Source organism: Trichomycterus rosablanca, chromosome 27, assembly GCF_030014385.1.
Source record: "Trichomycterus rosablanca isolate fTriRos1 chromosome 27, fTriRos1.hap1, whole genome shotgun sequence".
Lineage (NCBI taxonomy): Eukaryota > Metazoa > Chordata > Actinopteri > Siluriformes > Trichomycteridae > Trichomycterus > Trichomycterus rosablanca.
Genome location: NC_086014.1, coordinates 12,912,011 through 13,024,863, shown reverse-complemented (window position 1 = coordinate 13,024,863; position 112,853 = coordinate 12,912,011). Strand labels below are relative to the sequence as shown.

General features: G+C 38.2%; 9 protein-coding genes and 3 long non-coding RNA genes across 15 annotated transcripts; 5 read left to right on the top strand and 7 right to left on the bottom strand.

The window, feature by feature from the left end:
• Nucleotides 1-520: 520 nt before the first annotated feature.
• On the bottom strand, nt 521-24,345 carry hsd17b12b (hydroxysteroid (17-beta) dehydrogenase 12b). 2 transcript variants are annotated; one of them, XM_062989772.1, is made up of 13 exons: nt 24,285-24,345; nt 21,487-21,662; nt 16,964-17,083; nt 10,773-10,819; nt 10,086-10,161; nt 6,525-6,632; nt 5,833-5,897; nt 5,685-5,729; nt 4,826-4,860; nt 4,319-4,400; nt 3,572-3,637; nt 3,335-3,484; nt 521-2,641 (listed from the first exon to the last, which is right to left on the bottom strand). In XM_062989772.1, the coding sequence occupies exons 2-13, from the start codon at nt 21,557-21,559 to the stop codon at nt 2,534-2,536; spliced, it is 975 nt and encodes a 324-aa protein (XP_062845842.1). In that variant the 5' UTR covers nt 21,560-21,662; nt 24,285-24,345; the 3' UTR covers nt 521-2,533. The 2 variants fall into 2 exon arrangements, with proteins under 2 accessions (XP_062845842.1, XP_062845843.1); XM_062989773.1 differs by lacking the exon at nt 24,285-24,345 and having other exon boundaries at nt 21,487-21,691.
• A 256-nt stretch (nt 24,346-24,601) lies between these two features.
• On the bottom strand, nt 24,602-27,363 carry LOC134304188 (uncharacterized). Its single transcript, XR_010007776.1, has 3 exons — nt 27,291-27,363; nt 25,851-25,978; nt 24,602-24,804 (listed from the first exon to the last, which is right to left on the bottom strand). It is a non-coding gene; the product is annotated as an uncharacterized LOC134304188 (long non-coding RNA).
• Nucleotides 27,364-41,919: 14,556 nt separating this feature from the next.
• Nucleotides 41,920-57,967, bottom strand: ttc17 (tetratricopeptide repeat domain 17). The gene is made up of 25 exons (XM_062989333.1): nt 57,797-57,967; nt 56,246-56,335; nt 55,679-55,848; nt 55,458-55,569; nt 55,224-55,355; nt 54,993-55,102; nt 53,425-53,572; nt 53,165-53,304; nt 51,815-51,975; nt 51,499-51,611; nt 50,324-50,470; nt 49,348-49,463; nt 48,888-49,041; nt 48,671-48,742; nt 48,198-48,422; nt 47,423-47,609; nt 46,117-46,248; nt 45,726-45,985; nt 45,306-45,456; nt 45,087-45,207; nt 44,068-44,227; nt 43,901-43,984; nt 43,597-43,716; nt 43,062-43,205; nt 41,920-42,913 (listed from the first exon to the last, which is right to left on the bottom strand). Exons 1-25 carry the CDS (start codon nt 57,965-57,967, stop codon nt 42,782-42,784), a joined length of 3,552 nt encoding a protein of 1,183 aa, XP_062845403.1. The 3' UTR covers nt 41,920-42,781.
• A 1,649-nt stretch (nt 57,968-59,616) lies between these two features.
• Nucleotides 59,617-67,728, top strand: LOC134304305 (uncharacterized). The gene is made up of 3 exons (XR_010007807.1): nt 59,617-59,693; nt 60,963-61,032; nt 67,369-67,728. It is a non-coding gene; the product is annotated as an uncharacterized LOC134304305 (long non-coding RNA).
• Nucleotides 61,286-70,493, bottom strand: prc1b (protein regulator of cytokinesis 1b). Of its 3 annotated transcripts, XM_062989912.1 has the most exons (15): nt 70,100-70,493; nt 69,184-69,316; nt 68,983-69,105; nt 68,317-68,550; nt 68,068-68,238; nt 67,834-67,983; nt 67,011-67,158; nt 66,470-66,606; nt 66,286-66,381; nt 65,665-65,811; nt 65,115-65,225; nt 64,852-64,965; nt 64,598-64,759; nt 63,859-63,890; nt 61,286-62,295 (listed from the first exon to the last, which is right to left on the bottom strand). In XM_062989912.1, exons 1-15 carry the CDS (start codon nt 70,108-70,110, stop codon nt 62,247-62,249), a joined length of 1,818 nt encoding a protein of 605 aa, XP_062845982.1. In that variant the 5' UTR covers nt 70,111-70,493; the 3' UTR covers nt 61,286-62,246. The 3 variants fall into 3 exon arrangements, with proteins under 3 accessions (XP_062845982.1, XP_062845980.1, XP_062845981.1); XM_062989910.1 differs by lacking the exon at nt 63,859-63,890; XM_062989911.1 differs by lacking the exon at nt 63,859-63,890 and having other exon boundaries at nt 64,645-64,759.
• LOC134304304 (uncharacterized) lies at nt 69,093-71,238 on the top strand. Its single transcript, XR_010007806.1, has 3 exons — nt 69,093-69,331; nt 69,541-69,624; nt 71,007-71,238. It is a non-coding gene; the product is annotated as an uncharacterized LOC134304304 (long non-coding RNA).
• vps33b (VPS33B late endosome and lysosome associated) lies at nt 70,780-81,340 on the bottom strand. Its single transcript, XM_062989909.1, has 27 exons — nt 81,292-81,340; nt 81,086-81,213; nt 80,787-80,886; nt 80,545-80,678; nt 76,884-77,006; nt 76,537-76,617; nt 76,341-76,402; nt 76,086-76,135; nt 75,919-75,986; nt 75,588-75,633; nt 75,408-75,502; nt 75,147-75,251; nt 74,973-75,063; nt 74,680-74,757; nt 74,263-74,336; nt 74,094-74,180; nt 73,910-74,000; nt 73,745-73,819; nt 73,583-73,647; nt 73,415-73,469; nt 73,198-73,244; nt 72,818-72,950; nt 72,432-72,505; nt 72,226-72,327; nt 71,917-71,992; nt 71,234-71,347; nt 70,780-71,148 (listed from the first exon to the last, which is right to left on the bottom strand). The coding sequence occupies exons 5-27, from the start codon at nt 76,977-76,979 to the stop codon at nt 71,078-71,080; spliced, it is 1,836 nt and encodes a 611-aa protein (XP_062845979.1). The 5' UTR covers nt 76,980-77,006; nt 80,545-80,678; nt 80,787-80,886; nt 81,086-81,213; nt 81,292-81,340; the 3' UTR covers nt 70,780-71,077.
• Nucleotides 77,789-79,425, top strand: hddc3 (HD domain containing 3). The gene is made up of 5 exons (XM_062989841.1): nt 77,789-77,909; nt 77,995-78,107; nt 78,188-78,243; nt 78,834-79,074; nt 79,156-79,425. Exons 2-5 carry the CDS (start codon nt 77,996-77,998, stop codon nt 79,284-79,286), a joined length of 540 nt encoding a protein of 179 aa, XP_062845911.1. The 5' UTR covers nt 77,789-77,909; nt 77,995; the 3' UTR covers nt 79,287-79,425.
• Nucleotides 81,341-81,546: 206 nt separating the features above from the next.
• mfap1 (microfibril associated protein 1) lies at nt 81,547-85,430 on the top strand. The gene is made up of 8 exons (XM_062989914.1): nt 81,547-81,737; nt 82,513-82,726; nt 82,815-82,956; nt 83,214-83,401; nt 84,083-84,352; nt 84,442-84,601; nt 84,805-84,894; nt 84,986-85,430. Exons 1-8 carry the CDS (start codon nt 81,656-81,658, stop codon nt 85,163-85,165), a joined length of 1,326 nt encoding a protein of 441 aa, XP_062845984.1. The 5' UTR covers nt 81,547-81,655; the 3' UTR covers nt 85,166-85,430.
• A 1-nt stretch (nt 85,431) lies between these two features.
• On the bottom strand, nt 85,432-87,970 carry hypk (huntingtin interacting protein K). Its single transcript, XM_062989916.1, has 5 exons — nt 87,912-87,970; nt 86,695-86,862; nt 86,217-86,272; nt 86,061-86,112; nt 85,432-85,745 (listed from the first exon to the last, which is right to left on the bottom strand). Exons 1-5 carry the CDS (start codon nt 87,921-87,923, stop codon nt 85,650-85,652), a joined length of 384 nt encoding a protein of 127 aa, XP_062845986.1. The 5' UTR covers nt 87,924-87,970; the 3' UTR covers nt 85,432-85,649.
• A 1,624-nt stretch (nt 87,971-89,594) lies between these two features.
• serinc4 (serine incorporator 4) lies at nt 89,595-95,393 on the top strand. The gene is made up of 12 exons (XM_062989915.1): nt 89,595-89,663; nt 90,382-90,549; nt 90,669-90,847; nt 91,567-91,646; nt 91,911-92,004; nt 92,542-92,753; nt 92,962-93,057; nt 93,235-93,361; nt 93,454-93,526; nt 93,854-93,893; nt 93,996-94,146; nt 95,183-95,393. The coding sequence occupies exons 1-12, from the start codon at nt 89,595-89,597 to the stop codon at nt 95,391-95,393; spliced, it is 1,500 nt and encodes a 499-aa protein (XP_062845985.1).
• A 2,044-nt stretch (nt 95,394-97,437) lies between these two features.
• Nucleotides 97,438-111,665, bottom strand: adamtsl5 (ADAMTS like 5). Its single transcript, XM_062989821.1, has 13 exons — nt 111,538-111,665; nt 108,133-108,205; nt 105,698-105,843; nt 105,335-105,389; nt 104,677-104,782; nt 104,434-104,561; nt 102,478-102,601; nt 100,796-100,879; nt 100,257-100,420; nt 99,612-99,810; nt 98,748-98,843; nt 98,548-98,619; nt 97,438-98,209 (listed from the first exon to the last, which is right to left on the bottom strand). The coding sequence occupies exons 1-13, from the start codon at nt 111,555-111,557 to the stop codon at nt 97,881-97,883; spliced, it is 1,596 nt and encodes a 531-aa protein (XP_062845891.1). The 5' UTR covers nt 111,558-111,665; the 3' UTR covers nt 97,438-97,880.
• Nucleotides 111,666-112,853: the final 1,188 nt, after the last annotated feature.

Sequence of the window (112,853 nt, the reverse complement as noted above, 5' to 3'; positions counted from 1 at the left end):
CTGTTATATAAGCTGCACACAGACTACTTTTCATTGTGTCAAAGTGTCATTTTGTCAGTGTTGTCCCATGAAAAGATATACTTAAATATCTGCAGAAATGTGAGGGGTGTACTCACTTTTGTGATACACTGTACATGTCATGTCATGTCAGCAACACTGAAGAGACTTTGACCCCCATGAAATAGAACATTTGGCCCCACCACCCCACACGGTTATCTAAAAAATAAAACATCATGCATACTGTGGGACTCACTATCTGCTGCTAGGCTGATGCTCTGTGAGAAAAGTGCACAGGCGTCTGAATCCCAGAAATGCAGAAGTCTGAACTAATGAATTACCGCTGCGCCACCCGAGCGCCCACTGTGCCAGACGCTTGTTAATGGTTATTAAAAGCAGCTAATCAAAGCCTAGAGCTATGAGTTGATAGACATAAACTAAATATTAATTTGCTGTATGTATATTTAAACTTTTTCCCCTTAAGTTTGATCACATATTTTACAGAGACCCACAATAAACATACTGGTAGTAATATGTGTTTTAATCTTTCAGTCACAGAAAAGAAGGTTGCAGAAATAATCGCATGACAATTGTCCCATAAGAAGTTCATGTACACATTACATTCACTAAAAAGTAATTTTATAAACATTTAAACACTCAACATACAATGAAATCTGATTACATCACTTAAATGTCATTTAAATCAGCTTGATAAGCACGAAACTCGAACCAATATAAGAAAGCATTCCATTTATTGCTGTCAGGCCAGTAAGTTCAATTCACACCACAAACGGGACAATTTGCTGATCTAAAAATTAAAATAATAATAACACACACACGCACACAACAACCCAGCAACACAGAATATTACTAATGAAATAACACCGACTATAATGCGGGACTGTTTAGGGTAAAACGGCAAGCATAACTGACCAACTGTGCAACACTATTCCTTTTTCCCCTTTGCCAATTCAATTCCTCTGTGCTGGCAAGGCAAGCCGCAGACTAGCACCCGCCCCCTCCGAGACGCGTGCAGTCCTCGGCTGCTTCTTTCCACCCGCCGGCGGTGGACTCTCTCAGGAAATAGGGAAACAATTAAGTGCTTTGGAATACTGTCAGTCAGAAAAGCCACATAATAAACAGGAATGAAAGAGTGTTAAAAGATGTAATAACATCCATAAAAAAAATCAATACTGATCAATACTGGAGCAAAGTGGAGACAGTAGGGGGAGACACTGAGGTCAGTCCTGGAATCTTGGGCTCAAAATCTAGGGCTTATTTAACACCTGGATGTACTATGCATCAAGTATCAGGAATTAATCTGAATAAGATCAATAAAGTACCAATAATACAATTTAATACAATTATGTTTTTTGAAGATTTTTACACAATTTTCACAAGGTTAAGCCAATAACATAATACGAACGCTTGTCATGAAGCTAACAAAGTGTCATTAATATATATATTAATACTGTCTTTGCTCTGACTCAAGAGTACATTTTTCATTAAACTGCTCTGCCATGACAGTCCGGGGATAAACACACTCACACGCTAGGTCTATGTGCATCTTTCTGCTCTGGAATGCAATGGGTTTGCATTTACATACTTGCATTTAGTATGTTCTCTGCCTCCTAGCCTTGTTGGAACACAGACGGCATCGCATTTGTAATCGCCTATAGGCTGGTATGGATTAGATATGTTTGCTTGTGTAAATTTAGTTCAAAATATTACATTAAAATGCATGTGGTCGATTCCTTGTGTTAAGACGTGGTCACGAAAGCAAGATATTAAATGCCACAGCACGTTTAGTACAGAAAATCTAAAAACAAGAAGCAGTAAGTGTTGTTTGTATGTCGGGCTGCATGATACAAGCAAGTCTATATCAATTTACTCAATTTATTATGAGGATACAATTCAGATACGAGATGCATGAAACACCCAGGTGGCCGACAGTAATTTCACTCTCTCTGATTTTCCAGCCCCGCTACACCTAACTCACCTCACCAGCTAATTCTGAAGTCAAATCAGGTTGGACATAAACACCTAACTCAACAGTCTAGTGTGCTGAAGCCCTCCAGGATTTCAGAGAGAAATCCGTTAGAGAAAAAAAAATAAAGGGGGGGATCAGCACTGTCATAGTAATTTAATCCCAGAATAAGCTTCGTGTTTCCGAGAGCAGGGAATTTCACACTGCTCCGCTGGTGTGAATGTGAATTAAAGCTGTACTGACAGTAAAATGGACTTCAACATTAAGCTACTTGAACTGAACCTCTTTTATTAGCTAATTTATTTAGAAATGTTTCCCAATTTTGGTTAGCGACGAGACTGAAATGTTTGGACGATCGCTCTGGGGCTGCGGTAAACACAGATCCAAACGATCCCAAATAAACCGTTCAACAGGAGCAGAGTAGCCGAAATCGCTACAGACGTTAAACAGAGACGAGGAACAAATTGTTCTAGAATTGGTGGTTGGTCAGTTCATCTCTTCCTCTCTGCAGTTCTTCCATCATGCCCCTTGTTTTTTTTCCTGACCTCATCAACCCCGTTTCTGTTTCTTCAGGTACCGGGTGCGCTGAGACAGACCCATTTTCATGACGTACATGTCGAGCAGTCGTGCAGGAAGCAGAGAGGTCATAGCCCAGCCCTGCAACAATAATAAAACACGATAAAATGCATCAGGAGTGGAGCAGAAATGTACTGTAGCTGTTTAAAAACCCAAAACACAAATCTGGTTCCCCTCTGTCAGTGTGACACTCAGGTGTGCTGCCTAAACTGGTACCGAGACCCAGTAGATCCATCTACAAACTTACAGTCTGTGGTCATTACTCATGTAATATGTGGCATTTTGGAGTGTGTCTGTGGCAATTTAAGCCTAATTAATAAATTAAATAAGGCTAGGCTTAGAACTGAAGTTCCAATTCATCTCACAACTGTGTGCACTGTATATGGCATGACATGCTGGCCAGTAACAGTAACCAATCATGAGGATTGCAATGTCCCATTATGATTGCCAGTAGGTAAATTTGGAATGAATTCAGAGTCATCTGGCCAAACCATTAGTGGGATCCCCAATTTAAATTCTACAGTAATTCTACATTAGTGCTAGATCACTGGATTTGATCGCCAACATGAAAAAACGTCCAGTTTAATCCACTTTCTAACAGAACAAGCACACACACACACACACACACACACACACACACACACACACACACACACACACACACACACACACACTATCGATCTGTTCATTCTAGGCTTGTGAACAGCAGCTTAACGTGGTTCCACCCGCCAGCAAACACTGTATAAACTGGTAAAGGTCAGGACAAGTTCTCACCAGGACGGCGTGAGGCAGGTAGCCGTTAGTTCGGCTCTGAAGACCCACAGTGCTCAGCTGCGCCGACACGTAGCGCTCAGGGGTGGGAATATTTAGAGAGGCGCGCTTGATGTTACTCATCTTGGTGGTCACATAGAAGGGTAGCACACTCTAGAAAATATTAATTATGTAGTTAAAATAATTATTTTTATACTCTTGTTTTGACTGAACACTTGAATCTGTAGAAAAGTCTTGTACCTGGATGATGACACCCTTGCTTCTGTATTCAGCATCAAGCCCACGAGAGAAGAAGTCCACAAATGCCTGGTGAAAAGCAATTCCATTTATTGTTGGTCACTAAACAGCGTTAAATAAGGAAGGTTGAAGGGCATCAGAGTAAAAACAGGTAATTCAGGTATGTGGTGGTTACCCGTAAATATGGAAATTTAAAAAATAATGTTAATTTCAGAAATTAATAAAATAAAATGCACTTTTTTATTTTCATAAATAAAGATCAACTGTATAATGCATATTTTAACAACAAAAGTCTTAAGCCGTAGTCAAAATTACATTTACTTAAGAGAATTTACCCAAACGGAGTTTCCAGACTAAAGGCTTCTGGTAAGAATAAACTTGGCATCATGCTTTCTGACTTTAAAACGAGTGTTGAAACCATGGAGAGTAAAGTTTGTTGCAGGTGACTCTCTGAAGCACCTCTGACCCACCATAAACCCAGAAGGCTTCGGCTGCTCGGGTGTTTACAGTTTAAATAAAGCTGCCGTTTTCTTAGTCACTTGGCGTCATCAGTTAATTGGCACTTCTAGGCTGGTGAGTCATGTGACATTTGTGACTCAGGCCACCAGGTTAAATGTAATTGAAAATGGCCATTCATTCATATTAAGGGTGATTTTAGTATCTCCAGTTAGCCTGACTGCATGTCCTTGGACTTGTGGGAGGAAACCGGATCCAGGGTTATTAAGGAAATAAAAGTGTGAGTGAACTTGCCTTGGATGAAGAGTAGAGGGTGAGGAGTGGTAACGGGTTCATGCCACTAGCAGAAGCGAGGTTTAAAATGACTCCTTTAGATCTAAAAGAAAAAGCAAAATGCAGCAATGAAAAAAAAATCATTTTTGATTGTTTGAATTTTTCTGGTCTGCAAACCTGCCTGAATGCCCTTCCTGATGCATCTCTACTTATTTGACTTGTGTTTAAGACCGGCTGGCCAATGGCAAGGCTTTACGAAACCGCCCTCCCCAACAACCCCCCCCCATCCTTCTCAGACATTGCCGATCATGTCTGTGTAGAAGCCCGACCTTCTGATAGCACAGCTGATATTTAAACCCCGGGTCTCAGCAGTAATGAGCTAGAATGTTTTCGTGGAGCTATGGCGCCCTCTTGTGGTCACTAATGCACTGACACTGTATTTGGTCCTTATGCTATATAACTTCTTTCTAAATACCAGATTAAAACGAGTCCTCTAGATAAGCAGATTTAAATAATGTAACTACTCACCTCTCAGTCATCCTGGGCAGAACGAGGCGAGTCATCTGAAGTACAAAGGAGGGGGGGGGGGGGGTGACAAGAATTATATTAAGAATTATATTAAGAATTATATTAAGAATTATATTAATTGCAGAAAACAACAGAACTAACAAGGCATGTTTAAAATCACTACATATATGAAACCTGCAAATCAAGTGCAAGTGTGATAGACACCACAATAAACTAGAAGTGATGGCTGAGATTGTACAAAAATGTTACATTTGGTCCAAAGGTGGCAGCAGAGACTGTGGAATAAAATCTGTGTTCTAACAGTGTCTATCAGACCAGGAAGATAACTCTTCTAAACAAGTCTTTGTTTCTATATTAAGCTCAGTTGATAAGGACTTTGAGAAACCAGTCTTGCTTTGGTTCCATGTAAGTAGGTGCCATCCTAAAAAGATTTGCGTTAAACTGTCAAGATTAAGTTTCCTTTACAAATGTCATTAAAATATCAGCCTAAATGTGCCAGAGCGTTCTTTGCATTAATGTTTTCACTGATTACGGGGAACGCTTTAGTACTGTCTGTAAACTAGCAGCACAATTTTATGATGCTCGCGAAATGTAAGTGGATAGAACAAAAGTGGTTGAGTAGTTGTTTCACCTCAGTGTATATTAATCAACACAAGTCATTAATACAGTCATCTAAATTTAATTACTTTTTTTAAGCACAGCAACTTTTTAAGGTCATAGAGATTTAAAACTGGCTTTAGTTATAATACATAGATATAGATATAAATAGATAGAGAGAGAAGGGACAACTGTGCACATTTTATTTTTGGATGACCTGTTCTTAACACCACGTTCAATAGTAAAAATACGTTCTACTGACCTGACACACAGAGGTGATGTTGATGTTGACCATACTGTTGACGAACTGAAACAAAGAGACACGACTGTGTTGATTCAGGAACGAACACAGCAAAACATAAAATCAATTATAACGGAACAGTTACATTAAAGTAAACAACGCTACTCACATGATCAAGATCTGGGACGTCCAGGAAGAACTCGGGGTGAGAATAAGACACTCCGACATTATTAACTGTAAGAAAAATAAATGCAGGCGCATTATAAATAAAACAACCTGATTTCCTTTGTCCATGTCTTTAACGTGTGTGCATTTATTCCACTCATTCCACCATGTTTTTCAACAAAATACTGTATTTAATATTATTTTATAACAAACGTCATTTTGTTAAATGTACAAAACATGTGAAACTTCTTTTGGGCCCTGAAAATAATTAAGCTAAATAATTAATTCCTTTTTAAGCTGCAAATCTAGAAGAAATTTCCAAAAAATACGTCGTTAAGCATTTCTGACTAAAATCTTTTATTTTTCATTACCAGAATTATTACCAGCTTTAAAAACATCTGATTGAACCATACACAACAGGTTTTTTTTTACTAAGAGAATTCCTGTAACAGAAACAGCTCATCAGATGCGTCCAGCAGCCAGCAGGAGGCAGCAAACACTCAGAAATGTTCAGACTTCAACAAACGGAATCTCCTACTGTATTCATGCCATAGGTTTATATATTATATATATTTATTTTATACTTAGTCCATACCTAGAACAATTTGTCCGAAATGACACCACAAGGAACAGAAACACCCAAACTGAGCTTCCTACTGATTCATTATTGCAGATGTAAAGATGAACATAACATACCCAGGATCCCGATTTCAAGACCAGCCAGTCCAGATTCAATCTTGGAATAGATGTCCAAAGATCCGAAATCTACAGAGATGGTTTTGGTCTCCACGCCGTACCTGCTCCCTGAAAGACCAACAAGAGAAATTATTTTAAAAAACGTAAAACATTTCTAGAAGTCAAGAGACCATTAGGAAATGAGAGCAATGCAACATCAGTGACATCAGTAGAAAGAATCACTGAAGCAGAAGAACAAAGCCACACTGCATGGACAACAAAGTAAATAGCCACTGCATTTAAAATACCTTCACTTAATGTTGAGCCTAAATAATTACATGGAGCTTAAACAATCATAAAGGTTAATAATGAATTTTAAATAACCACTTTCTGCAATTGTGGTGAGCATAAAGCACTGACATTTATTTTTTATTCTATTAGGATTTTAACACGTTTTACACACTTTGGTTACATTCATGACAGATCAGGTAGTTACTGCTTACACAAAATTCATCAATTAAAGTGTATCTCCAATTCATCTCACTTGCAAACCCACGCAGACATGGGGAGAACATGCAAACTCCACACAGAAAGGACCTGGATTGCTCCACCTGGGAATCAAACCCAGGACCTTCTTGCTGTGAGGTGATGGTGCTACCCCAGAAATCTAAGGGTACAGCGAGCTCACCAAAATGGGCAGTTTCGACTGGTCTGTGGAATCTTGACAAATCTGCAGCAATTACATAAAGCAAAACCTTTCCAACACCTTAATAATGTAATTAGTTCTAAAAGCAAAGTGGGGTCCTGCCCCTGTATTAATATGGTGTTTCTTATAAACTGGTCAGTGAGTGTAAATACTAATAGATAACAGAAACAAATGAAAAGCAGGAGCTGAATGTAATATTACAGTTTAGATCTATTTATAAGTTTCTGGATCTAATGTCTAGTGTGGCTGCAGGCACTGCAGATTTGCATGACGTACGCATTAAGCAACGTACACGTGGCAGTTTATCCTCTGAGCAGGACAGAAGTGCAAAAGTAGCACAATTCTGTTGCATCTGCATTTGGCAACCCTGTCTGAGGAAAGGTCTCGAAGGATCTCTGGACTTATTTGCTCTGATAGCAGCACCAAGGTCGCATTATTCACTGCATGTGCCCGGCATTAACTCGTTTAGTTTGAAGGCAACAGACAAGAGCTGCCACCTGCACCCTGATGGTGATGATTTAACTTGTAAGTGTGTATGTGTTATTAAACCACATTTAATATACTTTTTTTAGGTGGAATATACAAATTAATCTTATACTGGAACCTCGTAACCTTTTCACTCGTGTAGTAATGAATTCAGGAATGTCTACACATGCTTAAGCACACGTATCTATAAGTATTAGAGTAAAACAGAAAGAAAATACAGATACCAAACAAAATAAGAGATATAAAGGTCGAAATACAGTAAAAAAAAAAACAAAGCGAGGGTGGGAAAAACTAAGAGGACAAGAAAGGTAGAAAGAAATAAAACTAGAACTAGAGTGAAAAAGTTAGAATGAACAGTGAATGAAAGATCAGAGGCAAAGCAAAAAAGAGAAGAGAAAGAAATTGGGGAAAAGTGAAAGACCGACGTCTATTTATTACCTACATTAAAGCACAACACAGAAACAGGAACAAAAATGTACACGACATAGACAGAGCAACAGCAACATTTACAACATGCAAATTAGGCATGATGTAATACAGTGACGAATTCCAAGTGACCGGCTCCGGTAGATCCAACCCACCAAACAGATGCTGTGAGAGTTTACCATCACATCACTACACTTCAGCAGTGTCACACTCTACATGCATAAGAAAATAATTGCATACAAATGCATAAGATCACCATGCACAATGCTCCCTAGCTGCTAGAATGGTTAAAAGTGTGAGTGTGATGCCACTGGATTCAAGCAGAGGTGCAAATCTAGGGTTCTCAGTCATGTTCTAAAAAAATTAAGAGAAGAACCTTTAATGCCATTATACTTGCGTACAACGAAACTTAGTGTGATGCTCTCCAGAAAAGATAAAAGAAGAAGAAACAGTATTTACATAACATCTGGATATTCACAAATGATGAACCAGAACAACTGAAGTATGAATTACAAAAATAAATTTAATAAATGATGGCAATGTGCAGTCCAATTTCAATATGGTTTATGCATGACTGAGTAAATCGGTTGTACGGAGATGTGCAAAATACACAGTGTGCAAGATGACAGTCTATGAGGGGTAATCAATGGGCAAAAAAAGTGGGAATTATTGCTCATGATTACATCTTAAATGATCACAGAGGCAAGTTATCACAAGACGTCATTTCTGCCTCCGTAACGTAGCACATCTGTGCATCACACGTGGTACACGTGCCATGCCAACCCACCCTCCTACTTTATTGCATCATATAAAACAATCTCTTTCTACCCTGTTATCAATTACTATTGATGCATTTAAACCATCATTAAAACGTAGTGCGTGTAAAATAAAACTGATATACGAAAGTAATGCAAACATTTACGTCTGTCTCTGCTACAGCTGGGCAAAGAAAAAAAAATCCCTGTCTGTTTTCTCCGCCGGCCCCTCCGTGACGTATCCCAGGATGCACCTCCATCTGCGATCATCCCTCTGTGTGTTGCAGCAGCCAGGCAACTCGGCTGGCACAGAGCCTGGCTTTCAGCGCGGCTCCAAAAATAGCTCAGTTCATTAACATCGGCACTCATTCAGTAGAGGGAGACACTCGCTGCCTCACACACAGGAGCGCCGCTAAACCCCCCCTCCATACCGCCCTACCCAAACCCCCCCCCCACTACCACCACCACCCCGATCACGATTCAGACTTTCTCTCTCTCTCACACACACACACTCACGTACACAAAGACAAAATGTGCCGTGTTTTACTGACAAACCTAATATTAACTGTGTAAATATACAAATATCATATAAAATAAGATATACATGTAACTCTGTTCTGGAATGTTCCACAACTAGCAGAGTATAAAAGGAGCTTCCACCAAAGGCTTAGTCTTAGCAAGCAAGGATTGATCGTGGGTCGTGGTTCACCACCTAGTGACAAACTTTCATGCCATGCACACAGTAAAGGTATTCGGTGCCAGAAGCAGTAAAGCAACCCCAAAACATCTGTGAACCTCCACCATGTTAGAGATAGCCAATCATCTCTGTATGTAGACGCCTGGCCAGCCCTGGATCCCAGCGATAGTGGGCTAGCATGATTTACTGTTGCACCACTGTGTAAAAAATTACTATATTATATGTTACTATGTTTGTTTGGCAAAATATAAAAGAACTAATAAAAGAAATAAACACTCTTTGATACTTCCATAGTGATCTATCCATGTTTCACTTTGTCGTGGTATAAAGGGCTTATTAAAGATCAATCGGAGAGAAAAACAAAGACCAATTCTTGACTTCTGGATTGATTAGATTATGTTAAATAAACAATAACATCCATGCTATTTTAGCATCGTCATTTTAGCAATTGTATTTGGCTTGTACATTTTCAAAGCCTATAAACCTTAAACTGCAAATGTAAGAACACGTACCGATAGATTTGGACACCTCGTCCAGCTTCTCCTGAGTGCGACTGATGAGAACGATGGCAAAACCTCGCCGGGCAAGCTGAAAAAAAAATACAATCTTTATACTCACTGCGATTCAGACTGCAACTGGTTTAATGTACAGCTGCTAGGCTCCACAAAAAAACAGATGGAATCTTGTTTGTACTGGCCACTACTCACTGGTTACCAGTACAAAAACACGAGGTGCGTGAAATGAAGCAGATTTGCCTGTGAATTTAATAGGGCCCTAAATATAACCTTAAAGTTAGGTGTGATGACAAACGTTTAATCAAAATCTGCAGCCCAATTTAGATCGAGGGCGCAAATCTGAACACACCTATAACCCAGCGCATATTTATAACCGTCCATAAAGCTTTTGTGCTTTTACAGTATTTTGCATGACATGAATCATTCCACTAGAGAATGAATCACTAAAAAACACTCGTGCTGAAGCGTTCTGTGCAGCACAACATGTCAGCAATTTCAAGCCACTATACGGTCAGTCATGGAAGAGGGAGGCGAGGGCTTCCTGCGAGCGCTGGTGCGGAAGGCGAGGACGCTGTACACTGAGAGAGGAGCGCGTTTCTGAGTCGAGTCTTCGCTTTTCTGATCTCCCTCTTTACCGATGACTCACTGTGATTTCTGTAAAGGGAGGAAGAAAAAAACCCTTACCTCCTCTGCATAGGCTTTCCCGATTCCATCCGTGGCTCCGGTTACGACTATTGAAAAGGGAAAAAAAGGAAAAGGAAAGAAAAGTTAGGAACATTAATCCATTATGTCAATCCATTACTTCAACAGACAAATGAGACAGACCTGTTATTAAAATAAAAATAAGACTGATTTAACTGATATTGTACATCTATAAAGACTTTTTCCAACAGTATTCCTGTCTAGAACATTTATAATGGAATGTAGAGACGTTTCAATGTCCTGGTGTGTCACAGTTATTTTTTATTATCAAGCTAATTTACAATCTACGTTGTAATGAGCTGCTCATATTTATTAAGTGCATCACGAATCCATATAACATTTAAAAAATCTAAACTAGGAATATTAAAATGTATTTATTAAAATTTGTTGCAAAAAAATACACAAGAACATAGAATATTATACCAATAGGGCAAATGCTAAATGAGGGGTGGTGTAGGGTGTGGTGAAGGGTATAGGGTGACCTGATCATTAATCCATGTCCTGAATGCACCATAAAATATGAACATGCACAAGCCACACGTCCATAATGAAAGATCTAGCAAAGGAAGCAAGTTTGGAATCTAAACGTTTCCTAATCTAATGATAACTTTGTCTAGGAGAGCGAAAGAAGAAGCACAGGATGCTGAGCGTGCTCCTGGGCCGCGCTCGCTCGGCCGTCCTTGCTTTACCAAGACAACAGTGCCTATTTTAAGCCATTTGCTCCAGCGCCCCCACTCTCAGCTCACCTCTTAGTAAAAAAAAAAAATAGCAAGAAAGGAGGCATGCAACGAGACAGCCTGGAGCAACGTTGTATTATTAAAAAGAGCAGAAACACCATGATTCGTGACGAGCCGCACCCGTCGCCCGGGCGTCCGGGGCACAGGCGTCACGTCGGGGCTCCTTGACCTTGCCGTGGCTGGTGTCAGAGTAGGCAGAGCGCTGATTAAAGATTCACGTGAGCCATCGACTGGAGAGTCGGAGGAGAGAGGAAAAATAGAGCGAGAGTGGGAGAGGGAGGGGAGTGAAAGGGGGATGACAAACAACAAGAAAGAGCTAGGGCGGGGCAGGCGAGGACTGACGCTGGGGGGCGGCTAAAAATAGAAAGAAAGAGTGAAAGGCAAAGAGCGAGTGCGGTGACAGTTAGAGGCCAGGGAATTATCTTTTATTCTGCGCTTATTTTCAGCTACGTTTCCGTTACGTAATCATGTGAGAATGTTTAAAAATACCGCATGAATAAAAAGCTTTGCTGTTGTTCTGAACAGGTCACGATTAGGTTTTTTTTCTAAAGTGGGTGTGGTCAGTGGTGCATCATGTCTGCACAAGGTCTGTTGTGCTGAATATTCACGTGACAGAGACCGCGTCACTAAATCTGCTGGAAATGAATAATGAAAAATGGTTTGGGTTTGGTGCTCGAGTGGCTCAGTGGCTTGATACGCAGGCTGTGTCTGAGGGCGGGCCGTTTGTACGGGTTGCTTGCTGCTGATGCAACTGCGACCTCTGCTGGCTGTTCGAGGCACCCGCACAAGAGATGGTTGTAGCGTAGAATAGGTTTTTTTTTTTCAAACCCTGGGTTTCGACCCTTAGATGAGTCAGTTGTTGCCTATTGATTAAGGTGCAGGACTAGTAATCGAAATATCGCTGGTTCAAGTCTCACCACTGCCAGGTTACCACTGTTGGGCCCTTGAGAAAGGCCCTTAAAATACTTTAAAATATCACTTTCAAATAAGGCAACTCAGCAGGAGCATTTTAAGGGATTTTAGAATTTAGACATGCCTTCTTCTCTGGAGTGAGAGACTGCTGGGGTTTCAGACAGACCAGATGTGTTTATAAAAATCTAACAGCAGATTTCATGTTTCTTTCTTTGTCTCCTCTATAGTGGCTATAATCAGAAGGGAAAGCGGTGATGTGATGAGAGTGGAGTCGAGCGTGATTTGTGAAGGGCTGTGAGGAGCGAGTGCGCCCCCTCTCAGCTCTCGCTGCTGCTGCTGCGGCTGCTGCAAAATAGACCGAGAGCTAAAAAAAGAACAGCAGATTAAAAATACCAGGCAGGCACTGCAGCCTCGTCTGGAATGGATGCAGCGCTTGAATACCGACGAGGCTCAGAATCCGCTGGCATCACGCGCCGGCCGCGCGTCTCCCTCACGTACAGACACGAAACCTGCATCCCGGGCATCGTTTTTAAATCGACACCTCGTTGCAGTAATCCGTGCCAGCGTGCCACCCTAGTGTTTTCGGACAACACCATTCAGTAAGAAACGCAGCACTGAATGAATGTGTGTTCACGCTCCTTATCCCTGCACAATTTTAAAACTGGCCTGTGGTCACTTCAGAAACACGCTACATGCACCATCCACATGAATTTCATCCCCCCCCCCCCCCCCCCCCCCCCCCAATGCAACACTCTCCTTCTTCAAGTACCTCAAAAACTTTAACCAAGGGTGGTGCCATCCTCGGCTGTTACGCAACGATGAGGCCTCTTCATTGGACACGGCAGACGATGCTTTAAAGGGTCCCCTGGGCCCCCGCTCGCACTACCGCTCTGCTTTAAATAGCATGGTATGCCACGTGCCTCTGTCAGCGTCTCTGTTCGCCCGGCATCAGCCGTGCTCTTCAAAGGGAGGGGGTTCAAACCGGCTGCTCTAAAAATAGCCCGCGATGCATTCAAGTTTTCCCCCGAGGCGAAGTGTTTTCAGAAAAGGAGGGGAGGAGAGGAGGGGGGGTTCGGGGAATCTATGTGGACGTCTCCTGTGCCCAAGCGTACAGTGCAGCAACACTGCAGCAATTCATAAATATTTGTTAATGAAGCATTCATAAGAAGCTGCCGTGGAACTTTTTAACAGATTAAAAATGAAATGCAAATTAAAAACGCGCTTATTACAAGACCTGTAATTATTTACTATCAAACGAGAAAGGAGCTGCAGACTGCAAAAAAATTAAACAGTTAAATATATATTTGAATGGATGAATGGATGGATGGATGGATGGATGGACTGAGCCACTGTGCCACCTGTCAGGATGGGGGTGTGTTACTGCATTGTGGCCAGTCATTCCAGAATAACAGACCAACCACAACACTGATGAGGAATGTAAGTTGGTTCTTTTCCTATTAATAAATAGTGCATTGTTATGGTGGGACTGAACTAAGACAAAGTGTCTGTGTATTGATGTGCAAGTGTGTGTGTGAGTGTATAAATAGTTCGTTTGTACATGCAGGACCCTGCAGGGGACGAGCACATTGTTTCACGACTAATATAAGATTTGGTGAATGAAGCAGCTCGGCCGAACTGTACGACCGAGACACTAAAACTGAAAGCCAGGGCACGTGGAACCGAGGGTGCACATCACGAGAGACGGGAACACACGAGAGAACACGTGGCCAATGGCGTCGCTTCTTCGCCCGACCAATTACAGCCCGCCGTTCCGATCGCCTTCATTCACAAAAAAGTGAAAACGCAGACAGAAAGTGGTGTTCACGCATGAGGAAACTGTTAGACAGGAGCTAATAAAAGCTGTTTGTTCTTTGGAGTGTGAGTGAACCTAGTGCACGCACGTCGATTCTCATACAGTGTAAATGTGCACTCGCCGCTCCCTATGTATAGAACACGCGGCTTAAAAATAGAACGAGGCCGAGCTCCTGAAGCTAAATCGTACTGAGCAAACAGGAGTGAAGTCAGCTAGAAATAAACAGCCTGTAATGTACAACACAGGATTACAGCCCTATATATATATGGATATTGTACTTAAAAATAGGCATTAATATGGAGTTGATCCCTCTTGGTGGCCACAACAGCCTCCACTCCTCTGTGAAGCAAATTTGTGGAACTGTGCCCATTCCTTAAAAACAGGCATTTGTGAGGTCAGGCACTGAAGTTGGATGAGAAGGCCTAACTCACAATCAGGGTCCCGAAACATCCCAGATGTGTTCGACAGCGCAAGGGGGGTTGGGATCACGGCTCTGTGCAGGCCCCGTGAATTTTTTCCACACCAAACATGTCAAACCATGTGTTTGTGCCTGAACAGTGCACAAAGCGAGGTGTATATTTATTCTGAATGTGAAAAAGACCTTCCCCAAACTGTTGCTACAAGGGGGGAGTGGACTAACCGTTAATAGATGCACTTGTCAGTGTGCTTTGTGCAGGTCCCAAACCCAAACCCAAAATTAATAATCATATTTCATCATCCTAATGAATTAGAAATTATCCTAATTAATAATCATATTTCATCATCCTAATGAAATCATTGTGTTGTTATTTATTACAGTTATAAATAAAATGTTTTACAATGTAAAGTTAGTTGTGGTTTGTAACTATCTGTTTGAACTGTAAATTATTATTCAGTGGAGAAAGCAAATGAACAATCTGCAAACACATTCATCACCTGAAACCTGCTCAGGAGTGGAAACTGCACAATGTCTGCAATTACAATTATTATTTTAGTTATTCTTCATGTTAATAAATGACTATTCCTCATAAAATATTCTACACAATATGCACAATACATATGGCTTTAATTAAACAAAAAAGACAATTAAATAATTAATTGCAACATTTTAAATGTAAATAAATCACACCCGCACATAAATGTAAGCATTTGCTCAGCAATTTGTATTTTTAAACTTTTACTTTTATTTTGGTGGACAACTTTTTTTGTATGATTTAAATGACAAATTTAATGTACTGGCCTTCACATTAAACATAACTCTTATTTTAAACTAGGTAAATGCAGTAAACACAATCTGTAAATGATAATGTTTGCCAAATTCTTTACTGTTTTTAAAATTCAGTTTTATTCATTTTTTAATTCTTAAATGTTTCATATTTTTCAGTTTAATATATTCAGTGAGGAATGAACGGCTCTATTAAAACAGAATACCGAACCAAAAGGAAAACTGTCTTATTTAAACCTGTCACCTGGTAAATGTAAATAAATCTGATGTCACTGGGTCGTAGTAATTCCTAACATTTCGGTTAGAGAAAAAAAACTTTTGCAAATTACAGACTACAGGAAAATATATATACATAAATATAAATACAGTGTCAACAGTTTGATTAACTGTCAAATCATGATTACACTAACCATGCAGGACTGGGAGGACCTTTGGACTGCCACATAAGACAATTACTCAACTGTGGTTGGAGGACGACATGGGGTGATCCAGCTCACATCATGCCATTCTTATCAAACCTAGATTTGAAAGTTTTTTAAATGTTATCAACTACTCCTGAGCATGAAGACTTCCTGAACGACTGATTATAAACATTTAGGATTAAACATTGTTACAGGAATTGTTTATAATAGATGCTGTGAAAAATATACATACAACAACTTACGTATATTCATTTTGTGCCATGGCCTTCTAATTCCTCATTAGTACTGTAATTCTTATTGACTAGAGCAGCTGACTTTTGTGCACCCACATAAAGAGATGTAGTTTAACTTTACCCATAACACATACACCTTCTACCAATGACGAGAAGGAAATCCAAACTGTCCCATTATGCCAAAAAAGGACCAGATGGTCAGCTGTAATCCAGAAACCCCTAAAACACCGTCCACTGTCAAGCAAGCTTCATGTCCTAAGTTTAGATAATTTCAGTTGACCGCTTGAACTTGCTTGGCTGTGGACAGTCCCACCCATGTTCCAGTAAAGCAGAAGTCTAATGTAGACCAGCACATTATTTAAAAAATACAATAAACATAAGAATACATTTCACATGCATTACAATCAGACATACAAGTATGTAAACTTTCCATTTGAACTGTAAGAAGTTTACTGTGTGCATGAGTGAACTGTAAATACAGCGTATGGACAAAAGTATTGGGACAGTCGTTCTAATCATTGAATACATGTGTTTCAGCCACAACAGTTGCTAACAGGTGCAAAAAAATATCTATTATTTATAAGAAATAATACGCTTTACACTTTGCAGCAATAGTTCAGCATAAAGACCAGACCTCAGTCCCAATTACCAGCTTTGGAATAAACTGGAATATCGCCAATGCCAAAGGCAAATGCTCTTTTGACTAAATGGGCACAAATTCCCACAGACATACTTCAAAGTCTGGTGAGAAGTCTTTTCAAAAGTAGGGGTTATTTATAGCTTTTACTCTATTTTAATACCAAACCTATGGTCAAGTGTCCATAGACTTTTAGTGTATCCTGATGTACTAACCTGCCCATTTCCCGAGTTTGGAGGCTGTGACGAGGTTCCCGTTCCCACAGATCCACACCCGGAGGCCGAGCAGCAGTCGATACAGGACGCACACTGACACCCATACCACCGTCACAACACCTACCCAAAATAAAGGCACCTTCAGCTTCTCTAAAATATTTACAACATCCATAATAACAAAAGAAACTTTTCTGGTTCTCTAACAAACTCCTGCTTTCAAAAAACGTCAGTCTAATAACAGCTTAGCGCTACAGCGTCTAGTCTACACGCTGTCAGATTAACGCTGGCTGAATACAAAATACCACCCATACCCCTACATAGGTGCCCTACAAACTGTACACACGAATATTACTTGTGCCCTATTTGGTGCCCTAGTATACAATGCTGATGTATTTGACACAAGACCAACGGATTTTAGACCGTTTTGTTTCCGTATTGGCGTGACTTTATCGCACTGTGATTGGATGCACAAACTGTCAATCAGAATGCATGCGGCCTAAGGGGCGGGAATTGGCTCACCAGCAGCCAATACCGCAACAGTTAAGTGACCAGTATAGCCTACAAAGTGTAGATTAGCCTCGTACTCTACCAATATAAAAAATAATAAAAAAATGTTTGACGAATTTATTTTCAAATAAAAATAATTGCATAATTTATCGTTCTATATTGCAGGAAGAACTGTCACATGTTTGGACCAAATTATGATAGCAAGGTCAGAATAAAAAAGATGATTGAAGCATTCAGGCTGTTTCAGAGCTGAAATATGACCAAAAATATATCAAAGAAAAAATATATCAACACATTTTGTAGTAATTTATGTTTGTTGGCAGATGCTCAACAATAAAACATTTAAATTCACACTTGGAACTTTTCAGATGTTTTGGCACTGCAGTCTATTACGCTATCCGGGTTCAAATCACAGCTGTGCTATCGACCAGCTGGGCTTCTACATATAAATAACTGGCTATGTCTGAGAGAGAGTAATGCCCGAAGCCCTGCCATGGATTGACGCCCTTGTCCAGGGTATTCCTGCCTTGCTCAGGGGCAATAGTAAAAGGACGAGTACGCTGGAGAGAAAAAAGGAAACACTCTATAAACAGGGGGCAAAGGAGAGGCTCAAACCCAGGTCTCCAGGACCTCTATTGCTGTGCTGCACCCAAACTAGCAGCTGTGCCATCGAGCTACCTGATATTACAATATATCATACATTATAATCTTCTCATTGATAAGATACAATACCATTACTATATGTTATAAATATAGAATCTTAGCAGTAGTGGGCTAGCATATTTTACAGCTGCACCACCAGAGCGCCGTAATATTAACAAAAATAGTAATTCTAAGAAATTATACAATTCGGTTGGCTTAACTTTTGGGAAAACATATAAAAGTCATACAAAAAGTTGAATAATAAGAATATGTATGCAGTTGTTACATATATATAAATATACTTTACGTACAGTATTTCAATCATATTGTAATTTTTATTGCTAATCACTAATACAAATTATCTTACTGTTATTCATTTTCTACTCCAAATGACACTTTTTCGTATCATCTACAGTACAGTACAAAACAATTAATACATTTACTTGGTTGCATTTCAGTTTTCCAAAATATGACTTCTATTTTAAATGATCAAATAATTTAGATAAACTCTGTTTTAGTTTAGAGTTTTGCGTGTTCTTTTCTGTTTTACGGTGGGTTGCCACCAGGTACTCAGGTTCCCTTCTACTTTTTTAAAAATAGGGTGGATTGGCAGCTCTAAATTACACCTGAGTCGATCTGTGCTGGACTGCCACCCTGTCCAGGCTTCATTTCCACATTGTGCTCAGTATTGCTGCGAAGCACCAGACCAAATTTGATTGGTTTTTTTGTTCCTCCTCATGAGAGCATCCATAATGAGTATGACTGGTAAACTTCTATTACCTTGTTTACAGGTAACATTCCTGTCTAGGTCAAACATGTACATACACATATATGTTATGTTATACACTTATGTGTTGTTCCTACGTTTGTATAATAAAAGTTTGTTTTAGATTTTCTTAAATCTGCTGGGTGAAAGATATAAATACACTAACTTTTAATTTAACAATGTATAAACGTTCTATAATGTTATTTACCTTTTGGTATGGCCTCCTTAGTCACTGACTTTTCTGTGCCCATGGTTTGTTTGACTGCATGTATTAAAATGTACATGGAACAGTGGTCTTTACCCAAGGTTGTCAGAAACAAAACCCAAACTTTCACCTTTAATGCTAAGAGAAAATTGTTCTAAATGGTCAGATATAATCCAAGAACCACCAAACAAGCTTGTCATGTGTTAGAAGCTGCTGGATCAAGGGTGAGACTGTTAACAATCAAGCAACCTTCACATCAGCAAGGACAGAGACGGGTCGGCTTTATACTATATGTTATAGAGAAGAGAAAAGCCTGACACAAAGTTAAATGTCATTATACCACTTTCTACACTACTAAATGAATAAATTGGCTGTATGTATATTTTAACCCAGCAGATTAAAAACACTTTAAACTTTTAAAAGAACTTCAATTTGTGAAAGTTTATTTTTATGACAAAGACGTGTTTCAATCCTTCAAACACAGAAAAGATCAGCTGCTGAAATTAAAATCCCATAACAGCCATCACCCTCATGTGTACGTAAACTTAAGACCTCAGTACTACTGAACCTGTACATACGACATTACTGAAATACTTTATAAAATTATTTTATCATTATTTAGGTCTACCTCAGAGTTCATTTCAAATGAAATTACCTGAACCAAAAATGAATTACATTCAGAAAATCCTTAAACAAGCCTAAGTTTATTTTTATTATTATTATTATTATTACTACTACTATTGTTGTTTTTTATTACTATTTTTGCTATGAATAATAAATTAGGGTCACAGTGTGTCAAAGGCGTACCTAGAAATTTTATTTTCTATTTTATTTTATCTTCTAATCTATTGCAGATCATTACAAGCTCATTTATTTAATTTTATTCACTATAATAAATAAATGTAAGATTAGCTTGAGACGCACAAGAAAAACAAATAATTACATTTTATAAATCAGGTCTAAACATGGCCGGCCTATTCAGTGCCAGTTTTTTAAATAATAGAATTGTGATTTCTGCTATTGTGATTTAAAGTAATATACTGTGATTAAGAATTTTACTCTTACTCTTACTCTGTAGCCTTACAAATCAGGTATTTCTGTTTCTCTCTGTCCTGACCATCAGATTAAGCATTAAATTAAAAGTAGTGACAGCATATACTTTACAACTTTTTTCACCTTTTTAAAATCATAATGTGAACATTTTAAAATGTAAGTTTTAGCTCTTTTGTACATTGACACAAGCTACATACAGCTTAAAGTGAACAGATTTATATAATAGTGATTAAAGTACTGTACAAAATCATGATCAGAGAGACTATATGTGATTATATACTAAACTCTATAAAACAGTTATTGTGAATACAACTTGTTTCACTATTATTGTACATTAGTAAAGTAACGTCTTATTACTCCTAAAATAATTCAAGTCTTTTTGGTCATTTTTTCCTCACTTCTGTGTTTAAGATATTTATTATATTTCTGAGAATGTTTTCTTACTATTTTACTATTAACAACAGCAAATCTTATATTATATAAATGTATTTCTGTAAATTTAATGCTTTTGCCTCTTGTTTTTAAGGGGTTTGTTTATGTGTATGACAGGGATTATATGTATGACAGCAGGTCCAAAATCATATTTTTATTTAAAAGCAGATCAGAAGAATTGTAGGTCTATAGATGCCTGAAGTACCATTTATAGCTTAACCCCTTTAATTATTTTACATAATGTTTACATTCTTAACATTTTAGTATCATGTATTTATATATTAATAACAATAAAGTAATTCATCCTTAAAATATTATTATATAAATATAATATCAGTATAAATATTCCATTTTTAATTAAGCAATATTTTGCTGTGAACAATTTAAATATCATCTAAACTGACTGACAATTAGGCAAACCACAATACACTAAAATTATTATACAATTAAAATAAAAAATCAGTGTAGTTTTAAATAGCCAGTTTTATATAAGCAGCAGTCTGAGACTGCGGTCAGACGTGTTTACCAGTTTGACTTTGGTCAGACAACAGAAAAACACTTATGAGTCCATTAAAATGTTTTCAGACTGTTTAAAACAGGCAAAGCTGGAATAAATAAATTGTGAGTATTACATACAAGACAAAGCTTTATAATGTAGGGAAAACAGCAAACAGTACAAATGGGTTTAATTCTGGGTGATATTTAAATACCTGCTCTGAATTTTGAATAACACATTAGAAACGTCTAAATACTTTTATTTGTAATACTGTAAAGGAACAAAGACATATAGCAAAAAATGTATTTTAATTGTACTGTCTGTCTGTGTCTGTCTGTCTGTCTATCTATCTATCTATCTATCTATCTATCTATCTATCTATATTCATGAATAAAAATGTTTATGAGAATGAGTTGACTGACTTGCTGATGCAAAAAATGATAAAAGTGTCTGTGAGAGAAGATCATCTTCGGTTTCATGCATGTGCAACTTCATTGTAATTCATTCATTGTCTGTTTTGTTGCAGCTTTATCCTGGTCAGGGTCATGGTGGGTCTGCTTCATTTGGGCAAAAGGCAGGACATGTTGCCAGTCCATCACTGGGCAAACACACACACACAGGGCAATTTTAGTAGCACCAATACGTCTGACCGCATGTCTTTAGACTTGTGGGAGGAAACCGAAGCACTAACAATAAATTACATTTTAAAAAATCCTTAAAGTAGCCTGCTTATTAATGTTATTATCATCATCATCATCATCACTATTATTATTATTATTACTGATTATAATAAATCTAACTGCAAGCTGTCAGGTACTTGTATTTAATTTGTAATCAGGGTCACGGTGCACCAAAGGCATACCAAGAACAAATCTGCAGTCTATTGCAGATCATCACATCTCATTCATTTTTATTCACTTACTATAATCAATAAACATAAGATTAACATGACGTCCACAGAAAAGACAATAAATAATTGCAGTTTTATAAGTCTGACAGGTCTAAACATGGGCTACCTGTTTTTTTTTACCAGTTTACTAAATTATAGAATTGTGACTCTCAAATTGAAAAAGTTCAGTTTTAAATTTCAAGTCCATGTGTAACCTTACAGATCAGTTCATTTTGTTTCTTAGGTCCTGACCAACAGATTAAACATTCAAGTAAAACTAGTGCCAGTGTTTAAATAAAAAAAATAGCAAATTTTTAATGAATCTACCTATCTATCTATTTTTTTAAAATCTAAAGTTATATATAGAAACCGGAACACCCGGAGGAAAGCCACATGAACAAAGGGAGAACATGCAAACTCCACTCAGAAAAAAACCCTGGCTGCAGGGGGACAGTTCAGAAAGAACCCAGTTTTATCTAGAAACCACATATATTTTTTACAGAAAAGAAGTGTACTGTAAAATGTATTCTTTTCTTTTTTTTTTTTTTGCAATTGAAAATCAGAGATATCAGATAAAAATGTATTACCTGTTTTTCTAAATCAATTAGGTACAGCAATTTTAACATGTAATCCTTCAAAAAATCTTAAATTTAACAAACAGTGACAAAATTAATTTGCAATTTGTGAAATATACTATAGAATAAGTATTTTTTGTGTATTTTATTTCATTTTAATAATACTACAATACATAAGAATTTAATTTTGGAAGATTGTTTTAAAGGTGCAGTATGTATTTTTTGGGTTCAAAATTAAGTGTGCTGTGTGTTACCTGTAAAAAACATACATTTATCAGAGCTCTTGGTGAACATGTTTAATTACAGAGCTTCACCTGACAACAACTACTGATTTATAATTATTACTGATTTTAAACTAATAACACATACAGTATCAGCCCTGTTCAGGCTACCTTGGTAATAAATAATACAATACTTTGAATAAAATACATACATGAACAGTTTTAATAAATGTTAGATTATTTGTTATATCTAGAAGTAAAATATGTTTGATTTTGTTTAAAACTTATATATTTTAATTTCCTGTTGCTGTTACAATTCCATATTCTGGTCTTTTAACAGTTATTAAATTAAACTTAAGTATGACTTATTTTGCATTTGAATGAATCTACAAGCAGCTCGTTCAGGCTGCAAACAAATACATACAAGTATTGTTTTAATTAAAACTTTTAATTTTTGTTTAGTTTTTAAAACAGGTTAACAAATGCAAGTCGAAAACTGACCTCTGTACCTTTGTTCATAACTTTAGCAAATGTTGATCAATTTTCAAGATCCTTTCTCTGTTACATTCAGAATTACATTTGTAACACATTGATTATAGTTTATCTACAATACCTTGTGAAACAATATTTTATTAATAATATGACAACTTTACTTGTTAATAATAAAATGTAAATTCATGAACAAATTTTAAAAATATTGCAAGTGCAAGTTGAAGTCAATGTTCATGTAAAAATAATTTAAAAATTGATCAACATTTGCCAAGTTATGAGTAAAGGTCGAGGTCAGTGTTTAAATCATATCTATGAGCTCTACAATAATACAGACGTTTCCAGAATATGAACACAAGTGAGTTATTGAGTGCTCACGTCTAACTATTAATGTACTAACACCAGGATACATTAAAAAATCAGTCTGTGTGGAGTTTTGTATGTTTTCCTCGTGCTCTTGTGTTTTTGTCTCCTAAGCTGGATTGGCTGCTTGTAAATAAATGAAAATGGGAAGTAAAACTTTTGCATTTGTGATGTGGCTTCCTGTCAAGGGTGAATTCCGGCCTTGCACTTAGTGTATAAGGTAGCACCAAACCCAAAACTGTGCAGACATTTTCTCCTGCTCTTTTGGTGCAGTTTACTTAAGTTAAAGCAGAATAGTAATGCTTAATCAAGCATGAAATCAAATGTTAAACATTTGTATCTAACTAACCGTGTGTATGAAGGATTGATCAAACACGTTTAAACAGAGGATAATGTAAGTCAGTGTTCTGTATATTCTGTTTTTACTGGGTAATGCATGTCTAACCTCAGTTTTAAACCCTAATTTGTTTTATTTGTGCCAGTACTTTTATGGCAGTAGTATGGAACACTGAGACTCTTAAAATTAAAAATGTATTTAGTTTAGTAAGGGAGCTTGTACTACATAGGCTACTATTTTATTATTTAGAACTGCAGGCATATTTCCCTTTTAATGACTATTTATTATTACTGTAATTCTATAAATTATTGTAAATAATATTAAACATACAAAATAAGTAACTTACAGTTATTTGTAGCAGCTGTTTTCAGTTCAGAACTTCTTCATGCTGTGGTCAGGCTACAGAGGAAACTTTCAGAAACTTTACTCAGCCCACCTGGTTCGTTTTAGGTTTACTTCACAAAAATCAATCACCTCGACCAAATTAGAAAGTTCACAGTTTTACACATGATATTGTACGTGTCAGTGTGATGACAGAAGTTGGATTGTGTTTATTACAGCTGATGTTAGTTGACTGAAAGATAACTGTATTAATGTATTATGCTACTGACAATCAGTAATTACATTTTTATACATTCATTCATTTATTTATTTCTTTTTACTAACTGGATACAAGGTAGGATTAAACCCTGCACAGGGCGTGCACACACACACACACACACACACACACACGCACGCACACACACACACGTTTACTTACTTATGCAAACTTAGAAGTATCTAACACACCTTCTACATGTTTTAGCAGGTGGAAGGAAACCAACACAGACTTGGGGACGGCTGCCCAACTCCTTGCAGACAGTGACCTGAAGTGAAAATCAAACCTACGTCAGCAGGACCTTCAACCCCCATTTCCAGAAAATTTGGGTAATGTTGTAAAATGCAATAAATACAGGAATCTGTCATTTGTTAAACCTTTATTTTAATTAAAAGTATGCTAATTGAATTTTCACCGTTATCATTGAAAGCTGCAAGATCTTGGTATGGGGTGCATCAGTACCCATGGCGTACTGTTGATTCAAAGGTGCACATTTAGATTATATTTTAGAGAGACATCCTGCTATCAAGGTGATGTCTTTTCCGGGGTTATTTAAACAAGACAATGCCAGGCCTCATTCTGTACATGCTACAACAACGTGGCTTTATACACAGAGTGTGTGTGCTTGACTGGCCTGCCTGCAGTCCAGATCTGTCTCCTAATGAAACTGTTTAGCACATCACGGAAAGGAGAATCAGACAATTCCACTTGCAAAAGTGCAACAATCAGTTCCTACAGCATTAAAAGTCCTCAATAATAGGAAAGTTGATTAAACAAAATCACAGATTCATATTTCTATAGCTTTTTTAAAAATGTACCAACTTTTCTGAAAATGGTATTTGTGCTCTTTGTGCTTTAATAAATAACATCTCCTACTTCTTTCACATGACAGGGTGAAAATGGTCAACATAACTGATATTAGGGCTGAACAAACATAACTTGGTTCTGCCAAAAGTTTAAATGATGTCACCTCTCCTGCTTTAACGTATTTAAAATGACTGCAATCATTTTATAAAGATACATGCGAAACTCTTCAGTGACTGCAGGCATCGACTGGTCGTGGCTCCACAGGACCTGTGACTGTGTGACGTTATAAATATAGAATGTTAAATTTAATGTATTTTATATTGAATTTGTGAAACATTTGATGTTAATACAACTACAACCATAAGGATAACAAATATTAACATACAGTATGAAAGTAGTGTGTCTGAACACCTCTCCTATTTACTGCTCAGGTGTCCACATACTTTTGGTCATAATTGTTTTAAGGTACACTTTGATAATAATATACATTAAATAAAAAGAACTTACTTATGCTTGTCTAATAATTCTATGTGGCACTGTGGCATAGCAGATAGTGGGTGCTGCACAGCTTAAGTGTCCTGTCTGTAAGGAGTTCGGCATGTTCTCTTGCATCTTGCACATAGATTTTCTTCCACCTGCAAAAACATGCAGATGGTGGAGTGGCTCATTTTAAACGCTCCTGTGTGAGTGAGTTGATGACCGAGTAAATGTGTGATGCCAAGCAATACATCCAAAACAACATCCTAATCTGTGCCCATATCTGCCCACGAATAGATGAGTGAATGAATAAATAAATGTTTCATGGTACATCCCATTAAATGATGTAAACCTAAATGGCACTTTTTCCATAGAACAACCAACCGATCTAAAGGTCACCTGATGGAAACTAGTGAACTTAGGATCGTATCGTGCAGATGTTACAGTGTTGGGCTTTTTATGAGGAATCAGAAACAGTGAGGCGTTCAGTGCTGCACGCATGTCTCATGCATCGGGCCTCGGACACGACACACGGCATGTTTTCTGAAACTTGTCATGACTCAGCTTCTTCGTAGGAGCGTTTATATTTCAGCCCCATCACAAAACTGATGAAAATCAGAACAGAATTGTTTTGGAAACACTGATCTAAGTAGAGAAGATTTACAGGAAAACTTTGATGCAGGACAGTCATTAGAGCTCGTATTGTCATGAAAATGACATTCAGAACGTGAAGTCTGTAAAAAAAAAAACCCAAACCCTCAAAAAATTGTCCTCACTAGTGTAAAGGAATATACGTATACACTAGACATGTGCACTTCTACAAATTAAGGTTCCTCAAGTTTTTGCTTGAGACACACGACACACATTACTAAAACAATGAATTATAAATATACACGTGTGTGTGTGTGTAATAACTATAATTTATATGTATATATACACAGTATAGATCATATACTATTAAAAATATGTACATTTTAAATAAAGAATTTAATTTTGATATGTTATTTAGAAGAGAGTGAGCAGGGTACTGCGTCCTAAAGAAGACCTCAAGTAAGATTTGTTGTCCACGGACAAGGTCAGAAGCTCACATTAAATACATTAAAATTTTTAAATGTTGTAGTACGGCTGAGGTATTGTGTATATATACACACAAATACTCTGGTATACTTCGACCTGGCTAAAAATATAATAAAGCTCCGTCATACCAGAATAATTTTGAGTTAAGTCTTCAGTTCAGAAATGAAACCCTCAATTAGAAGAAGGAACCGTTTCTAATGACTGTCCGTGAGGTTAAAATGTGGACACAGACCTAAACAGACACACACACACAAATTAAAGATGCCTATTGACTGGTCCTTAATGCAACCATAATGGAAAACCGATGCCAATAATGAATGTGAATCTATAATATAAAGAACAATTAAAGATGAAGTTTTAAAGCTGTAGTACTTAGCATTACACAGAACGTACGAGTGAATGATCTCCTCTCGTGTGTCGACTCGGGCTTCCCTCCCTCTCTCTCTCGCTCTCTCTCACCGTGCTCTAATCACGGCCAAAAGCTTAGACAACAGGGCTGAAATAACCTGCACACAAACCAAAACGCATGTTGCCACTTGTTTCTGTATTTTAACATATTTAACATGCTAAACTGTTTAGCTTCTTGGGGATGCCCCTCCTTGATACGTACAGCTAAAACGTGAGAAGGCCCTCTCAGAACGATGATCTCACATCTCTACATTTTCAGCATCAGCTGGATTTCACTGTAGCAAAATGAAAGCTGAGTTAAAGGATTTTCTTTCATGTTTGGTTTCTTATATCTTTATATATATACATACATATATATTATGTCTTGACACAACATTCTGATCACTGTGCATCATAAATATTGACGAGGCCTTGTTGTACTGGTGCAATTTCCAAATGTTTTCCATCAATTACATTTCACTTTTAAATTAAATTATACTAAAAAGAAGAGGGCTTCTAATGACCGTACATGAGCTTAAAATGTGGGTGCGGACTTAAACAGACACGCATTCATGCACGCACGAACACACTCACGACTCACATGTATTCCTATTGCTTTTATTTCTGTTTTTTTTTTTTTTATCATTCTAAGGTTTGAAGTCTCTAGACATTTTGAATGTACAATGTGTATTTCTGTAAAAGAGGAGACGCCTTAGTCACTTAAAAATTTGATAAGGCCCCTTGACACCTGTGTCATTTTGGAAATGTAACTTTTAGTTGGAAGAGGCAGTAAATAAGATTAAAATATGGGTGCAGATACAGACATAATAACTTATGGAATGTCAGTCAAATTTTGCTCATGATCTGAGAGCATGTGGCTTTTATATATGATAGTTTATATCTTTGGAAATGCTGTTGCTAAATAATATATTACAGTTTATATTCATTAAAGATGTACCTACTATGATTGTACAGGTCCAGTGACTAAATCAGATCCGTTTTACAGTATTAAAGTATCTACAAAAGCTGTGAATTTATATTAAAAACATACACAGGTGTGCAGTGATTTGCTACTGAGATGCAGAAAATGCAAATAGTACCGATTTCTTCTGTTATGTGCACGTTTTGTCCTTGTTTTAAACAGATTTAGTCAAACAGGTTAAGCAAAAAGATTGATAAAGGGTGAAAAAAAGTTTAACAAAGTTGCCCAGCAACACATAAGAACATCATACTTAAAATGCATTAAATTCCTTAATGAAAACCCAATGCATATAAACAAACATCCAAAATTAATAAGTGTATAGAATATTTTTTACATTTCAATTTACTTTACAAACAGAGTCATTCGATTTATGACATCATGCTGGCATATGTGTGAAAATGCATGTGGAAAAAATCAAGAGAAAATCCCATATTTATTATAAATGCAATCTTTTTATTCACTGAACAAGTAAAACAGTGAACATGATATGGCACAAAGCACAAAAATACAAAAATGGCTGTTAATTAAGTTCAGCTGTCGTAAACAAATGGGCAGGTCTGTGTTAAGGTCTCTTCAATACCAAAAAAACAGCACACAGGCAATGTTACCAGCCTTCTACCTTTTTTATTTATATATACTACTGTTAATACGTATTAGTGCATAAACTGAGCTTTATACTTATTAGGTATAACTAGATAGTTACTAATAACCTGAAACGTCTGTGTGTATGATTACACACTACAAAACAAATCTAATTCTAATGGAAACACAGAATTTGAAATATAACCAACTATTTCACATAAACTTATATTTACAGTATATATGCAGTATTAGCTGTACCAACACATTAACCAAGAAACTGGCAACACAGTGGAAATATTGTACAATGTACAAAATGCACAAAATACAAACACCACACAAACACCAGTACAAAAGTGTTTGGACTATAAGCAGTCAACAAGCTATTTATATGTAAATGTGTATAAACTGACCATAGTTCATTAGCAATACCAGCCTGGTAACTAACAAATACTAGTTACTTAGAAACTGGCAAACTGGTGTATAAATATTACGTATAAAAATTGAAATGGGAGTAACACAGAAGAAAAAAAAGAAATATTATATGTATATATAATTTGATGTATTAATAATACATTTGATGTAGTCATAATTTAGTGCAATCAATGAAATACAAAAATAATACCAAATTCAGACTATAAGAACTCTACAACCTTTTCTTCTATGCTGGTATGAACTATGTATCAGCGGCAAAGCCAGATTACTGGGTGTATACCTGTGGGCAACTTTTGCATGTGTGACTACATTTCTAAAAGTGCAATGAAAGGAAAACGATAAAAAACCTAGAACAAATACCAAAATATAAGAAACGTAAACATTTGCATACAATCCAGCCTTCCTGTACATGTTTTGTGTACACTGTACATATATGTAGATGAAATAAACTGATAATTTAGGTCTAACAATCTTGGTACACATTTACAGTTCTAAAGGTGTAACTGAGGAAATACAAAAACATTATAAATACCTCGTAATATATATGCATTTTGTAAATACTAATTATCAATGCTTAACTAACACCAAAAAAACATAAAAGCAGTATAACCAGCCCTCGTCAACTATTGTGAATTAACAGGTATAAACTAAATTGGCAACTTGATCAATTGCAAATCTGGTTGCTAACAAACCCAAACAACGAGTGAGGAACCACCCATGCTTCCATCGTACATCTAGAGCTATTAGAGTAAATTAATTAGGAATCATTAAGGTGGGCAGTTTCTTTACATCACATCTGGCTGGTGAGTCTCTCAGTCCTGAGTGCTCATGGATGTATGCAACTGCCCTAGTATTCTCTGGTATGCAAGTATTATCCATATTATAACACACCTGAGTAAAGATTAAAGGTGTGTTGGTACAGGTAACACTGCACAGCGAAAGGGTGCCAAACTGTAAAATACTAGGCTACTAGTGCTAATGTACTAGACTGAGGGTGAGTTATTACAAAGAAATGCTGTAATACTACAAATAAGGAAATGTTTATACTGCATGTGAAAAAATGTGTTGCTGTTTAAATGTTGCTCATGCAACAGCACCTGAGCAAAAGACAAAAAAAATCCAAGTGTCACGATTTGGATGCGCATCTTTTTTCTTTGTTTAGTGTTTAGTATTTAGTAATACAGTTTTTATTTCATGCATGCATTTATATCAACACGTGCAAACACCGACATCCTAACGAACAAAGAAGTGCGCGCATCTGTGAATTACGTTCCCCCTGCTAAACTGCTTAAACAGAGGGTGTGTGGTGGACACGCCAAAGCACCGTGCAAAAATACGCGCCACAGTTAGCACAAGAGGTGTGACAAGAGTGCAGACAAATAACGGGATTTTCAGCCAGGTGGAGGAGACATGACGGGCGCAGTGGATGGATGGAGTGGAAATAAGAGCCAGGCGCAGCCTCCGACGCTCGTGCCCTCCGCGAATGCTTTTTGGGGTAAGGGCTTCCCACAGATTGTCATGACCAGCAAGCCCAGACCGCAAAAAGATTCGTGAAGGACTCTCACACAGTCCAAATCCAGCATCACGTTTTAAAAAAAGAAAACATCTGCACCAAAAATACAATTCTTCAGCATTTCTTTAGCGCCAATCCGTATATATGTGCAGAGCGCGTGCACGAATTGTCCGAGTCCTAATCTGCACATGCATTGTAGGAACCAGCTCAGAAAACGAGCTCTAGAAACATCCCAAGGTGCGCCCAGGTCCTCTGGTATCCGTGCATCCTTCTCATTCAGTTATTTATATATTCATTCATCCTACTGTACGGGTTCTCCAGTTCATCTGCAGGCTGGTGTGCTCCTGCCAGGCTGACGATGGATGGCTGTGTCCGAGGAGGGGATTCACAGTAAATAAGAGAGCAGGGCACCATCTGATTGGTGTTAAATGAAGAAAAAAAAGATAAGCAATTACCAATCAGTGGCGCTCTCGCTCAGGAACCCCCCTTTTTGAAAAAACTGAAAATGCTTCCAGTCTATAGGCTGGATCTCTAAAGGTGCGAGAGGATCTGAAAGGGATGGATGCGCACCTGAAGCACTGGTTTTTCCAAGCTCAAGTTAATGCGTTGATTAATGCATGAGATTAGGACTGGACGATACGATTATATATACACCATTCGGAAAAAAATGTCTTATGACATTCCACTCTACCATTTATACCATACAGTATAAAGACTGATCATTAAAGCTGTGCTGTAAGTTGCAGATCTCTATTTGACTAAGCAGAACTTATTCAAAATCAATACATTTGTCTCTTTTACATGTATTAACTTAAAACAGCACTGCCTTAAAACAGATTCTGTATTAAATATAACCACATGAGCCCTGGAATAGTTCAGAAAACCCTTGTTAATAAACACGGTTCCTCGCTGAATCTACAATCGCTACAAATTAAGCAAAGCAGAAGCCAAATATCAACAACAATCACAATCTACCTGCAAATTGTGGATTTATATTGTGTTTTCTGGGTGAATTGAGAAAAGACCATCCTTACTGAAAAGCCAGTGTCTTGTCATGGCACCAGGTTGTGTTCATGCAAATGGCATGGGTAACCTGCACAGCTGTGGACGCATGCTGAGACTTATACATACGCACTTTGGTACAAATTTCAGAACAAATGTCATCTTAACTACGCCTTTTCAGAACCATCGCAACTTGTTTCATCAAGACAGTGCCAAACCAGTGTAGCTTAGCAGTTACAGAGTGCAAGTACTAGACTGTCCTGCCTGTAGTCCAGACCTGTCTCCCATTGCAAATGTGTGGCACATTATGAAGCATAATATACAACCCAATGAAGACCAAAAATGGCAAAAACGCTCCATAGTACAACTGGTGTCCTCAGTTCTAAAATAATTCTGTAAGGTTTGTTAAAAGAAAAGGTGACTCAACACTGGTAAACATGCTCTAGTCTCAAAAATGATTTGCAAATCAGTGCTGTTTTCATTTGTATATCATTTCTCCTAATGCCCCACCCAGCAAACACAGTTGTGCTCATGTAACATTTCGTTCATGTTGAAATGATGCAAATGAAATCTAACAAACTGTGAATTTCATTTTCTAGTGTGCATATTGAGGTATCAAGGACAAATGGTAAATGCATTGTTCTTTCAAAGTTGGTGGCGAAGATCCATGAATTGAAATCTAAGTTGCTTTTAGCATTTAAGTCATTACTGTCCAATCTGTAACAAGGAAAAAACGACCTGGTTGTGCACACTTATTATATTCTCTCAAAAATATTAATAGAAGAGGTCCTGATGCCAGTAAAGCACAGAGTCTCAAAAGGGGGTAATTTCTTGAAAGGCTTAAAATGTAAAATTTATAGCCCATAGCAACAAGATTTATTTTTTTGCCACAGGTAAATTTGTTAAACGCACTGAAACCATAATTATTCTTAAAATAATAAAAAACCTTCCCCCCTCCCATCATTTAAAAATGCACCAAATGTGCAACACACGTTTCTCCTAAAAAGCTTTGGGATGCACTTGCAGCTAAATTGAGTAAATATACTGAAATGAATTATTGCAAAGAGAATTTCTTGCAAACAGTGCACCCACTTTCATGCTACACAGTCCACTATGGTGCCAAAACAAACTACACACTCACCAAAGCTGCAAGTGCATCTCCTTCAAACTGATCTGCTCTTAGTCTGACCACCAGAAACCCAGCATCTTAAGTTTGGCGATATTTGGAACACAACCCACCCCCGTGTAAAAACCACGAGCACGGCCAGCATCACATTTATGTCCTATAAGGCACGAGCGCGCCCAGCCCGCACCGTCGCGCGCACTCACATCCAAACAAAAGCTACAAAACAAACTCCCTGTGTGCGCATCTTCTTCCTCCTCTCTGCATGTCTCTGTATCTCTGTGCACCGACGAGCCCGAAACGCATAGCAGCTTTCATCTCTACTCTCACCAGATCCCGAGCTCGGATCTAATCTGCCAAACAGATTCACCAAAATCAGGTCTAATCTCACAGTGAAGGAACCATTGCACTAGATTTAGTTTGGTCTCGCAGTCAGTCAGTCACGATCTGGCTCCATCTGTCTCCGTTGCCCCTCCTCATGCCTCCTCATGCCATGCGCTCCATTACTCACTTTCTCAGTCACGACTCGCCAAGCCGCGTCGTTTCCGACCAAACAACACGCCAAAACCCAATTACACCGCACCAAAATGCAAAGATCTACCCCACTACCACGCAAATTTGATGTTTTGCGTGTCAAACGTGAAGTTTTTTCATCACCGACCAAGCGACAAGCCAAAATCCATGCAAGCGCACGGCACACAGTAACGAGGTCTGACATCCACTTCGAGTTAAACCTACCAAAATATTCCAAAAAATCTTACATTCATATATATTTAATATGCAAAACCAATGTATTGTATATACATTATTACATGCCACATAAATAAGTTCATGCCAACACCTTACTACAAATGTATAGATGTGGAAAGCAAACTGACTGGACTAAAGAAAGCTGAAAGTTATTTTTTAAATCATGTTGATGCCTTAGATAATTCTTGAATTTGCTTTATAGACAACATTTTATTTACAGCAGCTATAGTGTTGAGTTATTTGTATCAATGATAACTAAACCATGCAGTGCCAATGCTACAGTTCTTTTTGTCCACATCCACCCAAACTGGTATAACTAGAATCTTATGGGTCCACTGCACAAATGTGTCCCCATAATAAAATTGCTCTCAATACATTTTAGAAAATGGCAATGTAATTCTCTAGCACAACTACCAACCTAAGAGAATGAGAGCTAACACGTGCTTCTTTAGGACATGGGCCATTTTCCATACGCTCATGGAAGTCTAAGATTGACTAATGCATCCAAGAACATTTTTTGTGGGCAATAATTTGCCCACTTCCTGCTGTGTTGGGTGTGTCCCATTTCCACTCGGCCCAGCATCTGAGAGCGCACTCAGCACTAGATATCGGTCAGCATTAATGGTGTCTTCACATATGTGGAAATTTAGAGCAGCCAGTCCGTCTTACTAGGTGCCTGGAGAAAACCCATGTGGACATGAAGAGAACATAAAACCTTCAGTGACAAAAGGCAAACTTAGGTCTTTGGGACCTGTGTTAAGGTGTGGCACCCCCTCTACCAGCTGCACCACCATGCCACCTTGTTATATATCATAACATCTAATTTAACCTACTCTTATACAGTGTAGTAAATACAAACACTAATCAAAATGTATTTCCTATAGCTATACATAAATATAAAATTTAAATGTTTAAAAAGAGGTGGCCGTACCACCAAATAGTTTGGGTGGCCAATACATTGTTTTGTTTAGATTACCATTTTAAAATTTAGGAATTCAGTTTGAAAAAAAAACATGTAAGTGACCCATACAGATCAGCGTGACCTAAAAAAAACACATAAGGGCCAGAATATGGCATCCTACAGACGTCACTATAATGAAGGTTTTTACTAAGCCAAATAAAGAACTCTAAAGCATAGGCTATATTGGATTACCTGAGCGTGATCCCCCTGTCTATTTTTAGATCACGACCAAACCCTGTTGCAGATTTGAAGCCCACTAGAGGTTGGCAATGGGAGAAAGGGAAAAGGCAGCCGCCCCTATGCGATGTGCATTAAACACTGGTGAAGCTCAGCTGGTGATGCAGAATCACAGAGTTTGTGGGTCTGATTGATTTTACATATCTGATCATCACCAGTATTTAATGCACATCGCATGAGGGGTTCCTTTTCTTTTTTCCTCCCTTTTTTCCTTTGTCTCCATTCAGTCTAACGTTCCTGAGATGATTGAAATGACTACTGCAACAAGATACTTATTTGCGCGCATCTTCACCTAGATGATAAAACTGCGCATTATAAAAAGGGGAAATTTAATTTTTACCTTCTTATTGCATTGTTTTTGTGCAGTGCTGCGTCATTACTAGGCATTGACGTCAGGTGCAGATCCCGCTTTGCACTGGTTTAAAGACAGCAGTGCGCTCAGCGTTGTACTGGTGTTCTGATCATTCCATTACAAACCGACAGGGATTGTAAAATAATCGATTAGTAAGAAGGTTTTTATCATGTCTGGGTCATCCTAGGTTGCAAATGTATTGTAGAGTCACGCAGAAGTGCAATCTAGAGTGGATAATCCACCTTCTGCACGTTTTGGTAGGTGGTAGGGGACCGGAGCGCACACAGGATTACCTAGGTTGTTTCGCAGGTACACAGTCTTATGCAAAAAAAAGAACACCCGTGATCAATATTTATAGTATGTTAAATTTCTCAAGAGCATACGTTTAGAATCCAGAGATAGCAAACTTGTGCACTTCTGAATGTACATTTATTTATGTGCATTTATTCGATTTAACATTAAACAAAATATAGCAATTAATCACCGTTTTGTTTTCCAGTACGTTTTAGACTAAGATCTGCAGAAAATGTCACACTTTGTACAATGTGTACTGGTATATAGATGTTTAAATAGGCCTCATTATAGTTATTAGAAAGATTGTATGGTAAAGGTGAACTGTACGGAACACTGATCACTGTAAATACAGGGGACTGTACGGAACACTGTTACACGACGTTGGCATAAAAAAAAATAAGAAGAGTAAGAAAAAAATACCTGTACTCACTTCACTCACTTCTTTAAGTTATATATAAAGTTTAAGTATGTATAATTAGAATTGACATATATGTAACAAATACCAAAATATGACAGTTTGGTTTTTTTATCAATTAGCTATAATTAGCAATGGCTAGCTAGTTAGCAAAAATAAACTTTTTATTTCAGTACGTTTAATAACTTTTAAAGCACTTCTTACTAGCTACATTATTAAAGTTCAAGTAATTCAGTATATTAGGAGTTAATAAATGTTATAAAATAATATTAACGACAGTTAAAGTGATTTTACCGGACAGATGTAGTTACAGGCTCGAGCTCACTGATTCTGTAGCAGACTGTGCCTCCCATCCAAAAGAGATTTTAAAAAGTATTTTAAAATTTTTAATTTCATTATCTCAACAATAAAGGTTCAAATGTCCAGATAAAGTCATAATTCTAAACCAAACTAAATCGAGATTAAAATGTTGGATATTGCTGCCTTTTCAGTCCTCTAGGGGGCGAAAATGGGCTTCCGTAGAATCAGTGACTGATGGTTTTTCATTAGGGAGGTAAGTGAATGAATGAATGAATGAATGAATGAATGAATGAATGAATGAATGAATGAATGAATGAATATTGAGTAAATGAGAAGTAGGTAAGTGAAGAAGTGAGTAAATAAGTGAATGAGCTAAGAAAAACTAGTGTGTGTGTGTCAGTACATGAATGAGCAGGAAATTATTGAATGAATGAGTGAGTATTTTAATGAAGGTCTTGTAGAAGAAGTTTCTGGAGCCTTAAGTGTTTTATATACTGCATGCTTTTGAATCAACATGTTTTATACCTTGCATATGCACTGATGAGTCAAAACAACAGGAACACCCCCAAAATGTGCATGACAAAGCCTATTTTGTAACAGATATACAGTACATGTTACAACCAGGGATATATTCAATGTTGGGCTGATTATAGTTACTCATAGTGCAACTTAAATGTAGCAGAAATGGTCAGCATAAAGATCTAAGTGACTTTGACAAGGGCCAAATTGTTATGGCCAGATGACTGGGTTGAGGTAACCATAACCGTGGTGAGTACCCACAGACAGGGACAAGTAAACCAAGAACGGACAAGCCACGAACCACCGACAGGTTGTTGGGTGGCCATGACTCAATTATGCCAGAGGATATAAAAGCTGTGGTTGGTGCTACTAACCAACAGATGAGCTAATGTGGCTTTTTACTGTTTATTGGTGCAGCCAGCTACCCACCTAGATCAGTAAGCAAGCAAGATATATACTATGTACAAAACATAATGATAAAATAGTGAGTCTGGTTCTACCAGGAAACACTGGGCACAGGGCAAGAATACCTTTGACTGAGTGCCAATCCATCATGGTTTTGGTCATTCATTTATTCTCTTTTTCACTTCCACTAACCATTTCAGAAGGATCTCAGCTGTGGTGAACATCGTAGTAGACCCAATGCTTCCATGAATTGAGAAATCTGCCCACTAAAGACCATGGGGCTGGCTTGGAAACACCTGGGGATTCCACAAACGAGCTGGAATCTTCGGAACACTGAGTACCAAGTAGTAACATACCTAAAGGCTGTGGTTGGTGCTACTAACCAACAAAGGAGCTAATGTGGCTGTTTACTCTTTATTGGTGCAGCCAGCTACCCACCTAGACCAGTAAACAAAACTTAATGATAAAATAGTGGGTCTGGTTCTACCAGGAAACACTGGGCACAGGGCAAGAATACCTTGGACTGAGTGCCAATCCATCATGGTCTTGGCCATCTTCCCTTAAATATAGCCAGTCATGTCTGTGTAGATGCCTGGCTGGCTGATAGCACCATACAAAAGTGCCGAGTGAAATCAAGTGCCTTTTATCAGCTTGACCAATCATTCTGCAGCCCACAAAGATGGCAAAAAGGAGCCAAGATAGAGTGAGACTGTGGAGTATTTTATTACAATGCAGTTAGGCATCATTAACTCTAGTATTATGTTCCTGCCCACCTTCCAATACAAAGTCAAAAGATTTTCTCAGCACAGAGAAAAGTGTCAAAATGATTGACCAGGGTAATGCACATATCCTACAGATACAGTGGATAGTGATTTAACTTAATATGCACCAGTAGATGTAAGATTTATTCATGTATTCATTTTTCTAAGCATTTTAGTATGAGGGTCTAATTCATCACAGGAAAAAACACACGTTCACAAATTCATTCAGATCAAGGAGAAACCGAGAATACTCAATCTACATTTTGGAAGCTGGAAAGAAACCGGCATACACTAAAGAAAGCACTGCATGCATGTGGGGAACATGCCTAACTCCTCACAGTGACAGGAGGTGCGGGTGGAATCTAGATCGTGAGGACTCATGTAGCTGCGCCACCATGCCGCCCTAGTGGTGCTGTGTGGTATTAAGCCGCTGTTGCTGTCCGTGGTGCTGAAGTTGGAAGTTGCTTGTAAAACGAGACTATGTGGGGGGTGGGGGGGAGGTGGGGGGGGGGGGGGGGGTGAGGGAGGGGAGAGAAGGGGGTTTAGGACACAATGTTCGGTATTGCTTGGATAAGTTTTACATTAAAGCAAGTTGTCGTGAGGCAATATTTATAACAGTAGCCCTAATTATTAAAAGTGATATTTAATGCCAGGGTTAGAGGATCATAATTTATTTAGAAAATTAATTACTGATTAAGTCTGAACTTCTGATTAAGTCTGAACAAAACCATCTTTCTTGAAAAATGCAGCTTTTGGAATAAAACTTGCTATAAAGCATCTTGTAAAACCTTTATTCCAAAAACAAGTGAAGAAAGCGAAGTTTGCCTTCCAGACAGAGAAACATGACCGAGCATCCTGAGTCGTGACTAAACTGAAACTGCGCCTCAATTCTCAACCTGCCAAGATTTCAGTCCGTACTTCCTAAAAACCTTTAAAACCTTAGCAAATGCACAACTTCGGCATCATGCAAAGATCAGTTCTGCTGTTTGAACTTCTTTAAGCCAAGTTCCAGTGCGCAATACCAGTGCGCAAAGTCTGGAGTTCCAGTCTCATTACAAACTATCTGTACGCGAGTCGCATGGAAAACTTAAAACTGTTTATCCCACATGCATGATCGATCACATATTCACCGGTATTCCAACAGTCTAGCAAAGCAAGAGGGTGAAAACAGACAACTTGTAGTGGGTATAAAGTTTAGAAAACCCGCATGACCTACCCTGGGCACGGTGGCATCCGCGGATCCTGGTTGCTCAGCTTCTGTACACACAGCTGGGTTTAGTGTGTGAATGAGCTCTGCACGGTTTTCTGAATGAGACCCAAACATACCCAGTGTGTGTGTGTTAAAAAAAAAGGGAGAGGGTACAAAGAGTGCCACTTGACTAAGTTGCGTGGAAGACTTGACTTCGTGATTTGATGCCTGGCATAACAGACAACACCGGAGAGAACACACACACACACGCGCGCACACCAGTAATATAACTCATGCTAATTCGTGCTTTGGGGAACATTAGTGTATTGTGCAGTACTTTGTTCAGGTTGTTTTACCTTTATTTTGTATATTCTGAGATCTCTGGCGCTGAAGCGTTTCTGTCAGACTGGGTTATTATTAAAGCCTCAGTGCTGTTGCGTCCCACTGTAGTGCGAAGCCACGCCCACGAGGCATCACCGGCCAATCCGGGAGCAGGCATGCATTGACGTCACTGCGTCATTAGGTATCCCTTAGAAACACAGACGTACAAAAATAGCATCAAATTAATTCAGCGGGCAGAATGGGGGGCATGGCTGTGGGTAAAAAAAGGGTAAGGGGGATTTTCAGTGGGCACAAAAGATGTCTGCAGAGATGTACATACATACACTTGTAGGAGACTTAGATTATAATAAGTGCAGATGTTCCTTGTCTGTTACTGAATGATTGGAACACTTTTTTTCCCATCCAAAAATAGCCTTCAGCAGTTTGAGTTTATTATAGGTCTTTTAAAAATATTACAAATGGAGCTAGGTCACAGTTCTACAATCAATATACTGTTATTTATAACTATGTAGCACTGCCTGATAATTCCATTATTAATATTAACTAATGATAACTACAGCTGGTCATTTCTTAGTGTCCATAACACAAGAGCTAGTTTGATGACGCCCAGTGAAGCAGTGGTCCCAATTCCCAAGGGTAGAAAACAACCACACTGACATTTTATACTGGTCAGTCATAACACAAGAACCAAAAACAGAAAACAGGTCTGCCTTGATTTACGAGCTTGGACAAAAGCAACACTGTCCACAGTCAAGCAAGCTTTAAACCACCATGGGTTTAGAGGCTTCAAAATTGTAACCCTAAAGCTGTTGCTGATCACCTGAGAAAAAGAAAAAGCAGGAGCATTGGTTTCTTTCTCATACAGCAGTCTCAAAGCTTATGAAATGTATGTCCTTCCAGCAGCTTCGAAGTTCTTAGACCTGTGTTTGCTGATTCTTGAATTTGGACTGAACAAACTCATTCAATTATTCTCTTTACAACTTCCACTAACCATTTCAGAAGGATCTCAGCTGTGGTGAACATCATAGTAGACCCAATGCTTCTATGAATTGAGAAATCGGCTCACTAAAGACCATGGGGCTGGCTTGGAAACGCCTGGGGATTCCACAATCGAGCTGGAATCTTTGGAACACTGTGTACCAAGTAGTAACATACCTAGACAGAACATCAGCTTATCACAGAGAAACACACATTCATTTACGTCCACCAGCTTTTGCATGGTTTTGATAGGTTGGAAGAAACCAGAGTGCACAGATGAAAAAAGACACCAAAAGAACATGTGAAACCTCTCACAGACAATAACCTGAGGCAAGGTTTACACTCAGAACCCCAGAACCCAACTGACCAAGTGCTGTACTGTGCTGCCCAACCCCACAGTAAGATGCAGAAATCATATTACACCGTGTATTGAAGGATTTTATTGAATGTAGTCGGTGGTTCAGCACTGTAGAGACTGTAGGAACTCCATGTTACCTCACATCACCCCACATCCTCTCTCTGGCTGTACCTCAGAGTGTGTGTGCGTGTGTGTGTTAACATGGATGGCTGGTTTTGGGAAACACCTAGCAGAAGTCTGATTCTGTTAAGCACACAGCCCTCTACTGGCATGTAGAAAGAAATTCAGAATCTACAACAGAAACAGATAGGAAATGTTTTGCAACATGTGGCCAAAAGTATGTGGACATCCTATTCCAAAGCCAATATCGACTAGTTAGGAGGGCATTCCACAAGATTTTGAATAGTGTCTGTGGGAATTTGTGGTCATTTAATGAAAATAACTTTTTTTAAGGTCAGCCACACCAAACTTACCAAAACGTTTTTTTAAGAATCTCGCTCTGTACATACCCTTAAAACAAATGTAGAATGCCGCCCTGACGGCAGTGATGAAGCCCTTACCATGATGGGTGTTGGTTTTTGTACCTTGTACTGATAACAGTCTGGATGGTCTTTTCACCTTTGGCACACAGAACAAGCTGGTCTCGTCATTCCAGCACACATTACCACTGTAGTTCAGTCCATCTGATATGAACTCAGCAATGCTTCTGAGTACAGCATTCACTTTCAGGTGCTTATCTTGATGCAGCGGTGGACTGTGTACAGTCACGACGGTTTTCCAAAGTACTCCTCAGACCATGTGGCTATCTTTATCACAGTAACATGACGGTTTTTCATGAAATGCCGTCTGAGGACTCAAAGGTCACGTACATTCAACAGTCTCTGATTTCCCTGAATCTTTTAAAAATACTATGCATGGTAAATGGAGAAAGCCTGGTAGATCCTCCTTTTACACCCAGTCATGATTACCTGCTTGTTGCATAATTTTTTAACAATGGAATAAGTTGAATATTCTACAAACTTTTCACTCTTACTGTGCCCTTGTCCCAAATTTTATAAATGTGTTGCAGACATCAACATAACATACAATTAAGTTGTTAAGTCATAATTTTAAAAATCATTTCTTAGTACTTTTGTCAGTTTACAGGGTGTTACAGAGTGTGCATGGCACATAAAGTAAATTCATCAGAATAATGTTGGAACATGAATAAAATATTCAGATACATAAATGTGAATGCTTTTCCAGATTGAAGTTAATGTGTTTATTATATACAGACAGTACAAAATAGTGCATTTGATCAATGGTTGCTTTAATGTTCTTTAAGACTTTAAATAACTCAATTGCAAATGTGATTTCAGAGACTGTGTTGTTTCTTGGCTAAATTAGATTAATTACAAGTGTTTTTTTTTTTTTACTTTTATAGGTAAACATGTGGAATGAGGGGGGTGTTACAAGCTGTCTCAGATCTAAACTGATTTCAGCATCATTCTCTGCTGTCTAATGAGGAAAAAAGAGCAGGTTTGTTTCTAAATCTGACAGAAAACACATAAATTAAAACGAAATGTTTTAATGGTTACGCTTTCATATGGGCCCTAATGTTTATGCAGAACATGTTTAAAGTAGAACTGTTGTACATATATGTCAGTTATTAATAATTGCACTTTTTATGACTGGATATTAAACCATCTAGCATTTGTGGGCAATAAAATTGGGCTAGGAAACAATGATCACTAAAATTCCTTTTTTATCTAGAATTTCACAAATAGTAAAAATGGGAGAACAGTGTGCAATGAAACATAGATAAAATCCAACACCATAAAATAAATAAAAACCCTGTCCAGTTATTACTATAATTGTTTCTTATCATTAGAAAATATCTGTTAAAGTTTTGAATGATATGAGGATATGATCAAAAAGGAAACTATGAAAACAAAACAAACTTTCTTACTATTGTTTTAAATGGAGGTGTATGCATGTGTGTGTAGTGTGTAGCCCTAAGCCTTTATGGAGAACGCTTGTCCCTCTTGGTCAGGAGGTAGCACTGGATGGTGCGCAGACGATCTTTGGCAGGTCCAAACTCTGGCTGGAGTTTTAGAGTGGATTCATACCACTGCATTGCCTTTTCAAACTCTTCCTGTAAATATACACACACCATTCTCCAAAGTCTGTTTTACAAGAGCTGTTTAATTGACATTATTTCTAATTAGCTGTCAGTTATAGGTGCACAGTCGATAGCATTACACTAAATAAATAAATAAATAAAGTAAAGAGAAAGATCTCACCATTGCTATGTAGACGTTAGCGAGGGTAAAATGGTTTACAACAAAGTGAGGAGCGATCTCCACTGCCATGCGGGCCACGGTCAGCGCATCCTCCCAGAGACGGGCGTTCTGGAAGATGTTAGCCAGGCTGATCAGGGGCACATCCTGCAGAGGAACACCATGCTGTTAGAAGTGTTTTAAAAATTCCAATATAAAAAGTGTCACCTGGATTATTCTGCTTTGTATTAGAACCACAAATATTGACTCTGAATCAACAGTCAACATCATTTAGATTATTAATACTATTACTGATGCCTCTTTGAATGCTCTGTAACAAAACTACATTCATCAGGGTGCTAGGGGCACTAATTACTCACTTATTGTGTATAATGATGATTTGTAAAGAGTCAAAGTTTATCAGGCAGCTACTTATTTTGTGCTTATTTTAATATACAGTGTAGATGATAACCTGACAAACTATACAGCCAAATGTTTGTGCACCATTGACCATGAGCTTGTTGGACATCTTATTACATAGACATAACATGAGTGGTACCTTCATATGGTGAGGAGCAAAGTTTAGAGCCTGTCGGAGGCAGTCGATGGCCTTCTTCCCCTGACCCTTCACTCTCCAGTACAGCGCTGCCATGCTGGACAGAACCCATGAAGTCTGATTCTAATAAACAAGGGCAAACCCAACCCACAAATCATTAATGGACTATAAAAAAAACCTTAGTCTTGGACTATATGATTATTTCTTATGAAGATATACAGTCTGTAACAGATAAATAGTCCACAATCAAGACATCACATCTACACTAGGTGAGAAACATTCTGATTCAACCCAACATCAGTCATACTTTTTCTAAGACTTTAGCCAGGCGGGTTCCCACTTGTTCGAACGACTGTGGCATGAACTTATCCTTTCCCAGATTTTGCAGCACCTGAATAAAAAAACACAATAATTAAAATAAATGACAGACTTTGTGAGAACATTCTTTGTTTTAATTTGTGTAAACACACACACCTCTTTGAGCTGGCTCTCTCCTGTATAGTGGATGCTGCCGCGGTTGGCAACGCCACCCAAATGGTCCAGCGTGTGCATGCTAGCAGGCAGGTTGGCATTGCACAACGGTTCTGCAGCTGGCTCCTGCAAAGGGGTGGCAAAGTCTATATGCTCCGTAATGCTGCATGGAGAGAAGAGCAGAAAGAGAAAATTAATCAGGAATTCCTAGATTTTCTTATATTAAGTGTTAAAGTTAGGCTCTGCTACAATTATCAGATGTTCAGGTCACCTTGAGTACAATTAAAACATTTAGCAGATGTTGTCATTTAAAGCGACTTACTACTGTCACAGCTACGACTGCCCTGTAAACTGAGACCTATAAAACGGATAGTTCCGGTCCTAAAATCTGATTGGCTGAGTCGCGTTCGAAGCCGTTGTAAAATCCCCGATAAACGCACACCTATGACCACCTCACATCGTTCCATATTAATACGCCACTGAATAAAAAAAATTAATGTTATTTTCGCCCTCATGTTGCCTAGCAACACTGTTAATCGAACTATTTTGCGTCGCGGAAGAATGCTTTATTGTAAGTTTATACACAATAAATACATTTATGAATTAAACATTGTTGTATTTATTATATTTTATGTTGACCGCCGTTTTATAAAAGCAATAAGCCACTCGAGACCGAACGTTACTGTTATGATTTTAGCACGGGGAAAGAAGTTTTAGGAAAAACGTCATCCCCGTGCTAAAATCACAGTAATGCACGGCCTCTCGTGGCTTATTGCTTTATCAGACACTGAAATGTAACCTCTAACTGGTCATAAAATCCGAAATACTGAATAGAACTGCTCCACATGGGTATCAAACCCAGGACCTTCTTGCTGTGAGGTGACAGTGCTACCCAAGGGCCCAACAGTGGTAACCTAGCAGTGGTGGGGCTTGAACCAGCGACCTTTCGATTACTAGTCCTGTACCTTAACCACCAGGTGCCCCTATACCTGCCCCTAATTCAAATTAGCCAAGTATCATACTCAATATTCTTGGCAGACACTGCCAGCCAGGTGCTTGCCACAGTGTTGAGATCGACCCTCCGTGTACGCTGACACTCCTCTGGTCCTGGCCAGCCCAGACTGCTGTAGTCCTTCCACCTTCCTGCACAACACACACACAAACACACACATCTGTCCATAATGCAGCTCTTTGCTCTTTTCTATACAGCACAGTGAGTTATAGGTTAATGTGAAGTCTACCTGGAGGTCCTGGAGCAGGAATTGTGGGGCCACTGATCTCCAGGGTCGACTGTGCCAGAGAAGAATCACTGTGAGCTAACTCCTCTTCCTCTGTCCAGCTATCTGAGGACTCTGCTTTGGGTTTTCGCATCCGCTTCACCTGGAATGTGATCTGAAAATACATCATAAGACAATAAATACAAACGTTTTGGTGATATGATCACAATTACATCCCAGTTACAAAGACAGCTGTGCCACTGAGTACATTCACAACATCAGCAATCTAAAGGAATTTGTCTTTTGAGTCAGCGTTAGAAGAAACAAGTTATACACAACACTACATACAGTGATGTAAATAAAACTCCAAGAGCCAATAGCGATTTCTTTTTTAGTACTGTGGGATTGTCAGTCATGTTGATATTACCAATCATCAGTGCTCACCCATTCTGCTCCGTCATCATCCTCACAGTTGCCGAAGCAGGGCCCATCACCGTTAGCTCCCATCACCTTGTCGTTCTTCAAAACACGGATTCCCCGCAGGTCACCCGCCTTTCCGCTCACGTCCAAAGCCCCCTCGAACGCCCCCATCAGCTCCTCGCGCAGCTGCCAGTCTTCAGTTTCAACCTGCAACTCTGTTTTATCTTTCACTCCTTGCTCCTGCTGGCCCACTTCCCCTGAGCCATTACTGTCCACCACAACTTCTACGGAAGAAAAAATAAAGAAAAACACTCAACCAATTACTTATTAAGACCAACAAAAAGGAACAGAAACCAAAATAGAATCTATTGCATTTAACATGGAACATCTTCAAAATATGTTTTAAACTTCTTACTCTCAAACAGAAGTGAGTCCTCCAGTGCGGAGCTAATTATGGCCTCAATGTTTCTTGTATCCGTTCTTCCCTCAGTGCTCGAGTCCCAGATCTCCACCTCAACTTCTAACTCTCTTTCACAGGCCGAGTTATCTGCACAGCACACATACAGCCTAATCACATCCAGGACTGCTTATAACTGCACACACTGTTTAATTAGACTATTTTAAAAATTATAATTCTATTTTTTTTTTTTTTTTTTCGCTGACCAAGACCAACCGCTTCTTTTCACACACAGATCCCCATTATTCCCCGTCGCTGTGTAGGCGCCATAGACCAGCCAGCCAGCAGAGGCCGCATGAGGTGTCTCCCCACCCGCAGACACAGTCAACCGTGTCCGTCTAGGTGCCAGTGGGCCGAATGCAGAGCTCAGATTCAAACTCGAGATCTCACAAATGCTCAATTGACTTAATGGGCACAAATTCCCACAGACGTATCTCAAAAAGCCTTCTCTGAAAAGTTTTAACAGCATTTGTTTTTAAAATAAGATGTTCAACAAGCTCATGGTCAGATGTCCAAATACTTTTGGATATACAGTGTATTTTAAACTCAGTGGCAGATAAACTTGATTACAAATGTGCTAAAAGGACTTCAGAGGTTCTATTAATACCCGGATCAATATCGTGCATGTGTCTCCCAAACCTACGAGAGGAGAACGAATTTATTTTGTCTGCGGAGTGGAGCCGCATCTAAATAAAGCTTTAGCTATTTTCAGCTGGTTGAACTACTGAGTGCACGATTTCTCCACTTCACAGCCCTTCGGCTTGATGGGGGGAAAAGCATCAGGGGAAAATGTGCTGAACTACACGGGAAGCTGCGAGATGGACAGAAAAAAAAGAACAAGTGGGAGGTGGTGGTGAAGGCGAAACCCAGAATAGAACATGCAGTGGTAAAAGAAGCTAAAAACAGAAGCGAGATTTCAGTGACTGAGCTATAAAAAGACTTCAACCCACAACACAAGCCAGACTGAAACAAATGGGATTCGTGCAAAGTGATGGCAAGACTGAGGGAGAATGTTGCAATGTGAAGTCTGTCTGGAGTAAACTGAGGATAAATTAAACTTAGCCATGATAGTAGGGTAAAAACATCAACGTTTTTTGGAACACCACATGGACAAATTAAAGTTAGAAATAAAAAGGCCAAGCATTTATAGAACTATCACTGACAGAAGATGTTCTGGGCATGGTCAGGGCATTCAGAGAGTATCAAGAATATTAAGGTGCATTCTGATGACGAGAGCAGTCCATTAAACCTTACTAGTACTTACATGGGCACGCCTGGGGCAGAAGGTTGTAGAGGAACGGGTAGAACTGTAGGCAGCGCATCAGGGGCAGGCTGGCCCAGCACTGGCTGCAGCGGGCGCTCAGAGACAGGGCGTGCCGGAACAGAGCCAGCGCGCCGGTCAGGTTCCCCCGAGAGAGCTGCACACTCACCATGCTCAGCAAAGTGTGAGGCTTAATGCAGGAGAAAAAAGAAGAAAACGTGGTTTGGTTTATGATTTTAAATCATTAGCATCATTAGAATCGAGTCTTACTGTAAAATCTACAAGATGTCAAAGTAAAAGCAGATGAAGCAGAGGAACAAAAGTCTGAATCTTCTGTCCTGAACCTCCACAGCCATTTAAATAAGTCAATTACTCTGCACCAAATTGTGTCAAATGCATTTTTGCTTTTATTACTTGAAATTTGTTAATAAAATGACCTTTGTTATTATACTAACTTCATGAATGAAATTCATTTCATTAGATTTATATTACATTATTCTGAGCACAGACTTAACCTCAGTAGCTTGTTACGTGCATCAAAAGTAACATAACATGCTATAAATCCGGTTATAAGTCTTGTTTAAAATCAAAGGCATCAAACTTTTAACACAATATCTAAAATACAATCATAGGAGTGACTTAAAAACTTCAGCTGCATTTAAAGCACAAGCGAATAGTAGCACATTAATATAATTACAATATTTTTCATAATAAGTGAGCTTCTGATCAAATAATACTTAGATAAAACAAACACCATTAGATAATGGTCCTGACATACCTCAGAGGCATTAAGCTCCATGGCCTGCTCCAGAAGTCCTTGTGCTTCATGGTGCAGGCCGTAGTGAAGAAGCAGGTTGGCGGTGTTGACCAGCGGCACTTCTCGGTCCTGAGGGGGTGCAGAGTACAGGGCCTGTCGCAGACACTGCAGCGCTCGCGTACCATTTCCTTTAGCTCGCCAAAAGAGCCCGGCTTCATTATAAACCAGCCAGTGAGGCACACTCACCTAAACACACACATTACAAAAACCTGCATAAAAACTAAGTGTCAAACCAGAGAGTACAGACCGGAAGTGGCCAAGTACAGATTTGCACGTTCAGGCTGATTCAGCTGATCCAAAAATATTTAGCCTGCATATATTGTGGATATTTTAGCACTAATTTGCTGTCCACTCAGTTTCTGCTTTCCAGGTGCAAACGTGGGGCAAAATAAGGTCATGACGCATTTGCCACCCTGTGCAGAGCCTGTGCTTACCTTCTCCATAGCTTTTGCTATCATTGCGCCCATTTGTTCCAGACTCCACCCGCCACTACGCTTCAGCAGTATCTGCACACAAAAGCAAAATGATCCACATCACTTGTTTTCTGAATATGAAACACTCCTACACATACAAAGAACACACACAGCATGCTGTGTCCAGAGCATCTTCTACATTTGTGCAATGTAATTAATGAACACTAATAAAGCAAACCTGATTGGCGTGATCATCAGGCAGATGTTTCTCTTCCAGGGCCCAAGCCACGGAGGTTAGGGGGTCAGCAGGCAGGAGCTGAGCTTTTAAACTGCAGTCAGGGGGTTCTGCAGAACCGGGGCCGTTCCTGCTTACGTACAGGCTACTCTTTGCCCTGAACACCACAGAATGTTATGATTAAAGGGCATTGTTACATTATGTAGCATAGCACATCATTTAAAATGCTTAGTATTTAAACTGAAAACATGGTAGGTGGCCTAGCTTTACTCAAATTGTACCAGTTAAGGAATGCAGTATACAAATTCTACTTGTATTTTGCATTAAATATGAATAAGAACTGAGCACACAGTTTTTAAAAACGTTTAACATACATTTAGGCTATAATACACATTACATAGCCAGATAAAAACACTCATTTACATGTTATGCCAATAGAGTATTGGATGTACAAGTGTCTCACCTTAAGCCGTGGCTCTCTGGAGGAAGGAAGAAGGTAGGCAGCAGGTGAGCAGAAGGAATGGAGGGGAAGCGCTGAGTACAGTCTGATCTTGTTGGCCACAGGACACTATGAGTCTCCTTAATATTAAAAACAGTTTAAGTTACTGAGCTCTGATTGAAACATACATAAAGAGGATTAATACAAGAGTGTACGTCCATATACTATAACTAGTATAAGTTAAACAGAATATTAAATTGTTTATTAAATAGGTTTAGAAATTTTAGAGGTCTTTTGGTAAAGTGAAAATGATACAGATGTTAAGTAAAACATAAGTTCGTGTTTATACTAGTAGCTAGGTTCACAAACAAGAAAATGATGCACTGCTTTCAGTTTGGTTCTAGTTTGCTCAGCGTTCACAAATTAATAGTAGTTTTAAAAAGTGCGCACCGAGGTTCGTTTTAATCAAACCAAATCTGTCCAGTGTAAACACGTCCTAAATGGAAAAGCGGCTATTTTGAACAACCAAACATTCTTTAAGCACTAGAGGGCGCCAATCTACCACAAGAGTTAAGTGAATATTCTCTGGAACAGCTACAGCACTGTCGGGATTTTCATTTGCAACATGGGTACATTTAATACAGTCAAGTTATTCATTATTTTGTTAAGAGTTCAGGACTACAACTTAAAATTATTCTACACATGCACCTTTTTACTAGTAATCACTTGAAGAGGTAAAGTATGGAGGAACCCAGGAAGCATGGAGTCTCAATCACACACATTTTTTTAAGCTGCATCTCAGTCAACTACCCTTTACCTCACACTACATGGTATGCTTTAATATAAATATATAATATTTAGATTACAGAGAACATATATGAACAAACATCAAGACCCTTCCTCATGAGCGAGTTAAGGTGTCCTAGCAGTTGTATCAAATCAATGAAATGCAACCAACTGTACTGTAATACTCAGAAGTAATAGAATTATGATATCTTACAGAATCAGAATTAGACCCATCATCCCAGTTTGCTGCCGGCACTTCTCCTCCAGATACAGTTGGGTATAGCGGTGTGCTTCGGCTCTCGTTCAGACTCATCTCAGACACCAGGGCCAAGCTGCTGGCTACAGACACCTGCTCACCAAACTACACACAAAAGAACAGATAGAGTGGTAAAGCACTTGTTTGTAAGTAAATAAGTAAGTAAATTTTATTTATAAAGCACTCTTAAAACAACTTACGTTGACCAAAGTGCTGTACATCGAATAAGCATACATAACACAACATTATATTAAAAAAGTAAGAACCAAATAAAAATACAGAGTAAGAGACAAAATAAAACAAATACAAATAGACTAAACAATTCAAATTAACACAGCTCCTCACTGTTCAAATGCCAGCTTATAAAGGTATGTTTTTAGGAGTGATTTAAAAACAGCGGCCGAAGGTGCTTGTCGAATATTAGGAGGTAGAGTGTTCCATAGCCTCGGAGCATAAACTGCAAATGCACGATCACCTTTTAGCTTCAAACGAGCCCTAGGAACAGTCAACAAGTTCTGAGTGGCTGATCTTAAAGATTTGTTTGTCTGATGATTTGTCAGTTTCCCTGGGAAACACAGGATGCAAAGCAGGAGCACCTACACCAATCCATTGCAGCACTTTGGACAACATTCAGACATGGTCAATCATGTCTGTGCAGATGCTCAGCCAACCAATAGAACGCTGACAACACTGCTGTCGAACCCAAGCATGGCAGTAAAAATGACATGAGTTAATGGTACACTTCTAATGGTATTGAGAATTCACGTTTAGCAAGCGTGTAACTTTTAACATTTTGTAAGCACTAGAGGGCGCCAAAAACCCATAAAGTCATTTAAAGGTCAGGCTATATCATCTGAGGATTGCTAGGGTCACAATCAGAATGAGCCAGGACCTGCAATAATTCCTAATGATGGGTTCATGTGTAAAAGGAAGCAGGTACATTTTTTTTACAGCAGTTGTAGTAACCGGCATTTTTTATTTGCTGGTGGAGGGTGTATCCCTAACATTTTTGGGGGGTTTGGTTTTAACAAATCAAGTTTCCGCTGTAGTGAAGTCCATGGCTGTTTGATTGAATGGAATCATTTCTGTAGTAATTGTACAAATTGGTGAATTATTAAAGGTATACTACTAACCTGGATATAGTTCACATTCTCAAAAAGATCTCCCCGATGATAACGCACAGGTAAGTCGTATGGGCAGAACAGGCTATTCTGTTGCTGGCCTAGATGGCACATCTGGTGATTACCTAAAACAAATATAAATAAATCATAATCAGTCCATGTTTATGTAATAATAGCAGTGTGACGTGACCAGGGAGAGAGACAGAGACGTAAACAAATGAAAACAACACGACTAAACAACCCGACTACTTGTTTACCAGGGTCATTGCACAACATCACTGATTTAAACAAGTGTGTGGTAGGCGGGCAGGCCGCCAGCTCCTCTCACCAAGCTGTGCCTCTTTGGCCATCTGTGTCTCGTGGATAATGTTGCGGAGAATCTGCTCCTCCTGGATGAGCTTGTGCTTGTCCAGCATGGTCTGCTGCCGCAAGTAATGATCGTGCTGCTTCTGGTACTCTTTCAGTTCGTTCAGAGTGCGCTGCAGAGACCTGCACACGTACAGTGCTGTATTAATGACACGCACACAAAACTGACGTACCAGTACTGGTATAATCAGCAGCCGAACGTTAAGTCTCCTTTATAAATCGTTTAAAAACACTAGACAGTTACATACACTCGACAGGAACGTGTATGCTGTGGTAGTCCTGAGATTCAATTATTCTTTAACACGGGTAACAATCTCTACAGACAATCACGCTTTACACTGGATTAGGCTTTGTTCTTGGCATGGTGTAAAAGTTTGGGTTTTTTAAACCTTGGCCAGGGTGTTACAGTTTTATGTACTTTGTACAGGACGAGATCATATAAAAAGTCACCAGTTATACTGTAGTTCATTATAATACCAAACAAGAAACTACTAGGGCATAACAAAAGATACATAGCATAGCACCTGTCACTTTCACCTTTCTCTACTCCATCCAGCAGATTTACAGACAACACAAAATAACAGGTGAACTCAAATTCATGAGTCTTTTCATTACAGAAAGAGAACCGTTGCAAAAGTTCCACAACTGTCATGAGTGCTAGTGAATAGTTCTCCTGTGTAAAAGGAAAAATAATAAATGTATTAAGCAGAACTAAAGTAAAACACACTTGGTTAACTGCCTAGTATGGAACACAGACTAAGAAAAAAGGTGTCACAGAGCATTTTTAAGCCAATACGGGCGCATGCAAATGGCAAGGCAGCCTAACATCTCAACATGGTACTAATACTGTCCATAATTACAAGTCATTTCATTAGCAAATTTCTTTAGTTACACCAATGTTTAAACAAAGCGACAATGATTACATTTTTATTGTTAACTTTACAATTGCAAATTACATTAAAAAAAAAAAACATTTTTATGATTCAGAATAAATTTTAAAAAACCCTCATTCAAACTGCTGTATCGTTTCATGTCTACATTTCTGGCCTTCCTGTTTAACATTATTGCCTTATTTCACATTTGTTATTTTGACGAATGAGCACACAATCTCATGCCAAAAATGTATGGCAGAAGAGTAAAGGCTGGCAACTCTGGCATTGTAATGCCTATGGTTTTGGAATAGGATGTCCAACATGCTCATGGTTAGGTGTACACATACTTATGGCCATGTAGTGTTAATGACTACACATTTATTTTCTCAGTTTTGCCTTTTTTGGACAGAATGTGGACACAGTTGCCCCTCTATTCTCACCTGTGCTGAGCCTCTAGTCGCTGCTCGAGCTTCTGCTGACACAGGACGGCGTGCTTCCTCCTCAGAGCCTGTTCAAAGCCTGGCTGAGCCTGCAGAGCCTGCTCATAGCACAGCACCGAGTGATTATACTCACCCAACATCTGCCAGGAGGACAGAAGAATGAGTGAGAATTGTGTACATCGTAACACAAAGATATATTTCACACAGTATTTACACACGTCCACCCTTAGGGTCACTCTGGTTTTGTGTTTGGTACCCACAGCATAGATGTTGCCGAGTGTGTAGTGGCTGGTGAGCAGATCAGTGGTATGGTCCAAGGCAGCATGTGCCAGGATGGCGGCATCTGCTGAGAAGTGAGCTCGATGAAGAATATTGGCCAGATTGACCAGGGCCACATCTTTGTGCTCCCTGCCGACAGAAAAGTAGTAAAAAAAGATGTAAATAAATGCAAACCCAAGGCAAATACAGAATGACATAAGCTCACCAAGCAACACACACAAGAGCAACAAATAAAACCAGTGTAATGCGACTGGTATATTAATCATCATCTAATAATTAATCATCATTTAAGGAGCACGTATAAGAAAATCAAATACTATGACTTTAGAGTAACTGAAAGTGATGAGCTAAAATAATAAAATGAATTGTTAACCATGACCAGAGTTGCTGCTGTTTTATTAACAGATCCCCTTTTTAAGTCATGGCAGTAATGTTATTTTTTTGCATTGCAACTACACCTTTATTATGGCTTCCTATTTCAGCATTTCACCCCTGTTGCAAATGAATGTATTTTAGCCATTTTATTTATTTTAAAAACTATTGTTACCCAATAAAATAACTAAAACTGTAGAAGCTTTATTTTCGTAAGCTGATAGTCAATGTTTTGCTAAAAAGTTAAAATAATTTAAAACATTTTCTACAGAGGACCAACTGCTGAAATATATTAAATTGATCAAATAAACAGTAATTGTGCATTAAAATGTTCTGACGTTTTGTCCTCTTGTGGTATTCCCAGTAGAAAAATATAGAAAAAGATTTAAAAACGTATTATTCCCAGTTAGTGCATCTAGTTCAGCCAGTTTTTCAACGCTAATACACAATAAAAAGTCATTTCAATGTAAAAGCAATCAAAATGATTTGCATTTGCACTTCAAATGAGTGGAGATGTAAACAACGTGGATGAAAAGCAGGTACAGTAAATCACTGTTTTTATAAACAAGGTTACTTGTGTTTTCTTATCCATAGGTAAATGTACTCATTTATTTTGTCATGTCAATATTGTTAAAACATAAAAAAAACTGAAACGCATAGTATGTAAGTTTATATAGTGCCTTTCACATACCCAAGCTTTAAGAAAAAAACAAAAACTATGACATGGAGAAAGAAGAATAGTGAACAGTTTTTAGTTGACCTTTGGAACTGAAGGACCAGGCAGAAGTCCAGAGCCAAAGAATCTGAGAGAACGGTTGGGACAGTAAAGATGAAGGAGCTCACTGAGGTAAATTGTTGATTGTAGTTTTTAAATCTTAGTTCATTTCATTTTCAATTTATGGTTCCATCAATTATGACAAGTCGTCCAGGTCCTGAAAGGGCTAAGCAGCACCAGACCATCACACTACTACCACCACCGCGTTTGACTGTTGGTATGACGATTTGACAGTAGACTGAGGTACTAAATTTATGCCTTTATGTAACAGGCCCAGGTCTTTCAAAATGATCCACATTTGACTTGTGAGTAAACAGAATATATTCCCTGGATATTTTTTTTAGATTTTTCCCCACACAGGGCCAGGCAGGGCTGAAAGCATTTTTAAGATTTTTTTTTTACCTGGGAGAAAAGTGCAAAGCGCGGATCACGCAGTCCACAGCTCTCCTGGGCTCGTTCTTCATTCGCCAATAGAAGGAGGCCAGATTATAAAGCACCCAGGACGATGAATTCTGTCAATAAAAAGACAGAGAACTGAGACTTATATTCACTACCAGTTACTACATACAAAAAATAATTATTAAAATCAAAAAATTGTTAAACATTTCTGCGCAGTGTAATATACACACACACCTTTAGAAGACCCTGATGTATTCTATGGCCAACCTCATCAATGCGCTGACCCAGTTTATGGGATAAAGAAGCAAAGATAGGGTCATCCTTTGACAGCAAAGGTGACGTGAGGTTTACTTTCTGCTGCACACCCTAGAAAAAAACACACAAGCATTAAAAAGAGAGATTACACACCAAAGCACACTAAAAATATTACATTTTCAGAATTATTTAAATAAATAAGAGCCAGTTCACCCTTAGGTGCTGAAAAGCATAAATGCTGTAGGAGAGCTCAACGATTTCGGCACAATCAGGCTTTTCAAGGTCTGGAGGTAGAGGTAGTGTGTAATCCACGTAATGTTCAGGACTGCAATAAATAAAAAAATTATGTTATAACAGTATAGAAATGCACTACAGTCAAATATAAAAAAAGAAATCCAATAAACAGTAAGAACACAAACGCATGCAAACCTTACTTAATTCCTTTACTCTCCAGGGATATAAAGGTGCCGTCATAAAGGTCCAGATCCCCGAGGGGAACTTTAGCCATGACACAGTCAGCATCTTCTTTATAGTGTCGCTGTTCTAACCCAGTGTCTCGGTCTTCATTCTCCTCAATGTGAATTTTTTGAGCAACTAGCTGTTTCTGTATATAGAAAAATATACATAAGTTTATTGATACTAAGCAATCTACAAAACCACATCAGCACTGACAGAAAAAAAAATATGTAGGAACACAGGGCTGTTCAAGGATATTCAAGAGCAAAAAAATCCATTTAAGTGCGAGCACACTGCCTGAAGCACTTACTGGGGTGAAAGGCTCACCTAAATACTAGACGAAACGTGTGATCTCTACAGTAGATTTCACATTTACTTGACGATTATCTACTAATCGATTCTAGTCTACTAATCATTACCGGATTGCAACAATTATCTTATTATTTAAGTACCCATGTAAACAATACTGTATAAATGTCTGGTTGCCCCCTGACTCTCTGACCATTTTTACTATTTTACAGTCATGGTATTATTTTGTACATCACCTCCAATTTCTTGAGGTAGTTGACACGAGTCTCCTGCTGCATAAAGAGGACTAGATGGTGTGGGTGTTTCAAGTTGAGCGGAGAATCCACCTGCAAACAAGAAAGCATGAGTCACTGTAAGTAAAAAGAACTCACAATAAAGTGCCAAAAAGCAACAATACACAGTAGACTATTCATAAAACTTTGAAGGATTGAACTGGAGTAACCAGAAAACAATGCTGGTTTTTACAGTTGCTAGGATATTTTAGAGTCATTAAATTACCACAACAGTAAAGTATTTTAAAGGCTTAAAAACAATCAATGAACTTACTCTCACGCCAACACACATATACTAATGCATGTTATTCTATTATTTCTAGTCAGTGTCAGTGCTGGAGAAAAATCACCACCTCAGCTTAAACAAACATTACCAAGTAAAATAACCCTGACGCCACACAGAAAAACAATCAGTGACTTTTTAACTAACTGAGCCATGTCCCAGGGAGTGACTGAGAAGTCAGAGAATGCTTTTTTACGTTAATTTACATGTTTAATTATAATCTAGCAATGCTTTCCAATACTGATTTCATTTTTCTATCATCTGAATATTATTGTTTATTTTTGTCTAAAGATGATTTCAGCTAGGATTGTCCTCAAACAAACAGATTCTTACACACAGTGTTCCATATTCATCCAGGACTGTCTTCAAAATATGGTCATGTCCTTAAATGTGTTAATTACACATAAATTACATTGTTAGAATACACCGGTGTTTCATACTGATCACAGGATTTAAAAGTCAAATTACAGCAGACTTTTAGTTATTATGATTTCCTGGAAAAAACACCCAAATAAGGATCAACAGTGTTTCGTTTTTATTTGTAAGCTGTAGAAACTGTGGTGCAGTAAAGGGCTTTTGGGCTTATGTCTATAATATGACATGACATGCAAGAGGAACGTAAACAAGCCAACCTGTCTCTGTTTTTTAAATGATTATGATAAATTTACTTTGAGAATGTTGTTTCAACGATTAAATAATTGTATTACTTTCATTTAATTGATTAACATATCAGGAAAATAAACTACATGTAAAATATGAAATGTGCCATAGTTTGTTACATACAAAAATAAATATCTATAGTTTTTTTATAGTGGATGTATTAACTTAATGTCACTTAGAAAATCAATAAAATATGAAATTTGACCAATGGTGTTTAAACTTTCGCATAAGACTGTATGTAGTGAGTTACACCCCCATCACCCCTGCCAGGGGGGTAAATAATTAGAATGTGGTGCACTTCAAGTAAACATTAGTACTTCATTGTGACGACCAGTCTTACATTAACTGACCCCTGTTACAAACCGACAATATTAATTTATAATAATAATAATGTTGCTGTTAACAGCTGTTTTAAAATCATCACTAACCTCACACTATCTGAGATGATTTATAACACTAAACTAACGATTACAATCTACTAATAGATCTCTTTTACCAACATAAACATTAACAGCTAACACGCCAGCATTAGCTGATATCAGGTCCTGATACACAGACACATAAACACGAACCTGCTGCTGGATCTTCCCGTCTTCTGTAACCACCCAGTGTGTGGTAGCTCCTCCAAGGTCCACTGACAAAACACACATTAAAATAAACATTCTTCCACAAACGGACGCTCTCCATGATCGGTTTAAACTGTAATTAGCTCTGTCTGTGCTACACTGCTCGTCGGCCGCCATTTTTTCTCACTACCTGTACATACCGCTACTGAGAGTTTTTCCTACCCGTATTCAGGCAAGTCCCGCCTCCTGCGCGCTGATTGGCTGATTGTCACAGCTCTGCTGGGGGAAAAGTAGCGGTGACACCGATTTAACAATTTTGCACCAAAAAATGTTATTTTTGTATTAAACTGAAACAAGGGCGCAGGGCAGGAAGACACCTTGGAATGGGAGAATATCTATGGCAGGGCTACACACACTTATTCACTTATTCTGCTTGATTTTTTTTAGGAGAAGGGAAGGAACCAGAGTGAACCACTGCTGTAAATGTAGTTTTATGATGGACATCTTTCTTTCCGTTCTTGACACTAGGTGCAAATCCTTACCATCCCATCTATTCTCTCACCACCCTTTCCCATTTACTCATGACACACAGCTTGTTACAAAATGAGTAGAAAAAACAAAAAAACATTGAATAATAGAAAGTATGCAATTAAATTATGTCACAGTGTTGTTACAACATTTTTAACATTTGCAACGTTTTTGGGGTTGTAACAACATTGTTACAAATTACGCATTATAAAAAATGATGATGCGATGACAAGTCACTGACACTGTTGGGTCCTTGAGCAAGGCCCTTAACCCTTAGATGCTTTAACTGTATATTGTAAGTCCATTTAAATAAAAGTGTGTGCTAAATGCAGTAAATGTAAAAACTATCCCAGCAAGTGCATTTTATTTTCAAACAAATAATTAAAAATGTAATAGAAATACTGCTTTTTTCCATTGCTTGGTACCCCACAGCAGGGTTTTTTAAACCAATAATAATAATAATAATAATAATAGTAATAGTAATAGTAATAGTAATAGTAATAATAATAATAACAACAATAATAATAATAATAGTAATAATAATAATAGTAATATTAATAATAATAATAGTAATAGTAATAATAATAGTAATAGTAACAATAATAATAATAGTAATAATAATAATAATAATAATAGTAATAGTAATAGTTATAGTAATAATTATAATACTACTAATAATAATAGTAATAGTAATAATAATAATAATAATAATAATAGTAATAGTTATAGTAATAATTATAATACTACTAATAATAATAGTAATAGTAATAATAATAATAATAATAATAATAATAATAATAATAATAGTAATAGTAATAATAATAATAATAGTAATAGTAATAATAATAATAATAATGAACTTGTAAACGAGCGCCCTCCAGCGGATGATTTGTGAAGTGGAACCGGATTGCCGCATTTTCATTAATGAAGTATATTTTTTTAGTTTTGTGTTTTGATGAATTTCAGGTTTTATGAATTTGATGTGTTGTCTGGGTCGCGGTAAAAATCCTGGACAAAATGTGACTCGCTTGAAAGAACTAAATGGGTTTGAAGAACTCTGACCTGCAGGTCAGTTACCTGATGCGCTTCTGTCCAGGTGAAAGTGGGAGGAGTTTGCTGAGGGCAAGGCAGTGACGTCATCCTGCACGCATCCTCCTAGCATTAGCAACAACAGAGATGTTCAGGATGTTTATTTGTCTGTGGTCTTTAATTTTTTTCGGTAGCTTTGTTTGTTTGTTTATTTATTTATTTATTAATTTATTTTGTGGTACTTCATGTACTGCATTATCGGTAAAATAGTATTAACCAAAAACAGGTTTCGACGTTTTTTATTTTTTTGGTGTGAAACAGCAAACTTCTTACACAGGCTACTCAGGTAAATATACAAGCGCCATATTAAAACATATTTCTAAATATATATTTTGTACAATACAAAGGGTTTTTTAAAACTTTTTTTGTGGTGTAAAACGCCAAACTTCTCTCACAGGCTGGTGCGCTCCAAACCGCAACGTTTTTAGCTGTAGCCATACAGCCGGCTCCGGTAAACTGCGACCTTGACCAAGGGTAACGGTTTAATTGGTAATACAACCACAGCGGGTTGAAAACGTACGTTAATTTACATCTTACTTCGTCACTAGAAGCCTGGTGCTAGTTTTAAATGATGGCTTTATATTTACGTTTTAACTGATATGAACATTTTGCACTTTGCTGGGCAGCAATAAATACATTTTAGTTTATTTTAGCAATAAATACATTTTAGTTTATTTTAGCAATAAATACATTTTGTCCATGTTTTTTTTACCGCGACCCAAATTCATCAAAACAAAACACAAAACGAGATATATTTAATTAATGCAAACGTTCCCACTGTGGTTTATAAGGTGTAACGTTATGCCTCCACCAGGGGGCGCTCGTGTACAAGTTTATTTTTTATGTGCCTATTAAATTCGTTTATTTAATTATTATTATTTTTACCGCGACCCAGACAACACATCACATTTATCAAAACATCAAATCTAAACACAAAACAAATTATACTTAATTAATGAAAATGGTGGCAACGTGGTCTCTTTGTGGTTTATAAGGTGTAACGTAATTCCTCCACCAGGGGGCGCTCGTGTACAAGTTAAATTTTTTTTATGTGCCTATTAAATTCGTTAATTTAAAATTCGTTTATTATCTTTATTTTAAAAGCATTTTATATTTCACCAAATCTTAGTGCACTTACATTTTACAAGATATAAAACTCCTTTAGTTTTTCATGTTCTTAATTTTAGTTCTTAATGAGGTTCTAGATCTCAGGAATGTTTTTCCTTATTTAAAAAAATAATTGTCACTATGTATGAAAGGTGCTATACAAATAAACTTGCCTTGCCTTAATTGTTTTTTTTTTTTTTTGGTCTGCGACCCATTTTTTGGCTTGTGACCCATACGAGATGCTAGTGTCTGGAAGAAAACCCTTCCTTTTCGTCCTCATCACATCTATTTCCATCCTATCATCCCTATTTTAAGTGCTATGATAGGACACTTGTCACAAAACTTGTCGATAAAAACAATCCATTCAATCAAACACCACGAGTGACGTAAAACTCGTTCATAATCATGTTCAAATTAATTTGCCAGCTTTCCACTTTATTCTCGTCAGGGTCGTGGTGAAGTCCATCTTGGGATGCAAGGTGAAGAAATATGCTGGGCAGGACACCAATCCAGTACAGGTCATATAAATAATTATTTTTCTTTCTTCCAATAAGCACTCATCCAATCACATTTTACAAAATATTTGATATTATAAATATTGTCCAGCCTATCTGGCTTGCATCATTGCTGTCAACTATTCAAGCATTATTTTATGTGGAAATTGAACTTGTATTTCAACTTGTGTACACTGCCTCAGTGAGTAATCTGAAGAAACAATCACACACAATGTGGATTAGAATGTGAAATAATTATTCTAGGCTTCTTTAAATATGTGTTAAAATAGTTTATTATACAGTTAAAGGCTAGTGTGATCAAATAAATTCAACAGCTGTTTAATACAAATACAAAAACACCTGTAACAATATATTGTGCAAAACATCCATGATAGACATACATTACAAATTACACTACATGGCCAAAAGTATGTGGACAAATGCACAGTATATCTGTAAGTGCTTAACAGATGACTCAAAACCATTCGCAACAATATGATCTTCGCTGCTGCCACACCTCTGTAAGGCTTTTCACTAGATTTTGGAACATGACTGTGGGGGGTTTAGTTCCATTTAAAAATTCAATGTTGCTTTTTAAGGCAGTTTGGAAGTTAATAGTGAGAGCACGTTCAGCACATAATATTACTGAAGCAAATCTAGCTGAAACTAGAACTGATTTGATGGAAACACAGCGTCCTGGATCATGGATCACTGCCATCAGTCAAAATGCTTTTCAGTACGACTTGATTTACAGCCATTGTCTGTTGGAATTCCATAACTATATGCTTATTATAATGTATCTGATAGTGTGTAATGTGTGTGGCTGAAATAGTTAAATCCACTTACATTTGGCCATGCTGTGTAATACGTTTGGGGATAGTGCTAATAGGCTAGCTTAAATTATACACCCAATCACCAATCTATCATTCAAAAGGTCACAAGGTGAGCTGATTTTTTTTTTTTACATTAAGATTTAAGGACTTTTGTCTGTGCTTAACAAAACAAATGTTATTTAGAGTATTTTGACATTCCGTACAGTTTTTTAATGAAACATTAAATATATTTATATTAACCTCATTTACATGTAAAAAGCAAAAACAAACGATACATTTACAACGTGAACATAAATGCTTTTGGAAAGTGATCTGGCCATGCAGCGTTTCCCTTTCCAGTTCCAACAGTATTAGAAGATACAGTGTGTACGCGTGTGTGTGATCAGAGCTGTGTGATGGTCGAGTTCATGACTTCTGGTGTGCATTTGGACTTAGAGGCCTTGGAGAGATCCCGCTGTGAAAAAAAAAATCAAAAAATCAAAATGTGTGCTCAGAACAACATTACTATTAAAGTACAATATACAGGGGTTTCAACCTGGGGGGTGAAGGGGGCACGCCAACATTTTACTCACTCACACCTGGGGAGAGAGCAGCCAATCCACCCTCTGCTTGAATTTAGGATCGCTTACTCTGGTAATGTAGTACAGATATCTGCATCGCTAATGACAATATTAGTACCACTAGTAGTTCATGTCGAACAGACATTTATGAGTAATGTCAAACCAACGCCTATTTACGCTGTACAGATATCTATTTAAGCTGGTGACTCAGGCACTGTGTCAAAAATGGTTGAAAACCATGTTCTAGTAAACACTGCACTGAATATAGATGTCAATTAATTTTAGAAAGAGGAAGAAAACTGCTAAAAATCTCACAGAGGAAAATTATGACCACTGAGCAAGTGAACAAGACGACCAGAACAGAAAAGGAACTCCTGGACCACATTAAGTCCCATAAGTTACGGTACTTTGGGCTTGTGATGAGGCACCCACTTGACGACATTGAAGGCAGTGTTATGACAGGAATAGTGGAAAGAATCAGAAGACCAAGAATAAACTGGATTTAAATCTTCACAACGTGGATTACATTATCAGGGGCTAATTTGATACAGACAACACAGGAAAAAAACATTGGAGAATGCTGACCTGTGCCTGATCTGTACAGCCAACCATCAGAGAGTGATGAAAGAATAGTGGAGTGATATGACATGAATTAAAATGTAAAATATACATTGTTATAGCTGATAAAGAAAATAAACGGACACTGACAGTGATAAAAAGGGATTTTTCTCCTAACAGACTGTTATGGATGTTTGGTGAGGATTAACAAAGAGTCAGAAGGTGGTAGTTACACAGCTGTTAGAAGTAAACAGGGTAAAGTTAAGTTTACACACTACATGGCCAATGATATGTATACCATGAGCTTTTTGGACATCCCATTTAAAAACAATGGGGATTAATATGGTGCAGGGTCATGCTCGGCCTTCCACAAACTGTTCAAATCCCTGTTAGCAATGGGTGTGGCTGAAGCACAACTTATTAATTAAAGAGGATGCCCACATACGTTTGACCATATAGTGTAAAAAACTTAAAAGATACAGTACACACAGTCTCACTCTGAACAGGTTAGATGTTGCTAGAATTAAAAGTGCAACAGCTCAGCTGGTTTAACAGAAAAGGGTTCAAAACGTGGATAACCAGACATCCATTTACCCCAGTGGCTTAGTACAGACATTCATTCACACTGGTCAGGTAGTATGGACATCAGATAACACTTGTGGTGTAGTACAGACATATATTTTAAGTTTTTTAGTATTGAATTGCCAAACTACACTGACATGTTTTCTAATGTTGACCTTTTTGTCCAATCAGTCCATAATTATTTGAATAAAGGCACACCTGAAGTTTGCAGTCTTTTCATAATAGAGTAAATTCTTACAGAAAATAAAATTCACTGAGCTGTAGCGACTCTGTTAATATAAACATGCACTTTAAAGTGTTCACATATTCAAACACACCTGGATTGCACAGATTCAGCAGTGAGTATCTCCTTTTAAAACAAATTTCACAGTTAACCACACATTCAGTCCAAGACAATGTTAAAACAAACATTTACTCACTAACTACAGTATTATTCAAATATTAGGACACGCCGTCAATTCTGTTTTGTAAAAGTAACTAGTTTATGTTCTCTACAGTGAGCAAACATCTGCACATTTAAATGCACAAACAATATATAAAATACAGCATGTATAATATTTATCTTTCAATTTTTTTAATATATTGCTTAGGCTAAAACCTGCCATATTACGTATCTATTTATTTTTTACATAAATAGTCGTATGCAAAAATGTTAATGGTGCACATCTGATTATTAAATGCTCATTCATGTAAATGTAAAAAGATGTGGCCTTAATGGCAGCACAAGTCCCTCTAAAAGCCCAGTATCCACCTCCACGTCAATACGACCTTCACCACATGCAAGTCACCCATGCCGTGGACAGATCTTGGCTTTTGCACCTTTTGCCAGTAACAGTCTGGATGGTTCTCTTTGTCCACGGTGTGCAGAACTCGACATCAGTTTTTCCTGAAAACAAGCTGAAACGTGGACTAATCCGACCTCAGCATGTTTCCAGTTTTTCCAGCATTTAATTTATGTAAACACTTCTAAAGTTTCATGCATGTTTTGAACCCTTTCTGCACTTTGAGTAGACTGTGTGTTGTTCATGGAAACAGAAATTAAGAAAAGGAAATTACCGCAAACTCTGAATAGGTGCTGGCAACAGAATTAATACTGAAGTTACGTTGTGGGCTGGCTGCAGTCTTCAGCGCACCGAGGTGACAGATGTTCTCCTTGTTGCGTTCGGTCAATCCCTGATGCGGAGGTTTCCCCCGACCTGGAGTCCTTGCTGCATTACCCTGTTTTAGAAAACAAATACAAATACATTATGTTATTACTAAAGAAAATATGGACTGAATTTGCTACAGTCAGGAGTGAAGCTAAAGCTGACCTTGCTTGCTGACATTGGAGGGCGGGACACTGGTGAGTGGCAGACAGTTCCACCGAATGCAGAGCGCATCGTGCTGTTAGAGATGCCAGTGGTGGTGCTGGAGGTAGCATTGAGCTGAAGGAGGTGCAAGCAGAGTTAGTATAATATATTTAAAAGATGGATCAGGTTATGCAATAATAATATTAGTTGAAGCAGCAAGTTTAAGTTATTGGTTACATTATTAATTATTTTTACTTCACTTAAAGTGAAATTTTAGTGTTTACCTTTCGCGCCTTGCAAGGTGTCATACTGCCCAAAAATCTCCGTTTGGTTGGCGTCCTCATGGCAGTGCCATAGAGCATATCCTCCTCCGTCTGCTTGCTCTTTTTCAGATGCTAACAAGGAAAAGATGTTCTCTATGTAAGTATAAATACTTCAACTGACAGTCTTTACACTAAATTTTTTTTAACAAAAGTTGATGTTTGATGCCCTGTATGGCCCAGTAGCATCTATCTGAATGCTACTCTTCACTTTGTTTAAAAAAGCAGTGCTGTCTGCTTATAAAAGTGGTCTGATTTGTTACACAAATTGGCACTATTTACATAGACACGGGTAAATCAATGGTTGTAGTCAAATCAGTAATGAGGAATTAAAACACCATGCCACCAAGTTAAATCACTTTTCACATCAACAAAATAATAATTTAAGTTGCTTTATGTATATTTTTGCACAAGGTTTGTATTTTAATCCTTTAATCACAAAAAATTTACAGATATCAGTGAAATTCTAAAACAAACCATCACATTACACATACTGAACTCATGGAACACATACCCTTTCCTGTTTCTCCCGCTCCTTCTCAAGTCGATGCAGCTCCCACTGCTCGGACACAAACTGCATAAACTTCTGACCCTGGACCAGAAAGTCCTGACCTTGCTCTTGTTCCCACATCTCGATCTGCACCTTCAGCTTCTTCTCAAGCTTAATCAGAGACACTGAGTCACTACTAACGATCAGCATTCGTAGCCCTTCCCTAGTTCAGTACTTTTACACATATAATCAAGTCCAACACCAATCCAGCATTTTAGACAAGTATCCTGATAAATACTGGTTCAAAGTCAACTGAACTGTGATGAACCCAGTGGAGTTTGGCATCAACAATTATAAGCAAAACTTTATTTTTATGTAACCACTGTGGTATTTATCTGCCTTAAAACCTGATGTTTTTATTTAGACTTGATCTTCATCAAATAGCTTCCAGTTTACTTTCCAGTTACGCTTACTCACTATGTATGTCATTCTAATGGCATTGCAGAAACATTTTACATGTCCAAAAGAGATTCAACCACAGAAATGTAATTACACTAAACTAGTTTATCGATTTGACAGGCCAAAAGTAAATCCATATTAAATAACCTGTTAAATGTTTAGTCTTATTAAAAGTGAGTTAGTTACCTTGGGAAGGCCTTTAAGCAGGTCTGTTCTTTGTTTCTCTTCCTTCAGAAGGTTTCCTCCTCTGTTGGTGAATCTGGAAGGATCTGTGGCATTTTTCTAATAAAAAACAGTAATTAATAATAGAACAATTCTCAATCTAATGTATTACTTTTATCAGCCGATTACTGAAGTTCATCCGACTTACTTCAAGTTCCATGAAAAGCTTCCAACTCTGGTCCCATTTGTGAATCCCTTCAAAAAGTTCTTTGTGATCTTCATAATGTTGTTTTAAATGCTGGAGCTCAGATTCGTGCAAGCCAAGAAGTTGTTCACTAAAATTATCTAAAGAGAGAGTGATTATTTAACGTATGCATTGACTTATGCATAGACCAGAACATTTCCCTATAGTTAATTAGAAATCAGGGTGGCACGGTGGCTTGCCTCACAGCAAGAGGGTCCTGGATTTATGTATGAGTTTGTATGTTCTCCCCATGTCTGTGTGGGTTTCCTCCGGGAGCTCCGGTTTCCTCCCACAATCCAAAAATATCCAGTCAGGTTAATTGGAGCTACTAAAATCAACCTAGGTATGTGTGTGTGTGTGTGTGTGTGTGTTTGTTTGCCCTGTGACATGTCCAGGGTGTTTCCTACCTTTTGCCCAGTGAATTGTACCCAACACAACTCTGAACAGGATAAGACGGTGGTAAAAAGAACAGTGAATGAATGAATAATCAGAAATCATTGCTTACCATCACTGTAGGGTAGAAAAGCCTGACGCTGGTCTGTGCTGTAGAAGCATTTGTTCCAGAACTCGGCAATTTCCTCCCGAATAGCCGTAGTGAGATTCTTCATATTTCTGAGCTTTAGTTCTTCAAGACGTTGGACTTCAGCGTGTAACTGACAACATAGAAAAGTGCCACACAATGTCAGACTGACAGAATCAGACCTTTTTACACTCTATATATGTGCCCAAAATAATTCTTCCACTACATTTGTTTGATTGCAGGTTAATGTGGATTTATACGTCACTGTATTTTTTATTTGTTTTATTGTTTTTTTTCCCCCATTTTTATTTATGCATTTTCTCCCTTTTTCTCCTGATTTTAGTGTGGCCAATTAGTCTTCCGCTGTTGGGGATCCTGATCACATCAGAGGAGGGTATATTCCGACCTTCATGCTCCAACACTTCTGTACAGGCGCCTCAGGCTACTAACCTGGGTTTTTGCACAGCGTTTGAAGACTCCACCCACCTATTAGTCCGGTCTTTTCCCACCCAGCACTCGTAGCACTGTTGCCTCACAACAAGAAGGTCCTGGGCCATTTCTATGTGTAGTCTGCATGTTCTCCTCATGTCCATGTGGGTGAGATGAATTGGAGATACAAAATTGCCCTTAGGTGTGAATGTGAGTGTGTGTGTGTTTGCCCTGTGATGGACTGGCGACCTGTCTGACATGTTTCCTGCTTTTTGCCCAATGAATAAATGAATAAATGTTTAATTGCTATGAAGTTATTTCCAAATAAGTCTTTAAAAAAAGCATTATGAAGGTTGTTTTTGGTGTAATGTCTACGTACAGCTTCCATGTTTCTTTTCTTGGACAAGGTCATGTGCTCAGAAATAGCATCACGATCAGCCTGAGAGATCTGCAGTTTGTCCCATAGTTCCCGGATCTTTTCTCGATATGACACACAGATGGACTCGTTCTCAGCCTTCCTGTTTTCTAGCTGAAAGAAGTAAAAGCAGAGCTTTTTTATATGTAGTATTTTCTGATCTAACAGATAATACGGGGTGAAATGAAACACCTTTACCTGGTGCAGAAGAACTCTGAGGGAGTCGATATTCTCCTTGGACAGACAAAAAGCCTCTTCATCCTCACAAACAATATCCTTCTCAAAACTCGTCTCGGGCAGTTGATCCAGGTCATCCATACACAAGATAATCTTTTTCTTTAGCTCAACAAACTTGCAATGCCTCTGGTCCTGAACAAATACAGATTTTTTTTTAAAAACGAAAAAGGTTCAGTATAATAATGAACAGCAGAATAATTCCGTGTTTACCTTTTCCATGATCTGTTTGGTAATATGTTGTCTGACGTTTTCCAGCTGCTCAAGGGATGGAACTGAGCTAGCAGAGATGGAGAATGGCTCAGAGCAAAGGACATCACAGAGATCCTGATCCTGCTCTATTAGGGATTTAAGTGTTTGCATTCTTTGTCCTTTCTCTTTCAGCATCGCCTCAAGGCAGGTTCGGATATCTTTCTCCTGCTGAAGCATTGTCTTAGCCCTCTCCTCCTACAAACACAAACAACCGGAATAGAACTTGTTGTTAAGGATGACAATCCTCAAATTCAGTTAAACTGTGCTCATTTGGTTATTCTGATTCTACAGCATAAAACATGAACAGGCTTAAATAGCAAATTTAGTAGCTATTACATTTTCGCCCCTTGACTTACCTCTCTTTATCAAAGCTCTAACCTAACAGGGGTTTCTGTTTAATTCATGTCTCTGTCTTACACAGGTGGTCCAGAAATAACACATTTTAAATATGCTGAATGTTTGTAATAGATTTAGTGAATGATTAAATCTAATTAGTATGTGAGAAAGCAGTCGTACTGAAGACTGACCATTCAGCCTTCTTTAAGCTTTGAGTCTTGATGATCTCAATGTTGACAATCGGGTTTTACCGGTGAGGCGTTGCAGTGAGACCATTTACATTAAACTTACCTGATATGGGGGAAGCTGCAGCTCCAAGCACACTTGGTCTAGTTCCTTTCGACAGGAATCAATACTGGTCACCAGGCGCTTTCTTAGACTCTCCTCCTCTGAAATCATCATGTCCAGAAGACTCTACAATACAAAATCATATTTACAATCCAGAAATCTCTTCTGTTAGATTGAAGGGAAACACATCCACTTTAAACTCACTTTTATATGAGATTTGACCACATTTGTTCTCTCCAGTCTCTGTTCCTCTGGAATCCCGATCTCCTCCCAGATGTCCTTCAGGCGGCACAGTGCTTTATTTAGGCATGCCACTGCCTCGGCAGCAAGCACCTCACTTAAATCAGAATAGGTAAGATCAATCACATTCTGTTAATGGTTAATAAAAAACACAGTAAGCTAGCAAATGTACATTCAACAAAACAGGGAATTTAAATAAGTAAAACAATCTATTTTATTTTATTAACCTTTTTGGTTCTTGTGTCATTATGAATGTCTTTAAGTAAACTATTTGCTATATATGCCTCTTCTTTTGTTTTTTAACTGCTTCATCCTGGTCAGGACTATGAAGACGAGACTACACCTTGGACAGGACATTAATCCATCACAGGCATCAGACACATTTACTGACCAGAGTGACCCAAGGTAAGGAGCAAATGCACATCCCAGGACCCACCTTGCTGTGTTATGCCACTGAGTTCAAAACAGGTGCTATTGTCAGTAAATGTATGAATGCATTTAATACATGGTAGGTGTTTAATTTACCCATTAAAAGGGTTAAGGGATGTTCTAGCATTTCATGATAAAATTGCTGCTATTTATATTCTGTCTATTTAAAAGGAAGATTTGAAAGTATTAAAATCATACTAGAAGTAAAGGAAATTACAGACAGTCATCCAGCATTCACTCAGTTTACGTGGACAAAGAGGAAAAACAAACAAAACATAAATATAACATTTAATAATAAAAGCGTTTGGAATACCGAGGACTGTACGGAACACCGTGAGTGAAAGTTTAGCTGGCTGTCATGAATCCTGTCATTAACCTCATGTACCGAGCCGCTCTATAAAACGATCCCAGTGTAATAACACAGCGATTTAAATCATTAGTTATTACTCACCTTTTCCTCATCCTTAAAAGCCAAATATCGATGGTTTATTTTGAACTACAGCTAAAATAACATCACAGAAAGACGAGACCTGAAACCCGATCAGCCGTTTACGCCTGATTCAAAATACGCATCAGAATAGCGCTGCACTTTGATTGGCCAGCCGACTTTACACTGCGCATGCGCCAGGGCGGTTTCCTCAACAGTCCAGTTGTATTGCATGACCTCAGAAACGGTCACTCATTCCGTCTTCATGTCCACAGCCACGTTGTTCACTACATAGTGCACTACTGACCGCAATCTGTTCACTACATAGTGCAGTACTGACCGCACTGTTAACAACAGAGCAAACAATAAAAGGCAGAACATGCCAAATTACACAAATACATTGAACAGAGGCATGAATTAAACCTGGAGATTGCTGGTGCTGTACAGAACCGACTCTACCTGCTGTAATGCTTTGCCTAAAATGTTTTTCTAGGAAAATTGGGCTGCAGTAAAATTAAGCAAACATTTTCTTGTGCCAAAGAAAAAAGCCTCCAGTCTCGATTAAGTGTCTGATGTCAGATATAAATAACATGGTCAAAAATATGTGGACACGCAAACATCAGATACAGCAGGGCATGTTGTGTATAAATCATTGTTATTTTACATATAATATATATAATATTTTAAAGTCCAATGCATGAACATTTAAAAACAAAGACATGTTTATTGTCCACTCATTTTTACATTAATGGTGCATCTGAAACTCCATCCTGTAGCTGCAAAATGTTCCAAAGTTAGCTACCTACACACGATATTTACACAAATGTAGTAGTGCATGTAGTGATTTTGTTCATTGAAAGGATCAAAGTCCATATAAGTCTGAGGGCAAAGGTTTTCAGGAATGTTCCACTTAGCTCTGTCCTTTATACAGGTCACACTGCCCTCCACACTGCCCTCCAGTGCTGCCACCTTGCTGCCAGAAACCAGCGAGTCTGCATGAATTTATTCCAGCAGAGCCTCCAGCAGCCTGGCACTGTTCGTGATGGCAGTAGTTACCACAATAAACTTAAGTCCTTGAATAGGAAAGTACATTGTTAGTGTTGGACAATAACTGCACATTCATTGACAGATCTCTTCTTTCTTCTGAAACCTTCTTACCTTTCTCTCTACCTAAAAAGCGTAAAGCTGAAATTTCGGAAAAGGTACATCCTCCCAGGAACATCACCAGGATAATCCTCTGAGGGTCTGTTTTCAGTCTTCCTTCTGTACCTCCTAGAAATGGAAAAATGTGTCTGCATAAACAGCTATTACATTTAGTTGGAGATGTTCTGTGTTCTGCGTTACAAATAAATTTACAGTATAATGCACCAGGACACCACCACAGAGACTCAGGACCTAGGTGTCACCGGGTCAACAGACACAACTGGCCATGTCTGAGGGATGGAAGATGGAAGTTGGGGACTTACACTCCCCCTGCCCTCACTAATGCAAATGAGACTACTATAGTCTGATCACAGTGTCGACATGAATGGCAGAGGAACACTAAAAGCATAATGGGTTCCTATAAATAGAGGAAAATCCATTATTTGATTCTATACACCTGTCAGCAACATGTGATTGCAACACTTAAACTCAATAACTCTAAGCAATATACACGTACCCTAGGTCATATAACGCATTAATGTACAAATGTTATCATATAGCCAAACATTTTTAGGGTCAGTGCTTAAAATGTAAATGAAGCGTTCTAAATACCAAACTGGAACTGTGAGCGTTAGGTAGCTTTGCTTCCTTATTCTATTTTTGAGGTAGGCAAAAAAGAAAAAGAAAACGGTAAGAACCTGTAACTGCAAATTCTTGTCCATTCAACATGCGTGTAACCTCTTCCAATCCTGTCCAGCCGTTCCTCTCTAACACCTGAACAGAGAAGAAATTCTCACGGTCAAAACCAGTGGCATAATAAGACTCCTATGTGCAACATGGCAAAAAATATGTATTAAATATGAATATATAATGAACTTGAATAGACATTGGGGCTGTTTTAAAAAATCTGGTGGACGCTATTATAGCATATTGTTAAATTGGATACTTATAAGCCATGAACTGCCAGTAGTTACGTCACTGTTTAAAACGATCTCCAGAACACCAACCTGTTCAATCAGTTTGCAGCTTAGAGGAATATACGCCCCACTGAAGATATATGCCATGTCTTTTGGGACACGGAGATCGTACTCCTCAGCAGTTTTAGGTATCTGTGTAGAGAGAATTACAAAAGAAAATGTTATTTTTTTAATATATTACATTAATAATCTAGGCTGAAATACTTAATAAGAAATCTGTGAGGATATGTACATACCAGCATCAGTCTTTTACTAAGCGCACGAAAGTTGCTCTTTTTGGCCAGTGAGGAGAAAGCATCGGTTAGCTTTCCTGAAGTCAAAAACACATTAGTTAAAGACATTAACTTTCAATAACTACATTATGCTGGTCAAGGTCGCAGTAGGTCCAGTGCCACCTGTAAACCCTAAGCGCAAGGCAGGAACAATTTAGGCAGGAGCCAACAATTTAGAGCAGCCAATCAAACTTTTGCATCTTAGGAGAGGTCAGAGTAAACCCATGTGGACACTAAAAACATGCTAAAGTCCTCACAGACAGCGACACACACACACACAGAGACAACTACTGACAAGAAAACATAAATAATCTGCTGTAGACCATTAGAGAAATTAGTGTGTAACTTACCAGCTGTTTTATCATTGACCAGTTTGCCCACTTTGCTTTCCATGGCTGTTAATGTTTCTCCAGGCTGCTGCTCCACCAGTAAACCCATCTGCTTCAGGTTTGCAAAGGTCAGCAGGTGTTCTGTACCATAACTCTGTACCAAAACACAGCAGTATAAGTCTGGCCCACACTGACATTCAAGCATGAACTGCCAAGTTTGTACATATTACAGACCAATGACCAGAAATTCAGGATTTTCTTATAAAACATGACCAATCAATAGCATTTATGGGGTAATTAAATGTGTACTTTTTTTCTGGTCAAGCTGTACTTCTCATTTCACATTTCATAAAATCCAAGCTAATGTGTGTGTTTACTCTGTGTGTAAGGTAGTGACTCACCTGAAGGTACTGAGCTTTCAGAGACCGATAATCTTTTGATAAAAGTCCTGTTGTACAACATACATCAGGAAGAAACAGTAAGAAACCTATTCAGATTTATAATCAGAGCCAAAATATTGCTAACAACTACAATAATAAGAAATAATTAGTAATATTTAATTTGGTAACTAGTAACTAAGCAAACAGAATTAAATTATAGAAATGTATTTAGACTTACCGTTTTCAGTGAGAGATAAAAGGCAAAGCAGTCTTAGACTGTCAATCATTGAGACCTGAATGACAAATCATTAGAATGTCAACACTATAAACTACTTTTTGCTTTATGAGAACTAAATAAATTAATATTGGTTTTGTGTGATATTTTTTTGTCTTTGTGTTACTGTACCTGTCTATTAATGTGCTCCTCAATACAGGAAATGCACTCTCTGACTTCAAAACCTTCCAGTAAAGCTAAAAGTGTAGAAACACAAACAGTATCACTCTGATATTCTAACAAATAAATCAGATAAACTCACAAATAAATAATGCATGCAGTTCCTTTACTTACAGTGTTCGGTCTTCAGCAGTTCCTGGAAATCTTGCTTCGTTTTCTTCTTCATTATGCTTTCACTTGCACCAATATCTAAAACACCAGAACTTATTAGGACATACATTATCCAAACCATCAGAGCGCTTTATTAAAATGACCTGCATTCATTTTTAAGCAACTTACGTAGTGTGAGAAGTCGATGCTCCTGCTTTAGGCCTTTCAGCTCCTCCGAAACAAACGACTTCATCTGCTGAATGTCCATCCCTCGCCGTTTCTGTTACAAGCATTGACAAAAATGTAAACAAAAGACAAACATCACCGCTCTTAAGCCGATGTTAAGCTTGTGCTACCTAAAGCAGATACTCACGTCATACGCTGTCTGAAGACTTCTGGCCTTTTGACTTAAAAAGCCAAATACGCTGGAGAAGTGCTCATTTCTAATTTCATTAAACACCTGATAAAGTTAAGTGGTTATTTAACATTTTTATGAATTTACTGTATTTCTGCAGTTCTTTTTTACTCTATTTAAAATTTACCTTGTCTTGTGAGTTAAGCATCACTTTTACACTCTTGTCAGTGGAGGTGACATCCGGACCAAACTCCACACAACCTTAAATACACAGTAATGATTCATCAAGGTTTAACGCAAAATTAGTAGTTTCCCTTTTGTCACAAAAATTACAGCTTGTCCTGACTTAGTGTTGGGGGTCTAAAGATTCACAAATTTAAATAAAAATACAAAGACAACTACAGACCACAATACCAAATGCACAGATTTTATTACTAGTTTAATATCAGTCAGAAATGTTTCTAATTCTCGCTCTCTTCAAACAAACATGTGCCCATCATTTCTTTGAAAGGAACGTTAGTCTCAAAGCACGTAGCCTCTGTGCCTAGTAGTCCCAATAGTAGTACCAGTGCAGTAGGCAGGGTCTGTGTGCCTGACGACTTACCACATTTAATTCTAAAAATGTCATCTACTAATCCTTCATAGACAACCTGAGAGCACAGAGGAGTTACGTAGTCCACATCTAACAAAACAAAACAAAACAGAAGCCCAAATTAGAATAAACGGTACATTTTGTATGATCTATAACACAATGCAGTTACACTACTTAATACGGTAAATACATGTACGTAACAATTAGCTTTAGGTCTATAAAATAACATCATCAGCTATCTGGGTATAAATTCACATCTTCAGGTGGAGCCCTTGCAAAAAAAGCTTTAAGATAAACTAACTGACCTCTATCAATAAGAAAAATATTTCCAATCATAGGCTGTTGTGCTTTCTGCTCCCCGTTCTCCACTTGCTCCCTCCATGACTCGTACACCATCTACACCAGTTTTAAACAGCATGAATGTTCAGGTATGCAGAGTCAACTGTTTTAATTAAAACATCTCACTCTTAATTCCTCACCTTGGCACTTCTTCCAATTCCATAAACCTTTGAGAAAGGGCCATACAGGGAGTGTAGGAGGTGTAATGCACTTCCTACAGTCGTCACCCAGCGCTGATCTCCGTCCTAATGATTGTAAGTAATAGCGATGTTACGGTTATTTACCTTAAAATGGTCCATCAGGAAGGAAGATCGATAATACATTTTGAAAAATGCATTTTAATAAAATTTTTATAAAAAATGTATGTAAATTTCCTTGAGGGGATCTCAGAGATAGATTACCAGAAAATTATCTCTGAAGAATTCAGGAAGTTCTAAACTGATTATGTCATCGTCAAGTGGCAGGAGATAGAAAGCCCACTCATCAAATGTCACATCTGCCAAAAAGTGTGTTCAAATGAGTTAACACAACCAGATCAGCATCATTACAAACACTTAAGATTACATAAATAAAACACTTACCACCATAGATGCCCTGCTCCTCCAAAACAGTCTCACATGCATAGAACTGTGGTATTAAAAAAAACATTCATTGGTTTATTTTACAGCTGCACTTTTGTAACATTTTCTGTATTTAACTCAGATACCACAGAAATCACATACTTATATATGTTTGCGTTGTGTAAATGATACAGATTTTATTGCAATTTTTCTTATGTAATGTAATTATATTGATTGATGAATGCTTTGTACGACGGAAACAAGACAAGATGACAGAAGACAAGAAGCAAGAATTAGACAGGACAAGAGGAAAACACACTATAATACATTTATATATATATACATAGCTTACCTTCTGAGGACTAAATATGATTTTATATCTTCTTACTCTTCCAGCTTTCTTGTCTGCATTAACTAACTCTGTAATAAATAATACAAAATAATACATGATAATGCAGTTATTTATTTTTTAGATTATGTGCAGCATAAATATACGGTACAAAAAAGATAAGTGCTAACCTGCAATCCAGTTTACAGTCTGTATTCGAGGGCGTATCAAAAAGCACAATCTGAGAAGAAATAGCACAACATAAGTTATTATTACTGTTTATATTTTAATTTAAATAATAAAGGATGCTTGTTGGCGTGGCAGCTCTAGACTTGAGCCACTAAGCTGTTTTAGGGGCTTGTTTGTTGCTATAAGCACAAGGCTGGAATACACCCTGGACATGACATCACTTACTGTAGTGTGAAAAAGCCGGTTAACACACTTACTGATCTGCAACACTGACGATGGGTTTGAACTCAACCTTATACAGTTTATCCACTTCATGTTCCTGTAGAAAAAATAAAGATAATTATGCATTATGTTTCATAGTTTTACATATATATTGCATTCACACATGCACAATGATAAAAAACAGAATGTCCACCAAATAAATAAATGAAAAGCAGCTTTACGTGATTGTACCTTGAGTGTGGTAACGTTGGCTATTCGGTCGAGTGGGCTCATCAAATCTGCATCAATAAATAAGTCCTTCCTCCCAGGGAGCTAGGGGAAAATAAAAACCGAAGTTGTTGTTATCTTCAGAGAGCCTTCCATTATCAATATATTACTTATGGTTGTCAGTGTAAAGAAAACTGAAGTTTACTGCTGTATGTCTGTGGTATGTTTCAGATAAGTAATAGCTGATAGCGGTGTAATTGTATGATAGTGCATTAAAAGTTCCTGAACTCTTTATAATGACCCATGTTTAGTATAGTTTAAAAGAAATACTATAGTATAACCCTAGTAAACCATAATGAATTAGTTTGCACCTGTTCCAGTATATAGATGAGCTGATCCTTGGCAAGTCTTTTAAGCAGAGAAAAGTCAGGAAGTTCAGGAGAATCTCTCCTGTCAGTGAAAGCCATCTGGAACACCAAATTATCTCTGTTTATCTGTAAAATGAACCATTTAGTGTTAATGTTGGATGCACAGTATCAATACAGACATGCACAGTTTACATACACTAGTAGGGAAAATGTATGTCAATAGCAGTCTTAGAATGTCAATGATTATAAATAAAAAAAAATTGCATGATATACAAGCTGCTAGACCACAGCCAGCACTGTCCACATTCAAGCGAGCTTGACATTTCAGAGGCAATACACAGTTGCAGGACTCACTCTGATTTTTTACTCATATCTGTACCAGATATAATCAGATAACTGCACCACGGACTTTGTTTATATTCTGTTGTTATATTATTGTGTTATACTGTCTATTTAACCCACATAACATCTGTCCCGAACCTGGGTGTGATCCAGAATCAGGACTGGTACAGCACAGCTAACAAGCTAATTGACTTCCAAGGCGAATTACATGACAGCGTCAAATTCATGAATTATTTAATTCTATAACATAAATAATATACAAGCAAATACGCACATTGCACTGTAAATGTATTTATAAATAATCACAGTCATAACATACCTGTACTCATCGATTGCGGAAGTGCTAGAATGACTGTATTTCTTACCGGACCAATTACATGGATGCACAGAACAAAGCGCTAGCTGGCGTTATTTTTCCCACCCGTTTTCCCAGCTCGTAGGCTGTAATTGTACAGTATGAGAGTTCAGACCAGCAGTTTTCAGATCTGACCAATGGGCGAACAACTTGTAATCAATAACTAACCAATCCTAGCGTGGTAGGCGGGACATACCGAAAACAGGTGGGAACGGTAATGACTGTGTTTAGGTTTCATTGGCTAGATAAATCAACGCATTTCTGAGAATAAATATTCAATAGAATAAAACGTTCAATGAAAAAGTACTTTGTCTAGAATTTTAAACACACAGGTATTTCATTATTGCAAAAATATGAATTAAAAATTAAGTTAAGTTATACTATATATGCCTGCTACATGATCTGTGTTCTGTGCAGAATGAATTCCGAGCTCAACATCCTACTGGAAACCATTAACTTTGCTGCGGAGAAACATAGAAACCAGCGCCGCAAAGACCCTGATGCCACTCCATACATCAACCATCCCATAGGTACTACTGATCTATAAACCTTCCATATGTTCACATAAAGCAAGTATTGCATAATATTCGCGATTCTGATTTATTCCTAGGTGTGGCCAGGATCCTCAGTTATGAAGGTGGAATCACAGATATTGAAGTTTTACAAGTGGGTCCAAAATGTCTTTATGATGTCTGACAGTTTTGTCAAATGTATTTTGGTGATTTAAAGAAACACTTTAGTCAGTAATTAAATGCATAACATTTTCTACTATCTTTAAATGTAGTTCATGATAATGTAGCGTCTGTTTTATTATTATCTAAAATTTTATATTTTCCTAAAGTTATTTAGTTTTGTATAATTATATAAACATCTTTCCAATGCTAATAAAGCTCTTTGAATTGAATTGAATTGATAACTAAGGTTTTAGTTAACATTTAACGAAGAGAATGCCATAAAAATACTACTGTACTAAACCAAGTAGTAAACCAAATTTGTATCTGGTATTGTAAGTCTGTGGGCCACTTGAATGGGTGTTATGCGACAGAGGTCTCAAATCCAGCAGGGAATCGTATATATCCAAATTAGGAGAAAAGGAGGGGCAAAAGGGACTCTTTTATCAATTGTCTGATGGACAGCTAAGAACCTCATGCCTATACAGTCTGCAGAAATTTTTTTTTAAATTTCATTTATGTTTTATTAGTGTTACTGATTGTTAGTTAATATTTTCTGTAATTAAATTCGTCTTTCTTATCCAGGCAGCATTGCTTCATGATACTGTAGAAGACACGGACACCACTTTTGAAGAACTAAAGGCAAAGTTTGGAGATACAGTAGCAAGGATAGTCCAAGAGGTGACCGATGACAAAACTTTGCCAAAACAAGAAAGAAAATTGCTCCAAGTGGAACATGCACGCCACTGCAGCCAGCAGGCCAAACTGGTCAAACTGGCTGATAAGCTTTATAACCTGCGTGATCTTAATCGCTGCACCCCTGTTGGTATGTATGTTTTACTGCTGTCTAAAAATGTTTGATAAGATGAAATGTTTTAAATCAATGATAAATTGTGTTTATTGCCAGGATGGACAGCAGAACGGGTCCAGGAGTATTTTGTATGGGCAGCTCAGGTAGTAAAAGGAATACGTGGAACCAATGCTGCACTCGAAGAGAAGCTAGCACAGCTCTTCAGAGAGAGAAATGTGGAAATGTGACGATGATAAAAGACCATTACGTGTGCTGCAGCTCTGATCCCATAGTAGTAATGAATCAGATGCATTTTTGTTCATTGTTTTTGCTAAATAAATGCATTACTTTGTTATTGACAAGAATAAAGTAAAAGATTATTATTTACATGATTTTGTGGTAATTTGTTCATGGGTCATTAAACAAGTACTATGTAGTTAATCTTTTTAGCTGTCTATCTAAAGTAATGGTATTAAAGGTTTTGAACAGAACCCATAAACATACACTTAAGTGACAATAATTTCATAGAACTTGTTTGTCTGATGACAAAAGCAACTGCAACTGTTTTTTCTGTGGCAAAATAAATGAATCATAAACCTTTATTTTAAAAACTAGTAATTTGTTAATTGTGAGGTTGCAGATAATCTGTCAGGTCAAAACTTACAGCATTCAATTTAAACCTTTTTGCACAGTTGTGTCAGGAATTTACTCAAAATTTCCATTTTGTCTAAAGCAAAAAATCGTGTAGTAGGGAAACATGAAGAACTAATAAAATCGATTTGCCTGATTAAACTAGCTTGCAATTTACAACCGTTCATTAAATGTCAGACATGTAAGTACATAGTTTAGTCAGCAGATGTCGCCAGTGCAGTAGGTTAATTAAACACCTAACAAATAGAAGTCCAGCTTTATCCGGTTGAAAAAAGAAACTTTATTTTTTTAATTATTGGTCTTAACGGATTAGTCCTGGTCAGGATCGTAGTGGGTCCGAATTTGACAACATTGGAAATAAAGCAGAAATACATGCCTGTATAGGACGTCTGTGAATAAGATATTTTGGCGCCATCTAGTGGTAAAAGGAAAGACCTACAATACATTCTGTTTATAACAGGTCTGTCAATTACGGCATTTTGACTGACATGTTAATTAATGTTAATAAAATTGGGACTTTTTGACTTTTCCCTACAATAAATAAATAAATAAATAAATAAACATGTCAGTATTTGTACAACTACATACTTAGAACTAATATAAATTTAAAACTTCTGACTCAAACAAAGCATGTTTATTAATACAGTAGTTAATCTGTCACTTAATTTGTCTGATAACTGTGATAAGCTGCTGTAACTTCCTACATATGCAATCATTTATTTATCTATACTAACTGCTTCATTATGGTCAGGGTCACGGTGGGTCTGGAGGCAAGGTGGGGCAACATCCTGGCCAGGGCAAGACACTTCTATTTATTTGCTACTTAAGCCTAAATATGATTTAAGGTAGACTTACCTTCTTCGTGCTTTGGGAGGAGGTATGATACTGAAGTACCTAGAAAAAACCCATACTGATGTATGAAGATCATGCCAAATCCATATTAACAGTACTGTATCTGGCGGCAAGGTTTGAACCCATGTCACCTGGACCTGGAACAAAAACATATTTCATTTAAAATGTATTAATTTTATTAATTTTGTTGCTGTAACTTTTAATGTAATCAGAAACAACATTCTGGACAATTTATTTTCACTAACCACATGTTCCGGGTCGTAGTGAATCTGGTGCAAACCCAAAACATTGACTGCAGAACAGAAACATTGGATACGGCCAGTGCATTGCAGGGCACTACAACATCTGCAAAGAGACAGAAGGGAACATAGAACAGAATCTAAAAGCTGGTTTTATACACAACACATATTTAGCAATGTGTTTTTATGTAGTAATACTGTAGTAATAAAAGGGGTATAGACAAGAAATAGTGATGCACCTGCTTCCTGACATAAGAAAAAGAATGTCAAGGCAATTTAAGAAAAGAGGCATAAAAAGCACCTACTGACAGCTGCAGGAGTTTTCATAAAGGTACAGTGGTAGCCTAGTGGGTAGAGCTTTGGGCTATCAACCGGAAGATTGGCAGTTCAAATCCAGGCTCTGCTATGACCCTGCACTCTGACCCCAAACAAGCTGGGATATGCGAAGAAAGAATTTCATTGTACTGTACATCTGTATATGTATACATGACAAATAATATACACATCTCACCAGCTTTCAAAGCCAAAATGTGGGTCTTTTTCTTATCTTTGTGTTGGTCTTTCTAAAAATGCCACAAGGTTCGAGTGAGTAAGCAAATAAGTGTGTGGATGAACTACAATGGTGCATTAGCTGATTACTGAGGCTCAATGAACTAATAAATAGATGAATAAATTACTGTACTAAAATAGTTTGGGGAATACCCTGCTGTACACTCCAACCCAGTTGGTGGCGGTAATGAATTATAATTTAGTGCTAACCCCCAGTCGTTATCCTACAAAAGGAGACTTTCGTGTCGTGTTGAGTAAACACATAGCTAACGACATACAAAGCGGATATATTCTTAATATTTTTCGTTTTATTTACAGCTTTAATCATGTCTGGGCAAAACGCTTTAAATGCTAAACAGCCGCCAATTCAGTCTACAGCAGGAGCGGTACCGGTCCGAAATGATAAAGGTAAGAGTTAGCACCAAGCTAATGTTAGCTGCTATGCTACCTAGTTTTAGCTTCGTTTGAATAAACACAGTATTCATACTACACAATGGCATCTATTTCCAGCACAAATATGGGCCAAAATATGTCAATTTTGAAAAATTTTGCGAGCTTACAAATAACGTTCGACGTCGGCTGCGGACTAACCGCATACTAGCGTACTAACTAGTTAGTACAGAACACATGTAGTGTTTACATTCACATACTGTTTAGTATAGGAGCATCTTTATCACGTGATCTCAACACGAATATCTTTTAAACCTGCCGTTTTATTTTTGTAGTTTGTGGTGCGAGTTTATTTATGGATTAACAAATCTGTTAAAATAGGTGTAAATGTTTCCAGGTGGCGCCGGGCCCACCGCGACCCTCACCTTCATTTGTAATGAAAAAGAATGACTCTTTATGGATGTGGTTACTTTTACATGAGAGTAAATAAAGTAATCATTAGTTCATCAAATGATTGTTTTTTATATGGTTAACACTGAAGTTCAACATGTATCTGAACATAACCAGTAAATTAATTCTCCAAAACATCAGTAGTGTGATTTATAAGAGCCAAAAACAAGCTGTGACTTGTTGCATATTAACCCCATTCGTTTTCTCCAAGTAGCTGCTCATCTAGGCCTTAGACTTCATTATAATGAGCTCACATTTCATACAGATGAAGTGAAATATAGATCAGGTCTAAAAAATGTTTAGAGATCCTTCAACAAACCCTGTTCCCTCTACACTTCCATAGGTGAGCTTTCTATGGAAAAAGTGAAGGTGAAGCGATATGTGTCGGGAAAGCGTCCAGATTATGCTCCAATGGAGTCCTCAGATGAAGAGGAGGATTTCCAGTTCATCAAGAAAGGAAAGGAGGCTGAACCGGAGATGGAAATGGAAGAGGAGGATGTTTCGGATCCTCGACTTCGCCGTCTTAAAAATCGCGTAACGGAAGATGTGGAAGAAAGGTGTGTTTATGTCTTTGCTACGTCTTTTCCTTAAGTTTGTGTGCAGATTTAATCTTCTACATGACACATGTATTTCTTGTATTTTTAGACTTGCGCGGCACAGACAGATCGCTGAACCAGAGCTGATCGCTGAGAGCAGTGAAGATTCCGATGAGGGAACCTGGCACCCGGAGCGAGAGGAGAGCAGTGAAGAGGAGGAGGAGGAGGAAGAGGAGGAAGTGGACGATGAGGTGAACAATTTAAATAGATTAGTGTGCTAAAAAGTAATGATGCATTCAAATTAGAATTGACAAAGTCATTACTACACAAAGATCAAAACAACCTGAATCAGAAAAATTTAATCAAAATCAAACAATCAGGAAAAAAAAAAAAAAACTCACAATTTAGTCACTGCCAATTCCCACCCACTATGGGAGTCCTAAGACAGTGCCCACGAGGGCTCGTCTAGCCGTCTTGTCCATAATTATGATTATAAACGTGTTTGCAGGAAATTGAGAGAAGACGAGCGATGATGAGGCAGCGAGCACAGGAGAGGAAGAACGAGGAGATGGAGGTTATGGAGGTGGAGGAGGAGGGCAAATCTGGTGAGGACTCGGCGTCTGAGTCTGAATACGAGGAATACACAGACAGTGAGGAAGAAGCGGAACCTCGCTTAAAGCCAGTCTTTATCCGCAAGTGAGTAGCCATTCTGTCAGTTGTTGTTACAATTAAAAATGTGAAGCGTGTAATATTAATGTTTACAAAAGTGTATCTTTGCTTTTTTTTTTTTTTAAACTAACCTTTTATTCTGGTCAGGGTTGCTGTGGGTGAACTCACATGTACATGCAGAAAAATTTCACAGTTTAACTTTGTCATTAAACTTTAGCTAACCTTTCCAGTATCACACAATTGTTAAATTAATTCTGTTCAAACTGGCAAGTTCAAATCTAAGCAGAGACACCGACCTGACCAGGCATCCACACTCTCTTCCCTTGGTCTCTGGGACTGGTCTGGGTGTCTGTTCGAGTTACAGGGGGTCACATGGAGCTTAGTGCGACTCTCTATAAACGACACGGCTCTGTGGGAATCTAACACTAGCACATGATAAGAAATAGCTGAACATCTAATTTAAAAGCTTAGTAAATTGATTGTGCAACACTTGTAACCTTAAAAATTAATAAACTACCTACCTAACCTTGAGTCATTTACTTAAGTTAGCACAGGCGATACTGCTGTCGTTTTTATGTGCATCATCTGAAATGGAAAGAAAACACTTCAGCACTATCACACTTGTATACAATGTACATGTCACCTTTTCTCAACCATTTTGTTACCTTTGTGAATTCTCTTTTAAACATCTCACGTACCCTCCATCAGGAAGGACAGGGTGACTGTGGCTGAACGTGAGGCTGAAGAGCAGAAACAAAAGGAGCTAGAAGTAGAGGCCAAGAAACAAGCAGAGGAAAGGCGGCGATACACCCTGAAGATCGTAGAGGAGGAGGCTAAGAAGGAATTTGAGGAGAACAGACGCACTCTAGCTGCCCTAGACGCTCTGGATACTGATGGAGAAAATGAGGAGGAAGAGTACGAGGCCTGGAAGGTCAGAGAGCTGAAGAGAATCAAGAGGGACAGAGAGGCTCGGGAAATGTAAGCTACTAATTGACTCTTTCAGGTAGCTTCTGTTGCAGGGTGTCATCTTAAACCCCATTTATTTACCCGACACATGTTTTGTGTAGGATCGAGAAGGAGAAGTCAGAGATTGAGAGGTTCCACAATCTCACAGAGGAGGAACGCAGAGCCGAATTGCGAGTCAACGGAAAAGTCGTCACTAACAAAGCATCAAAGGGCAAATACAAGTTCCTGCAGAAGTACTACCACAGAGGAGCGTTCTTCTTGGTGAGTAAATTAACAGCTTAGGTTTCAGAAGCTGATGGGTGGTTGAATAAACACTTTAGATGGGAAGGAACAAAGAGTTTGGAGGCGTCAGTCTCTAAAGGAAATGTATAAAAAAGCTAAAACAGAAAGCTGTAATCATTAAGTTTTTTTTCTATAGAAACAGTGTAACTTGCTTGTTATTAAATCTTCTGTATTTTTATTAGGATGAAGAGCAAGACATCTTCAAGAGAGACTTCAGTGCACCAACCCTGGAGGATCACTTCAACAAAACCATTCTACCAAAAGTCATGCAGGTTTGTTTGGCCTCAGTCATTTTCATGTTTAACTTCATTTATTTTAATAATTATTTTATTTATTAATCACACATTTTCTCTTTAATTTCAGGTCAAGAATTTTGGTCGTTCTGGACGCACTAAGTACACACATCTGGTGGACCAGGACACCACGTCATTCGACTCGGCTTGGGCTCAGGAGAGTGCACAGAACAGCAAGTTCTTCAAACAAAAGGCAGGAGGAGTGAGGGACGTGTTTGAACGGCCAACAGTACAGAAGAGGAAGACCTAAGAGACTTTTTGGACAAATATAGCAGGGCTTCTCAACGTCAGTTAAAGCCGTTAATGCAGAGTTAATGATTTGTGTGTTGTTAACTGTTTTTACCCCTATTTTTTTGGTTCCCTTCTTTGTTTATACGATGTAGCTCAGTTGCTGCATTCAGTTCATCTTGGTTTATTTTATTTTAGTTTTGTACGTGATTTCTTTACAAAACTTTATCCTGTTTAGATCTTTGTATACATTTTATTTGGCATTGTAAATAAATTACCATAACGCAGTTTCAGGATTAGTCTCTTAATATGTTTATACAAAAATCTTTACTGGAAATTAATAAGGAGTTCGTTACAAAAGGCGAAAGATGGACATGGTTAATCTGCAAAATACAATTGAGTGAGGAAATCAATTTCTCGGTGAAGAACTCTATTAATAAAGATACAGTGTGGAAGAAGAGGCACTCTGATGTCCATGCTACTGCTCACATTTAAGTCAGAACAGTTCAGTTGGTCAGTGCAATCAAAGCTTCCACCACGTTTCCCATATGTTCCCGCAAACTGCGTTCTGCCACACCACGTGGAATCTCCATCTCTGCCATCTGTGCAACAAAAACAAAAAGTGGGTGCATCTAGGTCTGTCAGTTATTATTCACACTTATTATACACACTCACACTTAGGGCACTAGTAGCTCATATTGGCCTGACTGCATGTCATTGGACTTGTGAGGAAACCCGCACAGACACAGGGAGAACATACAAACTCCAATAGGTTTGTAACAATATTTAACCATACATCATTGCTGTCTTGTATGTACAAGTCAGAAAATACAAATAAATCAGTGTCATATTTTTAAGAATGCTGAAAGAAATGAATGAACAACCATTTTATTCAATCCACACATACAAATACTTACAATTAGTTCTACATCTTCCTTCTTGATTGTAACTTTGGCCAACTCCTTTTCTCTGGAAACAGAACAGAAAAAAGAATCATTAACGTGAATCATTGCTACAGAAAGATCCATCTATAAAAATGATTAAGGATAGCAGTATGATGTGTGTTTCCTTACCTTTCCTGTTTTGCTTTCTGTTCTCTGGATCTCCTGTCTCCAATCACGGACATCGCCTTTCAACACAAACACAGAACAATTATTAATTAAAAAAAATTATGATCAATTATGATCATCATTGACAAATTGCAGCAAGCAGAAATAAAACCCACTAAGCCCTAAAAAGGTCACAATAACTCATTTCTATACTTTATTACTAGTGTATTATTAATGTATGTATTTACACACTGTGTAACAAAAATAATCTTACAATAGAAATGTCAATCCAGCTAGCCATGTAGCTAACTACTTCCCACAATAAATACTCTAGTTTTCATTCCTTATCTGTAAGACATGATGGCTAGTTATAAATAAATATTGTTTATAATACTTGAATGTTCTTAATAATTAAAAACACTGAAGCAGGTTATTTACTCCCCACTCTGCACATGGTGAGCTAACGTGACTAGCAGGCTAAAGCTAATTGACTGCGGCTCACCGTTTGCAGGTCAGAACTGGAGATTTCTTTCTCCTCCGCATAGTCAGTGACTCTCTCTAAATCCGCAGCACCGCTGTCGTGTTTGCGCGGCTTCTCTGTCGGTTTCCCGGTGCAGTTCTCCTCTGCCTCCAGGTCCAAATCCACATCTCCCTCAGCCGCCATGTCTGCCTGAACCAGCATTCGGAAACCAGAGGAAAGGAAAGAGGGGGGTGCGGAAATGCGCACAGTACACAATGTGGTGAGACACGTCCAGTGACGTAACACGCACCGTCCAGAATAATAACATTAATAATATTTGCAAAAACGTTCGATTTACTCGTTCCTGTAGATGCAAAACTGAAGTATACAACATTTACTTATTAAAAAACATTTCTGATATACCAGTAGTCACAAAAAAACATCGCTTGATATTAGGAGAAGTATTAAAATAAAAGTCGTTATATTTTGTGAAAGAAAGCAATACATACAACACAAGAATGGCAAAATATTTTAATAATAAAGCTATACTATTAAAAACACTGCGAATTCTGATATTAAAAAACATTTTGAGAAATAAAATTATAGAAAAGTAATATGTTCTTAACTTTACAAGTATATGTCATTTTTTTAATTAATTCATGTTTTGATATAATAATAACTTTAGAATATTTAGATGTAATCCTTTAAAAACAATATTAAGATGCTAAGATAATAAATAAGAATAAGATAATAAAGTTAAAAAATAAAGATCAAAGTTTTTACTTCCAATTGTAAATTGTTCTCCCAAATATGATATTACAAAAATGTCTACTGTATGCTGTCTTAAAAAACTACACCAGCTACATATTTAAGTATTTAGGCACTGCTTCTAAATAATGGATATGCCTTTTTTTTTTTTATTAACCAGGCCTTGAAATATAAATGAAATTAAATCAAAGCAAATCACAACAGCCATGTTCACAACATGTGTATGTGGAAGTCAGATCTTTGTACTCTTATGGTGAACCTTTTATAATTTCCCAGTGACAGTAAATGTTTCCCCACCGCCTGTCTGGTACACCAATCCTTCACCTTAACCATAATCAGCTTAACAAAAAAGGAAAGCTTTCCAACTTGGAAGCCAACATCCACGTTCCTGTCTCGTAGCTGCTTAATCTAGTCTGGTCAGTGTGTTGACAAAGTGGTAGCACTAAAGGAATGATTCAGGATCTTCATACATGCTGTTACTCCATCCTTACCAACATCTTCATTCTGCTCTACGACTGATCTTGGGAAACGTGGAGATTTCTTCTCATAGCCTGATTACTGCACAAGTGATGTGTTGTCGCTGTTGCAGGGCCCAAGTAAGAAATTTAAATAGTTTTATTTTTGTATATGTAGTTTAGTTCTGAAAAGTTTAAAAACAATTTACAAGGGTAAGTTAAAACTGTTAACCACTGTATTGAAAAATGCAGCAAAATATTCTGTAGCTGCTAATCACAATTTTAAAATAATTAATAAACATTTTACACCACTCTGGGATTTCTTACGTGACCATCCCACTGTAAGTAAGTATAATGCCACAGAATTGTGGTTTAACTTCAGAAAATTTGACATTTCAATGATTTGGCAAGGAGGAAAATTCAGTTTCCCCTGCTTTCACAAAAAACATCATATAAAATTGAAATTTCAATCAAACTCAAATGATTTGTATTGTATGTTGATAAACATAATTTTGCCTGGACATGCCTTTGCCTAATTTTGAAGGGGCTCCACTGACGTTCCATTGTGTTTACTGTGAAAGAGAGAATGGAGGCTTGTTGTGTGTCCTGTTTACTTTGACGTAGCTTAATTGGTTTAGATAAGTTCCCTGGTGTGTGTGTGTGTGTGTGTGTGTGTGTGTGTGTTATTCAACTGTGGATTAGTGCCTTTAAATTAAACAGGAATGTTTTAGTATCGTCAGTGGAACAATTTAACACTGGTACTGGTCTAGTGTTGTTCTGTATTTGTTAATAAGTTGAACTTATTAACTTGATGTTAATGTAGGATTTTAAAATATGAAACAAATATTGGTGACTCCATAATAATGCTTAGAATTAGATGTTTACCAAGCACACTCAGATGTGGTGTTTGGGTGTCCATGTAGTACATTAAACATTAAGCTTATTTACCTTGAGAAGCTGGCATCAAGCTATTACATCCTAAAAAGGATGAGGTTCAAAACCAAAGTGAAGGGGGTCTTTAATTGGGAAGTTTCCTCTCTCGATTTTGGTGGTGGAGGGAATATTGCATGCAGAGGAATGTGAGCTCTCTCTTTCTCCCTCTCTCCCGCCCTCTGCCTCTCTCACTCTTTGTGGGTCAAGGTCTAATAACTAGATTATGAATGTGGCCTCTTTCTCAGTGGACAACTTTAAATGTAACTTAACCGAGAATCTGAAACATAAATATAATCCAAATCTGTAGACCATTGCAGTTAATACCATTATTCACCATGAGCTTATTTCATCCCCCCCGACCCAATCCAATTTTTTTTGCTACAGGTCAGGTTGTCTTTGCTATGATGCTGCCTGAGGGAAGGGAGGGACAGATGGGCTAATACATGAAGCCTCCCCCTGTCCTGTAATCTCCCTGGGTAAAGAGGGATATTGGGCATCCCGCCTCAATCACTTGTTCTGTTGGCACCGCTCACTGCCGACATCCACCTCACAGGATACGTTTCCATTTTGATTGAATTCACGGGGATGAAGGGGTGAACACTGTGGGACATGATTGCCGGGAAAAGTAAGAGGAGTACATCGCATCAGGATAATCTCCTAATCCACTCACACTAGAAAAGTGACTTCAACTGCTGGTAACTTCTTCAAACTCCAGCAAATTTTGTTTGGATTTTAAGACTGGGGAGTCTAAGAGTTGATGAAGTAATATTTTTTAAATAAGTGGCCATGTCGAGCGCTCAGCCAATAAACCACAAAGGTGTCTACAACTACTTTCTCAACATGGTGGCCTACCAGGTGAGAGACATGAGAGAGATACCTTCTTATCACATTAAATCTATATCAATTTATATATTTGTAGTGTTAAATTATATTTAATTTACTAAATAGAACAATGCCAGAAAGGTCAGAGGAAACCAAGAATTGTTAAATTATTTCCCAATATATTTATATTTATATATTCCATCCTGTTAATCAAACATTACTATCCAAAAAATTCAAAACTGTAAAATTGCCTCTCATTTGTTGGCTATGAAAAGACATTGTATAAAATGTACGTATATTAAAAGCTTCATATACAGTACGATCAGCAATGGTAAACAGCAAATCAGTTTCTGATCCAGACATTTCTGTTTTATCTTTGGACACTAAATGAGTTTAACGGGTTAACTCAAAATAATTTGTACACAGTCTGTCCGCACATAACTTGCTTGAGTGCAGTGGGCTTTGTAACCTTGGGTAGATTTCTCATTCAACTGTCCAAATGCATTAAGTTTGCATGGTTGCACTTTAACTGGAACAGCTCAATAGCAGCTGAGTAGTTGAGGAAAAAAAGAAATCTATATTTTCCATCATGGTATGAATGCTGACCTCAACTCCTAATCACTGATGCATCAGATGAATTCAAGTTGAGTTCAGTTATAAATCGTGTTGGATGAGTGAATGAAAGAGAGATGCATCATGAAAAATGCATAAGAGAATGAGAAAATCAAAATCCTTTCTCCCCTCTTGGCAGATATGTTGCTGCTGTGGTCCAGCTCCCTGCTCGCTCTGCTGTTCCTGCTGTCCTCCTATCAAGTCCTCGTCCAGCACCCGGTTAATGTACACCCTGTTCCACATCCTGGCCTGCACTGTCTCATGCCTCATGCTGTCTCGTACCGTGTCTGAGGCAGTCCGAGAGAACGTGAGTGGTTTAACATGCACCAGTCGGCCCTCTGCCTTTTATCACAGTTTATTTATTTAGCAGTATCCACTGATGGATAGCGTTTGCTGTGGTTTAACCGAGTTCTTTTCATACTGCAGGTGCCTTTCTTTAACGTGGTTTGTGATGAGGCTCATGGGGGAGGGAACTGTGAGATGTTGGTTGGATATTCTGCGGTATATCGAGTTTGCTTTGGTACAGCCTGCTTCTACCTGGTAATGGCTCTGCTTCTGATAGACGTGAAGTCCAGCCAGGATTTCCGAGCTCTCATACACAATGGGTTAGTAACCACTGGGAAGATATGCAGACATTTGTACTGGCAGAGGTTATTAATGGTAGACATATTGCACCACACTACTGCTTTACAGATGTGGTCAAAATGATAAATACACCTTTAAGGGACATGTATGTCAGTGCAGTCTTGGACTGAGAGAGCTTTAAAGTGCCAAATCTAGAGAAGGGACTTCGGTCCAGCACAGCAGCCTTTATGTCCATGGTGATATGATAATATTCCACAGTGATTAGACAGTGATTAGTTTTAAAAAGGAAAAGCCTGGACATTCATCTGTACTTCATTACAATCTGTTTTAGTTCCACTTTGGTTCTGGATGTGATCAGACAGAGATGGACGAATTAGGTTATTAGTGACTGTAACAGAACTGCACTGTGTGGTGAGCTTTAAAGCTCTTACATGTCAGGACAGAGCTCATCCAGGGGTCAAACCCAGCCGAGATACACACACAGCTCACCCAGGGCCAGAAATAGACCTACAATCACTGTGTCCATCTGTCCACTGTTTACAGATTTAAACAGCTTGTACATACAGTATGTGTAGTAAAATGGTTCTCAAAGTCTGTGTCAGCCGAGCCGTAAGAGCAAACGAAATATGAGTTGCACACATTAATTCATGTAGAGAAATAACAGAACCAAAGTGACACACAGGCTTTAGGTTAAGAACCCCCTGATACCGATAACACTTTAGTCTGTTCTTTTTACCAGATTTTGGTTCCTGAAGTTCATCTCTCTGCTCGGAATGGTGGCAGCTGCATTCTTCATCCCTACAGATTCCTTCCTGCATGGTGGGTATAAAAAGCTAACCTCAGCAATACTGTGCATATTTCTGCACCATCCATGTGCACATAAACTAAACAGAAAAAATCTATTCTTTCAATTTAAAAGAATTTATACCTGGGCACTGAGATGTCCAGCTCTCAGCTATCCACCTGGCAGCACATTAGCACCAGTGAAAGTGTTGATGCTGTAAAGCTCCAGTGACCTGGGATCAGTTCTTGTCTAATGCAATAAATGACTGCTGTTTGTTCCTTTTTCTGTCTGCCTCTCAGCCTGGCATTATATTGGAGTGGTGGGAGGCTTTGCCTTCATCCTCATTCAGCTCATCCTCATCACTGCTTTTGCCCACACCTGGAATAAGAACTGGTGAGTGCATATTCCTCCTGGGTCCACTTGGGTCCAACAGAGCTGAACTGTCACAGTGACGCATATGGTAGAGATGTATCCCTTTAGTTAACATTTTTGTATTGCCCTGTGGGTAAGCCTAATTATTTTCACCATCCTTACTATGCAGAAGGTGGACTGGCTGCTTAAAATTGCTTATAGGCATGAGTAAGTGTTTAAAAGTTTAAGTGCGAGTTGGCTTGTGATGGATTGGCAACAAATCTGGGATGCATTCCCACCCTGTGCCCAGTGTTTCCAGGATAGAGTGGTTAGTAAAAACAAATAAACAAACAGGTCTCGACTCACTCATTGCTTGCTTGCTGTCTCATGGATGGATTTTGCTCTCTAGTGTTTGTACAGTAAATCTTGGCAACGTCAAGCATCACTTAAGTTTTCAATACAACTGAAATGATTGGGGGTGCAGTTAGGTGGCACCAGTCCAAGAAAAGCATAAAACACCTCTCTTAACATTCAGTTTAAAGTCAGTCTCACTGCTTTCATGTCTCGCCGTGTTTCCAGGTTAACCGGGGCAGCTGAAGATAAGAAGTGGTATGTGGCAGTCATGTGTGCCACCCTCGTTTTCTACACCGTCGCCACTGCAGCCTTTACCTTCATGTACAAGTACTACACGCATCCGGCAGCATGCCGGGTCAACAAAGTACTGCTGTTTACCAACCTGGGCCTGTGTTCAGTTATGTCCATCATCGCCGTCACACCCTGCGTCCAGCAAAGTGAGTTCCAACAAATTTGTCCAAAGTACAACTTGATTTACTGAGTTATTTCAAGCCAATTATTGTCAACATTTTCTAGTGTGTGTGTGTCATGACATATTTATTATTAATGTACACTTAATGGCCAAATGTAAGTGGACACCTGCTCATGAGCTTGTTGGACATACATTTCTAAAAACAAAACCTGGTTTGCTCTTTCTTACATCAGAACAGCCGCGGTCAGGACTGCTACAGGCCTCCATCATCAGCTGCTACGTCATGTACCTGACCTTTTCTGCCCTGTCCAGCCGTCCACCTGAGAAAGGTACAGCAACAGCATCTTACCATTGAGCACATGATTTCTTATTGCCAATGTTTGATATTAAATACACACCTAGATTGTAGCTTTGGGTTTTAGTGCTATGAAGCTTGAGAATGAAATCTCTTATAAGGGGTAGGTACCCACAGTAATACTTTGGCTTCTGATTTGTTTTTTTTTTAGTGGTCTATCAGGGGGTCAACATGACCGCATGCTACCCTAACATAGGCCGAGACGAGATTCAGAATGAAGGAAATGCTGTAGCTATCATTGGTGCTGCCATCATGTACTGCTGTGTGTTGTTTGCATGGTGAGTACTTTCACATCTCCAGATCGTTTTTAATGTTCTCAGTGCATCTACAGTTCAGTGACAAGCCAACTTCACCTTATGTATCTTTTCAGTAATGAAGCTTCCTACCTGGCTGAAGTGTTTGGACCTTTCTGGATGATCAAAGTTTATCGATATGAGTTTCAGGCGAGTTTCACACTTCATTTACTCCTCAATCCTAAATAGCTGATTTTATGATATGGGTTGGTTTTCATGAGAGCTCATATTTCTTTTCCAATTTTTTTGTTGCCAACTTCACTCATTAGTTAAGACTTTTTAATACATGTCATATATTAGCCTAAACAAATGATGGCATGCTTCTTTAGACCAGGTGATAAAGTAGTAAACAGGTAACTGATTTAATGGGGGCCTAAAACTTATCACTTTTATATCAATTTTATAAAGCTTCTATCACATACATTTTCATTTCCATGTTAAAATTTTTTAAAAATCTTATTATGTTTAAATTGACAGAAAGCCACTTGTTGCTTTTGCTGCCCAGACCAAGAGGAAGGTAAATACAGCATTTTAAAACCAAATTGCAATACAGACCTGTCACTTGAGGTCTAGTTGTTTTTAACATTGTGATATAATTATCTTATCTGGATTTCTTTAGCAAAGGAAGAGTTTGTGATTGATGAGAGCAAAGGATGCCAGAAAGTGATTCATAATGAGAGTCATCGTGTGGCATACAGCTACTTCTTCTTCCATTTTGTTTTCTTCCTGGCCTCTCTGTATGTCATGATGACTCTCACCAACTGGTTCAGGTTAGTTGATAAGGAGCTTAAGGAGCAGTGATTATCTGGATTAGAAAGAGAAGAGTTGTGAGCGTGCAGTCAGCCAGTCATGTAGCAGCAACACAATACATAAAATCATACATACACATAAAAAAACATTAATTATTATTCACATTATCTGGTCTCAGACAGAACAAGGAACATCCAGTAAGTGGCAGTTCTGCAGGTAGAAATGCCTTGTTAAGAGGACAAACTGAGAAGTCATTAAGCTGCGATGAGCAGTAAAGCATCTCAGAATGCAGAAAACATTGTGTTCCATTGCTGTCAATCAACACAGAAACAGTCAGTAATCTAAGGATACAACTAGCACAGGTTCGTTACCTGGTCTGATATGTCTTTGTTTCTGCTGCACAGCATATGGAAAAGTTAGAATTTGGCATATATTTGGCAAGTATTAGTATGGTGTAATAAAGTAACCGGTAATCTTCTAAGTGAGGGCATGCCTTACATGCAATACCACATTTACCCAGCAGATAACGCCAGATCATTAATAATAATAATTAAAAAAAATAATAATAATAATAAATAAATAAAAAACAATCTGGCGCCATCTGCTGGTGAACTAGTAGAAATGTATGTCATAGTCAGCCAAACAATAAAAGGACAAAGGATCAAACCCGACAGCTGTCAAACTGCCTCTATTGGACCGGAGCCTTAAGCAAAGCCCTCAACCAAAAGTTGCCTAACTTGTATACTATCTTAATAGAATAAAAGCATCCGGCAAATGCATAAATGTGAATGGGTAGACTAACTTTGACTAGAAATGCAGAACGGTGGCAGCAGTAGGTGCTGGACTGCTGTTCAGAAGGTGAAAGTTGAAGTCTCAGCAAGCCAAGCTGTCTCTAATTGGGCCTTAACCCTTGCTTGCTTAGATCGTGACTTGTCTCAATAGTAATTGGCTTTGGATAAAGATGTATTTTAAATCTGTGCCTGTCAATTCAACAGTGTTACAGCATCATTTCATATTGTGCTTTAAACTTACTTTACACTTTTTCTTATCTTGCAGCTATGAGACAGCAGTGTTGGAGACCACCTTTACCCATGGCAGCTACTCGACCTTCTACGTGAAGCTCACCTCGTGCTGGGCCTGTGTCCTGCTCTACCTGTGCCTCCTCCTGGCCCCACTGTGCCGCAGGAGCTCAAATCGCAAGCGGCCTCAAAGGTCCCGGATCAAGCGGCGAATGGCTACCCAGCGCCATGTCAGCGTCAGTGTGTGAACTTCTCTCAGATTCCACCGGGTCAGGGAGTGTGGCTGAGAAAGAACCCGTATCTTGTGAGAGAATGAGAAAGGCTGGACCTAAAATACTGAAGAAAAGACTTTACTGTGAGCTAGCTCCAGTCAGCAAATCACAAATACGTTATGTTTACGACTATGACGGCCTGGCGTTCGCCAAAATTGCCAAAAGATCCAAAGGTGAACAAGAGACGTCCAGTGAATTGCTGTTCAGTCCAAAAAAACAAGCTCTATTAAATTTGTTTAATAGATGATTAAAACTAGAAACTAGATAAGAGTTGAAGTCAAACGTTTACATACACTTGGATGACACACCTGTCACATTAGTTGCGAGATTTCTATTATTTCAGACCCATTTAAAATGACATGGAACACAGCTGTAATCGCTAACAATTAGGAGGCTACAAAACCAAATGATAGAACTTTCTAGCAAATAATCAATTGTTTAAAACTGTTTCTGTACTGCCAATTTAAACTCAAAGAAACAAAAAAATGAAAAATTGTTCTTATAAAAGAACAATTTTTTAATTAATCAGAGACAGAAAAGAAAAAAACAGTTGCAGAAGTCACTGATTTCTCAAGACTCAAGTGTGCATGTAAACTTATGACTTCAGCTGTAAATAAATTATAGATGTGGTAAATAAAGAGCAGCTTATTACTTTGAAAATGTAAAAAGCTACTGTGCCTTGCATAAGTATTTTTGTGTGGCTTTCTTCAATTCCATAGAACCTTAATTAAGCTCCTCTCATTTTTATGGTCATAACCCAAAATGTGGAATAGTTTAGGAGGCCTGAATACTGATGCAAGGCACCGTGTTTATGTTCATGATGTGAATGGTGTTCTGTTACTTATCCCTGCTTTCATTTGTTGACGTGTGGTGAACACATAATGCAGCCACATGTTGTCGAGTGTGGCATGTTCGACTGGTTTGGCCGTGTGAGGGTGTGTAAGCTTTGAACTGTAATGATTTTACTAGAGCAGTCTAACCCACCTAGTCCTAATTACAAGTTTAACATAGCGGATTTATGTCAGTCTTAAAAGAACGAGCTATTTTTGTAAATACATTTCTAACAAAACACACATAATAAGCTGTTGGTGTGCACTTATTGAGAGGAAGGGGAAGTGGCTTTGGAGGAAAAAACAACCCTGTTAAAATGAAAAAGATTATAGGTTTCTGATTTACAAGAACAGAATTCTATAACATTTTTTAAAAATATGTCAGACTGCAGATCAGTACATGTGGTGGTTCAAGTCAAACACAGCTATTAACAAATACATGGTGAAAGTAAAAAACTATATGGACACTTTCAACTAGTGGGTAAGAAACAAAGCAGTATGATGTGACATACTGAAAATCTCAGATTTCAGTTTTGCACTGCGTGTGTCCAACAAGTCACAATTTAGTCCTAATAAAGCTGCCCCGGTCAAAGGTAAAAGCATATACGAGCAATAACAGCTCAGCTGTGAAGCCACACACGCTCACAGAACAAGACCGATAAGTGTGTCAGTTGCAACACTAAAAACTGAGAGTTACTATCCAGCACAGCACGATTGTGAAGTAAATTGTAAAGTGAAGAAAACATTATCTGGAGGAACAGCTTGAAATCCTAACATTTTAGTGAATAATGATCTTCCAAGTTTGTGGCAGCAGAAAGTTTTCTGTTTTAACCAAAAACCTGAAACACTGACTGCAAGCTCGGTCTTATTACTCTACATCAGTGCCTTACCTTACCAAAGGCCTACAGGCTGACAATCCCTGCAGTTATGTTCCTCAATCTAGTATAAATCTTCCTAAAGAGAGCAGGATGTTAAAGAAATAAAAAAAAGAATCAGCTTCATATTAATGACCATGATTTTAAATAGAATGCAAAACAAGTTTAGATAATTCAAATTTCAGAATGCAATGAAGGCCCTGTTTTAAAAACAACAGCATGACCACTGATCAGTATTTGAATATTAAACAAAATGTAAATTTTTTATAGCATGCCAGATTGAAGAAAAATTTTATTCTTTTTGAGGTATTCCAACAAAATATTTGCATCATAACATACAGAAATAATACAGTATATAAAGCAAAATGTGTAGATAAATGTAGGTATTTCTAATCATATTTATATAAATATAATATAACAAAATCTTAAAATAAAAAAAAACAGTAAATGCACTTATTTATATTTTTAAAAATCCAGAAAGGCAAAAATACCTGGAATACTACAAACTACTAATAAAATATGTTCTTCTTTGGTATATGCTTTTTAAAGGTAGGTAATAAAATCCAACTAAAGTGCTTTATTTAGTGAGAATAACATCGGTAAGTTCCTTTTTATACCCACTGATTCCCATAATAACCACAATTCATCTCAGGGTGCCAAGTTTCATTTTAAAAGGTAGTGGGTTTTCTCCTTCTGGAATGAGACTTAAATATATAAAACACACAATAACTGAAGCCTAAAGGCTAAATGTGGATATTCTACCCTGTGCGGTAAGTTCTATCTCCTCTGTTATTACAAAAGCTCTCCATGGGACGCAGCAGGCTGTCCTCACGGGGTCGGTAAGGCTGAGCATAGCTGTCCTCCTCCAGCAGAATACGATCGAGCGTGTGTTCGTAGTTAATGTGTCGTCTGACCATGAGCACGTACTGGTGACCTTCCTCCAGCGAGGGGCAGTCACACCTGTTGGGCGCCCACAGGTATTCCCGCCGTTCCAGCCGGAACCGGTTGCGGTACGTGTGGATGATCTGGACGTCATACCGGGTCTCCTGGCCGACGTACATCTTCCCTACGATCTTAGCTCGGAAAACTAAAGGAACATAAAAAAAAATCTTATCTCTACATGTTCAGAAAGTGGAAACATTTAAAAAAAACCCACAAAAAACAGGGAAAAAACACACAAAGCTGGCCAGGCTTGTTTCCTGTTCCCAGGTTAGACATATTACTGACATGCACCCAAAAGCACTTGATACCATCTTAGTCATTACACAGTAAACACAAGTAAACATGATCCTGTTTTAAACTGATTAATACATTTTAACTAACAAATACAACTACCTAATAAGGAAAAGTAGAAAACAGTAAAAAACACACAATATCGATATTATATCACCCAGCCTGAAGCTTCACAGTAGTACAAGTTCTTACCAAAATCCTTCTGGCAGTACTGCCTCTGTCTCTCACCGCGCCCTTTTACCCTCCTGCATTTACCACAGTAACCTGCAATCAGATTTCAGGCTTTAGAACGACACATCCAAACAGACCCAGTGAACCTGAAGTGATGAGTAAAGAGTCGGGATGAACTGAGGAAGACGAGCACTGAGCAAAGATGATTAACATGCACTGACCTGTACGGTGCGTCTGGGGCACATAGTTACTCTTCCCATCTCGCTCAAGACGAGGCAGCGGCTGCTGCTCAGAGGGAAGCCTCACCGGTCGTCCTCCTACAGAACCAGGGAGAGACCAGTCAGATCAAATCAGTTCCGTAATTCTGGGCAGAATCAATAATGAAGTCTGAAAATGTTCAATCTGACAATCATGGTCATCACTGATAGCCACTTGACTATGATTAGTTGATTCTGTGATAATTGTGAAAAGCCTAGGGCATGTACTAACCTTACATAAACAAAACCAGTAAATTACCCTGAAACGTCCTGAAATCCAAAGTTTAGATCCTGCCAAAGCTTTAGATTACATCATATAGTGTGTTAGACGCCCAGGAAAAGGGAGCGGCTAATACACATTCCTCTGCATCGTCAGGCATGTATGCACAGATATGTGCATAAGGGATTCACTTTTAAACCAATTCTATGGCCCTTTAAGAAGAAAGGGTTGTAACTTTTTTGAAATATGATTAATCTGTACACATCATCAGCAGTCATCTAATGCAGGAGAAAGTGCAGCAGCCGCCCAGGTGTTTACTTGTATAACAATACACATGTAAGAAGAGTTTAGACTGGTGACAACACACTTTATACGCCAAGCTGCTCAAAACAACTTCTTTTCATCATGTGTATTATTATACAAACAATCAAAAAGGCAGCTACTGTATGATATTGTTTGCTCAATCAATCAGTTTCAGCACAAATGAATCCCCCTCCCTGAGAGATCTGAGTTTTAAGCCACTTTATACACATGATTGTGTCATTTATAGCACAGAAAGATTTAAGAGTAGTTGTACGATGGTATAGGTGACTAAAACAGGTCTTTACCTCTGTTAGGTTGTATTACAGGAGGTCTGGTGGTAGTGGTAGTAGTGGTAGCAGCGTATGTTGGCAGTACCCATGGGAAAAAGTTTAATGTATGGTGGTGCTGTTGATGTGAATTCGCCCTCCCGTGATACTGGGCGTACAAATCAGGGGGAAGCCAGTACTCATACTCAATTCCAGAGTTCTTATCAGTGGAGAGAACCTGCAAACATTTTATCAGAATAAACAAGAATTCAGTTGCATGTTCAGCTAGTCATTACTATTGCAAAAAAAATTGACATACTTGGAGAAACGGAACAAAACAGAATTGTTTAAATAATCTGCTCAAAGCAAGCTGGGCTGGCTTGGTTACATTCCTCACTGTGTGACACGTTACAGACATGCTGCCAAAAAGCCTCTACTCTATCATAATCACCACTGCTCATAAATGACAATACAGCAGACTAGAATAAAGCTAGCATCTACTGTTTGTGAGATGGAAACATGCTGCTGTAGTTCACTTAGCCAAAATTCCACTACATGTTTTTTTTTTTATTTTTTTTTTAAATCAGGATAATAATGTCATTCATTTCCCCCCGTTTCAACATTTTGGTTCACTATATATGACAACATGTAATTGTTGCTCCATTACACAAGGACACCTCTCACCATAATGTGCAGATCCTCCTGTGTTGGCCCAGGCACCTCAAAGCTCTCCCACGTATCAGCAGAACGACGGTACACCAGTTTGGTTCCAGCCACGCTGTATTCCCCTGGAACACTGATCTTCCAGTTCCCATTGATCACAAACTGGGAGCGTCCATTCTGAAGAGCTAGTGGAAATAAAGACATCATTCATTTATATTAACCGGTTTATACTGGTCAAGGTTGCAGCAGGTCTGGCTCTACTGGGAAACACTGGGCACAATGCAAAGACCCCTTTTGTCTTCGTATTTTTGGCTCTATAGTGTAAATAGCATGACTTATTTAGACAATTGCATTGATTGGATGCTATAATGGCAGAAACAGTTGGCTCTTTGTTATGACTATAATAGTTAGTTCTCTATCCAATAAAATGTAAAATGTAAAGTAATAATAAAATGTAAATTTTAGATAAATTAAGATTTTAAAGAGGCTACAGACAGCCTGATTTATGTAATGAAAAACACTTTTATCCTTTGGCTAAAAGGGAAAAACTGGCCTCGAACCTAAATAGTTCTTGCTGTTATCAGTCACTCTGATGTGGGTCGCTCCGGCAGGGATCATGGTGACCTCATTGTATCCGTACAGCCCTGTGAGAGACACAGATAAGACAATTATAACAGTTCTAAAACACCAACACCACGTTCAGCAAAAACACACTCCTACGGCAAAGCAAAAATACACATGATATCATTCTGACACTTTTGTCCAAAACACAATTTGTGTTGAGTTTCTGGAAAAATCTAAGAGGTTATAAAGTAAGTTATTAATTTTGTGTTTTATAAGGTTCTATAATGTGATGTGTGATTACTAATTTCTCATTAGTGTGTAAAAATAATGTATTAATGCCAATGGTTTTGAACTGAAATTATTGACAAGCTCATGATCATATGTACATGGCCATAAAACATTTTCACTTCATCTGTATCATTTATTATTATTTCCAGTAGCTGCACTTCTTTCCCAGATTTCTTTTTATGTGCTGTTAAGAAGTGGAATTACAACATTGTCCACTTCATTGGCTTTTGACCCATCATCAAAAGCCGCTCACAGACGGTCCCAATCAGCTATTGTACCCACAGAAATCCAGATGCAGAGAGAGTGAGTGATGTTTTTGAGGTGAGCGAGATAAAGCTGCATTATCTCCATGTTTTCTTCTTTGTAACTGCCAAGCATTATTAGTGTGCCAGCATGAAGAGGTTTGTAAAAAGATAGTATTTCAGTTGGTGAAAATCAAAGCCAGAAGTGTCAGTGCCCTGTGTGGTGGTGTGTGTGGGAATATGTGTGTGTGTGTGTGTGTGTGTGATGATGATGTGTGTTCTTCAAACACTCAAGTCAGTGTCCTACAGGATCCAGTTAGAGAAGAATTCCATGGAAAACTGCCAAACCCTAAAGATTAAAGTGGTTTCTATCTTGTGCTGCCTAACAAGTTCCCCCTATGGTGAACAACAGCTGGTTTCATTTAAAATTTAAGGGCTACAGGAAAATTAGTCATCAAAACAGTTGACCTGCACTTCTCCAGCACACTTCTGTTGTGGTTTACTGACTAGTCTGTATGGTTTAATTGCTGTGGTACCATCTAATTTACCAAAGACATCAAGCACAAACTGTAAATGTACACCGAAATGTATTTTATTATTCAGGTGAAATCTGTTTTCTAATGAAATCATTATCTACAACATTAACAATGTGTGCATGATTACCACAGACCACAATTGACACCTTTGCCTGTCTCTCTTACCAAATTTGACTAGTGAGGAAAGTCTGCTGCCAGTGAAAGTGGTGCATTGCAAAAAAGAAAACTCTGTGGACTTAACTGGTTGTTTCAACAGGACTAAGTTTTGGAATGGCTATATTAGGCTATATTTAAGTTTTTAGAATGGACTTACAAAAGTCTCAAGAATGTGGACTGTACTAAAAAACTGTGACCTAAAACTATTAGGTTAAAATTGGTTATCAGTTGTGCCAAGTAGAGTGGACAGTGAGCCAACTGGAGTTGTTCCAGAAGCTTGATGATGGCTATCAAGGTAAAAAGAGTCAATAAACATGTAACCAAATATTAGATGTGCTGTACATATTTTGTAAAAGATTAAAAGTTTTTTTACAAAACCCACAATCTAATAAAATGAATTACATAAAATATGTAAACATCTGCCTTTCACTGTATATGAATATTGAGGGTACTAACCAATCTCCTGGCTGTTGTCACGGTAAACACTGTAATGATGAAGGCACGTGGTGTTTTGGCCTCCACACACCATGCAGGAGTCCTCCTGCTGCTGCGAGCCAAAAATCAGGTCGCACCCTGGCTTCTACACCCACACACAGACAAAGCACCAGGATTAGAAACTCAGTAGCACCAACAAGCTAATGCTGAAAGGGAACAGTTGGAAAAGTTCAGGGTGTTTATACAGCACCAGTTAAAATTTCAGTAAAGACAGAGGACATGAAGTCTTAAAAGTGTGAGTTTTCACTGGCCCTACACAATTATTTATTTGTATGTACAGTCCTGCCCATAAAGGCTTTGTAGTTGCTTTGAAACCAAAGTCCGATAAGACAGTATCATTTTAAATACTTCGTATTTGTATTTAAGCAATTTAATCACTGTATGGTGGTGTACCTGGCATGTTATGGGTAGGTGCCATGTCCAGGGTGTATTTCAGCACAGAGTGTAATTTGACCTAAACTGAGTAGTTCTAAAAAGTAAGAAAATAAAAAAAATTGTGTTCATTCCGCAGGTAGTGTGGGTGCTGGTGAGTAGTGAACAGAGTCACTCACATCAGACCGTATTTACTCATAGATGTCAATGGAAGCTGGAGGGACATTCCAAAAATAATAGTTTTCTTACACTGAGTAAGAAGTACTTTTCCTAAAATGGCATTTTTATGGACAATTTAATTCAACAGTTTACTTATGTACACGTGATGGAGTAAATGTAGCACATTACTACCCATCAAGAGTTAGTCTTGGACTTTATCATTCTCCTTTTTTATATACACACTCACATTCTCCTTCATACCACCAGAACATCAATCAGTGAACACTTCTCACCAGTCCATGAGCAATAACACACACTGCTAACAAATTAGTCTGCTGCTTTTAATTTTGCAGTCTAAACTCTATCCATCCTATAAATGTCTCTGAGAATCTCAAAACACCCCACCAAATTTGACCACACAGCCCATAAAATCACCTTCACCTGTTTGTAAAATGTGCACTGCTCAGACATACAGGTGCACTTTTTCTAAAGCGAAATCAAACGTGGTGTTTATTAGAGGAGCCATGCTGGGACCGAAAACTGTAAAGAGTCAATGTGTTCAAACTGTGTCACTAGAATTCAGTCAGTTTTAAAAGATAAATAATCTAAACTGCTGAGAGACATGTTTTCCACATGGGACACTTTAGTACTAGGAGGTGGTGAAGCAAGATCTAAAGATTTCCAACTCAACAGTGAATGTAATGAATCAGTTCTAAATCATTCCTACATGTTTTTCTGCTAAGAAAATATTTTAAAAAGCTTTAAAGAACCAGGGCTGTAATCTGCTCCCTGTGGAAGAGGACAAAAGTGCTTTGCCTTCAACACAGTCAGAGCTTTTTTTTTCTTTCAAGGAGCAGAATTTTAGCTTGAAAAAGGTATTTTGGGGTCACCACGTCTTTGTTCTTTCATGCACACACAAATGTAAACTCCTAGAGTTTGCTTAGGTTTTGGGAATGTTAGATGAATAAATCTCTTTATTTGTCATTTGATTCCTTAATAAATCTGATTCAGTGATGCTATTATTTTCACTCAGATTATTATTAGTAATTACTCATTTTATTTAGTTTAGAAAGGTTTAGGCTATTACCTAATTTTTGATTTAAAAAATCAGACACATACGTTTCTGAAAGTGGTTGCCAGGTTTCCCATTTCCCTTCAAACTTGGTTAATTCGAAATCCTACCCGGCCACATTGCGTAAGATTTACAATGAGCCCTGACATGCTCATTTAGCCCAAGATAAATTTTTTTATCAAGATGAACTTTTCTGCTATTTTAAGTCGGAATTAAGTATGAATAATTTAGCAAAGAAACAAGGTGCATGAATAAATCCAAATTAAGTTAGCTAGGTAGATAAATACTAGTAAAAAGAAGGAGAAATCTCTCACCAGGCATTTGCCGTTTATACATACGGCCTCGGGATCTGTTGGGCAGGGTGTGCCATCCAGGACTCGTCCAAAGTTGTAGTAGAAATGATAGCTGAGGGCCAAACAGCTGAGCTCACAGGGGTCAGGGCCTTGGATACAAGGACAAAGGAGAGGCCAGTAACCTTTAAAAAGATCACTGCAAGTCCAGCTTGGAAAGAAAATCAGGTACTTTAATTCCACACGGCATCACCATCAGTCACTCACCTCCGTGAAATGTGGTCCACTGAAAACTGCTTCCAGCAACAACAGGCTGATCATCAAACACTTTACACTGCAGCTCTCTAAAGTCCAGAGTTCCAGGAGGACATGACTGATAAAAACACATAAAACAGAGCTGTATGAACACCAGTAGCCCCTACACACACACACGCGCACGCACACGCACACACACACACACTCCCTGTCTATACTTGTTTAGACTTTTGCCCTGCTTTCCTGCTTTATCAACCCTCTGTGGCATGACCTCGTAATTTCTCATTTGTTATTCTGAATCATTTAAGCTGAAGAAATTTACGAAGAAAATCCCATCATCTCATGCTGAGGTTACATTTGTCCAGATGTCATCCAAGAACCCTCAAAGACATGTCTGTGATGACTTAAACGCTGCTGGAACACAGGATCACTGTCAACAGTCAAGAGAGCTGCTCCTGCATTTTTCTTCGTTTAGATTTTTTAAGGTGCTGGTTCTGAAGCAGGGGCATTTTTTTGCACTGCAACCCTTAAGTTCTTCCTTGACTGTGAACAGTGCCATTAGTGTTCCAGCAGCTCCTAAAACGTAGGTTCAACTACATGTTCATCCTAAAAATCAAACATATTATTTATTAAATGGGTCAATAATCTGTTGTTACCAGGTTGTTTGTACCTCAGTGTTGCAGATTTTATACTGCCTGGAATCACCTGAACATGGACCTGGGTTTCTGGAAAACACAAAAATATCTCTCATGAATAATACTCAACGAATAATACTCATGAATAAGGCTCAGCTATACATTAGTTTAGTCAAATCAAGTACACAGTCTAGACATTTGTTGTGGTTATATACAGTATGAGAGTCAGAAGGGGGCACAAGACATTTTCGGCATTTATTCAACTTGTTGGTGGTGGGGCTTGAAACCGGAAACCCTCCGATTACTAGTCCAGTACCTTAACTTTTTACTTTTTACTTGACAGCAAAGGATAGGACGAGCTGACCCAAAAATGGACATGTGAGAAGAGAGTGCCTAACCTGATGATGCAGGTCCTTCTGCGTATGGATGCTCCTCCTCCACAGGAGCGTGAACACTCAGACCAGGCGCTCCACGAAGCCCAGACATTTTGATAAAGCAGCTGTCGTGGAACTCGAGATGAACGACCAGCACGTCTCCTCTGAGGCTGTCAAACACAGACACGAGATGAAGGTGTAAGAGAGAGTTAGATAAGACAGTAAAGCTAAAATATAGATTAAATCTACACTAGCAATACAGAAACAGGGCAGTTGGTCGACCTGATTACCATTATAAATAAATGTATTTTTTACAAATGTATTTTGCGCTAACGTTTATAGCTGGACCCATCAACTTCTCAAAGTTTCTAGGCTGAAAAACACTGGGTTATTCCTTCAGATTTCTTCTAAAGGATAAAATCCCCTTAATAAGCTGGAATCTTAGTCTGTGCACAATAAGAGTCTGATAAGTAGTTAGCAGCACATAAGTCTCTCTGCGAAAGAGGAAAATGACACGAGACTGCACTAACATGGTCACCACACTGATTTACAACTGCACTCAATCACATGTTATTGTAGAGTGACCTGCCAATGGCCTCATTAAAATGCCAAAAACTCAAATTAGTGTTGATAACAAAGCACCATGGGGCCACTGGACAAGCTGGATTAATGAAATCGACCTTTAACCTTCAGAATAGGAGTGTTCTGCCTGGGACCACGTTAAAGGGAGAAATGCGGGCTTTAGGTTACAAGTGCTGGGAAAGAATTTTGTATCAGTGAGGATTTAAATTGTTGAGCTACACCTCAAGGCTGAGCAATACACGCTAGGCATACAGGTGAGTCAAACCTTCCAGAGGTGTATAAAGCAAGAAGTAACTGCCCTGCACCCTCTTTGGGAACGTCCCTTTAAGTTTAAATAGCACTACTCTTATGTCTGTAGTGTGTGTGCAGTTCCTGTAAACATGGACTGACACTTTCTTCTGTACTGTAACTGATTTCTTGTACTGTGTTACCCAATGTGTAGAACTGACAGTCCATAGTAATCACACATTTGAAAAGCTGAAGAATTTCTTTAGAAGACACGACTGATCTTCGCTCTGACTGAAAGGAAATGTGTGTGGGGGCTAAAGGACACCTAAGGGAGTGCAGTAAATTAAAAAATCTACACGCAACCTGTCCTCCAGCTGCCACTTATGCCTGAAGCTTAAACCAAGAGAAGGAAGATCCTATCTGTTTTAAACCACTGGGGCAAGTTCCTACTGACAATCAAGTGAATTCTCTTCTTAGACAGCCAAACCATCACTGATGAAAGATGCCAATGATGCATTGACTACGATTCCAGTTGAAATAAGCTCTGACAGGGAGACGCGTCAGTCAGAATATACTATTACACCACTATGCATACAATCCTGTCAACTTATCTTTCAAACATCAATATGAAAGGTCTCGCCAAGGGATTTACTTCTGTTGTCAGAAGGTATAGTTCAACTTTGAAAGGAACATAGTTGTCACTTCAGCACACATGTAATCCATCAGCCGAGACATGTTTGTTTAGATCTGTACAGGAGCTACAATGCCAAAACTTTAAAACCACTTTTAAGGAGTTAAAATACATTTCACACAACTTCTAGTTTGGGTGGAACAATTAAAATAATAAATGTTATTTATACACAACATTCTACCTTCTTATAAATTAAAAATTAACTACACAATACAGTGCAGTAACCAACCCCTTGTGATGTAAAGCTTGCTTGACTGTGAACAGGACAGCCCTGTTATTTGGTGGTTTGTGGATTCTATCTAATCAGTCTCTTTTAGGCGATCCTCCCAATTTTGGCAAGTGACCACTGATTCGTGCATTTTAATAAGTTAAACCAGCCCTATTTATATGGACATAGAGAAAAGAACAACTGTGTGTGATTGGTCGTCATGATTTATTCAATGCATGGCCTCCTGCCACCTGCAGGTGCAAGAACCATGCTAGAGAATTCACATTACTTTATTTCCGGCCTCCAGTGAGAACTGCTTTCACTCACACCCACACATTTACACGTACACAGTGCAGTCCATACCTTAGTACACTTAAAGTGAACCTTAGACCCTTGTTTTCCATCAGCCCAGAGATCAGAAACTGCTTTCACACATGCTCATCTGTGAACGCCCAAGTGTAAAAACACCCGTCATACCTTAGTTTTAACTACATTTAGGGTGAGAAGAAATAAGCGTGCCTGTTACTGTTGGCAGAGCTACTCATGCTACATTATTCTGATCATGCTGGACATAATTACCGTAATTGAATCTGGATGTAAAAGTGAAGAGAAATAATCCAGAACAATTGTGGAATTTGAGGACAAACTGTGCTTGTTGTGTCAAACCAAAGCATGTCTGAGCTGACAGGCATTCCTAATGAGGACAGCCTGTGAGGAAAAAAGAGGGGGGGGGTACAGGGGTTGTCTTACTTGCTGGGACAACAGGCAGACCGGGGACACCAGCAGCATGATGAGGGTGAGCGCCTGGCACAGAGACAGTTTCCTAGAGACAGAAACAACAAACAGAGAAAGTCATTTAAGCCATTTAAGTTCTGATTATAAAGACGTAATGGATAGGCATGCTGACTTTAATGCTGTAAGGAAATCTTACATGCTGATGATTACACCACTAATCTCTGTATTTTTACAAAATAAATCAAACTCTCAATGGAATGAGACCTGAATTAGTGAAATATCCTTGTTACAAATGTGATCCAAGACTTTCCACATTTAGTTTTAATTCAAGTTGTTTCTACAAAACCCTTCAGATCTTGCTTTGTGCAAAAGGCAGCACTAAACTAAAACAGATAAGGGCATTCCCCAAAAGGCTGACACACCCAGGAAATCCAGCTTAATACAACCAATCAAATTTGTTTAGAACAACTTAATGTTGTTAACTGGTTGAAGTCAGCCAGCCACCCTCATGTTTACAGTTTGGAGGGCCACAAAGACATTTGTCATTGTTTGAATCTCCCAACTGCATCCAAGATTTTAACCTACTGTACATTCACCTTTATACCTCCACCACCATGCCTGATAGTAAGTACAGTGTTGCTGAGATTGAAAATCTTGTCTTTTATCTTCAAAACATATTTCTTATCACTGTGATCAAATACCTAAATCTATGTTTGATCCAACCACAAAATCCTTCTTCAAAAAAGCAATTGTTTCATCATTGTGATTAGTCACGCTTCAAGCTGCTGTTTTCTGATCGTTTTTTTCTTTTTTAAACCCATGGTTATGGAAAGCTTGCTTAATTGTGGACAGTGACATATGTGTCCAAGCAGCTTCTAATTCATAACAGACCTGTTTTTTTTTTTGTAAAACAGTGGATAATTGTTTGTACAGATGATATTAAATCCAGAAGTTGACTAAAATGGCTTGCAGTGACGTTTCTGAGACATATGATAATATGCTTTCTAGGATTTACACAGAGCTTGATAAACTTTTGTCATTGTAATGAGTTATTCTAACGGGTTCAGTCATGTGGACACAAAAGCACCAGCTGTAGTTGTAGCTGGCTTTAACAGAAGCACCATGCATATTACTCACTGAATCATACCTCACATAAACTCTATACAGTTTGGGAACCCGCTGTCTTTTTCCTGGTAATGATGTCCTTATCAGTGATACGAGTTAAAGAAAGAAACAGCCTCATGTTCCTGTTTTTCTGTCTCGGGAAATTGAGCATAGCTCAGTCTGAAAGGAAACACGGTTAAGCTCACATCTCGCTTTTATCTTTTCATGGGTTCAAACGGTTCTGTTCCACAGAGGTTAATTTTGGTGGTGTAGCAGAACAGGAGCCACCCTGCCTGATTAAATTATATAAATCTCCCTCAAAACCTTGTGATCAGTCTTTAACTAACAAGACTATCAAAAAGGCGGTTCTTATTTCCTGAGGCACAAGCAAAATAAATATACTACTGAAGGTCATTTCAATAACCACTTCATTCTGGTTAGGGTCACTGTGTATCCAGCACAGCCCCGGTTCTGGACTGCTTTGCTTGGGGGGGCAAAGACACAATTTGGGGGGGCAATGCCCCCCTCAGCCCCCCCTAGCCCCGGTTCTGGACTGCTTTGCTTGGGGGGGCAAAGACACAATTTGGGGGGGCAATGCCCCCCTCAGCCCCCCCCCTAGCGCCGGCCCTGATCCAGCACCATACAAAACACTGAGAACAAGGCAGAAATACACCCAGGACAATGTCGCAACCTTGACGGAATGTTTTTGTCAACTATGCAGAAAATACCACATAGTAACAAACTGTCTATAAAAATAAAGTCAGAACCAGAACTGGACATTGAGAGCATCGTAGGTTTGGTTTCCAAGACTCAGAGCTGTTTACAAGCTTACCAACAAACAAGAACACAAAGTTTGCAAAGCACAATACCATTCCAGAGCAGTAGAAATAGATTCTCTGGAGGAAGTTATGAATCATCACCTTCTGCCAGTTTAACAAAGAAACTATTTTTTCCAGTTTTTTTGTCAAAGTAAAATGATAATATTTTCATGCAAATGACACCTCTCAGATCAGAAGTGCTCAGAGTTATAAAATTATTGGGATAAATTGAAATGGAGTGAGAGTCGGGCCTTGTTCTCCAATAATAATGATCCAGATTACTACTGTTTACTTATCTGAATAAAAGCATCATGTTCCATAATATGGTGGATGTGCAGCTCCACTTTTTTGGATTTTTTAATGTTTTTTTTTTTTGTCAGTAAGCCAGTAATTTTACTGCCTTTTCTATTATTATAATAGTCGTGAAGTTTTATTAGGTACTGAAAACACTTTCTAAGGTCTGTAAGGCAAACACCACACCACCAAAACATGCAAAAATCTGCCCTGCATACTTGAGTCGAGGTCAAAGGCCACCTGGGGGTCAAAAGGTCTCATTAAAGAGCTATGATGAGGTCATAAACCAGGGTTCATTTACATAAGAGAGTAGGCATTGTTTAACTGTACAGAGACGTGACCACTGTTCCCACGTAAGTCTCGGTCAACTATAGATTACAAGCAATCTTTTATCAGAGATATATCATACACTACAGTCTTGTAAGTTTGGACGCTCCAGTCAAATTCCATATTTTGTTTATTTTTAAGATAAAATAAGTTAAATCATCCCCTTCTACATTTAATGACGAATTCACATGTTGTTATATTGATTGTTACTACTATATACTTAAGAAATCCAACCTACTGAATTTTTTTTTACAAAAAACATAAAAATATTATTATTTTAAATAAAAACATTTAATACTGAATAAATAAAGTTAAACATCTAAATGACATATTAATATTTGCAAGGAAATGCCATAATAACGTTCTCTGTATAGGTAGGTTGTCTCTGTAAACTTATTTTCCCTCAGAAAATTAACAAAATTGGATTTTACATTTGCATGTGTACGGTTCCACATAGTACCTTCATGGTTAAAAACTGGAACTCTGAAGACAGACCTGTGCGTCATTCACACTAGCTGCACCACCAAGGCACCTTTAGTATAAGATGCATTCCTACAGCCAAACTTCAGAGGTGTGTAATAGTGTAAATGTTTTTTAATTAACGCTTCATCCTGGTCAGGGAAGCAGGGGTCGCCTGGCACTGCGTTAAATTGCCTGCATGCGAGTAAGTTAAGCACCTGGAGAAAACCTACGCGAATACGGAAAGAACATGCTAAACTCTTCGGGATCAATGAAGCTATGAAACCACCAGCTGCGCCACCTTATTGTTACAGTAGGAAAAATGTTGGATCTGTACAGTGCTCCACATCTGTTCACTCATTCACTCAGAAACCATACACAGCTATAAACAAAGTACATTTCTAATAATTACACTTACCTGTTGTGTGATTTTGGCATCCTATAATTTTGCAGTGTATTGCAGTGGCTGTGATCTTCTACACCTCTGATTTATTAATCACACACATTTCCTGGGAAACATATTCTGGAAAACACTCCCAGTGGAATTTTCAGTTGGGAACTAGAAGGAAATCCAGTGACATCCATGATCGATCTGAAAGAGCGCAGGAGATTGTTTGGGTCAAAGCCAGTCCAGCTTTTTACATCTAACATGAAGCAGGAGGAGGAATGCGTAAAATCCAAAGAGTGGTGAAATATCCAACACGTCCTCACAGAACGAAAGTATTCAGAAACAAATAATAATCCAACTTTCGAGGGGGTATTTGGGGTGTCAGGACAGGGTCAACCCTGCCAGCCCAAGGCTGATCTCCTGAATAGTACGTTAGGTTGAAATGCATTAGGTCCATGTGTTCCCATCAGTAGAGCTCCCGCAAATACCCCCCTCCGGTGGCACTGGGAAAGTTAACAGCCTTTAAACTACCTTGGAACCTAAAATTTAAATTAAGGTTCAGATCATCTGCAAAGCTAGAAAGTAAACGTTTAATCCACCAACAGTTCAATGCATGTACAGAACAGGCAAGTCCCAAAATAAAACGGAAAAATGAAACGTCCTGCTCATTAAGGCTTTAAAAAAGTAAATAAAAATGCAAATAAAACCTATATAAATCAGAGCTTTAGAGTTGTACGGTGAATAATTGTATAGATATAATATAACAGCAGTGATTTGTAGCACCGCTGCTGCAGCTCACCTGAGAGTCACTCCGGTCTATTCCAAGTCTGCAATAATCCGGGTTGCCAGATTGCATTAAATCCTTACTTCAAGGATTACTGTTTAATCTTTTTAATTTGTTGTACACAATAACTGAAACCTTCATATATAAGTCATTTCTAAGACACAAAAAGCACAAGAGACGGGTAAAATATTAATTAAGCCCATTTAGGTGGAATTATAGCGAATGGCGACTGGCAATTAGCAACACGTTAAATTTTTATACAGAAAACCTCAATTTACAAAAATGTTTACACACGTATTCATTCTTCAATTTAGACACGTATATTCAGTGCAGCCAGTTTTCCTTTTGCATGTTTTGGGAGATAAGGGCAAACCAGAGTACCTGGCAAAAAACACAAAACATTGCATAACAGTGCATAACATTATACAAACACAAGCCAAGAGATTCATTTAATAATCACATCAATCATTACAATCAGGAAAACTATGATCTGAGTTACTGTGAGTGTGGCACGGTTGTCGGTGCCAGACAGGCTGGTTTGAGGAGCATCTTCTGCTTATTT

Coding starts and splice junctions, on each gene's coding strand:
- hddc3 (XM_062989841.1), top strand. CDS start 77,996: ATGAATTCCGAGCTCAACATCCTACTGGAAACCATTAACTTTGCTGCG. Junction 78,244..78,833: donor CAGATATTGAAGTTTTACAA/GTGGGTCCAAAA, acceptor TTTCTTATCCAG/GCAGCATTGCTTCATGATAC. Junction 79,075..79,155: donor TAATCGCTGCACCCCTGTTG/GTATGTATGTTT, acceptor GTTTATTGCCAG/GATGGACAGCAGAACGGGTC.
- mfap1 (XM_062989914.1), top strand. CDS start 81,656: ATGTCTGGGCAAAACGCTTTAAATGCTAAACAGCCGCCAATTCAGTCT. Junction 82,957..83,213: donor AGGAGGAAGTGGACGATGAG/GTGAACAATTTA, acceptor ACGTGTTTGCAG/GAAATTGAGAGAAGACGAGC. Junction 84,895..84,985: donor TTCTACCAAAAGTCATGCAG/GTTTGTTTGGCC, acceptor CTTTAATTTCAG/GTCAAGAATTTTGGTCGTTC.
- hypk (XM_062989916.1), bottom strand. Junction 86,273..86,694: donor CCAGTTCTGACCTGCAAACG/GTGAGCCGCAGT, acceptor TTGTGTTGAAAG/GCGATGTCCGTGATTGGAGA. Junction 85,746..86,060: donor AGGAAGATGTAGAACTAATT/GTAAGTATTTGT, acceptor TTTGTTGCACAG/ATGGCAGAGATGGAGATTCC.
- hsd17b12b (XM_062989772.1), bottom strand. CDS start 21,559: ATGAAGTTGCACATGCATGAAACCGAAGATGATCTTCTCTCACAGACA. Junction 17,084..21,486: donor ATCATTTTTTGCATCAGCAA/GTCAGTCAACTC, acceptor TATTTTGGGTAG/GTGTTGTGACGGTGGTATGG. Junction 6,633..10,085: donor CGAGGTGTCCAAATCTATCG/GTACGTGTTCTT, acceptor TTGGTCTTTCAG/GGAGCAGGTACGGCGTGGAG.
- prc1b (XM_062989912.1), bottom strand. Junction 69,106..69,183: donor TGGTCAAATCTCATATAAAA/GTGAGTTTAAAG, acceptor TTTGTATTGTAG/AGTCTTCTGGACATGATGAT. Junction 62,296..63,858: donor GCTGAATCTGTGCAATCCAG/GTGTGTTTGAAT, acceptor TTTTTTTCACAG/CGGGATCTCTCCAAGGCCTC.
- ttc17 (XM_062989333.1), bottom strand. CDS start 57,967: ATGGCGGCCGACGAGCAGTGTAGCACAGACAGAGCTAATTACAGTTTA. Junction 53,573..54,992: donor GCTTTGCACTTTTCTCCCAG/GTAAAAAAAAAA, acceptor TTCTGTCGGCAG/GGAGCACAAAGATGTGGCCC. Junction 51,612..51,814: donor GGCCAAAGAGGCACAGCTTG/GTGAGAGGAGCT, acceptor TATTTGTTTTAG/GTAATCACCAGATGTGCCAT.
- adamtsl5 (XM_062989821.1), bottom strand. CDS start 111,557: ATGCCAAAATCACACAACAG. Junction 108,206..111,537: donor ATGCCAAAATCACACAACAG/GTAAGTGTAATT, acceptor TTCTGTCTCTAG/GAAACTGTCTCTGTGCCAGG. Junction 105,390..105,697: donor AGAAGGACCTGCATCATCAG/GTTAGGCACTCT, acceptor TGTGTTTTCCAG/AAACCCAGGTCCATGTTCAG.
- vps33b (XM_062989909.1), bottom strand. CDS start 76,979: ATGGCTTTCACTGACAGGAGAGATTCTCCTGAACTTCCTGACTTTTCT. Junction 74,001..74,093: donor GTCTTCAGACAGCGTATGAC/GTGAGTATCTGC, acceptor TGCTTGTAACAG/AAACGGCGAGGGATGGACAT. Junction 72,951..73,197: donor TGAAAGCTCAGTACCTTCAG/GTGAGTCACTAC, acceptor GTTTTGGTACAG/AGTTATGGTACAGAACACCT.
- serinc4 (XM_062989915.1), top strand. CDS start 89,595: ATGTCGAGCGCTCAGCCAATAAACCACAAAGGTGTCTACAACTACTTT. Junction 92,005..92,541: donor CACACCTGGAATAAGAACTG/GTGAGTGCATAT, acceptor CCGTGTTTCCAG/GTTAACCGGGGCAGCTGAAG. Junction 92,754..92,961: donor CACACCCTGCGTCCAGCAAA/GTGAGTTCCAAC, acceptor TTCTTACATCAG/AACAGCCGCGGTCAGGACTG.